Source organism: Martes martes (assembly GCF_963455335.1).
Source record: "Martes martes genome assembly, chromosome: 9".
NCBI lineage: Eukaryota > Metazoa > Chordata > Mammalia > Carnivora > Mustelidae > Martes > Martes martes.
Window position 1 is genome coordinate 14,882,569 of NC_137896.1, and position 117,755 is coordinate 15,000,323.

The following is a 117,755-nucleotide window of genomic DNA, read 5'->3' on the forward strand; positions in this document are numbered from 1 at the left end:
TCCACTCAGTGTGGAGCCCAATTCAGGGCTCGATCTCACAACCCTGAGATCATGACCTGAGCCGAAATCATCAGACGCTTAACCTCCCCAGCAACCCAGGTGTCCCAGGATTCATTCTTTCAGTTGTACAGTTCATTGGATTTTGACAAATGCATACTGTCCGGGATCTCCCATTACAGTATCATACAGAACAGTGTCACGGTCTTAAAGCTCCCCCGTGCCTTCCGTCTCATGGGGCAAAGAGAGAAGATGCTGAACAGGAGGCAGAATTACATTGTTGTTTTCCTCCATCCTGTCCCGAGGGGGCCTATGCTCTTTCTAAATAACATTAAGGCTAAAAGCAAAAAAATAAAAGAGTAAAAAAAAATCCACAAAAACTATTCAATTATTCAACCCTCACCCCCTGCCCTCACCCCAATCCTTGGCAATCTTTTCTCTTTTATACTGGCTTTAGTTTTGCCTTTTCCAGATGTCAAGTAGTTGAAATCATACAGTCTGTAGCCTTTACTGACTGCATTCTTTCACTAAGCAGCATGATTCAAGGTTCCTTCAGGTCTTTTTATAGCTTGATAACTCATTTCTTTTAATCACTGAATAATATTCCATTGTACGAATGCACCACGGTTTGTCTATTCACCTGCTGTTACGGATTGACTCACGTCTTCCAAGAAGATACGTTGAAGTCCTAGTCCCTGGTACCTGTGAACGTGGCCGTATTTGGAAAAGCCTTTGCAGATGTAATCTAGGTAAGATGAAGTCATTAGGGTGGATTCTAATCCAATGTGATTGATGGCCTCATAAAAAAAAAAAAAAAAAAAAAAAAAAGGAAACGGCCGCTGCATGTGATGACAGAGGCAGCCACGAGCCGAGGAGTGCCCAGGACCCATAACCAAACCTGAAACTAGGAAGAGGCAGGAAAGGACTCTACCCAGAGTCTCGGGGTAGGGGGACCTCCTGACACCTAGATTTCAGACTTCGAGCTTGTAGAACTGTGAGAATAAATTCCATTGTTTCAAGCCATCCAGTTGATTCCATTTCTGACAATTATGAATAAAACTGCTATAAACCTCCGTGTGCAGGTTTTTCTGGGGACAGAAGTTTTCAGCTCATTTGGGTGAACACCTAGGAGCATGACTGCTAAATCACATGTTAAAACTATGTTGAGCTTTGTAAAATATTGTCAACTGTCTTCCAAAGCAGCTGGACCATTTTGAATTTCCACCAGCAGTGAAAGATAGTGCCTGATGCTTCCTATTCATGTCAGCATTTGGTGCGGTCAGGTTTTGTTGTTTTGTTTTGTTTTTTATTTCAACCATTCTTACGTAGATGTGTAAGGTGAGAACCTAGTTTGTTTCTCTTAAAAGTTTTTTTCTTCCTGTTATTCTGAAATTTCATGGTTAATAGCCTTGAGACACCCAGTGGTCTTCCTTTCTTCCTTCTTTCCTTCATTCCTTCCCCTCCACTTCCCCTCCCTTCCTTTTCTTTCCTTATTTCCTCCATCCCTCCTTTCTTCCTTCCTTCCTTTCTTTTTTTTTTTAAGATTTTATTTATTTATTCGCAGACAGGGATCACAAGTAGGCAGAGAGGCAGGCAGAGAGAGAGGAAAGGAAGCAGGCTCCCCGCCGAGCAGAGAGACCGATGCGGGGCTCGATCCCAGGACCCCGAGATCATGACCCGAGCTGAAGGCAGAGGCTTAACCCACTGAGCCACCCAGACACCCCTCTTCCTTTCTTTCTTTCACTTTTTTTATGACAACAATTTTCAAACACGAAAGTAGAATAGTAAAGTCCACATATCCACCACCCGGCTTTATTTTAATATCTGATGTATCCTTCATACCTTTTTTTTTTTTTTTTTGAGAGAGAGAGAGACAGAGAGACAGAGAGAGCGCACATGCACAGGGAGGAGCAGAGGGAGAGGGAGAGAGGGAGAGAATTTAAAGCAGGCTCCATACCCAGTGTGGGACTTGATCTCATGACCCTGAGATCATGACTTGAGCCAAAATCAAGAGTCAGATTCTTAACTGACTGAGCCACCTAGGCGCCCCTATCTTTCATTCTTTCTTTTTAAAAGATTTTATTTATTTATTTGACAGTGAGAGAGGGAATGCAAGCAGGGGGAGTGGGAGAGGAAGAAGCAGGCACCCTGCTGAGCAGGAAGCCCGATGGGGCCTGGGATCCTGACCTGAGCCGAAGGCAGACACTTAACAAAGGGTGTCCCCCTTCATCCATTTTTGTGAGAGGATTTTACAGCAAATCCCAGATATTTTATCATTGTATTTGTAAATACCTTAGTATATAGCTCTAACAGATGAGAATTTGAAAACTAATAATGATATAACTGCAATTCTGTGATCACACTTAAGGAAATTAACACACAGTCCATGTTTGATTTTCCCTAATTGTCTCAAAAATGACTTTTTTTTTTTTGTATTGGCTTACTTGAGTCAGGATTCAAGTTCTACCAATTGTATTTAATTGCTAATTCTCATTTAATCTACAACAATTACTCCTCCTCTTTTTAATATGACTGATTTGTTGAAAAAACTGGGTAAATTATCCTACAGAATTTCTCACAGTTTGAATTTGGCTGATTGGACCCTTGTGATGTTTTTAAAATGTGACACCGTGACTTGAATATCCTGTATTAGATTCCAGTTCAGCTTTTGGCAAGAATATGTTACAGGTGAGATTGTGTATTTCCTATGACATCACACCAGGAGGCACATAATGTCTAATTGTTTCTCAACAATCTTTTTCCATTTGAAAACCCATTTCCTTCAGCTCTGAGATATTTTTGTGAATTCTTTCTTTGAAGATGTCTTTCCTCCTTCTCCTTATTTTCTATGTCTTCACTTCCTAGAACTCCCAATTACTCACATATCTGAGCTTTTGGAATGATTGTCTAATATTGCTGGGTTTTTTTCCTCCTTCTCTTATGTTTCGTGTGTGTGTGTGTGTGTGTTTGGGTCTCTTTTCTGAATATCATCTTCCCACCTGTATTTAGTCAGAGTTCTGTGTAGGAGACAGAAGCAGAAATCACTCTAGATATTTCAAGCAGAAAGGAATTTAATATAGGAAATTAGGTGCTTGTAGACTGGTTGAGAGAGTTAGCATTGCCAACTTGGGGAGGGAAGGAAGGGACAACTCTTGTTTCAAAGTCACCACGGAAAGGTCAGAATTGTTAGGGTCATTCCTGCTGCTGCCACCATAGCTTCCTGACCCCATGCAGCTGGGGACTGGGCACTGGATTGGAGAGTGTGGCCACTGACATTTGGTTCAAAAGTAGAGTTCAGGGGTGCCTGGGTGGCTCAGTGGGTTAAAGCCTCTGCCTTCGGCTCAGGTTATGATCCCAGGGTCCTGAGATCTAGACCCGCATCGGGCTCTCTGCTCGGCTGGGAGCCTACTTCCCCCCTCTCTCTGCCTGCCTTTCTGCCTACTTGTGATCTCCATCTGTCAAGTGAAAAATAAAATCTTTAAAAAAAAAAGTAGAGTTCAAAGACCTGAGAGTTGTTTTCTGGCTTGAATAAGAAGTCGAAATTGTGGGGTAGTCTACAACAGGTCAACTCAGTGAGGTCTTTGCTATCCATCCAACCATTTTGGCTTTTTGTTTCAATGGAACAAAGGCTGGAATCCTGACTTACATCAATCAGTATGATCAGAAACCAGAATTCTCCAAGCTCGCTGAATTGAATTTTGGTCACATACTCACTTTTGCTCTCATATAAATGAGGTCATTGGGAAGGCAGCCATCATTAACCTAAAAAAAAAACAAATTATCAGTCTATATTTCAGTTTCATGATAACTGAACCAGAAAGAAGTTTCACAGTGTGTCAAGGTTTTGCCGATTTCTACCTGCAGAGAAAGTGGCAATGCATTGTCATGCTCCAGTACTTCCTCTAGCCCTGGAAAGTTCGCAGAGCTCTCCGCCTCCAGTCTGTTTCTTCAGAGTACCAGCTGGGCAAAAAGAACCATTAATTTGTTGGGTGTTTGTGTGTGTATTTTAAGAATGATATTTTTTACCATTTAATTTTAAGTAAGAAAACACCTGCTGTATTCATTTTAAATAATGTATTTTTGTTACATGGGGACACACGGATATACTTTCATTGTAAGAAAACTAAAATATTAAAGATTAAAAATAACAGTCCCCTGTGATCCCTGCTCCCCAACGCCATTCCCTCTCCCCCAAAAGTAACCAAGTAGAAATTGTAGAGCAGAGCTCATTAGTCATGGTAGGTCGGGGTTATGCTGCAATAACAAAAATTGTCAAAATCTCAGTGCCTCACAAGAACAAAGATTTATTTCTTGATCCTTACATGTTTGTCTTGGGTTGGCTGCAGCTGTTTCTCTGGACATAGGTTGAAGGAGCAGCCAAAATGTGCTAATCTCATGGCAGAGGGAAAAGAAAGAATGGTAGAAACCTGGGGTGCCTGGGTGGCTCAGTGGGTTAAAGCCTCTGCCTTTGGCTCAGGTCATGATCCCAGGGTCCTGGGATCAAGCCCTGCATTGGGTTTTCTGCTCAGCGGGGAACCTGCTTCCTCCTCTCTCTCTGCCTACTTGTGATTTCTGTCTGTCAAATAAATAAATAAAATCTTATTAAAAAAGAAAGAAAGAAAGAAAGAATGGTGGAAGCTTTTTAAAGCTTCCGCTTAGAATGTCTCATGTCATTTTTACTCACATTTCCTTGGCCAAAGCGAATCATATGGCCAAACCCTACTTCAGTAGGGGTGGAGATGTATAATCCTTCCACAGGGAAGGGCAGTGAACATTTCCCTGTAGTTTTATAGAATTCATAAAGCTATAGAAATAGGTATCATCTTTTTAAGATTTTATTTATTTATTTGACAAAGAGAGATCACAAGTAGGCAGAGAGACAGGCAGAGAGAGGGGGAGAAGCAGGCTCCCCACTGAGCAGAGACCCCCGATACAGGGCTCGATCCCAGGACCCTGAGACCATGACCTGAGCTGAAGGCAGAGGCTTAACCCACTGAGCCATCCAAGCGCCCCAGAAATAGGTTTCTTTTTTTTTTTTTACATTTTTAAAAAGATTTTATTTATCCATTTGACAGGCAGAGATCACAAGTAGGCTGAGAGGCAGGCAGAGAGAGAGGAAGGGAAGCAGGCTCCCTGTCGAGCAGAGAGCCCGATGTGGCTGGATCCCAGGACGCCGGGATCATGACCTGAGCCGAAGGCAGAGGCCTTAACCCACTGAGCCACCCAGGCGCCCCTAGGTTTCATTTTAATATAACTTATGATGGTACTGAATCTTACTTTCTGCATGCAAAAATGTATCTTAGAAGTCTTTCCATGTTATGCAAATAGATCCGTTGCCTTTTTAAACAGCTGCATAATATGCCATAATATGAATGTACCATAGTTTATTTAGCTATTTCCCTATTTGAAGACGTTCAAATTGTTTCTAATTTTTTATTATTGCAAACAAGGGTGTAGCAAATATTCTCGCACTTGCCCCTTAGGCATATGTGCAAGTGTTTCTCTAGGGTGGGTAGAGAGAAGTGGAGTGGCTGATGAGCTTTCTGTGCCAATTTTCTCTCTGAATCTTAATATGGCACACTCACACGAGAATTCCAAAGAGAGTTTAATAAAGACTGTTTACAAAGAATAGTGCAGTGCCCCAGGGCTGGTAACAGTGGCGTTATCACCAGCTCTGGGCCAGAAGGAGCAAGGTGAGAGAGCAGGGAGTAGAACAGGGAGGAGAGTCATGTGGAATGGGATGTTGAAGCCAGCCCAGTACAGCCCCACAGGGAAGGAGCCTAGGGAGTAAATGGCTCAAATCACTCTTTTCCACTCTGGCCTCCTACTGGGTTGACCTGAACCAGAGGACTGAGGGCCAAGGAGTCTGTTGCTATAGTCCATACAGGCCTGCCCCCTACCCTAGGACACAGAAGAGGAGGGGAGGATAGACAGCCAAACTGGGGAACCAAATAGAAGATATCCACCCCACTCTCCAACCCACAGGACAGGAAATAATGTAATTATTTGCCAAATAATAAAGCAAAAAACAATACTTAAGAGTCTATTTTGAGGGTACCTGGCTGGCTCCGTTGGTAGAGCATGAGACTCTTGATCTCAGGTTTGTGAGTTCAAGCCCCATCCTGGGCATACAGCCTACTTAATTTTTTTAAAAGTGCATTTTTAATTTGCATTGCTCTAATTATTAGCAAGGACTTCTGCTGATAATTCAGGGACACAGATTGTCTTGTCTTCCCTGGATAGTGCTTCAGTAATTGTGTAATCATATCTGGGCCAGTGGACAGGAAGATCTGACAAATGGATCTGGTGGCATCTTTCGAGTCCTGAATCAAGCCTTACCTGAGGCTGCCCATGACTATTTGGTAATATGAGCCAGTGAATTACCTTTTATTTCAGACAGTTTTGTTGGTGGTGTGATATGTGTGTGTTTGTTGGTCACTCATAACTGAAAGACCTCCAACTGATCTGGGATTTGGACCCCATTCTTTATATACTGTACCATGCTTTGTGTATGTTTTGTGCATATAAATTTAAGGTTGAATGAGACCTTAGACATCATTCTATTCCAATTCTTTCGTTTTCATTTATATATTCAAATGTTTAAACATACAAAATCATAAGGCAGTAATGAGACAAATCTCTTGTCAGTTTTGCTTCTAGTTTTAAATAGTAAAGGAACAGAACATCATAAATAAAGTTTAAATCACTTTTGTATCCTTCCTCAGTTCATTTCCCCTAGGGAAACCACTATCAGGAATTGATAATATTTTTTTCCTACCATATTTTAATAGTTTTACCACATACATATATATCTATCAACAGTATGTAGAATTGCTTTCTGGGTTTAAAATTTTTCATATGAATGCCATCTTGTTATATGTAACATTGTGTACTTTGCTTTTACCATTCTGCATTAGGGTTCCAAGACCTAAACATACTCATACTCACAGATATGGTTAATTTTCACTGTTGTGGGGGCACCTGGGTGACTCAGTCAGTTAAGTGTCTGGCTTCAGCTCTGGTCATGATCTCAGGGTCCTAGGATCAAGTCCTGTATTGGGCTCCTTGTTCAATTGGGGGGCTGCTTCTACCTCCCCCTCTCACTGTGCCTGCTGCTTTGCCTGCTTGTGCTGTCTCTGTCAAATAAATAAAAGTTAAGTATTTTTTTCACTGTTGTGATAGTACTCCATTGCCTGAATATACGACAACGTACTTACCTAATTTATTTCCATAACACACATTGAGATTATAGGTTGTTTCCTCAATACTGCAATGAACATACTAGAAGATCTCATGAGACAACACAAAAATGTCTCTAGGGTATATATTTAAAAGTTGAGCTGCTACATCATCATAATATATGCACATTTTTCAGCTTTACCACAAATCATTGATTTACATTGACGGTACCAAGTTACAGATCCACCGGCACTGTATGAAAATCTCTGTTTTCTCCATATCTACAGCAACACCTGGAATTATTAGGCTTTTTGATTTTGCCAATTTGATTGGTGTGAAATTGTATCTGCTTATCTTAATTTGCATTTCTCTTATTACTAGTGAAGGTGAGCATCTTTTCCTATGTTTATGGATGATTCTGCTTCTTCTTCAACTGTTTTCACTGTACCAATGGAAAAAAATATGACAAAGATCACAGAGTTCGGGCCTCCTGGGTGGCTCAGCTAATTAAGTGTCTGACTTAGGCTTAGGTAATGATCCCAGGGTTCTGGGATCAAGCCTTGCTTTGGGCTTCCTGCTCAATGGGGGACCTGCTTCTCCCTCTCCTTTTACCCTCCCACCCACTGCTCATGCTCTCTCTCTTTCTCTCTCTCTCTCTCAAATAAATAAATAAATGAATAAAATCTTGGGGGAAAAAAAAGATTACACAGTTCATCAACAACAGTGCTGGGTTTAAAACTTGGGTCTTCTCCAATCAAGTCTTTTTTCCAGCACATTGAACCACTTCCAGATATAAATTTTTAGAATGCTATTGTTTCTACTAACAGTTATAACAAAGAAAAGATCTTTTTCCTTCTAGTTAAATGTTAGGACTAGGAACTGCCGATAGTTGGATGTTGTATCAGTAAGGGTTAGGTTTGTCTGTAAATAAAAGAGATGACAAATACCAGTGACTTTAACAAGTTAGAAGTTTTTATTTCCCCTCTCTTGTAAAATTGGGAGACAAGAAATTTGGCATTGATTTGTGCTATGAAGTCTTCTGGGACTTAGGCACCTTTAATATTGTTGCTTCATTCTACATAGCTATTTCCAGGTTTGCCTCATGTTCTAAAATAGCTGCTCCAACTCCTGCCATTACATCTGCATCCAAACCAGACAGAAAAGAGACCAGGGGGAATGGTGGAGGTATTGGAAGCAACACAGCTGTCTCTTAATGAAGATTCTAGAACATGCCTTGTGATTATCTGATTTATATCCTATTGGGCAATGCTCAGCTCAGCTACATGGCCATACTTGACAATATGGGAAGTTGGGAAGATGAGCATTCATTTGGGGGACCATGTACCTAGGCACAAGGGAGATGATCTCTAAATACTATTCAGATTCCAGGAACCGTACACTTGTCTTCCTGTGGGAGGTGAGTTGGTCCCACTTTCTAGGAAGAGTGTCTCTGTCCTCTGACCTCCATGACCTCTGGCTCTTCCCTCAGGGAAACTCTGCCTTATCCAGAATCCTCAAGGCCATGTCTAATAGACACTAGTGTCACCTTCCAGGGGGCCTGGCCAGATTTTCATAGTCCTGTTTCCCAATGGTTTGAGAACGCTGGAACTTCTCACTGCCTTGTAGAAGATAGGGAAGCATGTATCAGGAGACATGAATGGTCTCTGCCACAGATGTTAAGAAAAATGTCTGGCCCCAGTTTTTCCATGTTTGAGTGCACGAGTCTCATCCTGCATGGAGATTAAGGTCTAATGACTGTTCTTAAGGAAAGATCATATAGAGTTGAAATTATTCTTGGCACATCCATGTGTGTTATCCTCTACAACTCTGTGGATGTGTACCAATCAGCTGTTGCTGCATCATGAGCTGCCCCCAAACTCAGTGACAGAAACACAACCATCATTTATTTTCACATATTCTTTTGCAGGTTGACTAATCTAGGCTGTGCTCAGCGGGGCTGGCCTGGGCTTGGCTCCAAGCTGTAGACGAGGTCAAGTTCCGCTCTAGGTGTCTCTCATCTTCTTTAGATTAACAGGCTAGCCAGGCCATGTTCTCTGGGATTGCAGAAGCACAAGAGGGCAAGGTCAACCATGCAAACACATTTTGAGCATCTGCCTGTGTCAAAACTGCTAACACCCCATTGGGAAAAGCAACTCACAAGGCCACGCCCACTGTCAGTGGGCGGGGGAGCAAATAGTGCAGGGCTTTGCACCAAGCTAATGCAGGAGCACAACCAAGCCTGCCAGCCTCCAGCATCAAAAATTCTCCCCCTCGGGGCACCTGGGTGGCTCAGTGGGTTAAAGCCTCTGCCTTCAGCGCAGGTCATGATCCCAGGGTCCTGGGATCGAGCCCCGCATGGGGCTCTCTGCTCAGCAGGGAGTCTGCTTCCTCCTCTCTCTCTACCTGCCTCTCTGCCTACTTGTGATCTCTGTCTGTCAAATAAACAAATAAAATCCTTAAAAAAAAAAAATTCTCCCCCTCTATGGAGGTGGCGTAGGGGGAAGACTGAAATATTTTTTACAATTTGATTTACCACAAAGTGATTATTTATTTATTTATTTTAAAGATTTTATGAATTTGAGAGAGATCAAAAGAGAGAGAGCAGAAGAAGCAGGGAGGGGCAGGGAGAGCAGAAGAACTGAGCAGGGAGCTGGATCCCAGGACCCTGGGATCATGACCTGAGCTGAAGGCAGATGCTTAACCGACTGAGCCACCCAGGTGCCCCGACACAAGCTGATTTTTTTTTAAAAAATCAGGTACTCTGGGGCGCCAGGGTGGCTCAGTCGGTTAAGCATCTGCCTTTCGCTCAGGTCATAATCCCAGGGTCCTGGGGTTGAGCCCTGCATTAGGCTCCCTGCTCAGCGGGAAGTCAGTCTGCTTCTCCCTCTCCCTCTGCTGTTTCCCCTGCTTGTGCTCTATCAAATAAATAAAATCTTTAAAAAATAAAAATAAAAAAATAAATCAGGTACTCTAATGCATTAGTCAGTTTGTGGCCCTCGATCCTTCTGTTCCTTATTTGAGGATGTCAAGAAATGCTTCGCCGATCACTTGCCCAGCTAGCAGAACATTGCATTTTACTTCCTTGTTAATGGCTTGGAACCCATGAAATAATCTATATATTATTTCTATATGAATATACAAAATATATGTCTGAATTTCAAAATATACTGGTTTTTGCAGCTGGATGGCAAGCATGGCCTGAGCCACAGGTTCACTGAATGGATGGTGGGCAGAACTTCTTCTGTGCTTTCAATCCCCCTCACGCTCTGCATGTCAATGATGTTGTCTGTCTACCAGCTGTTCCCCTTATTTGAGCAGCACTGCAGAGAAGAAAGGTGCCTGGCTCTGTAGCAGAGACTGTGGCATGCTGCCCAGAACCCCCGCTCCGGTCCGAGGCACTGAATCCCCCGGTTGCCGGGAGCATTGGCGGCTGACGGCGCTCAACTGGAGTCCCTTTTGGGGACTTGCCCTTAGCTGAAGAGTGCAACCTAGCTCAGTACTCCAATGACTGAACTGAAGTGGGAGTCCCAAGGTCCAGCCTCCTTGCCGTCCCACTCCATGCTCCTCCCCCTGCCCCCAGGGTGGGCATCAGCTGAGGCCTCCGATAAAGCTGCATTGCAGTTTGACTTGTCCCTCCCACCTGTGCTCCCTTGTCCCTCCCACCCCTGCTCCGGAGAGCACTCCGCAGGAAGCTTTCCGCCTGCACACCACCGCATTAGAGTCTGATTTCCAGGGAACCTCACCCTCAATGGGCCCTGAAGTCTCAGAGCCGGGCTTGAGTCTCATCTCAAATACCCACTAGCAATATGGCTTCAGACATTATGAATCCATTGTAAGGCTCTGTAAGTCTCAGATTTTTAATCTCCAAAGACGCAATAATAGTAGTATCCGCCTCTTCCAGTGACAGCAGAGGATGAGGAGAAATAATGCATATAAAGCACTTAGCACGGTATCTGGAGCATGTTAGAGTTTGCTGAAATGTATCCCCCCACCTGTTTACTCAGCTCCTTGCCCGCATTTCCAGAAGCCTGTGTCCCCGGCGTCCCACTAAAACAGAAACGGACCTGTTGTGCTACCTCGTTTCCAGCAGATGGCGCCAGCGGACAAGGCTTCAGTGCTGTCCCGCTCCGTTACAGTTTCCGCTACTCCCAGATTATGCATCAGTTTCCCAAGCATTAGCTCATTTGATTCTCTTTCATCAGCCATTTACCAAGGCCTGACTGTTCTGTCGTTTATTCTTTCATCCCTTCCCAACAAATGCTTACTGAGCACTTACTCCAGCCAAAGGGCAGCTTTAAATCTCTTCTAAAACATCGTAATGACTAAGAAACAACAACAAAAAGAAATAAAATTCCCAGCCCCTGCTGGAAAGCTGGATTGTGAGACGAAAAGAGAAGTTTTAGGCACTGGTATTGGGCTGGTGCCAGCTTTCATTAAGCAGAAGAAGAATAGCGCTGAAACAGAGTCAGGAGGCGGTGGTCCCTCTTCAGCCCCCCCCCCCCCCAGGGGCTTCTGCTTACCCCCCACAGGCCTTTCCAAGGGCTATTGATCTGAAGGCAGAACAACGAGTCCCAGGCCTGGTTAAAAGTGCCAGCGGGGAAGTAAGAATCCATAAAGGGGGCGTCTATGTGCTTGGGAGGTGAGGGTTAGCAAGCCTGGGTTCAGGAGTTGCAGACCGGAGTCATTTTGTGGGTCCATCGGCCAGGCAGACAGGCCACCAGACACTCCTGGATCACAAGGTCTGTATCTGTGGTTGGGAGAGAGAGGCTGCCCAGCTCAGCCTTCTCCCACCCACTCCAGAACTGTGGGGGAATGAGCGTTCCTGAAGGTCATCACGTAGGGTTGTTGGAAATCTTGATTGAGGAAATGTATCAAGTGGGCTGGTTACACTGGGAGCTCTCACTAAATAATAACCATTTATTACTAACAATAATACGACCACTACCAGTCAACGGTTCTTATGATATTCTCGGATGTAATCGCTAAGAACAAAGTTTTATTAGAGGTACCCCAGACGGCAATCTACAGAGAGATTTGGGGGTTACAAGAGGATCCAGGACTCTGAAGGTGAAGAGAATACCAAGTCAGGGAAAGGGACACACAGATGAACTCAGTAAAATCTGTTGAATGGATAACTAAGGGGGATTCTCTTCTAACAGCAAGAGTTACATTCATGATTCCAACAAACGTTTATGGAGATCGACTCTGAGTCCAGGACTGTGCTTACTGTTGGAGCCACAGGGCTGAACAAGCGTCTCGTGTGTTTTCAAGGAGCTCCTAGTGCAAGGGTAGAAAGCCAGGGTACCTACAGGGTCTAGCTTGGTGATGGAAATGAGGGAAGTGTATGAGGTGTGAAGAAGGAACATGGGTAAAATAAATATTTTACTTTCTTCTTTAATCCACTATAAAAAAAAAACAGTATTGCAAGAGTTGTGACAAATGGCTCTGATATGAGGCTTTAAATTTAAAAAAAAAAATTTTTTTTTATTTACTTATTTGACAGACAGATCACAAGTAGGCAGAGAGGCAGGCAGAGAGAGAGGAGGAAGCAGGCTCCCCACTGAGCAGAGAGCCCGATGCGGGGCTCGATCCCAGGACGCTGGGATCATGACCCAAGCCGAAGGCAGAGGCTTAAACCACTGAGCCACCCAGGCGCCCCTGATATGAGGCTTTAATGCAGAGACAATAGGGCATGGTGGGGACTGTGGAGAAATACAGAAACCATGCTGTATCCAAATGGGCCTGCTGCTGCAAAGGTAGAGAGCTGTAACCATCTAATTGGATTTCCAGTTTGTCAAGAGAAGACAGAAATTGGAATTTTTGTGTGCATTCTCTTAATTTTTAATTTTTGGCGATGAATGCAAAAAAAAAAATATGTAAAAACACCGTATGAGCCAAATAGTGCAAGCCAAGTAAAACGTAATTGTCAGAATGCCAGATCTGAGCCTGAGGGTCCAGTGTGTGATCTCCAATCCAATTGGAAAGACGGTTGGGTGTATGGGCAATTTTGACGCAGTTTGTTAAGTTTAAAGATGGCAAGATGGGATGTGGTGGGTGCACAGAAGAACAGCTGGAGGGGGCTGTGGTCTTTGAGGAGAAGATGCCTGATCTGAGTCTTAGAGGAAGAGCCCAACTGGCCAGGAAACTGGGGTCTGGCGATCCAGTCAGAGGGAATGGCACAGGGGAGTTCAGGAGCCCCTGGACCGGCAAAGCTCGGGGTGTCCGATGGGGTGGGGAGCAGGGGTTGAGAAGCTGGGGAGGTGGGCAGGACCAGATGGAGGATAGCCTTAACTGCATCATCTGTTTTCAATGATTTCTTAGTTTTCCCTCCTTGTATATTCTGTTGTTTTTGATAGAAAACCATGAGTTGCGTCTGTGCCCCCCAAACAGCCATTTCCTGTGATAAGAAGACACTCTTTCAGCTCTCAAAGTTGGCGATACCCCTCTTTTCTCCTTTCCCGGCTTTGGCTTACCCCGTCTGTGCCTCACTCTGATCCCCACAGTATTAAAGAAAATAAATACTTTTGACCTTTGCCAGAACACCTTGGACTTGCCAACATAAAAAGAAACAATTTGCCAGGAGGAAATGATTCCATTCCTCCCAAATGCTTCTCTATGTCCAGAGCCAAATGCAGTTCTGATTCAGAGACCATAGGAGAGGCCAGCAGGGCTCTGGGCTGGAAAGCAGGAGCCCATTCTGGTCCCGGTCCTGTGGACCGACTTCTCGTGTAGCTGTGGGGAACCAGCAGGCTACTCATGCCCAACCTGCCAAAGCAGGTGGGTTGGACGGTCTCCCAGAACCTTCTCTGTCAGGAGCGGGGACCCAGATCTCTCGTGCACAGGGCCAGCCTGGACCTGAGGTCTATGATGTGTCGCCCGTCTAACCCGTGTGTGCTGCATGTCAGGCGCTGTCCCGGAATCTTGCCACACGTGATTTCATGTAATCCTCACATAAGCTTCACCCCACTTTATAAAGTCGGAAGCCGAAGTCTAGGAAGGTGGCCCAGCATGGTGAAGTTTGTATGTGTGACCTCAAAGACTATGTTCTTTGAAACAAAATGGAATTCATGGTGGTGGTGAGTTCTCTGTGTCAACCTGACTGGGCTGAGGGATGGCCAGAGAGCTGGTAAAATGTTCTCTCTGGGTGTGTCTGTGAGGGCGGCTCGGGAGGTGATTAGCATTTGAATCCAGAGACTAAGCAAAGAAAATCAACCCTGCCAGTGGGGAGATGGGGAGGGGGGATCACTCAATCTGTTGAGGGCCTGAACAGAATAAAAAGGCAGAGGGGGAGGGTGCATTTGCTCTCTTTGCCTGAGCTGGCAAAGAGAGTGCCCTTGGACACTGGCACTCCTGTTCTCAGCTCTCCAGACTCAGGTCCGGGATGCCCACCATCTGCTCTCTGGGTTTCCAGGCCTTTGGACTCTTAAACCGCTGGCTTTCCTGGTTCCCAGCCTGCAGACGTGAGATCGTGTGCATGGAAGCCTGCAATAAATCTCTCTCTCTCTCTTATACACACACAGGTACAGACACACATATCGCATTTGTTCTCTAGAGAGCCCTGCGAATACTTTTGTACATGTGATAGCATGTACACCACAGGACCCTTTCCCATGAAAAGTGAACCCTGGTGCCCATCTCCCAACTCCCTTGGGGCAACCTCTTTTACTTATTTTGATTCTCTGGTGATGATCTCCCTAAATATGAGTAATAATTAGACAATATTTATTGTCTGTAAAGTTTACTTATCCTCCCTGCTTTCTCCTACTGTTCATATTTATATACTTATGGTAGCTTTCATTTCTCCCCATAAATTTAATAAATATAACTTCTATTTTGTTCTTCCATCATGTGGACAATCCCTTTTGACACCCCTTCCCAAGGGGAAGCATGAGCAATATTTTTTCTCCATCTTTCCTCCCTCCTCCTATTTTCCACCTTTTGTCAGCCTTGCTGGCTTCAAAAAATCCCCACCCTCTTTTAGTTGTGTGTAACCATGTGACTCGTGCTGGCCCATGGGTTGTAGGAGGGGGTGATCTTTGTCCCTGTAGGCTGGAGTGTCTAATGGCTGTGGGGGTTCCATCCGTGCCTGAAGACACACATGCTTTCTTACCTACCGCTATGCTTAGCAACATTCTACACAGAAGAGCCTCTGTTCCTCTGGGTCCCAGGAGACCAGAGCACCCCCACCAAGAGACGAAGTGTAGTATGAGGGAGATGTAAATATTTGTTGTTCTAAGCCTCAGAGAGTTTGGGGGTTAGTTGTTACCACAGCCTAACCAAGCATGTCCTAACTGATGCAATGAACATTATTATATTCTGTCCTGTAAACACAACCAAGACTTCCAAGTTCTGTCCATACCTTAAACAAACAGATTACAGAAAAAGACAAACTTCCTCTGTCCTGGCAAGTCTGCAAATGTCGTAATTTACCCTCCTACTTGATTACATTTGGCTGGGAATAGAATTCTAGGTTAAAAACCTCAGAACTTTTAAGATACTACATTATGGACATTTGGCTTTTCATTTCTGATGAGAAATCCTTTTTTTTTTTTTTTTCTTTTTAAGTAGGCTCTGTGCCCAGTGTGGAGCCCAACATGGGACTCCAACTCATGACCCTGAGATCAAGACCTGAGCCGAGATCAAGAGTCATCCACTTAACTGACTGAGCCACCCAGGTGCCCCATTCTGACAGGAAATCTAATACTCTGTGAGTTCTTTTTTCTTCATAGATGAATATATTTTTAATCCATGACAAACTTTTAGAGTCTTTAAAATGTATTGTATATGACACAGTCTCTTAACTTTTCCCTCATGTTTTCTGTCTTTTTTTTTTTTTTTTAAGAGAGAAAGAGAGTGTGTGAGCAGTGCAAGGATGGGCAGAGAGAGAATCGTAATTAGGCTCATGCTTAGTGCAGAGCTGGATGTGGGACTCAACCTCATGACCCTGAGATCACGACCTGAGCTGAAACCAAGAGTAAGATGCTCAGCTGACTGAGCCACCCAGGTGGCACTCTCTCTGTCTCTTCCATCTCTGTCTTTTTTTTTTTTAATATTTTATTTATTTGACACAGAGAGATCACAAGTAGGCAGAGAGGCAGGCAGAGAGAGAGGGGGAAGCAGGCTCCCTGCTGAGCAAAGAGCCCGATGCGGGGCTCGATCCCAGGACCCTGAGATCGTGACCTGAGCTGAAGGCAGAGGCCCAACCCACTGAGCCACCCGGGCGCCCCTCCATCTCCATCTTTTTGTTCTATGTCCAGAGGACTTTCTTCAATTTTGGTTTTCAACCATTGATCAGTTTTCATTTTAGCAATCATGTATGAGAAATTTATACATACTTATGTAATTGTATCAAACAAAAAAAGCATGAATCATAAGTGTACAAATGGATGAATTATCACAGCCAGAGAACAAGATTGAGTCAAGAAATAGATTTTTACCAGCAAGCAGTCGTCCCCCTGTGCTCTTCCCAATTACTACCTACCCCTATCCCCAGAGATTATCCATACTTCTAACACTGTCAATTAGCTCCTTTTGTTTTTGAAACTTTATATAAATGGAGCAAGTCATTCATCCTCGTGAGCGATACATGTTTCCTCAGCGGTAAACTGAGAGTGAAAATACAACTGAAAGATTGTGCTAGATTACGGGTGCCTAGTATGTGTTGGTCAAATCTGTAAGACCCATTGTGCCCCAAATCATTCTCACATATTCATCTTACCTCTCTTGGACTTAGGGCATAAAAACAGGTAAACTATAGTCAATTAACCAGACAACTTATGGTTCTGGGATCTGATGTTGGGCAGACTGGGAGTTGGAAGGCCACTAAGTAGGAAGGGGGACTTTTTCTCCAGACACTGAATGTGACAATGAATCAGAATTCCTGTCATCCTCACCAACATCTGGTGTTGTCGCTACTCTGTGGAGTTTGTCCCTTGTCATTGTTGCGTAGTGGCATCTCCTTGCATTTATTTTGCATTTTCCTAATGAGGTACCATGTGGAACATATTTGCATGTGCTTATTTGCCTCATCTTTGGTGAGGTGTCTGGTAGGGTCTTTGACATTTTTAATCAGATTGTTTGATTCATTGTTCAGTTTAAAGGATTCTTTGCATATTTTGGATCTCAGTCCTTTGTCGGTTGAGTCTTTTGCAAGTATTTTCTCCCAACCTGTTGCTTGTCTTCTCATTCTCTTCAGATTATCTGTGTTCAATTTTAATGAAGCCCAGCTAACCAATGATCTCCTTTGTGGATCGTGGCTTTGCTGTTACACCTAAAAAGGCATCACCAGACCTAAGTTTTTCTCCTGTTATCTTCTAGGAGTCTGGGATACATATAATTTTAATCTAACCTGTGGCTTTTGCCCCATCCAGTTGGTTTCCGACAATGCCCTTGGCATATTGTCCTCTAACAGCCTTGGCCGTGTTAACATTCTGCAACCTCCTCTCCCTTATCTTGCTGAGAAGGCAATTTCAGCCCCGCATTTAAAACCTCCCAGTACTTATGTCTGCCAGATTACTTCCCCTCTCTTTACAAGTCTTCTTATCAAATTCAATTGAGACTTACACTCCTGTAACCAAGATTTGTTTGATTCTACACGGGCTTAGAAGCTGATGTCTCCTCTCCGAGGTGGAATTACATTTACCAAGCTCATGGGACCGATGTGGAAAATCAGAACGTCAGAGTACTTGGTGATAACGGGAAATATAATTGCCAGGCAGACTAGAATAGTCTCATCAGCATGACCAGCACATTCTTCTGTGAAGGCAGATCTAAGTGAAAACCCAAATTATACAAAGAAGACGGCTTGGTGAGCATTTGATCATTCTGCTCGACTGATGAGGAGCCCACTGCATGTCCAACACTGTGCTGGACACTAGGTGGAGAATAGCAAACGAGATGAGACCAAACAGACAGATGGACATGAGAATGAGAGCGCTACGGCTCTGTGCTCACAGGTCCTAAGGTGCTGGGAGAAGACAGGCCCTGAACGGTACTGGGACTTCTAGGTAAAAGAGACTGAACACCTTAGCTTCTGCTTTCTCCTTGAACTGACTAAAATAACAGTTATAGGGATTTTTTTTTTAATTTTTAAAGGCAATACACAAAGACACAGTTCAATACACAAAGACAGAGTTCAACGACTAGGGTCCATCAACTAAATCTAGCTGGCTTGCCTGTCTAGGTACAGCCCGTACTAAGAATAGTTTTTATCTTTGCAAATGGTTACAAAAATTCAAAACAAGAATAACATTTGGTGACACGTGAAAATGCTATGAAAGTCAGATTTCAGTGTTCATAAATAAAGTTCGGTGGGAATGCGGCCATGTGTTCCAATGTATGTTCCGTGTATTGTCTACAGCGGCTCTCAGGCTACAATGACATCGTTACGGAGGTGCGAAGGAGACCATATGGTGTGCAAAGCCAAAAATATTTACTATCTGGCCCTTTACAGGAAAAAAAAAATGCCCACCCCAGCTCCAGGGCAACACTGTTTGATGGAACTTTCTGCAAGGACAGAGATGTCATGCACTGTCCAAGACGGTGAGTAGCTGGCCACTCGCTCTGTGGGGCTACTGAGCCCTTGAAAGGTGGCTGGTACAACTGAAGACCAGAACGTTTCTTTCATTTATTTTAATGCATTTAAATTTAACTAGTGGCCCGTGGCAGGAGCGGTTGTATTGGACCTCAGGGTGCTGGGCTGTGACCGGAGGGTATCTGGGGCAGGGAACACCACGTGTGCTGGACGGTGGGGCCTCATCCTGAAAGCAGAGGGATTAAATGAAAGTTCGCATATGGAAGGTTGACGTGCCCTCCCCAGTCTTCTTCTTACAGGCTTCTTTCCTGACCTAGATTCCAGAATGCTGGCAGGGAGAATTATGCGCTCCTAAAAAGAAACTAGAAGAACCGTCTCTGGGGAATTTGACCAGCTCGGGAGGAAATACCGAAAGATAACGTCGGGGCCTTCCTAATAGTCAACCACACAGTGTCCAATCAACCGTAGTCTGGGTCCCATGCCTCCATACGGGCTGACCGCCAAGGACCCTCGTCCATTTGAGGAAAAATGTAAATGAGAAAGAGACCAGACAGACAGATGAATGGATCTAAGCAAAGATCTCTGGGAACACATTATTCTATTAAACTTGAAGGTCTGTGATGCTGGAGGAGAAACGCGATCTTGACTTTCCCTAAGCTCAATTTCAATGCAGCCTTTTCTTCCCTTACCTACATGAGCAACAGACCGTGGTCGTCTCAACACTTCTGGTGACTTCCTCGCCCATAGAAACAGATATTTTTCTCTCATAATGCTATTGTTGAAGTCATCTCAAAATACCAGTTATGCTCGTCACAGCTTTGAAATGATGGTAGTTATTAAGCACACTGTTAAATCTAATATAGAAGCACATATGTTACTATATGACAGATTTGTTTTTCAAATATTTTGATCACTGCCTTTTGATAGAGATGATTTCCTTTGTATTCCCAGGCATGGAAGTTTATTCATTTAAGCATATGACACTGAGGAAAGATCCATGGGCTTCACTAGACTGGGGGGTGGGGCCAGGGCACAAGAAGGGTTAAGAATGTCTGCATTAATCTTCTCTTTAGGGCTGTAAGGGGGTGGGGGATGGAGGCAGTAATCGCCAGGCACTCTTTGCCAGATTTTAAACCTCATAATTCTAAGAGTAATTATTATTATTACTTTGATAGCTTTCATTAGTACTTTAACATGCTTATTTTGTCATTTCAGTGGGGTATTTGGTGGGAGGAGAGATGAAGAGAGGAACTCAATCCACTCTCTTGACCCAAGGCTCTTTTTTCTTTTGTAAGAACAGGTATATGCACATCATAAGCAAGTTAGAAACATACAAAGAGGGCAACAAAAATCACCTCCTATTCCACTGTCTATTCCGCGAACATCGTTCTAGACAGCACCATACGCATACACACGTGAATATACATACACACCTACACAAACATATAGAGATCGAAATATGTATAAAGAGACGTATGTGGGGAGCCTGGGTGGCTCAGTGGGTTAAGCCTCCACCTTCCGCTCAGGTCATGATCTCGGGCTTCTGGGATTGAGCCCCGCATCAGGCTCTCTGCTTGACGGGGAGCCTGCTTCCCCCTCTCTGCCTGCCTCTCTGCCTACTTGTGATCTCTGTCCATCAAATAAATAAATAAAATCTTTAAAAAAAAGAGAGAGAGAGAGACGTATGTGATTTTTAACAAAAACAGGGTCAAAGTGCACATTTATCATTATTTCATTCTTTGCTACACATTTACTATGACTGTGTTTCTTCCCCTGCCTTTATCTTCTACAGCAGTAACAAGAACCGAGAGAGGCCATTATTTTCACCATCAACGCAAGGAAACGGAGACTCAGATGGTGGAACCCTGGTCCGTGATCACACGTGGTAAAAAGAGGGGGAGTCTCTTGGTCATCCCAGAATGACTTACTACTCTTCAAGGACCTCATGTCTGTGAGGAGGCAAACCCTGGAGTTCGGCTGGTCTGAGAGATCTTCGTCTTCTCGGCGGCATTGACCTGAAAGCTTGTGACCTGAAATCTTAGTGACTTCCGGGGGATTCTCGCTTGGGTAGAGGTGACCCATATGCCAAGTCCCAGCAGAGGTCTGCTGACAAGCTTCAGTTGAACTGTCATACTTGGAGGCAGGAATCTGGCACGTCCTGGGTTCCTTTCTTTATTTCCCTTCTGAGTCCTTTGGGAAGCAAATGGGAACAATTCTTCACACTAACCCCAAATGCAGCAACTCACTCCGGGATGTCTCCATGGGCACCACGTGCTACAATGGGCGGATGGAAGGGCGGGCACACAAAAGTTGACCTCTTCATCCTGTCTCGATCCCAGGAACTGGAGGAAGGGGAGAGAAAGTGGACTTCCTGAGGTCAATCCCAGAGTTTAATCTTAGGATCCCAAAGCTCTGATGGGCTACATCAGAATCACCTGAGGAGCTTGTTGAAAGTAGTGATGCCAAGGATCCCCGAGTAATAGATGTCAACCTTGGGTACGCGTTAGAGTCAGCAGGGAAGCCTTTAAAAAACAAAATGGTGGGGCACCTGGGTGGCTCAGTTGGCTAAGTGTCGGCTTTCAGCTCAGGTCATGGCCTCAGGGTCCTGGGATCAAGACCGGAGTTGGGCTCCCTGCTCTGTGAAGAGTCTGCTTGTCCCCCCCTCTCCCCGCCCCTCACTTGTGCTCTTTCTCTCTCATGCTGTCTCTCAAATAAAGAAATCAAATCTTTAAAAAAGAAATGGCAGGGTAGGCATATTATGAACTGAATGTTCCTGTCTTCCCGAAACTTGTGTGTTGAAATTTTACCCATCCCTTACCCATGATGGTATTGGGGGTGGAGCCTTTGGGAGGATGAGATGAAGTCAGGGGGGTGGAGCCCTTTAAGGACAGGAAGGTGGCAGTCTGCAGCCTAGAAGGGGGCCCTCACCAGAACCTGACTGTGCTGGTGAACCTGACCTTGGACTTCCAGCCCCCAGGACTGTAAGAAATAAAGCCCTGTTGTTTGTAAGTCCCCCATTCTATGGTGTTTCTGTGAGAGCCATCCAAGCCACTGCTAAGACAAGGTGCTCCGAGCTCCTCCAGAAAAACACTGAAAAAACAAGCAGAAAACCATCAGTATTAACTTTGTCAGAACTCTGGAAAACTGTCAAGGTTTAGAGCAACCAAGTGAATGCTGACTGAAGAAAAAGGCAACTTAAAAACAGCTCCGTGCAAATAGGGGCTTCATTGGAGGGAGAGTTGTGAACAGCCCAGCTAAGTGTCTGAGGAGAATCCCAGCACAGAGCCAGTCTGCTCATACAGAGCAGTGTGTGTGTGTGTGTGTGTGTGTGTGTGTGTGTGTGTGTGTAATTGAAGTGTAGTTGACACACAATGTGATATTTGCTTCAGGTGTATAACACAATGATTCAACCTGTGCTCGCAAGGGTAGCCACCATCGGTCCCCATACACTATTACACTACCCTCGGCTATATTCCCTCTTCTGTGCCTTTCATCCCTGTGACTGACTCATCCCGTAACTGGAACGCTGTACCTCCCACCTCCGTCGCCCATTGTGCCCATCCCCCAAGCCCTCTCCTCTCTGGCCATCACCAGTTCTGAGAGGTGTGCTTTGTTTTGTTTTGTTTTCAGTTCCTGGTGTCCAAGAAAATCTCTGTCAAAACACAGTGGGACAGGAGCTGAAGGAACAGAGACTTCAGTGATGAACTGCATGTGGGTTTGTGGTCATTTGTACAGCAGCGATAGAAAGGCTAACCCAGTGCTCGGTCGATGTTAGCTCTGGCCGTTAGGGATGGACTTAGGCTTTAGGTCACATGCAGTTAGTGTGCTCAGTGAATGCGCATCACGATAAAAATAATGAAGACTAGAATTCACCAGAAGCGGTATATCAGAATGTCTGTTCCTTTTCTGCTTCCCTTTTGGCATCTGAAGTATCTGAAAGCACTTTGTTCAGTTAAAAAAAAAAAAAAAAGAAGAAGAAGAAGAAGAAGAAGAAGAATTCTGAGCCAGCTACTGTGTTCCCCTATTCAGGTCTAATTCCACACTTTGGTGAAAATTCATAGTTTTTTTATAAACTGGGAAAGCAGTAGTGAAATGGAACATAGCCCAGGTCACAAGTCGGAAAGCTGGGCCCTGGTCTCAGCTCTGCCTCTGGCTGGCTGTGTGACTTAGGTCATCTTGCTTCCCCTCTCTGGGTTTCATTTTCACCATCTAGAAAATGAGGGAGTTAGACCAATAATAACTCCCATTTGTCAGATGCCTACAATGTACAATTATATGTTGGGGAGCTGCACAAAAACTGTGCAAGGTATCCTCCCCATTTTATAATTGAGAAAATTGAGAGGCCCAGAGATAAAGTGACCTGCCCAAGGTCACAGAGCTGAGATTTAAAACCAGGACGCTGGGCTCTTTCAGATAAGCCCCTCTACCTTTCACATGTTTCAGAGTCAAGACTGTCTTTACATAACGTATTTATGCAGTGCCTGGTTTTCTCTATGTCACAGTGAGGAGATGGCTCTCTCTGTCCTCCCACTCGAAGGTTCTGGAACCTGGTCCATCTCCTGTGTTTCTGAGAACCTCTGGCTCGGCCCCTCAGAGACATTCTTCACAAACAGCCATTCCCTATCTCCTCTTCTGTGACAGACACTCCTAGCTGCTGAACCTATGTCTGGTCTCCCCTTTTTACTTAGGAACAAAATTGTAATTTTGTCTGAATAAAATGCACTCAGTTAAAAAATACCTGCTCGCCCTTCCTTGCAGCTAAGGGTAGTCCCCTGACCCAGTTCTGACCAATAAGATGTACGTGGACATTTGGATGGGGCTTTTTGGGAATCTATTATCTTCTTCATACTAAGGGGTGGGGGAAGTCAGCAGGCACAAGCTTTTTCCTCATTGCCTTTGTTTTCATTCCTGCCTGGAATGTAGGTGAGGTTTCTGGAAGTGGAGCAGCCGTCTTGTGACTATGAGGGTGAGAGGCACATGCTGAGGATAGCAGAGCAGGAAGACAGAAGAAGCTTCAATGCTTACCGATTTCTTTGTAATCAGTCCTCCATACTGGCCTGGATTGCCTACCTCCAGGTCCCTTGTTACATGAGAAAAATAAACCTCTATTTGATCAGATTCCTGTTCTGTCAACGTCATGTAATCCTAACTGACAGGTTCTCTAAGAAAAGTCTCCCCTCTGCCCTGTAGTCCTGACATGTGGCCTTCATAAGCACCTAGGGTGACTCAAAAATAGACCTGGGGGAGGAGAAATTGGCCATGGCTGTGATTCTGAACTTGCTGAACCATCACCTGTTCAGTCCATGCTCTGAAGAAGAGTCTGTTAATTACACTCTCCTTGGCCAGTCAGAGCACAGGAGGCTGTGTCTGTGTACTCTCAGGGAAGCTCAAATATAGCTCAGGCTCTGCTTCTGCTGAGTATGCGGCATCTGCATGTCTGGCAGCCCCAGTGAAGAATGGGGAAGCTTTCCCCAGCAGGTTAGAGTCTGAAGAAGGTGCTAGAAAACAGGGATGTTGGCAAGAACTTCCCTCCTGCCTCCTGCAAGATGGGTATTAGACCTCCTAGTTAGCAGATGACAAAACTTGCCTGAGGTCCAAACTGAGGCACAGAGGGTGAAGTGACCATGTGTCAGTCTGATTATTGGATTGCATGCAACAGAAAAGGATTCTGTCAAGCTGGAGAAGAAAAAATAGTTTGGGGGATGAGTATGGGATGGCTCACAGAATTTCAGGCGAAGCTGGAGAAGCAACTTGAACACAAAAGGAACCAGAGTTCCAGAAGGTCTGGATAGCAGAAACCAGCACTGGGATGACATAGCTTGAGTCACGAGCCCACTCCGCAGTTAAGGAGGGCAGGGTATCCTGACCGACCTTCTTTCTAGATGGTGTTGGAAAAAGTGGTTTTCTGGAAACAACCAAAGGGTTCAAGTACTAGAAGAAATACAAGAGGATGTTGGGTGCAGAACCAGGAGGAAAAAAAAAAAAAGATCACTGCAGGTAATATAGAAGTAAAGAATGTTTCAAGAGGGATCATTTTTGGGAGCTGGCTCACCTTAGCTCAAATCTTAGCTCTGAACTTTGGTCAAACCAATTCAACTCTTAACCTTCAGTCTCCTCATCTGTGTGTGTGATGAGAATAAGACGTATTTAATCTACTAGAATATAAACTCTTGTGGATAAGGACTTTTGTCCACCACCACCTTCAAAATGCTCTATCCCCAGCACCTCCCTGAGTGCCTGGCTTGTAGTTGATGCTAAAAACATATTTATTGAATGAATGAGCAAATGAACTCTACATTTGTCCCAGAATACCTCTTATGTAGGGAGCTATTTTGTTGAAACTATAACATGATAGGTGCTTGGAGTGGAAAGTGAGCACCTCCTCCTGCCTCACTGCCTCCCTCCAGGGAGGGAGGAGAAGGAAGAGAAATCCAGGCAGCCACTGAGGTAGATGAAAGGACCTCCACTTTGCAGACTCTTCCCCTGACACACTCCCCACCAGCACGCTGACCTGCTTACTCACATCAGTCACTCTGCCCTCGTCCTCGCAAGTGAGGCTCTTTGGCTGAAAACCACCATCCCACGTTGAGTGCAGGATGGATTCATTCTAGCGATCTCCAGGACGTCCTGGTATAACGTTGGCGTGTTAAACTCTGCTGATAGGTTTGATGGGTTGGGAAGTCTGCAGTCACCACGCCCCTGCTTTTCACAGTGAACCATAACTTAGAGTGGCAAACGGAATAAATCACAGCCCTGGAGAATGCGTGCGCTGTCAAAAAACAAAACAAGACAAAACACACACACAGCAGGACATCACTGGTGAAATGAATGCATTTCGACTTTCTCAGTCTTGTTTTCATTCACCAGTCTCGACAAGACGAAATTCTGAGTAGTTTTGTTCCCCAGGGCCACTGTAGAAATACAAAGCATGAAAGAAAGAGACAAGCTTTGAAGAAATAGGGATTTGAGTATACTTGGTCCCTCCCAATAACCAGCACCTCTGCCGTATTCATTGTCACCTGCAGGAGCTCGACCATCAGCATGCCCGCAATTACCACCGTGGCCGCCGCCACCACCATCCCCACCAAGCCACCAATTCCCATAACACCACTATTTACCATTACTGGGATTTTTAAAGATTTATTTATTAATTTGAGAGAGAGAGAAAGAATGACAGCAAGCGGTGGGGAGGGGCAGAGAGAGAGAGAGAGAGAGAGAGAGAAGCTGGGCTTGATCTCATGACCCTGAGATCATGATCTGAGAAAAACCAAAATTCGGACGCCCAACTGACTAAACAACCAGGCGCTGCTGCTATTACTGTGAAACCAACATCATTACTGCCACCACCACCATGCCACCAACTGCCATCAATACCATCACCACCAACCCAACCAAGCTTAGTGTTGCCAGGAGTGGCAGTAGCCTCCCCCCCCAGCCCCAACCTCAGCTACCACTTCTAGTATTTCCATCTCCATCATCTTCACTGTAAAAATGATTAGCATGGTTATCACTACATAGTAGATGATACCGGGACCCCGCCCGGATGCCTTTTACCAGGCTGGTACACTCATCTTTCAGCTGCTGTGAGAGTTGGTTCCTCACAGGTCATGGCTACTCCCTTCTGAGAATACCCCCCAGCCAGTGGAACTGCTTGGCCAGGAAATGCCTGGGGAGTTGCGCCCCTGAATGTAGCCTGCACCCCATGACTTGACTCACTGGATGTGTAAGTCCCCTCCCCCTTGCTGCAGGCTGGGATAACCCACTGCCAGTGTTCATGCTCCTTGAGCTCTCTTTGAAATTAGACAGAGGCAAGACTTTAGCTGAAACCACTTTTTTTTTTTTTTTTTGGCCAATCTTTCTTCCTGTCCTATTCTGCTTTCCTTAGCCCCTCAAAGGCTTCACCTAGGTGTTCCCTCTAAATCACTTGAACAGGAATCCCATGTCAGACCTTGCTTCCAGAGGACCCAGACTAAGACACACTACCTCCACTTGAACCATTATTCTAGGAGACATCTTTTGGAATGCTTTCCCTGCCCATACACCCTTCTTGGAAAAATTCCACCAGGCATAGACTGACCAGCTCTAGCTCGTGAGGGTCAGTTGCACATATTCTTCCCATCTCTGTGTCAAACGACATTGCATTGATAGCTTGGAATCAGACACGGCAGGAGGATTTACACCATGGAAATTGACCAAAACATTTTTTGTTATTGTTTATTTTGGAGTGGTAGTTGTGAAATATTTATTGGCATGGCACTGGGCATAGGTTGATCAAACAATTCCAAAACTTTGTTGGAAATGCCAGCTCTGAGGTGTAATGTAAGGGGCGGAGGTAGACTCCTTCCTCTGGGGGGACTTATCCATAGGCTTCTAGTGGCATCTGAATTATGTGGTGAGAAAAAATGGCTTAGGTCTGCAGGTGTCTCATGGAATTGGGAAATCAATAAGTCAGGGCCAGTTGGCAAGGAGAATTGAATAATGTTAATAGCCATAGCTGCCATTTATTGAGTGCTAAGCTAAGTGTGTGTTGTGCTAAGCCCTTTGCATGTATTATCTTGTGTAAGTCTTATGATACCCCTTGTAGGAATGTTATCACCCCCATTTTATCAGATTGAACAAGCTTGGGGAGGTAAAGTCCTTGCCTAAGACCACATAGATTTTTGGTGCAAGAACTGACCCCCCAGTCTTTCTGACTCCAGAGTCTGTAGCCACAGCCACTCCTGAAACAGATCTGGGGGCCCAGATTGGCAAAAACCCAGGCACAATGATACTAGGAGTGAACAGAAACCAGAGTAAGGCAAATGTGCTTGTCAGGACACTTTGGTTTCAAGTTGCAAAAACTAAACTTGAATCAGTTTCAATAAAACAGGATTCTTCCTTGGCTCAAATCTATCCTTAGGAGGGACAAAACTAGGGCTGGTTTTAGGGCAGACTGGAAGAAGAGTCTGGAATACCAAACCAAGCAATCAATTCATTCTCTCTCACTCTCTCCCCCACCCTGACCTTTTCTTTCCTTTCTCCCCTTCTCCCCTTTGTTTCTCTTTGCATCCTAGCTGGATGCATCACAGGGAAATGCTGTCCCAGCTATCCTGGGCTGTTGGTTCCATCTGATTTCAGAGGGTAGCTATCCAAAACACCCAAAGGGTAGTGGGGTCCTGGACCCAGAATTCATGCCAGGTGACTCTAATCAGTGAGGAGACAGAGGGATTATGAAGAAGATGAAAAAAATCTCATGAATAGTGGATAGTCTCCATAGCTCATCATCTTTCCCCATGATTAGAATTCCTGGACTTGACCACAAGTCTTGCCCAGCAGCAGGTTGTGTGAAATGGAAGAGAGATAGTGCAGGTTTGGTGTCCAGGAGATCGCGACTCAAACAGCAGCTTTCCCATCCCCACTCTGTACATTGCCTGGGAGACATTTGATGGTTAACTGGCAGTGCAGCTTTGGGCAAGTCGCTTCACCTCTCTTAATCTGAAAATTCAGATGCCCATCTACGATGTGGAGATGACCATCATGCTTAGCTAGCAGCATTGTGAGGATGAAATGAATAAGGTGAAGCCCCTGGACCAGAGATGGTGCTTAGTCAGCGTGAGTTCCCACATCCACTTGGTTTCCAGCAGAATCAGCTCTCCTCTCTTAGGTTATTTCCAACTGGGCTAGTGGGGTGGCCTCCACTCTTACCCAGGGATACAGGGGAAAGGGAAATATATTATATTATAAATATCTGGATGAGGCCCTAATTCTCTGTTCTGCTAGCAGTTACATAAATCCTAAAGTCATTTCTATCTTTCCCTGCCACCCTGGCTAGCCTCCAGACCAATTAAACATTGATGATGTAGCTATACTTATCTCCAGTTCCTTCTTCCCACCAAGGCTTGGACATCAATTCTCTCTTTCAAATAAAAAATTTAACCCTCACATTTTTGGAGTTCTTCGGCTTATGAAGTACTTTCAGATTCCCTGGTTTCACATACTTATTATAGCAGGTAAAGCAATATGGAAAAGTACAAAGAAAAAAGTGAGAAAGTCAAGCAATGAAAGTCAACATCACGAATGGTACGTCATGTTGATATTATGTGCCCCTGTTGTGATGTGGTAAGAAGAGTACATCGCTCTCCCCCCAAACCTATAACCTCAGCCTAAGAATGAGAAAACATGAGGGAGGTTCACTGAGATGGAGGATATTCTACAAAATATTTGGACCACTCCTCTTTGAAAGTGTCAAGACTATGAAAGACAAGGAAAGACCGAGAAACTGTCACAGGCCAGAGGAGCCTAAGGAAACATGACATCTGAATGCAATATGGTATCCTGGTTTGGAAACTGGAACAGAAAAAGGACATCAGTGGAAAAATTGGACAATCCTAATGAAGTCTGTAGTGAGTTAATCACATCTTATCTCTCACCAAGTTAATTTCATTTTGATAAATGCACCATGCTTATGTAAGGATGTCAATGTTAGAGCAAGTTGAGTGAAGAATAAATGAGTTGGGACTTTCTGCACTGTCTTTGCAACTCTTTTGCAAATCTACAATCGTTTCAAATTTAAAAGTCTAAAAACAAAAACAAACTAAAAAGCCTGAAATTTGCATAATTCAAATGAACTGAAAGTCATGCAAGCATCTTTCAAGGCATGTACACAGATAATCAGGAACAATTTTATCAAAATCGTTTCATATTACAATACTCTTCCTCAATCTTGAAAGACATTTCAAATATCTTTCATCATTTGCATCATTTATTTGACTGGGATTTAACAGAATTTTTGTAAATGAAAATAAAGATGAAAGACTGAACTTTAGATAGCTCTTTTTCCACCAAAAGCAGTATTAGCTCATCAAAGATCCCTCCAGAAAACATCAGGAGGTTGCAGTCATCATTGTTTTTAGCTAAATGTTTCAATTTCAGTTGGTGACTACCTGCAGTGAAACATTAGCACTGTCACGCTTTTCCCCATCTCTTCTCCCCAAACTTCCCATTTTGTATAGCTTTTTTATTATATTTACATTGTTGGGTGAAACAGTTAAAGATTGCTTTTAGCCATGGGTTACAGTAAACCAAACAGGAGCTTAAAAAAACAAGTACTGAAGAGTTAGACGGTTGTTGCTGCCTCCGGTTCAGGGCCTCAATGATGTCAGGATTGCAGTCTCTGTAAGTCTCTTGGGGTTTTCCTCATGATTACAAAAGAGCTGCTACAGCTCCAGCCACCATGTCCTTATTCCGCTAAAAGAAGGAGAAAATGATTCTATCAAGAAAGCTTTCCACAAATTCCTAGCCTGTATCTCATTGGCCACAAGTGCATTATATGCTGCCCCTGGCTGCAGAAGAGGCTAGGAAATGTGGGATTTTTTTTTTTTTTTTTACTAAACACATTTGACAAACCTAATAAAATTGATATTTCTTAGCAAGGAAGGAAGAGCTGCTAATTCTCACAGTTATTTTTTCTTGTTCTATATTTAAGCAGATTTAATATTTACAGGTAATCTTATATACCAAATCTTCTTTATACCTTAATTCTTTATTTTTATCCACTTCTTGGTTGGCAGGATTTCATTGTCAGGGATGAGCTGAGGCTTAGGAAGCAGCCACAAAAACCTGCCTTGCACCCCCTCTCATTTCTCCACTGCCCTGGAATCAGACTCTAAATGGAAAGAGAAAGTCACAGGAGCCCAAACCCAGCTCCCTTACCCAGGCAGAAGCTGTCCCTTTAAAAGAGAGAGGAGGCAGAGATGGCTTACTGCTGCCAGGAAAGGCTTCTGATTGACAGCCAGCATGCTCCCTGGAGGTCTGATCTCATCGCCAGTGAGCAACAGGGCCTCTGACTGGCAGCAGAATGAGGAGCCCAGGAACTAGGAGCCATTGCAGTGACTGGGACGGTTCTGTGCAGCACCTACCCCAGCAGCCTTTGAAAGCTGCAGTGATTTGTCTTCAGGGTGTTCCTTTGAGTCCATCCCAGGCTCTTCAGAGCCTCTCTCTCAGCTTCACCTACCAAGCAGGGCCAGGCACTGAGCTTCTCTCCTCCATTCTCTCTGTCCTTGGAACTACAGTGTCCTGCCTGCAAGACCAGACTCCAGATCACCCCCAGAGTGCCAGGTCTGGGGCACAGCTGCATCTCAAGTACACGCTCTCCTCCCCACACCCCCTCCAATGATGAACTTGACATTATTTTTTCTAACTGTAAAACTAATATAGACATTGTTAAAAAAGAAAGAAAGAAATGAGGAAAGAAAAAGAAAGAAAGAAGAAAGAAAGAAAGAAAGAAAGAAAAAGAAAGAAGGAAGGAAGGGGGGTGCCTGGGTGGCTCAGTCAGTTGGGTGTCCAACTCTTGATTTTGGCTGAGGTCATGATCTCAGGGTCATGAGATCTAGCCCCACCTTGAGCTCTGTGCTCAGCATGGCATCTGCTTGAATTCTTTCTCTCCCTCTCTTTTTGCCTCCTCTCCTGCTCGTGTGCTCTCTCTCAAAATAATAAAATAAAATAGAATAAAAGAAAGGAAAGAAAGTACCCATTGACTCTTGGACATTGGTGACCCCTGAGCAGTTGAAAATCACGTGTTACTTTGGACTCCCCAAAACTTAACTATGAACAACCTACTGTTGACCAGAAGCCTTTTGATAACATAAATGGTTAATTAACACATATTTTGCATGTTATATGTATTATATGCTGTATTCTTACAATAAAGTGAGCTAGAGACAAGAAAGTGTTGAGAAAACCATAAAAAGAGAAAATACATTTACAGTACTAGAATGTATTTATTGAAAAAAAAGTTTATAAGTGGACCCGTGCAGTTCAAACCTGTGTTGTTCAAGGGTCAACTGTAGAGAGCACTATAAAGAATAAAATGAAAATTTTATTTAGCAACAATCACCACTGTTCCTTTCCTTCAGGGCTTTTTCTATATATTTACATATTTTTTTCTTTTTTAGAGGAACATAGCTTATATAAACTTATATAAAGCACACAGATTTTAATTATACAACTGGATTAATTTTTATGTATGAACAGACAAATATGACCCCAACCCAAATCAAGATCTAGACATTTCCAGCACCCTAGCAGGATTCCTAATTGGCAACCTCCCCCCGCCAATCTTGATCACCACACTCTAGTCTTTCCTACTTTTGAACTTCACAAAAATGGCATAGAGGCATTTTAAAAGTTAAAATGGGACATAGCTGTTCTACATATTTTTTGGTTAGTATATCTTGAGTATTTCCCTGTCATAATTTTTTCAAAACTTCTTTTTAATGGCTATTATTTCATCATACAATTCTACACGATTTACTTAATTATCCTTCTGTCCTTGCACAATTAAGTTTATTTCCAAATTTTTGCTATTCGAAACAGCGCTATGTGGCACATCATTTTTATACAGCTTTATGGAGGGCAGGATAGTGAGGTGGCTCAGAGCATGGGTTTTGGAATTAAAGAGATCGGAGTTTGAGCTCCAGCTTATCACTTGCTTGACAGGCTTGAATTTGTGCAATTTATAAGCCCTTGCTGAGCCTCAGTTTCCTCACCTGAAAATAGACATGGACATGGCAATAGCCATCTCATTGGATGCAACTGCAAGGTCTAATTGAGGTAAATGTAAAGACCTTAACATATTGCCTGGCACCGAGTGAACACCCAGTAAATGTTAAGCTGCTATTATTCATCTTTGTGTTCACTTCCAATTATTTCCTTAGGAGAAATTCCTAGAAGTAGAATTGCTGGACCAAAGAGTGCTTGTCTTTAGGGTTTTTCACAGAGTCTGCCAAATTGCCCTCCAGAGAAGCTGTGCCAATTCACAGAACCACCAGCTGCATGGGACAGCGCCCTTCCACCACCATCTCTCAACAATCAGTATCACCATAAAGAAGAGAGGGAGTGAGCAAGCAAAAACAAAGAGAAGGAAAAAGCAAAAAAGAATCCTTGCCAATCAGATAGGTAGTGGGGGGGGGGGAATCCCTTATTGTTGTTTTGTTTTCTAATGAGATTGACCATTTTCTTTTCTTATATTGGCCCTTCATTTTTCTTCATTTGGAGATTTGCCCACTCAGGTCTTTTGCTATTTTTTTCTTGGGACATGTGCTGGTGTTTCAATAATTGGACTGTTACCTGGTTTAAGAAGTCCTATTCTTCCTTGTATGGGCTGCGGTTACTGTGCTGGGTCTTCGGCCCTGCTCCTCATTCCCAAGTTCCTACCTTGGTGGTCTACCTGATGTCCTGGTCCCTTTAGGTTTGGGCTTCTGCTTCATTCTTGCCAGGACCCATTTCTCTCTCACTATCCCATAACTTGCCAGCCTGAGATGGATAGTGCCCAGAGAAGCTAATAATCCAGTGTCTCTTTTTCCCTTTAAATGCATATTTGCTCAACATTTGCTTAGAAGGGAGGCGGGTTGAAGCATAAGAAAAGAGCCAGGAAGGAAGAATCCTTGTGGCAACAAGCAATTCAGCTCTGCCCCGAACTTGCATGACTGGCTTGATGAGATTAGCGGCCTGTAGTTGAGCAGACTCATCTTCCTTAGAAGGCAGTTTAACAGTGCAAATCACCTTTCCCTCCCCCAATACCCAAGCAGTTTAAGTATCCCTTTCAAATGAGTATAGTGGTATCCTTGAAAGGAATCCAGGTCAGTACAATTCTTTCCATCTCATTTCGTAGGCAAGGTTGTTTCAGAGCCTCAGAGATGCACAGCACTTTTGACAGATTAGAACTCTTGGGAACTGACCATCTGATGATTGCTTTCCTGGTGCTGCCACATCCTGGTAGGGGTCTGGGTTTCTGAGATCTTTGGGGTCATTCCTTGCCAAAGAGGTGATCCAGGATACATGAAGGGAAGTGTCTAAAAAGTTGGCTGTCCTGAAAGAAGATACCATTCCCATCTATTAAAATGGAGAATATTAAAAAAGAGAGCAAGAGGAGAGAAAATGAATTATCTAGAAATTAACTTAACCAAGCATGTCAGAGAAAGCTCACTAAAGGAGAGGTTTATTTCTTGGATAAATAGAGATATGTTTGTGAAAGGAAAGACAAAGCATTGTCATGGTGTCAACACATATAATTCTAACAAATATTTGGAGAGAGAAATTGGATAAACCAATTCTAAAATTTGCATGGAAGAATAAGTTTCCATGAGTAGCTAATACAAAGTAGTCTCAAAAAAAGAGCAAAGATGGGGATCTTACCCTACCAGATATTAAGGTATAGTATAAAGTCCGATTTTTTGTAGTGTAAGCAGTACAGACCAATGGAACAGAAGAATCCAGAAAGAGACCCATGCATGTGGATATTTGGTATGTGATAGAGGGGGCAACATAGATCAGTGGGGAAAGAATGGATTATTTTAATGGCATTAGGAAAGTGACTCCATTGTATGGAAAAAAAAACATCATATCTCTTACTATGTAAAGATAAATTTCAGATAGCTTAAGAAGCTATAAAATATTGAAAGGCAAAACTTTATGATATTGAGTTAGGAAAGCATTTCTTAAATAAGATACAAAACCATAAAGGAAATAACTGATGGATTTCTGTTCAATAAATGACATCACGAAGTTAATGAATGATTAACAGTCCGGGAAAGGTATTTGCAGCATATGTACAACAACAGATGATAAAAAACTAAAATCTCGATTATATGAGAAACTTAGTAGCAAAACTCACTTTCTGAGAAACTCAAGTTTTCTTACAGGCAAACTCACTTTCTGAGGAACTCAAGTAGTGAATAAACATATGAAGAAAAACAACTTTCTAGAAATCAGAGAAAGAAAAATCAAAACAGTGACATTCTACTTTAGATTCATCAGACTGGCAAAAAAAAAAAAAAAAAAAATCAAGTGCCGGCCAGGATGGAGGGAGATGAGAACCTAATGCATTGTAAATTAGCAGAGCCACTCTAAAGTGTCATTTCCAAGTATTTCATGAAACTGAACACATTTTACTCCATTATTTTTCAAACTGTGAGTCATGGGCCATTAACAGATTACAAAATTAGATTAGTAAGTTGTGATCAATGTTTAAAAAAGGAAATTGAGTTAAATAGAATAAAACACAGCAGAACGTTTTTCTTATGATAAGGATAAGCACTATTTCACTAAACTTTTGTTTCACTTGTGTTCATGGAGGGACCCTTACCAGATTCTGATGTAAAAAATGTATTTTTTACGATGCGTCATAGTCAAAAGAGTTGGAAAGATGCAGCTAACCCTGCCACCCAACAATCCCACTTCTGCTTAGAAACTCTAGCAGAGATAAAGAGACAGGTATGGAGATGTTCATCACAGCGTTGTTTATAACAGCAATGTGATGGCAACAAGTTCCATCAGTCTGAAGGTGAATCTCAAAAATGAAGACAACAGGGGCACCTGGGTGGCTCAGAGGATTAAGCCTCTGCTTTCGGCTCGGGTCATGATCTCAGGGTCCTGGGATCGAGCCCCACATCGGGCTCTCTGCTCAGCAGGGAGCTTGCTTCCCCCCTCTCTCTGCCTGCCTCTCTGCCTACTTGTGATCTCTCTCTCTGTCAAATAAGTAAATAAAATCTTTTAAAAAAATTAAAAAAAAGAGAAGACAACAATTAAACAGTTGTTAAAAGAAATGACTTTGAGTTACATAAGTTAGCACAGATCTCAGTAAAAAACAAAACCAAAAACAAAACACCCATATTGATTGAACAAAAAGGGGCAGTAGAATGTAATATGTAGCACAGCGATTTTATAAATGGCCTCTCAAAGCAATATTATATATTGTTTGGGGATACACACACATATATATAAACAAAGGTTTTGAGGGTGGATTGTCGATGCTTACACATCTGACATATGAAGTGGGTGCCCGGTGGTGGTGGGGAGTGGGAGCTATGCAGTCATGGGACTGTGATAACAAACACACACACACAAAAAAAAATCACAAAGACAATGGTGCATTTGAGAGAATGAGGAATAATGTCATATGCTTCTGGAGAGTGAAGAGTGGGCCAATATTGTTCAGGGAGATTTGTCAATACTTATTACAAGCTTCCAAAACATGCATCATTTCGACCTGCGCGTCCACGTCTAGAGAAGCTATTAAGTGTATGTCCAACAGCTGAACTGCAAAGAGCACTTCTTTGAATTTCAACATGAGAGCAAAAACATTAAATCATATGAAATGTTATTCAGTAATTTAAAAGAGTGGCATAGAGGTATATTTATGGTTGTGGGAAAATGTTCATGATAGGAAACTAAGTGGAAAAAAAACAGATCACAGGCCATGAAACTACTTACAGTACTAGACCATTAAAAAAGCACTTTATATGAAACACGGTCAAGGTGGGGGAAAGGAGAAAACACATCAGGTTAAAAAGTGGCTGTCTCTGGGTAGCAGGACGAAGATGATTTTCAATTTTGCCTTTGTGCTTGTTTTCTTCCCACAATTTCCTGAAAGGTGCAAAAATTACTTTTGTAATACAATTCATGTATTTTGATTTGAAAATTGAGCAGGCTACCCAGATGATTTGTCAAATGGAAGGAACTAGGTTGAGAAGACAGAACGAGGCACAAAACTATCAGGATGGGAAACTAGGAGACAGGCAAGAAGCTCAGAAGCAGGGAGGGCAAGAAGAAAGTTTAGAGAATAGAGGGTCTGGCAGTGTCATATAGGGACGCTGCAGCCTAGGGGCTTGGCCCGGAGGGAGTGGTCAAGGAGCAGAGTCTCAGCCCTGACCCAGCCCTACCTCCTGCAGCCAGCTTGCCAGTCTTCAGATGTCCAGTGGCCAGGACTCCATCATCTCCCACCCTTGATCCTTCATCACTGTCCTGTTTGTCAGGCTGGGAGTGAAGATCCCCCAAGTATAGAGCTCTGTTTGCCATGGGGAAGTTCAAGCCACTATCAGCCTCAGCTGGGTGCAGCCAGCTGGGTCGCATGTCATAGCCTCAAGTCTAAAGGGTACACAAATGAGCCATCCAAATGTGCAGGACCTGGAGAAGCAACGGGACAGAAAGAATGTCTTAGTCATGTATTGCTAAGTATCAAATTACTATGTACATAAGGATTTAAACACACACACACACACACACGCACACACACACACGTGCGCGCATGTTTATTAGCTCACAGTTTCTGTGGGTCAGGAGTCTGGGCAAGGGTCTGCTGGATTTTCTGCTTCAGGGTCTCTTGGGAGGCTGCAGTCTAGGTGTTGGCTTGGGCTGTGGTCTCATCTGCAGACTCAACGAGAGAAGCATCTGCCCCAAGCTCACATGGTTGTTGGCAACATTTGGTTCCTCTGGGCTTTTGGATTGAGGGTCTTTGTTCTTAGTGGGCTGTCGGCCAGATGTTGCCCTTGGGCCTGCCTGACATGACCCCTTGCCTCATCAAGCATGAAAACGGAGAAGGGCGAGAGAGACAGTATGTCAGCACTGTGGATGTCACACTGAATGTGATCTAATCATGGGCGTGACATCCCATCACTTTGGTCTCCTGCTACAGGTCGGAAGCAATTCACAGGTTGCATCCACACTAAAGGGTATTCGTGGGTACTCGGTGCATGGGCATGGATCCAGGGTGCGAGGATCACCTTGGAGTCAACCCATGAAAAGGGCAACCCAGAGAACAACAAGCTGAAGCAAGAGGGTGTGAGATTAAGGAATGGGATGGGAGTCCCTTGGGACAGGATGTCCAGAGCATCTCAATTATAGCCCTGAAAAAACATCCTGGGCAACCTCTCCATCCCAGGGAAACCAGAACAGTTGATCATCCCACCTAGCAGGACACAAATGATGTTAGGCAGTGTCACACTACCTAATGTAGAGTCTCTGTTTCATGGACAAAGTCTTTACTCGGCGATGCTGTGTCTTATCACTTCTTTAAGACCGTCAACCTGCCTTTTATCAAAGACATCTCTGGCTTCGGACCCAACCCTTCTGCAGGCTAGAGTATCTCCCTATAACTTAATGTTGCTTCAGTTTTGTCCTATTTACTTATCTGATTACTTTCTATTTATGGCAAGTGGTACTGGGTTCTTCATTTATATGGTGTTATGAAATTTTCATCTCAAATAAATGCATTTAAACAAAAATTAAGTCAGTTTAAGGAACAGCAGCAAAATGATAATGTTTGTGGCTGATGATCATTGCACAAATCTGGAAGGCCCGTACCACCTGCCACTCCTGTCCATTAGTACCTGTGTGACAACATGTGTTCCCCCTTTCTCTTCATTCATTCACATCAGCCACCCTGGCCTCTTCGCCTTCTCCTCAGGCCAGCAGGCACACTCCCCAGCACAGGGATTTTGCACCTTCTGTTCCCTTTGCCTGGAACATTCTTTCTCCAGTTGTCTGCACAAGTCACTCCTTCATGACTTTCCTCAAATGTCACCTTTTCATGATGTCTTCCCTGGCCATCCTGCGTGACATTATCAGTCCCACTCTGGACACTCCCAATTATCCTTCTCTATTTCATATACTTTTTTCAATAGCACTTACTGCCATCCAAATGCTATGGGTTTTTTTTTTTCTTGCTTATTTCTCTTTATTCTCTGTTTCTCCCCATTAGAGTATCAGTTTCATGAGGACAGAAAATTTTGTCTGTTTGAGAATTGTTTTCTGTACTCCCCAGGACATAGAATGGTGTCAGGCTCAAAGGGAGTGCTCAGTAAATCCTCTCCGAGGGCTTTGTGATGTGGTTCGCAGGTACAAGGCTGGGGAGATGGCTGTCATCACCTTATTCCTCTCCCACACGTTTCCCCCATGGTTCAAGACCTGCACTCATATTCTTCCTTCCCGTCTGCCTCTTTTCCCGCAAATCAGAAACAAAGACACCTGCCAAGAAAATCAACATTTAGGGGCACCTGGGTGGCTCAGTGGGTTAAAGCCTCTGCCTTCGGCTCAGGTCATGATCTCAGGGTCCTGGGATTGAGCCCCGCATCGGACTCTCTGCTCAGCGGGGAGCCTGCTTCCCCCTCTCTCTCTGCCTGCCTCTCTGCCTACTTGTGATCTCTCTCTCTATCAAATAAATAAATAAAATCTTTTAAAAAAATCAACATTTAGATGTGGCTTGGACGAGCTCTGGCTGAGTCTGGGGTTACTTGGTATCCAATGAAACATATCGAAGAGATGCAGGAGAATGTCAAAGAATCACTGGCAGGAAATAGAGTCAGATAAGTATATCCATGGGATGCTTTGGGTGACCCAAAGCAAAAACACCACGCACACACAAAAACCCCAATAAAAACAAAAAAATAAAAATCAAAACCAAAAGCCCAAAGCAAAAATGCATTAAACAATAATGAGATGTATGTGCTAACACTTACACCAACCCATTAAGTAGGGCAGCGCCAAGGTTGGTTAATTCAGTGGCTCAATGACATCATTAAGGATCTGGGTTCTTTCACCTGTTCTGCCGTCCACTGTTGCAGCTTTGTCCTAATTTAGCTTCCCTCTTGGTTGCAATTAGAATATGTCCAGCCATGGAAAAGGTGATGTTTCTCTCTCGTGTCTATTTTTCAAGAGTGCAGTCACCTTTCCAAGTAGCTGCTTGCCCCCCACACTTCACTCACTTCACAATGGTCAGAACTGGGTCCTATGCGTACACCAAACATGGGCCAGGAGAGATGTGGGGTTTGTCATGGAAGGTGACTTATTCAAATAAAAACAGAGGAAGGGGCAGGAAGATGGGTTTGGTCGGGCAACCTACCATGTAGGTTTCAGGTGACCTCATGTAGGAATGGAACCGGGAACTGAAGTATCAGGCATCGAGGTCGCCTGCTCCCTATTTCCACAGCTTGATTTGCTCTGTTCGTTTGCACAGACTTCTTTTTCGCTCCCCTGCTTCTCTGGGCAGCCTGGCATTCTTCACTCCCATGGTCCATGGCCCAGACAAGGCTCCATTACCCTCAACTTCAGTCTCCTTCCTGTTGAAGTACAAACACCCAGTAGTGAAGGCGTTCAGCTGGGGAAGGCGAACGCTGTAATAGACACGTTTGAAATCTCAACAACTTCAGACGATACGGTTTTATTTCTTGCTTACATCCCAACCCAGTGTGGGTCAGAGTGCGTGTGTGTGTGAGTGTGTGTGTGTGTGTGTGTGTGCGCGCGCGCGCTGATGGAGGGTGACCCATGAAAAGCAGCAGCATCTTGATTCTGGGACTGCTGCAGGTGAAGCCTTGCTTGGGGGCAGCCCAACCAGGTCTGCAATAAAGCCCAACTTTGTCCGCTGTCTTCCTGGCTCCCACAATCTCCTCCCTCTCTCTTGCTTCTGCCTCTACCTCTTCGGTTCTTGCGTCTCTCTGTTACTCTGTCCCTCTCTCTTTTCTAGTGTCTGTCTCTTTCTGCCCTTTGTTCCTTTTTTTCTCCATCTCTTGTCTGAAGTGGTGGTTTATTGGATCCAAAATCACACCCAGTTTTCTCTCTCTGTCTTTTTTATATCATTAATACTCCTCACCAAATAGTAACCGAAGATACTCTTTGTGAAGAAAAGAAGAAGGTGTGTACCTGCTCCCTCTGCTCCCTGTTCACCCCACACACTTGCTCCCTGGAGCACATCAGATGCTTCCCCAGAGGGAGAACAGAGCCTGGAAGTCGTAGGAAGGAAGCAGCAGATAGCAGGAGACTGAGCCGTGCAGTGGTAACAAGTCTCGTCTTTGTCCCAGCTCTGTCTGGCCCTCCAGATGACCCAGGACTGCCATCCTATGTAACTAACGGAGCTCTTGGCAGTTTTTAAATTACAGGTGTGCTCAGAATCTCCGTAAGGCGGATTCTATGGCGAAGATGCTCTATCCGTTCCATGGGTCCAAGGAGGGCACAGGCTGTATCCAAGGTCACACAGGAAGTTGGTGGTAGAGGCACATAACGGCTTCTGCAATAGGGAAGGACTCGCCAGTTTCTAGCTCAGGGTGGCCCTTAGTAAAGTGCTATTGAGAATTGGCTGAAATACACCTGCCACTGCAATGATGATGATGATGATAGTTAATATAGTAAGCACCTACTATGTGCTCTGCAGTGTGCTAAGTGTTTTATATGCAATAGCTCATTTCATTCACCCTGCCACTCCCAGCCCTTTCAGGTAGATACTTGTATCATCTCCATTTTATAGGTGAGAAAACCGAGATACACAGAAATTTAGTAAATTGCCTAAGAGAGAAAACCACACAGCTAGTAAATGTCAGTGCAGTTGAGGTGAATAGGAGGGTGGCCGGTTGGAGGGGTGGATGGATGGATGGAAGAATGAAATAACGGTTAGGCCATTGGTTAGGGACTTGGAGTTAATAAAAGATTTTAATATCTCTAGGCCTCTCAGCTTAATCATGTATTAGCCACTTAAAGACAAGGAGTAAGCCAAGGAAATACTAAATCCTCTCTCAAGCTACCAGTCTGCATGGACAAGCAGCATTCACACTCAGTCAAGGCTAAACTCATACCAACCAGGATGCAGAGAGGCAGATACAAGCGCACAAGAACAGAATCTTACAATGATATACAAATTTAACTCATACAACCCGGTTATACACACACACACACACACACACACACACACACGCACGCACGCCCCAGGATGCATGGTACATTTAAGACCAGAGTGGACTCACTTCACACAAGAACACACACCTTGCAAGGACATGTTTAGGGACAAGGTCATTCACAGACAAGGACACAGATATGCAGAAATGCCCATCTCTTCTGAGATATGCACACATAAACAGAGATGTTTTACACACACATGCACCAGCACACCCACACACCCACAGAGATGTTTTACACACACACACACACACACACATGCACAAGCACACGTGCACCCCAACACAGACAGGATCAGTCTCTCTGACAAAGCTGCAAACCAGGCCGTGTCGGGTTTAGCTATATTCTAGCCACTTCCCCCTTTCTCTAGAAAGGCACTCACCCGGGTCTTGCTAAATATGCAAAATTTAGAAACCTTATCCCTCAATGCTTTGTCTTAGAGAACTATTAAACGGGAGATGTTCCATCCACATACGTGGTTTTCTCTTGATGCTTTGAAGCTGGGCAGTGCCCCTGCCTTTCCTTTTCCTTCCTGGTTTTCACTAGTCCAGTCCATCCCTTAGTCTGGCTCAAGTCATCTCTGGAACTTCCTCAGGGTTAGCCTTTCTGGCCCCTCCTCAGCCTTGTCCTTTGTTGCCTCCTGCCAATGCCCGGAGACTTAGGACCCGGGGGTCCCCCCTCCCTCCTCCACTTTACCTTTCCACAGCTCAGCCTCCCCAGCCTCTCCTGGGGAGGAAAGAGTCAGTGGTCTTTGGTTCAAAGTAGGACTTATCTGAAGAGAAGGAGGAAGGCAACCCTCTGAAATGACTCCAATCTATTCCTCCCAGAGAAGCTCCAGAGGTTATTTGAACATGCACACGTAAGGGCAGTGCCTTTATTTTATTTACTGATAAATAGAAATACAAATAAATATGTATCTCTTCTCAGGGCCAAGAACAGTGCTGGGCACAGAATAGGTGCCATTCTCAGCTTAAACACCACCTCCCCAGGGAAGTCTTCCCAGATTTCCTCAGGCAGGATTAGATCTGCCCTACCCCCTCACACACTTGCAGGTGCAGACACGCACACACGTGCGCTATAAAGCACGTAAATATCTATCTTGTATGACACTCATCACAACTGTAATTGAAATTATTGTTACAATAAAGCGAGTATATCATGTTATAATTAAATAATTATTGGCATAATTATATGTTTAACATTGCCAGATTGTAAGCGCCATGAATTCAGGGACCAGGCCTGTTTTATTCCTCTGTGTGCGTTTAGGGCTGAGTACAATGACGAGACGGGGTGGACCCTGCAAATTACTCAATGAATGTGTCTATTAAGTACCTACGATCTGCCTGGCAGTAAATTTACATCCCATCTTCACCATGACTTGGCAAAATGAATGTGAATTATGCTCTTTTTTTGATGGGAACCCTGAGGGGACTTGCCCAAGGTCACACAGCTAAACTAAGGATAGGCACTTAAACTCAAGGCAGGCAGTCCTTCTTCAGCTCCAATCTACTGAGCTGTCTGGCCCTTGGCATCCTCCCTCTCCCTGGGCTGTGAAGCCCCCACCACCAGTTTGTTCCTGACTCCCCACTGTTCCCTGTTCCAGACTCACCACTTCCCCCACCCACCATCTCAAGCCTTCCCACCATCAAACTAGTTCTTAGAACACATGATTCATACTCAGGTACGAGTAGTGGACAACTTAGATTTCCCGTGGGAAAAATGATATATTTACAAGGGATCAAAGATTTAAGCTTACAGGGCCAAACATTACTGGGGGAATTTTAGGCATGAGCTAACCAAGAAAGGAGAATTCACACCAGGAGTCCACTGCCTATATTGCTGGCCAGAGGCCAAGTCTGTTTCCGTTAGCTGCCTCTCCTCCTTGACACTGCCAGCTTTGTCTGCATTCACCCCAGGGGCCCCCTGCCTCTCTTGCCGGGTGAGACATAACCTGGAGCACAGCAGGACGAGCACTGGGCCAGCTCAGGAGACTTCTGTTGTGGCAACAGCTCTGCACCCATGGGCTGTGCAGTTTAGGGAGTCCCTTGCACTTTCTGGGCCTCAGTTTCCCCTTCTCCTAGCGGAGGAACGCATTGGATGACCTTTCCGATTCCTCCCAGCTCTGGACGTCTGCCTCTGACAGATGGGGCTGTCCGATCCCAAGCTCACACTTGCAGAACACGCACTGTGTTTGGGCACTGTTCTAAGAACTCCACATTTATAACTCACTCCGTGATGACACTCACTCTGGGAGGCATTGTCCCCATTTTACAACTGAAGAAACAGGCCCGGAAGAAGTTCATTTGCTTGCTCAAGGTCATGATTCATCATGGCCAATATTATCCCCAGACTTAGGGTGTCAAACAACCACCATTTATGCTGTGGCCCAGGAATTTGGGAAGGGCTCAACTGAGCAGCTCCTGCTTGTATGTCCCTCCTGCAGCTGCCATTGGATGTCAGTTGGGGCTGCATCAAAGTTAGACACCGGAGGGGCGCCTGGGTGGCTCACTGGGTTAAAGCCTCTGCCTTCGGCTCAGGTCATGATCTCAGGGTCCTGGGATTGAGCCCAGCATCGGGCTCTCTGCTCAGCAGGGAGCCTGCTTCCCTTCCTCTCTCTCTCTCTGCCTGCCTCTCTGCCTACTTGTGATCTCTGTCAAATAAATAAAAAATCTTAAAAAAAAAAAAGTCCCAAAGTTAGACACCCGAGATCACTCACTCACAAGCCTGGGAGATTGTTGTTGGCTGTTGTCTGGGGGCTCAGCTGGATCAGTGTGGCTCAGGGTAGTCAAGGTCCTTATGTGGACGCTGGCATCCCCCAGAGTGTGCAACCCAAGAGAGCCAGGAAGAAGCTGCAGGAAACTTTCTGACCTAGCTTTGGAAGTCATGCATGTCACTTACTGCATTCTACTGGTTACAACCCAGTCACTAAGGTTGACCCAGACTTAAGTGGCGGGGACAAAGACCCTACTGTTCAGTGGGAGAGCGGTCAAAGGATGAGCACACAGGCTTTAAAACCACCACAGTGACTCAGATGATAAGTGGAAAAGCTAGAATCTGAGCCTCCAAGCGGGGTCTGCAGGCTGAACCAGCACACATGTCTACTTTCAACATTTAGGTGTGGTTCCTGGGAGTCTCACTGCTGGTCAAACAGACATGCCTCATGGGTCCCCGAGACTCCTTCTCCAGCTCCAGGCCAGCCTTTCCTGGCCTCTCTGTTGTCCTGTCCCTTCTCTAGGCCTCCGAGTGCTGCTCTCCCTCTGGTCTGTCTTCCTTCTGCCACAGTCTTAGGCGGCCAGCAGGGCAGTGGCTGGAGCACTGGCACTCCCTGCTCTCTGTCACCTTGAGTGTGTCATTTCCCCTCTGAAAGTCTCTGTTCTTCATCTGCCAGCTTGGTGGGAAGGTATTCATCTAATCAAGTATCTACTGAGCACCTGCTTTTTGCTAGGCATTCTTCTAGGCTCTGGGTAGGAGAGAGAGACAATAAGCAAATAAGCATGAAAAAATATGTATAATGCCATATACATATGATATGTCAGATAATGATAAGGGCTAGAGAGAAAAATAAAGCAGAGTAAGGAGGACTAGGCATTTCAGGGAGGGGTATCACTACTTTACAAAGGGTGGTGAGGGAAGACTTTATGAAGAAAGTGATGTTTGAGCACAGGTCTGTGAGGATGAGCCACATAGCTCTCTGGAGGGAAAAGTGTTTGAGCCAGAGGGAACAGCAAGGTTAGGATAGTGGGTCTGGAGCTGAGTGAGCCGGAGGAGTGGTAAGAAGTAGGACAGAGAGGGAGCAGAGCCAAAGGACTTAGGACCATGTCCAACTTGGACTTTTACCCCTAAGTGAAATGAGACCATGGGAGGGTTTTTGGCAAAGGAGCAGCAGCCTCTGATTTCCGTTTTCGACATCCTGATACTGACCTTGGAGATGGAGGAGGCTGTAAGCAAGAACCAGAGAGCCATTTCTAGGAGTTAAGGGCAACTCTAGAGCAACTCCCCAGCAAAAGGCCAGCAAGGAAACGTGGGCCTTGTCCCACAGCCACAAAGAACTGAAGACTGCTAATGACCCAGATGAGCTTACAAGCAGATTCTTTTTTTTTTTTCCTAAAGATTTTATTTATTTATTTGACAGACAGAGATCACACATAGGCAGGGAGGCAGGCAAGAGAGAGAGGGGGAAGCAGGCTCCCTGCTGAGCAGAGAACCCGATGTGGGGCTTGATCCCAGGACCCTGGGATCATGACCTGAGCCGAAGGCAGAGGCTTTAACCCACTGAACCAACCAGGCGCCCCACAAGCAGATTCTTCCGCAGAGCCTCCAGACAAGAGCCCATCTGGCTGATACATTGTGAGGCCCCAAGCAAAAAACTCTGCCAAAACTGCTAAGATTTCTCACCTACATGACTGTCCACTAATATAAGGATGTTGTCAAGCCTCTTAGTTATGCAGCAACAGAAAACTAATGCACATGTTATCTTAATCCTCATAGCCACCCCAAATAGAGGGCCTCCCCATTGTACAGACGGCAGAACACATCAGTGAGGTGAAGGGCTTTGCTCTAGGCCACACAGAAGGGTAGTGTCACAGCTGGGATTGAAACTCTGGGATCTTGCCATCTCCCCAGGCTGCTTTGTAAAGAGTGTGTGAGAGCAGCTGGCAGAGGTTAGACATCTGAGGGTTGGCTGGATGGGGACCTCAGGCCCTGGGTCAGAGAATGGAGTTTGGGTTTCTGACTGTGATTGTGTTCATCCTGGGGGCTTTGAGTGTCTGAACCCGTGTGTGTGTGTGTGTGTGTGTGTGTGTGTGTGTGTCTGAAGATTGTGGGTCCTGGAGGCAGATATGTGGGTGTGTCTGTGTGAGCATGTGATCCTGGCAGAGTGTCTCATTGTGTGTGTGTCTGAGGGAATGGATCCACCACTGGGAGTGACTGAGGCTGTATGTCTGTGTCTGGGTGTGAGCACGTGTGCCCACTGAAGTGTGTTTGAGTGACTCTCTGGGTCTGGATCTGAAGGTAACCGTGTATGAGTAGGCCAGTGTTGCTAGCGTTTGTGTGTATGAGTGAATCAGTGCTCAGGGAGTCAATGGTCGGGGGCACTGAGTGTCTCTGTGTGATCTCAGAGTGTGTCATCGGAGTGTGTGTCTGTGTGTGAATTTTAGGATGTCTGTGAGTAGTGTGGGTGCATGAGTGTGTGTGTGTATGCCTGTCTGAACTTCTCTGTGGGTTTGTGTGGGATCTGAGGGTCTCCCTGTATGGCAGGGGGTGGGGAGATGGGGGGTCCCTGGTTTTCACTCTGAGTGCCTCTGCAGGTCTCCTTGAGAGTCAGTGTGAGTGTGTGGGCTTATCTACCTCTGTGGATCTTGTGTGAGAGTCTGAGGGTGTCCACAGGTGTATGTACCTGTGTGGGTCTCTGGAGACTGTCAGAGGGTACCAGGGGATTGATTCAGCAAGTGTCTCTATGAGTGAGTGACTTTGTGGGTACATCTCTCTGGGTGTTGTGAGTCTGAGGGTGTCTTGCAGAGAGAATGCACTCGTGTGGGAGCCTGTTCGAGCTCTCCTGCGGGTTCACGTGGATCTGAGGGTCTCTGAGTGGGAGGCTGAGTGCCGCGCGCTGGTCGCTCTGAGTGTGTCCCTTCTGAGCCTGTCTGCGTCCCCGGGTGAGGCCTGTCTCGGTCGGTGCCTGGACGCCTGCATCCGGGGCGAGTCTGAGGGCTGAGTGTGGGGTCGGGACAGAGCGAGGGGCACGGCCCGGGTACCAGGGCGCAACCCGCTCGGCCCGCTCCTCCCACGGGGCGCGCACACCTGCCGGGCTGGGGGCGGCGAGGAGGGGCCCCGCCCGCGCCCTCCCGGCTCCCACGCCCCCGCGCGCGGCGCCCCCTCCCCCGGGCGGCGCCGATTGGCTGCGGCTGCGGCTCCGAGCCCGCCCCGCGCGGCCGGCTGGGGGCGCCGCGGGCCAGAGCGCTGCGCCGCCACCTCCGCCGCCGCCGCCGCCGCCGCCACCACCACCGCCGCCGCCACCACCGTCGCCGCCGCCGCCGCCACCGCCGCCGGGAGCACAGCGCGCTTCGGTCTCCGCGCGCCGCCCGGTCCCGGCCCGCCCGCAGCCCGCCGGCCCCGCCGCGCCCGCCAGCCCCGCTGCGGAGCCCCGGCCTAGCCCCGGGCCGCCGCCACCACGCCGCGCGCCGTACTCCGCGTCAAGAATGGGGCGGCCAAGCTGCCCAAGCCGCCCGCCGCCGCGGCTGCCGCCGGCGCGGCCGAGGCGCCCGGCGCCGGCGCGGGCATGGAGCGCTCGCAGAGCCGCCTCAGCCTGTCCGCCTCCTTCGAGGCGCTCGCCATCTACTTCCCGTGCATGAACTCCTTCGACGACGAGGACGCGGGTAAGCGCGCGGCCCGCCCCCATCCCCGGTTGGGGTGTGTGTGTGTGTGGGGGGGGGAGTCCCGGGAGCCAGGGCCGGAGGCCCCCTGCCCGACCCGGTGCGCCCCGAGAGGGGCCCGTTCTCTCCTCCCTACCCACAGACCTGCTCGGGATACGCCCCCACCCACGGGGCCCCAAGGTCTGCCTTCCAGCCTCCAGCCGCCCCCAGGGACCCCTAGGCCCTCTGCATTCGTCCCTTTCCCGCAGGTGGGCCCCTTAGGGTCGTCTGGACCAGCTCTGTTTACTCACCTGAGCCTGCTGGATGCCCCCTGTCTTGTTCCTGGATCCGACCTGCCACCTTCTCTGAGACTCCCTCCTGTCGCGTCCACACCTCGAGCCCCGGGGCTTTGGCCGCCTCACCCCTGGGGCCCCGACGCGCACCCCGCCGCTGGAGGTGGCGCGCAGACCTTACCTCTCCATCTTTGTCTTGCCTGCATCCAGAGGCTCCCTGCCCAAGACCCCCCGCCCTGCGCCCAAGGCCTTGAGCGTCCTCATTTGGCTCTCTTCCCCTTCCCCCGGAGGCTGGGGCTCCAGACTCCTGGTTCCTGTCAGACTGGGGCGGACCGCGGGGAGACTGGCCGGGTGCGGCCTTTCCTCCCCTCTGGTCCCAGAGGGAGGCGTAGGGCGGCGCCAACTCCTCACCTGCGCACCGCCGGGAATGTGCCCGGACCTTGGGTGCTCTTGTCGCTGGAGTAGCCCTTCTCGGTGGGCTGAACCCGGCCACCATCTAGCGGCCCAAACCTCGCGCTCCCGGGCCTGTGCGCAGCCTCAGCCAGAGCCCAAGGGGCGGGGAAATGTAGGGAAACCTGCTCTTTGGGGCCGTGGAACCAGGCAGAGGGAACCTGAGGGCTCCAGCTAGATTTCTGTGGTGAGGAAGCCAGTCCACCAACAGGTGGGGTAGCTAGAGGGTTTGGGTGAGAGTTCCCCAAGGAGTGGCAAATTGGGAGTCAGAACCAGGTACCAGTCTTGCTTCTCTACTTATTAGCTGTGACCTTGGGCAAGTCATGTCACCCGTAGCCTCAAATCCCCATCTGTAAAATGGGATAACAGCGCCTAAAACACATGATGCAGTTAAAAGTGTTTTCTGAAAATCTGATGTAACAGAAGCTGAACATCTCAGAGTATTTGAGTTCATTGAGAGGGCAAAATGGAGAGGGGCATTTGTGGTGGGGAGGAGCAAAATGGCTTCACGGGCACTTCTGAGAACCTGATGAAAATATAGACTATCTTTTCCAAACATACACATATGAACCATCCTCAAAATGTTGTCTGCAGTTTTAGGGAACTTATGGGTCCTGCTTAAGACTCTCTGCCTGCAGGGACCCTTGTCTGGTCTCCCAAGTTATCTGGTGAGACATGGGATGGAGTGGTGGGTGATGGGTGCTCACCTCTTCCTGCTGGAGCAGGAGGCAGGCATATGGGGGGAAGGTTCTCCAGAAGACTTTGTTGGCCAAGTGAATGAATGAGGGGTATGTGAGGCAGACTCCCGACAGACCTAGAGTTGGGGGTGGATTAAAGATGGTTATTGCAAAGCCATTTTACAGAATCACCATTTTATGTAAAAAGTGAGGCTCAGAGCACTGATGAGGGAGGTCATTATTCTGAACAGAGCAAGATGAGGGGAAATGGGGAGGCTGGCTAACACAGGCCTGCACTGGAGGAAGTCAGGTTGGCATGAGGGCTGGGAGAGGGACCCCCACCAGCATAGGTGAGCTGAATCTTCCACTCTTTGCCTAATGGTCAGGGACTCTCCTGAAGTTCAACAGGCCACTTGGATCTCAGGAGGCCAGTGGGGCAGGACATGGGTTTGTAGGAGCAGGGACCGTTAGGTTTTTTTTCCTCATAAGTCATGCTCCGTGTCCTGGATCAGGTGTCTTGGTTATCATTGCTGGTTGCAGGCAATGAAGTCAGAATAGAAAACTTCATGTAGTAGTAGAGATTTTTTTTTAAAAGACCCACCTGATGTTTTTTCCAACAAGTTTCTTCAAATTCTTGTTTTGCACTTGAAAGAGACCTAGAAATCATCCTGCCCTCAGATGAATATGTGTGCGTGTGTGCGTGTCTGTGTGTGTAACCCAAGGTCACCCAATGAGGTAGGCACAGAGCTGAGACTAAAATCAGGTTTCTAGTTCTCTTTCCAGTAAACTACTAACCTTCTGTCTGAAAGGATTTTTTAAAAAGCCAAATCTCACTGCGTGGAAAATGGTTCCCAGGTGAGGGGGTCCCAGGGAACGGATGACAGCCAAGAGTTTGGTGTGGGCATCTTGTGCTCATTGTCTGCTCATCTTAAGGGATGCTTTGAGTTTGGGTGGGGGGAGGAAGATAGTCAAGTTTCATTTCCAGGAGACTAATGAGTGTCTGGGAAAAATCGGAAGTAAGAAACGTTGTCTTGGTGCTTAATTTCTCTTGTTCTTCTCAAAGTCATTAATTTTCTCCTAAAAAAAGCCTTTTGGATTTATTCTTTTAGAACAGCACCATGCTGAACTAATTTCTAAAAGCAGTTTGAATAATCTGTCACATACTGGACAGAGACTGCTTCGGTAGGAGGGCTACTAGACCTGGCTTCGCTCCACCTTCCTCTTCCCTGATCCCTCCCCTGGCCCATTAATGCCAGGCTGTCTGATGGCTCAGAGGTGTGTCCCTGATGGCTTCTGGCTCATCTAGGTGCCTCCTCTTGGATGCTGCTTCCAAATCCTGTGGAATGCATCTTGTCCATCACCCAGGTTGAGCCAGAGCCATCTGAGGGCTTTACCTGCCCCTTCAGCTGGTCCTGAGAAACTGTGAGAAGCCTATCTCATTAGTCTTAACTGGGCCAGGGTACTTTCCTGTATTGGGCTTGGGAGCCTTGGACGTTTTGTGGGCGTAGGAAGCTGCTCTTTCCTCCCACCCTGAGGCTCAGGATGCTGGTCACTGTAGGCTCCTAGAATTCCTCCCAAGGAGCATCTTCCCTCTTTTTGTGCTCTGAACTCATTTCTTATGCTGCCTTTGTCCCTTTTCCAAAGATGCTGGGGACTTTAGAGAGACATGACCTGGGGGCATAATTGGGTAGGTGTCATCATTGCTCAGCCTTGTTGGCACTGGCTTTGTAACTGGGGAGTTAGATACATGACCTCAGCTTTTTCATCTGGATGAGGAAGAAAATAATAGCGTGGACCACATAGGATGACCTGTATAGGGTGAACATTTTTAAAATGATTACCTTTCGAAAGGTATTCTCCTAGGTATTTTAAAGATATTAATTCTTTCCTCATAGCAACCCTATAAAATTAACATTTAACATCCCCATTTTCAGATAAGAAAACTGAGGCACAGAGAATATTCATTCAAGGTCACTCAGCCAGAAGTGAGGGAGTTAGGATTTGAACTTGAGGTATTGACTGAAACATCCATGCTTTTGATTATTATATTGCTTGTGGTCTGCAAAGGGCTTAGTACAGTATCTGGCACGAGGCGGGCTCTCAGTAACAGTTAGCTATCATGTAATTATCAAATAAGACTTGTTTTTGAGCATGACTGTAAAAAAGAATCTGTGGGATTCTCAAAATGTTAGCTTTTATAATTTTTAGAAGCTAATTTTGTTGCATTGTTGTAGCTGTTAAGGCAGCGTTGGATGCTCTTTTTTGGCAGGGGTTTAAAGACGGGGATTTGGGGGGCTTGCATGTGGAACAAGAGGGTGGAGAGCAGTCCAACTCCCTGTTTCCCTGTTCTTCCTGAACAGTTAATTTTCATCACATCTATAGTCCTACCCCTGCTGTGGTGCACTGGGGCATGGCTGGGGAGCAAGGGTGCCTCCACTTTCCAACAAATGCCAAAGGGAGTTGTTAATATCAGGGTCTGGAATTGACGATGGTGTCCCTGAGTCTGACCAAGTGGTTTCAGCATCCAATTCTCCCTGGTCTGGGAGAAGGGCGGAGAAGCTGGAGCAGCCAGCTCTGATTTGCCCATAGGATGCTTCGATCCAGCACAGGAGGAAGTTGCCATGGCAACACCGGGCCGGCTACCGGTCCCTCTGTTAGCGGTTAGGGCCACATCTCTGGGCTGCAGAGCCCTTCACTGCACCGCCCTCTTCCGCTCAGGCCAGATCTGGTGGCTGGGGTGGTATGGTAGATGGATCCCACAGACTAGTACCAAAGCCCACTCCCTCTGTTTTTGGACAGAGGGAAATGGAGGGGGTTGTCTGAGTTTCTTCTCCTGGATTGTGGGGTGGAGATGCCTGTATCTTGCCAGACAGATCCCGGGAGGGGGAATTAGAGCTCTAATTCTTGCCTGCACCGAGGCACCTAGAACGATAGCACTGGACCCCCCCCCCCAATTTACTCCGTTTGGCAGAGTTTTCTTTCCCAGACCAAGTGCTAATTTTTGTCCTTGAAATTTGACCTGATCTTTTTCTGAGAAACAAAATGTCATGCTGTCCCACCCCTTTAGTGCTAAGAGGGTGGATGGGAAGGGAGTACTTCAGCCCCAGAGGGGGTTAGGGCTGAGTGGATAAGGGGGGATGATGAGGGAGAGGCCTTAAAGCAACCTTTGGGATCAGGTCCACTTCAGGTGTGAGCCTGAGGTTTTGAAGCCTCCATTCCCACCCTCTTTTCTAGGGCACGCCACTTCCTGTTCCCCCCAACCCCCCTCCTGCTCCCTCCCCCAGTTTACCACCAAGTGCTGTCATCTCCTTTGGTTTTGGGAGTTGGGCAGAACTCTTCTAAATTTGGGTAACTGAGGCATGGTAAAGAATTGACCCAACGTCCCCCTGGTTCATGTCATGGGGTGGGATGAGAGTATGAACCCAAACCACTTTATCTGAATCAAATTATCCTGAAAGAAGCATCTCGGAAAAATCGGGTGCACGGGGATTCAGCCCTTCCTCCACTCCCCAGCGCACTGCCCTGCAGATCTGCCTGGATGCCGTTAGCGCTCTTTCCTTAAATCCCTCTCCGTCCGCCCCCCCACCTTCCCTGTCCCCAGGCAGCCAGACTCCTGGCTCCGGCTTCCTGGAGTTTGCAGAGGCAGGAAGGCCTGTCTGGTTCCGTTGGGTGGGAAGCGGGAAGGAGGGCTCCACGCGCCTCGGGCTGCTCCCTGGGAGGGTGGTGCTCTGGCTCGCTCCCCACCCGCCTGGGCCCGAGGCGTAGCTGGTTCTGCCGGCAGGCTGAGTGAGGGCGGGGCGGAGGTGTGGAGGAGAGCCGAGTGTGAGCGCCTCGGAGTCAGCTGACCTGCTCTCCAGGCTCTGAGCCTTTCACTTTGCCTCCTCAAACGTCTTTTCATTACGACCTTAACAACCATCGTTTCAGCATTTCTTTTAAGAATTGTTGGAAAAGTGCCAGTTGTGGAGAATGTGTTCGCAGGGGTACACATGCATCCTGCACTGCGCCCCCCACCCCCTCCAGGGCTACTCACAATCCCACGGTCTTACTGTCAGAGCTCCGGGTCCCCCAGCTCCAGTCACCTGGAGGGACCACACTGCAAACTCCTCTCTCCCCCACCAGTTTACTCCATGGGGCTGGCACTGGACTCTACTGTGGCTCTGCGGCCTCAGGCAGGTCCTTTAGCCTTCCCCAGCCTCAGTTTCCTCTTCTAGAAAAAAGGGTTACGTATCCTTGTCTGAGCATTTCTCAGGAGGGTAAAAATAAAATGACTGAAAGTGTTGCTTGGCTGTGCTCTGTGCATTCCATGATCTTACCGAATCCTATAGCAACCAGAAGGGATTGCTACTGTTGCAGATGTACCCATTTTGCTGACGAGGGAAAGCCAGGCAGCTTGGAGTCGTTTAGTGACTTGCTTGGGTGGCACAGTGGCGATTCAGCCTGAGGTGTGTTTGACTTCAGAGGCCACCCTCTGCCTCTTGGCATGAACCCAGAGTCCAGGTGGGAGAGGGCTGTGCACGCCCTGGGGGCTGTGCTTGCGCTAGCAAGTAACAGCAAGTGACAGAGGCTGGGGTGTGTGGGGTCCTGTTCAGATTCACATGTGCCCCTCCAGGGTCCACCGTCCCACTACAGTCCACTCCAGTCCGCTGGATCACCTTTCTGGGCTTCTTTTCCTGGGTGATCCCCATCACGGTGCTGCCTGGCCTCCTTGAAGAATCCAGTTGTCTGCCGTGGCCCTAGGGGCCGAGCCATCACCTGCCTCTCCAGACCGATGTAGGCCAGTGCTGGATTATATTTAACGCTGTGCTATTTCCACTTGACAGCTCAGAGCGTCATCCCCCCTCCCGTTTTCTCCTTCCTCCCTCCTCCCTTTCTGATTCACTCGGAAACTGACGTGGCTGATGTCAGCGCCTTATTCTTAGCCCCCGTAATTGTAACTGCATTTAGCAGTGCGCACTTCATTAACGGTTTCTGCGATGGGGGAGTGAGATGACTGCATGCCTGGGCAGGGACACAGGTGGGGGGGGTGAGGAGGGGGCAGCTGTGCAGGGACCCTGGCCAGCTGCCTCTTCTGGCCGGACCAACTGGCCGGGTTCCAGGTCTCACTTCCCAAGACTGGAAGTCTTCAAAGGACCCTTGGAGAGCATCTAGTCCATTCCCTTCATTAGGCAAGGAGGGAAACTGAGGGTCAGAGAGGCAGAGTGGTTTGCCAAGGTCACGTGTTAAGGATCCAGGGCTCTGGCCTCTGAGTCCAGGCTTTCTTCCTTGGTATCTACTTACTAACTAATATTTAATTGGCTTCTCAGTGCCTAACAGTATTCTAGGTGCTGAGGATGTATTGGGGAACAAGGCAGGCATGGTCTCTGTGCTCATGGAGTTATGTTCTGTGGTGGGGGAAGCAGACAATAAACAGGGAAGCAATTAAAAAATAAGTAATTTCAGGTCGTGTTAAGTGAAATGAAAATAAAACTGTTGGGATAGCGGATAACGGTAGATGAGGTAGGCAGGGGAGGCTCACTGAGGAGGTTACGTTTGAATTGAGGCCTAAATGACAGAGAGCCAGCAGTGGGACTAGGAGGGGGTAGAGTGATCTAGGCAGTAGCAACTGCTGGTGCAAAGGCCCTGAGGTCAGTGTGAGTTTGGGTGTTTATGGAACAGAAAGCAGACCAGTGTGGTTAGAGAGAATGGGTGAGGGGAGACAAGGTCAGAGACATAAGCTGGGAGCAGATTATTCAACCTTGCAACCAATCAGGAGTATCAGGTGGGGAAACCACGGTCCAAACTGGGAAGAGAAAAGGTCCCCTAGCTGTGTAAAGTCAGAAAGAGGCCAAGAACCCATGCCTCCTGAACCCCTGTCCTTTTTTGTTCCTTGGACATAGGTGGCTGCGCCTTTAAATGCATCATTTGGCTTCTTTTCACCCTGTAGTCTGGGCAGGGCTTTTTCTGTCCGGCCCCCCACCCTGCCCGCCTCCCCTCCTTGACTCTCACCTGACCCAGCTTTATAGCTCTCTAAGCTGATGTAGCTGTGAGAGATCTCAGGGAGCTTCTCTTGTAGGATGGAAAGAACATGGCTACCTGGCTTTGGAATCTGACAGACCTGAATTCTTATCCTGCTTCTGCCACTTTTAAGTTGTGTGACTCCGGGCAAATGGCTTCCACTCTCTGGGGCTCAACTTCCTCATCTCTAAAACAGAGGAGGCATTCTTCAAAGGGTTATTGTGAAGAATACGTGATGTGATGCACAGAACTCACCTAGTCCAGAGCAGGGCGCGTGGAATGGAGGTTTCCTTGGTTACAGGGATGAATGAGATCGTGTGTTCCATGCTGAGCACATAGTAGATGCTCAGTTAGGGGGAGCTGCTGCTGTTGTGGTTGTTCTGTCAGTTTCAGTGGGTCAGAATAACCTAAGGGACTTGTGAAAAAAACCGATTGCTGGTGCCACCCCAGCATGTTTCATTCAGTTTGGAGTAGAAGAAGAGCATCTTATTTTAAGAAAGTCCCAGGTGATGCTGATACCAATGCTGCCGGTCCAGCGACCCTACCTTGAGAACTGCTGGGTTAGGGAAGAAAGCTGGAGAGAAATGAAGGGTTCTTCTCCACTTAGGATGTCTCCTGCCTACCTGTGTCTTAGATGTGGGGACACTGGGTACCAAATTCAGGAGCTAGAATAGTCTTCAGGTGTTCCTGTCACCAGCACAGGGTCCTAGATCAAATGAGCCTCCAATGCTGCCCTGCTTTGTACCGGGTTTAATACATGGGACCCCATAGATCCTTTTGGAAGTCATCTAGATAAATGATAAATGAGTTGACATGAATAACACATCAGGCCTTAATATCCTTTTGTGGGATATCAGGCTCAGACAGTTCGGGGATTCTGAGGGGTTCATGTCTAGCATCTGTACCAGAGGGAACAGGACACAGTCCCTTTCCTGAATTGGAGAAAGGCAGGGCTATGTCTTAAAACCAGGAGGTTCATTTGAGGACAAGGCTCTGCTGGGAAGAAGTAAATCAAAGGAATCATCGATGTAAAGGGGCAAAATGCTGGGAAATGCTACCAAGGGAATTTACTGAGTCAGTTAGTTTAGATGTTTCTAAGAAAAGGGTCGCTGGTAATTTTCGAGGGAAGGTTTGAGATTTAGCTCAGGTTGAAGGCAGTGGGGGACAAATCTTATGATGTGATAAGATTCCCACCCAGGCCTATGAAAGTCTGAGTCTGAAGACAAAGGTATTTACAAATAGTTCCCAGGTGGGACTTATCTTAAACTGATAGGAAACACTCCAAGAGGGGTGGCTCAGGGTCATAAAAGAACACAGGCTTTGGGTTTGAGTCTCTGCTGTGTGCTGGCCAAGCTCTTTTTTGTTGTTGTTGTTGTTGTTTTTAAGATTTTATTTATTTATATTTGACAGAGAGAGCCTGAGCTGGGGGTGGGGGTTGGGGAGAGGGAGAAGCAAACTCCCCGCTGAGCAAGGAGCCCACCCTAGAGCTCCATCCACTCCAGGACCCTGAGATCATGACCTGAGCTGAAGGCAGAGGCTTAACCGCTTAATAGACTGAGCTACCTCAGCACCCCACCCCCAAGATGAGTCTCTTAACTGTGATACGTAACTGTTCTGCTCAGCCTCATCCTTTGCAAAATAGAGTGAATAACTTTCACCTTGTGAGAATTAGAGATAATGTGTGTACTGCTCATAGGGCATCCAGGAAATGGAAGCTTCTTCCTTTCCTGCTAGGGTTGACTGCCCAGTTCCAGGACTGGCGGGATGGTGGGCACGCACATCTGGGGTTGGGCCTTGTGGCTCTGGTCTGTATTACTGGTGTTCACTGTGGGCCAAGGGGAGCCGGAGAGGCTGCATGAGGAGTCAGAAGGGGTCTCTGTTCAGCCGCTGAATGTCAGTGTCTTTACTGGCCATGTCCCTTTGTCTTTTGGGCCTCAGAATTCCCACCTGCAGAACGAGGGTGGTCTAGTGGGCTTGTTTATTATGTACAACCAGAGTCTCCCAGAAAACAGGACACTTGCTCAGCCCCCTCCAATGTCTTCCTTTGGATGTCTCCCCAACTCAGCTACAGCCCCTCTGTGGTCATTTTTATCCCCAGAGCATCCCCTCCTGCTGTGGTTTCTCTCTGGTTGGTCCTTGGCTGATCAGTCACGGAGTACTTTTGAAAAGATTAAGTGCTATTTGCAGTAGGTAATAAATGCAGATGGTGTAGCATTTACAAGCCATGAAAAGTATCTAGTAAAAAGTGTCCTGGGCACCTCCGTCCTCTGACTCTCCCAGGACAAACACTGTTTCCAGCTCTTTCTGCTGTTACTGATATGTTACAGTAAACAGGCCAGGCAGCACCAGTGGACACCCAAGGGAGCATCAGCCTCCTCCCACCTCAGCCACCCAGGTCCCCCTCAACACCGTCGTAGTCTTGTAGGCTGCCAGCTTTTTCTTTATTTTCCAGATACCACTTTCTAACTAGGCACTTGTGGTGGTGTTTAGCTCTGTGCCAGGCATTGTGAAGGTGTGAGAGTGGTCAGATTAGACTGGGCAGTATAGCTTGGTGATGATTATGATACAGACTCTGCAGCCTCATGGCCCGGGTTTGAAAACTGGCTTTGCTGCTTATTGGCTGTGTGTTCTCGAGGAAGTTAGTTAACTTAGCAGAACCTCAGTTTCCAGGACTATAAAATGGGTTAATGATAACCCCTCCCTGCTCTGAAGCTATCATGAGGATTAAATGAGTAAATATTTGTAAAGTGCTTCATAGGGAGCCCACACACGGTAGAAGTCTGTCAAGAGTGTCCGCTGTTACTGTCTTAGAGCCTCCCAGCTGGAGTCCCTCTGAAGTCATCTGCTCATCTTCATGCGAGGCCCAGAGGGGTATTTGCATGGTTTACCCAAAGGCTCACAGCAGGTCTGTGGCAAAGCCAGGAATAGAACTGATGGTTCTGTATTTCCCAGCCAGGGCCATTTCCTCTCCCATGAGGTACCCCAAGTGACTACCTTGGACCCTATTTCCACCTGAAGTTTTAAGTCCTCACCCTCCATCTCCAGCACTTGGTGTCCCTGGGAAATCCTGCCTGGAGTCACCTGGGGAGTGGGTGGGAGGATGTGTCCTGATTGGGGCCTGTAATGGAAATTAATTAGTTCCTCAGCAAATGTCTCAAGAAACATCTTTTCATCTGCCCAGGCCCAACACCAAGACTGGACCAGGTGCCTCTGGGGCCGCCCAGGCCCAGGCCAGCCTGTCCCCAAGCCATCTGGTCCCAGGAATCTGGCACTTTTGCCCATCCTCTGTTGGGTGCACTGAGTTCTGGGAGAGGGACCCCCCCACTGGGAAGCCTGGCCCTGTTGGGAATCAGGTGGGTGCCGCTAGCTTGGGAGGAATGAACATGAGGTGTATTCTCCGGCTCCTCCCAGGAGTCTTCAAGTGGAAAAGAATACAGGAGAGGGGAGAACTCTTCCCTCTTGTCGCTGCTGTCTCAGCCTGAGACATGGGCTCTTGTGCAGGTGAGGGGCTCTGCGGTGCTCTCGGGGGAGGCCTGTGAGAAGGATGCATGAGAGCAGGAAAAGGAGCAGTTAGAGCTGGGTCCTCAGCTGCAGCCTGATTTGGGGGAAGTTCTTGGGAGCAGGTAGCATTGCAGAGTTGACTGGCCGCCTGTATTCCCATATCAGTCATTGGCTGTGGCAGTCCTGAAGGTCAGGACATAATTTTTTGGGAAAGTCGCTCCCATCTAAGAGCAGTTCACAGAAGGGGCAGCTGGGAGCCAGGACCTGCAGCTACGCACAGCAGCCATGGGATGGGTGTCCAGCTTGGTGAAGGGGATCTGGCTGGCCTGGGGACTTCTAGCTGAGCAGTGTCCACCCCTAATTCAGGTCACCCTCCCCACAGTCCCACAGGGTGTGTGTGATCATTGCAGTAGGTGGGCTGGAAGAATCAAGTACCTTGACTTGGCCATGGTCATACAGCTAGTGAAGGCTAGCACAGGGCTTCACATCCTGGTCTGCTTCCCAACACTTGTGGTCTTTTTCCAACACTCTGTACTACATTTCTTTTTCTTTTGCTTTTTTTTGTGAATGTGTTTGTATATGCTTCTTAATGGGTTTCTTAGTATGTCTTTGAAGGGTGTCTTTCTTGATGTTCAAGCCCTTCAGGTTTGACAGAACATTTTTGCCTGTTTGATCTCACCTGATCCTCATGGAAAATTGCCCCTGTTTCCAGAGAGGTGGGCTAGGGCCCTCACAGGCTGCCTGAGGGGAAAGGTTAAGGGGGAGCTGATTTGTCGTAGAATGAGCCCTGGCTTTGTCATAAGAAAGCCTGGATTTGAGACCCCATACCTGCCAGGTTGCCAGTTGAGTGACCCTGGGCAAGTCATTCTCCTCTTTGAGCCTTGCTTTCCTCTTCGGATGAGCAAGTCCATGGCTGTAAGCCACAGGTAGCCCTGCAGATTTTCCAATAATATTGCAAGGACTTGGCAAGGCTTTGACTGGTGTGGGTGTGGGGAGTTCAAAACTAGGGCTGACTTCTGCCAGGTATGTACAGGGAACGGTCTCAAATTAGGGCCTATCTGTCAGATGGGCACAGTGACATTTACCCTGCTGTCCAGGTTTGGGTTGCCCCAGAAGCAGGTCCCGAAACAAGGCTTTGAGTACAAGTATTAGGATGGACCACATGAAATTGCTATTTTTAGGGGTTAAAACAGTTTTACGTTGTTTGTGTGGTTCACGGAGGTGGTGGATGAAACTGCAGGAGAGGCATTAGAGAAAGTGAGTCAGGGAATGGTGTGAGGAAACAGTGTGTTATCCTCCAAGTTGCCCCTAACTGAGGGCAAGTGGACTTGAGACTTGCTGGGGCCTTCTGGGCCAGACAGTGGATATTTTAGTCTTTGTGGACCATAAGGTCTCTCTTACCACTGCTCACACAGTTGGAGCTCGAAAGCAGCCCCAGAGAATATGTAAATGGATGGGTGAGGCTGTGTTCTAATAAAACTTTATTTACAACAATAAGCAATGAGCTAATTTTAACTCGTGGGCGTTAGTGTGCAGAACCCTGGAGTAGAACATGAGCCTCGGTTATCCCATCTAGGGGTGAGGGAGCTGGGGTGTTTATACCAGTTCCTGTCAGTCATGGCTTGGGGGCCATGGCGGCTGAGCTGGTGATATTCCTTCCAGTTATTTGCAGCCGGCTACCAGGAGGCGGCCCTCAGGCCAGGGAGTCTATAGTTCCTGGACCAACGGTCACTGACAGTAGTGAAGTAGTGAAGGTGAGGGCTACAGGACAGGGGACCACCAGCATCGCTCATGCCAGCTCAGGGGCAATGCTGTGTTTGAAGAGTGGACTGGAAATAAGGTGGCCGGATGAACACATTTTTGGTTCTGGCCAGATTATTTCACTTCCTGTTTCCAGGCTTTCCAGCCATTTGTTACTTTCAGGAAAAATTGGCTCCTCCATTCTCGGCAGTTTTGTTTTCATTGTCTACCTCCATGCCTCTGCTTCAAATCCCTTTTCTGGGATGCCTGCCCTCCCTCCCTTCCCTACAGGGCTCCAATGCCACTGCCTCCAGGAAGCATACCTGTCTTCTCTCACATGGAGTTGATCTTGCAAAGTGCGGCTTCTCTCATGCTTCCACTGCCACACCAAGAGGCCCTCCAGAGCAGGGACTGTGTGATTCCCTGTCTGCATCCCCCTCATTGACCTGGGAAAGGTGGAGCTGAATCCCAAACCCTTCCCTCCCTCCTATGCTCCCTACACTCTCCACTTTTCCCTTTCTTCCACCAGTACTCGCTGAGGGGCCAGGCCCTGTCCTAGGTGCTGAAGAGCTGGGAAATGGCCTGTCTGCTGGTCTCATGGAGTTTACAGTCTGGTGGGAGGAGGGGTTAGGCATTATATTACTCAAAGGAACAACTAAAATTCGATCACTACTGTGGTGAGTGCCGTAAAGGAACAACTAAAATTCGATCACTACTGTGGTGAGTGCCGTACAAGACAACTGGAGGGTGCCAGGAAAGGGTGGAGCTGGGAGGACTGACCTGTCCTGGTTGGGAGGAGAAGGGCGTTGGGGACAGCTAAGCTGAGACCTAAGGGATGAGTAGATGAGTTCGCCAGGCACAGGAGGTGGGAGTGAGATAGGATGCCATATGCTGAGAAGACAGACTTGGGAGTCAGTTGTGAGAGTGGGGGTTCAAATCCTGGATTCTCTCAATCTGTGTCTTTGTTTTCTACTTCGTGGGTTTTTTTTTTTTTTTTTTTTTTTTTTTTTTTTTTTTTTTTTTTTTGGTGGTGGTGGTGTTTTTTTGTTTGTTTGTTTGTTTTGGGGTTTTCTTGTTTGTTTTTTGTATTTTCCAAATTTTCTACAATGGATGTGTCATGGTGAAAATTGAGGGCTTCAGAGTCTGGAGACCACACTCGCACTGGTAGTTGTGTGACCTTAACCATGTGATTTAATCATGTTCTGCTTCTCCTCCCTCTGCAAAATGGGGATAATCTAGTGGTGATTAATACACGCTACCCATCACATTCTGACACTTTACCTCCATTAATTTATTCAAGCCTCACAAGCACTCTGTGAGCTAGGTACTATCACTATGCCTGTTTTATAGCTGAGGAAACAGGATTAAGTATGTTGCCCAAGATCACCCAGCTGGTAAGAGTCAGAGGCAGGATTCAGACCCAGCTGTGTGACTCCAAAATCTGACCTTAACCACTTGGCTCTACCACCTACTTCACAAGGTAGGAATGAAAATTAAAGAGAGGACACCTGTCAAGCCTTCAGCATAGTGCCTGACACTCAGTTAGTGCCCTATAAATATTTGCTCATGTTCTTACTGGGAGCTGTGCAAAGGCCCTGTGGTGGGAGGGGCACATGGTGTTTTGAAAGCCTAGGCAAGAGAGCATGTAGTTGGCAAAGTATCAGCACTGGCTCATACTAGATCCTTAAGTCAAGAATCCTAGACTTGAGCTTATAGACAGTTGAGCCCCTGTTGGGTTTTTAACAGGGAAGCCACAGACTCAAAATCTATGGTTTGCATAGATCTGGCTGCAGGTGGGAAGAATGGGACCAACAGACCCAGGGATGGCTCCTTTTGGTTATAGCGACTCTCTTTAAATGGGTCTGACCATTCCAGCATCAAATCCACAGACTGTGGCAGTGAAGATCTTCCGGTGTCTGGGCTGGCTGCGTGGGCTAGAGCGCAAGACATGAAAAAGTCAGGAGTTTGTCACCAGCCTGGTCTGGTGATTCTGGGAGGCTGGGAAGTGCTGGTTTGAAGGCAGGAACAAATTACTCTCCTGGAGGTGAGACTGGGCCAATTCCTGCCGTGTTGCATTATTAAATTTGTAATCTTCATTCTGATACTTCCCAGCAGTGAATAAGAACCAAATTTAAAATGCCGGCTTTACATTTCTGGAATGAAGCTCTTTGTCAAGAACTCTTGAAACCCATAATTTCTCTCCAGAGGTGAATGTCTATGTCTTAAAAAAAAATTAAAATTAAAACATAAAAGAATGTCACTGTTGTAGGTAGAGGTTGGACTGGAAGGGTTGTCTGAAACCCCAGCCCCGACCAGGAATTGGGAGTGGGACCTCTTTGTCTCCAGGCCCAGAAAGGTTTCAGAGTAGGACAGGGTCTACACATACCCGGGGCCACCCCAGAAACTTAAACCCCTAAATCTGGGCTTTGCCAGGGAAAAAAAGGGGAGAGAAGCCTCATGTTCACCTCACCCCCAAGTAGTTGGCAAATCTGTTGATTTTTGAAAGGGTTTGGTAAAAATGAGGACATAGTCCCTGAAAGAATGGAGCCACGTGAGGCTGTGGTAAGTTTTCTTATACCTGTGTGGTGAGTGGTAGCCCTGGCTGCTGGGCGAGCCGTGGGCTGTGCTGTTACTGCCCTTACACCTGCCCAGAAGGGCCCTGATCTGGGGCCTGCAGCATTACTGGGCAGCTCTCTGGCCCTTCTCGCTGGGTGAGGAACCTATGGATGAAGGGTCCATACCCACCTGAACCCCCCTCATCCTCAGGCTATGTGGGACCCTGGAATTTTGTGTCCAAATGGCCCTGAGTCATCATCTTGGGTGTGTCCAGACCCCTTTCGTATCCTCCCGAGTGTGGACTCTGCCCGTTGCTGGTGTCCCGTTAAGTGGCTTCAAAGTAGCTGTTTGTGGAGGTGAGGACAGAACACAGATGTGCAAAGTGGGCCCCTTTATATGAGGGGGTGGGGTTGAAGGAGGGCCAGGCTGCCGCTGAGGGCCGGCTCCCTCCTCACTCCATATTCAGCCATGGAACACTGTGGATTCTAAATTTGAACCTGGGCTGGCCTTCAAGGTCATTAGGTAGGCCTATTTGTCAGAATAGAAGGGTAGAGCATATTTTATTTAATAGCCTCATTTATAACTTTTAAATATTTAGAATAAGTATGAGGGCCTCCATGTACTCTTGCCCTGGGCCCCACAATATTAGGGGTGGCGGCGGGGGGGAGCGGGCGGTGGCCTTTGTGTCCTTCTCTGAACTGAGAGTGAGACCAGCCCAGGGATGACCCTTCTCATGGTCCCATTTGTAGTACACATGGCTTGCATGGGACGTTTGTGCAATTAAGAGAAAAACACTTCTCACACCCAGCCTGGGTGACTGAGTAAAGAGATGGCACCTCCTATAGAGGGATGAATCAGAAAAAGGCCCCTCTTCTCCAGCGCCAGCTCAGGAAGACAGGCTGTATTTCTGCCGTGGGCCCACCCTCTGTCGGGCACCTTTATACCAACAACAGCTTGCCCAGTCGTCTGCAGGGCCCCCTGAACCTGAACCAGAGAGGAGCCGTGGGCAAGACCATAGGGAGAGTGTTGACACTGTGGGGTCCCAAGAGAATCATTACATCATCTTACGTTTTTCATAATCCTCCTCGTGATAGCAAACGTTTGATTTTGTTTCATACATGCTAGGTACTCTGAGCACTTTTCCTGGATTATCCTATGAAACATTAGCATATGAAGGGGGCACAATTGTCCTACCCGTTGTACTGATGAGGAAACTGAGGCTCAGAGAAGCCAGGCTCCTCTTTGGGCCAAGGTCATTCAGCAGGAAGGTCAAACAGGCCTGCCTGGCATGTGACTCTCTTAGCCTGACCACTGCCATGCACGGCCCTTTATCATTTTTAAAAGCATTGTTTATGCAGTCAACGTATTTACTGGCCCCTGCTCCAGTGTGCTGGTTGTTTGAAGGTAAGCTGGGGCCCTCCCTCAGCTGAGGAGGAAAAATGAGCAGAACAGGTAACTGGGTGACCTCACTGAGCAGGGGGTGCTGAATGTGGCTATCAGGATATGTAGTCAGGGAGGTGCTCCCTATGGTTTATCGATGTCTTGTGGGGACGACGTAGGTGCATCAGGAGGATGTGGGTGGTTGGGAAAGGTGCTAGTGCCCCCGCCTTTCTTGGAGACTAGAACTTTCTCATCCTCTTCAGGCTTCCTGGGCCCTTGCCGACAGGGGCGAGACTTACTGTCCAGCCTCCACCACCAACCTTCAGAAAGGGAGAAAAGTGAGAGTGAGAGGGTGATTTGCCGTGTCTTTGGCTGGGATGGATTTGGGACCCAGGCCTCTGAGCCCTCCTGGGCCGTGGCCCAGTCCCTTCACTGGGCTCCTGCTATGCTGGGTGTGGTAGAGTCACTCCTTATCACTTCAATTTTTTAAAACCATATTGCACTTTGACTAGTCGCAAACACTTGTAATGTTACACTAGCTGACATTTGCTAGCACAGACCATGTTCCAGATGCTGTGCTAAGATTTCACAGGTATTACCTTGTACAGTCCTCAGTCCTGTCCAGTCCTGTTGTGCCTGAATTCCCCCAAGGTCACAACCTAGCCAACAGCAGAGCCGATTTCCTTGGGCCTAACATCTTCAGTCAGTGCCATGTGTACCCATGGTGGAGATTCTGAGAATATGCAGAGAAACACACAAAAAGAAAATAAAAATGACTCTCATTCTGTCATCCAAAAGCAGAATGTTTCACCACTGGGGCTGTTTCTCTGGTGTGTGTGTGTGTGTGTGTGTGTGTGTGTGTGTGTTTGCAAGAATGTGTTTAAACCAAGGCAGGGTCATGCTGTGATACTATTTTGTAAACTGAAGCCAAGACTTAAAAATCACCTTAAAAGGACCTTCACAGGCTGGTCCCCCTCCGGGACGTTCTGAGTTCTAGGATCAGGTCTAGAACTGTGTATGGTCCATCTGTAGACCTCAGCCCAGCCGAGGCAGGCTCAGGGACAGCACAAGGCCACTCACCCTGACAGCCGTGGCTCATTTTTGTTCTTGCTTTTCGCTCTTGTTCCTTTAGAAGGTAAATAAATAAATAAATCGAAAACTGACAGACTTACCCAGGATTTTATTCCATGCCTGGCCCCGCATTTAAATGCGAGAAGCAGAAGGCTTGTGAGCTATAAATAGCACAGGCCGATTCTGAACAGTGGCGGGGAGAATTTGTAGGTTCTGTTTCCTCCCAACCTGGTGACCTGGATTACTTCCTTCCTGCAGCGATGGCTTTCCTCCCTGCCTCCTGTGCCCATCCTTCATGGAGCGGCACAAGTCCCTCTTGGCAGGTGTTCGGTGAGCACCTATCCCGGGCCAGGCACTGCGTGCTGGCCACGCGGATCTGAGTGAGCCATCCGCCCCCATCACAGCCTGGGGTGGTGGGGGTAGACGTAGACACAGATGTTCACAAGTGGAAACCTTGTCATTATGGAAGCCCAAAGAGGGGTCCCTAGCTCTGGGAGTGGGTCAAGGCATCCCCATCCTGGAGGGTGGGATGCTGGAGGTGAAAGAGGGCAGGAGACAGGAGCCCCAGAGAGGAGGGGTCTCTGGGGCGACGGGTATGCTGCTTGGCCCCGGCACTCAGCCATTGCCTGCTTCTTGGGGGCACTTCCTAGCTTCCTTCAGTGGCTCCTGTGGCTTCTAGAATCCCGAAGTCCCGGGTAAGGAAGGTGCTCAGCGTTTCACTAGTCCAGTGATTCCCAGCCCGCTGTGCTCATGCTTTTCCACCTGACACCAGGATCCTGAGCTCCAACCCGATTACTCAACTGTAACTCTCAGGTGGGACCCAGGAATCTATTTCTTCACAAGCTCCCCAGGTGATTCTGATGTTTGATCACACTTGGCATTTGCTGTACTGATCCGGTCTCCATCTGGTGACCAGCCTTGGTCCCCTGTCCAGTCTTCCTTGGTGACAGTGAGGGACAGTCCTAACTGCTCAGGGCAGTTCCTTCCATTGACAGACAGCTCGACTGCAGAAAGTCCTTCCTTTGTGCCCAGAGTCACCTTCACCATTAATCCTAATACAATAATGATGCTGAAAATCAAATTTGCACAGCCCTTTGTTGTCTACACGATTACTTATTTAATTTGAGAGGCGAAACCACATAGATTTTAAATTCAGAGGGACCTGCATTAAAACCTTACCTCTTTTCTTGTCCTGCTCTACTGGCTGTGTCCTTAAACCAGTGAACCTCTCTGTGTCTCAGTGTCCTCATCCCTTAAGTGGACATAATCATAGTATCAGGGGTCATGGAAGGACTGAGTAGTGGGTGATATGGGCTCGGGACAGGAGTAAGACACCGACTTCATAATCATCATCATTATTTTTACTGCTACTACGTGAGACATTTACACTCAGCATTAAAGGTTTTTATGGAGCGCTTGATGTGTGCCCAGCACTACTGTGGGTGATGTGGTACATCGCGAAAAAGCTCTCACTTGTTGGCAGTCGTCATCAGTATTGTTAATGTCACTTGAACCTTCAGAGTCGCTGGAGCCTTTGAGCGTCTTGCAGGCATAAAGGAGCCCTTGGGGAGAAGTGTAGGGTCTGGCTGCTCCGCTGGCTCTGCTGGGTTGGGTTTGCAGCCTGAGTGTGGTTAGGGTCTTCACATCTGCTCTGGCAGCTGCGGGTACAATCCCCACTCCACCCCGAGTCACTCCCCGATGCCCCCAGCAGGACTTCCCTGAGTCCAGGTCTGACCGGATTGATTGGACTCAACGCCGGCCGTGGCTGCCTGCAGAACGCTGTCTGCTCTCGGCCTCCTCACCGTTTCGGGAAGGTGAGCAGTAGTTTCCCGCACTGAGTTCTCTCTTCCGGGTGGGGGCGGGGGGCTTGCCATTCAGCCTCATCTCTCTCCAGTAGATGAAAGGCCCCATCTCCTGGTAAGGAACCATGGACATCAGCAAGGAAATGAGAAGCCTTGTAGTTAAAAGAGGGTCCCTGTAATCAGACATTCAAGGATGTTTGCTGCTAGCGAGGTGGGTCCCAAGCCAGTGACTCACATATCTTTTATCCTATATTAGAGGTCAATCTCAGCTTCCCTCTTATGAGCCTTTCTCTGAGCTCATTTGCTGTCTTATACAATTTCAGCTGCCCTGTTCCTGCCTCCCCTTCTACCCACTTCATTCATCAGGCAAATCTCATTTCTAGTAGCCTCTGACTGTGGGGACGCTCTGGGTCAGGAGTCAAGAGACTGAGTTGTAGACAAATGCTGTCTAACAGAAATTTCTGTGATAATGGGAATGTTCTGTATCTGTACTACCCCGAATTGGTAGGCAGTAGCCCCAGGTGGCTGTGTCAGCTCTTGATGTGTGGTTAGTATAACGGAGGAACCAAATGCTTCATTATTAAAAATTGTAACTGATTTAAGTGGCCACATGTAGGTAGTGGCTACTATGTTGGGCAACATAGCCCCAGAACCAGCTCTGCGTGTGCTGAGCTGTGAGACCTTGAGCAAGTGTCTTGCCCTCTCTGGGATTATGGAGGGGTGCAGTTGGAGAAACCAGAAGGAGACTGTCTGGAATAGAGACTGAGGTCTGAGCCAGCTAGATCTGGGGTAGATTCCAGCTCTGTCAAAACCAGCTGTGTGGTCTTGGGCAAGTCACTTAACCTCTCAGTGCTTCAGTGTCCTCATTTGGAAAGGGTGCATAATAACAGTCATCCCACAGGGTTGAAACGAGGTTTAAATGAGATAAAACATATCTACAGGTTACCCACTCCCAGTAGGCTCTTGACAAATAGTAGAAGTAGTTGTGGCTGATCTTACAGGAGCCCGTGTTCTCCTGCCTCTTTGGACAACTCTGATAATTCTTGCTTTTGCTACAAATGTGTAAAATGTGCTTGCTTTCAGGGCCAGAGGCTTATCACCTTGAACCTCTTGAAATTATGTGTAGGTTGTGTCATTGTAGGTTGTGTCATTGTGCACCTGTACTTTTTTTCTGGAGAAAACCAGACTTTTTAAATAGAGATAAACAGCTTTCATAAGATTTTCAAAGGAGTCCGAGAAGTTTAAGAATTCTGGGAGGGAAAGAAGCTGGTCCTTATGGTCCGTGTGCACCAGGGCTGTTGTGTTCAGGAAGACACAGGATTCTGGCCCCAGACTGCCAGCATTTTTGCCCCAACCTTGCCTCCTCCAAGCTGAAAAATATTGTTGAACCTCAGCTTCCCTATCTGTAAAATGGGGATAAGATAGGGCCTCTTTCATGGGTTGCTGTAGGGATTAAATAAATGAATCCATGTTCATTGTGTAGCCCACACCAGGCATGTGATCATTGTCCAGTGAATGCTCGCTGCTTCTAACATCATCATCGTCGTCGTCATCTTCACCACCACAACCCCCACCCATTGTTTCCATGCCAGGCCTGGTGCGAGCTGTGTTGTCTGCCAAAGTCTGTCCTTCTCCTGCAGCCTCATCTCAGACTTCACCTCGTACCACTGTCCCATGCTCAGTCCACTCCAGCTGCTCAGGCCTCCTTGTTTGTCAGACAGGCCTGACGTATATCTGCCTACGGGTCTGTGTTCTTGGAGTGCTGTACCTCCAGGTACCCATCTGGCTTGTCCCGTTCCCTCCTTGAGGTCTTCACCTGCATATTATAATGAGGCCTTCCTGACCTCCCGTCCCTCCACTTGTCACCCTGTAGCACCTTCCATATCTTAATGTATTTGGGTGGTTCAGTGTTTCCTTCTCTCTCCCAGATTGGAGCTTCAGGAGGGCTGTTTGTGTCCCTTATTTTGTTCCCTGCTCTGTCTAGCTCTAGTGCATAGGACAGGCCCTGACACAGAGAACGTGCTCAGAAAAATAGTGAATGAACGATTGGATCAGAAGGTGCTCAGAAAAAAGTGAATGAACGATTGGATCTCATTCAGTCTGAGGTAGGCTCCTGTAGGCTCCTCAAGCTCCAGAAAATGTCTCCTAATACTTTCAGTCAACACATATTCTCTGAACCCTCCTATGTGCCAGGTTAGGTGTTTGGTTCTGAGGAGAGAAAGATGAAGAACATCTCAGCTCTTGGAGAGCTCACAGATGTGGAGGTGCCACAGTGTAGTCCCCTCAGTTGTAACTGTGGAATTGGGCTACGACACCGGGGTCTGTCTGCCACCCTTTCCTGGAAGGGTCCGGCGGACCAGGGCCCCCATCGGCCTTGCTCCATGCTGTGCGCTCAGCCCTCGCCAGAGGCTGGCGCACATGTGTGCTGGGTGCGTCAGTGAGCACGTACAGGGTGTAGTGGGGTAGGGACTGGCAGAGGGTCTGTGGCTGCGCTGAGGAGGAGCACAGCCTCCCTCACATGGGAGGAGAGGAACACTCTCCCGTCCCTTGGCAGCCTGCTTTAACTCTTACCAAGATGTAGCATCTTGGGAACCATGGGAGGATGGTGGCTTCCCCTCCATCAGGAGGCTGGGTGGCCTGCCGCAGCCCTTCTATATTTCAACTTCTGCCTGGGCCTCTGTCCTTGGAGTTAAAAATAGCCGAGGATGGGAGTGCAAGGACATGCTGTCCTTCTCTGCCATGGAGTGGGGATTCTGCTACCGCATCTCAAAAGGGGCGGCAGGTTTGAGAAACCAGCGGCTTAAAGAATTATCCCTTCTTGCCCCCTTGAGGACAAGCATGGACTTCTCTTCCCCAATCTGGGATGACTCTAAATGAGCTATGGAATGTCACAGCTGGAGGGACTCTAGGGAGTAGGCTGACAACTGGCAGGAAGCCAGTCACCTCCAGGCCTGGGACCTTGGCAGACATCACCAATCAATTAAGGCCCCTCTTTCTTGGGCACATGGCAGGCATCACCGATCAATCACAGCACCCTTTTCTGCCAAGTCCAGACACAGTCTAAGAATTCTTAACACAAGAGTATTTCAGGCAATAGCTATCAGAGTTGGCAAAAAAGAGAAAACCAATTTATCATTGTAATCTAGTCCAGTCCCCTCCTGGTGGGAAAACTGAGCTCAGAGAGGGGTGGAAACTTACCTGATGTCACACAGAAAGTCTGTAGTAGAGCTAGGACCAGACCCCAGGAGTTCTAACTCTGCAGGGGCTTTTTTTGTTCTCTGTCCCCTATTGCATCTCCTTTTTTTTTTTTTTTTTTTTCCAAATGAGAACTAAAGTGTGTCTGCCCAAAAGAAAGGCTTTTCACTGGACTGCAAACCTCAGAATTTAATGCAACGTACTATGTGTATATATGTGCTGACAAGTACTTTTCTAAGGAAGAGAGAATAGCTCTTGTCAGCTTCTCAAGAGGCTCCTTGCACGATCAGGAAAGGTGAAGAAATCCAAGTGCTGCTGGAAGTGTGGGCCACAGACCAGCTCAGGGACCTCACCTGGGACTTAGAAATGCAGAATGCCAGACCCCACCCAGGAGCTACTGAAGCCAGTCTGCATTGTAAGCAGATCCCTTGATTCGTGTGCACATTAAAGTTTGAGAAGCTCAGGGCTGGAATTGGAAGCTCCACCTTTGATTTGCGCAAGTGTATGGAGTGCCTGCTGAGGGCCGGCACCTTTGCAAGTCTGCAGGGAAGACACGCCCTTGCCCTTGCCCTCGTTTGAAGGAGTGGAAAGACACTGAGGCTCCTTGGCCAGGATGGGGCCCAGCTGTGCTCTGTAGCTCTGCTAAGGCCAAATCAAGGGAGGCATTTGTTTAAACTGTTGGAAGATGAAGGGTAGCACTTCACTCCAGCGTGCGTTAAGCAGGTGTGGGGGTACGGCCTTGGCTGGAAAGCCTTAGTGGGCTCCTGGTTAGCTTCCCTCCTGCAGAGCAGTGTGGAGGGGGCCTGGATGCTAAGCAGCCATGATATTTGGATGAGCCAGAGTTTGAGGCCAGGTTTACCAGTGGCCTTTGGTGCTAAGAACAGCTCATTGAAGGTGGGTTTGCTTTGGTGAGTGCTGGGGCAGTGGTTCCAGCTGGTTCTAACTGGTCTCAGCTGATCCTAGTTAATTCTTCTGAGTCCAGTAGGCTCTGAAGCAGGCTGACCGTATGTAGACTGAAGAAGGTGCCAGTGGGGAGCCAGAGGCACGAACAGAAGTCTTGCCTCCGTAGGGCTGGGAGTAAGGGATTCCTTCTCTCTCTTCCATGTGCCCACTGCATATCTTCATCTGTGTGCCTTTGTGGGGCTGTGAGTGTACAGGTGTGCTTTGAAGATGGCAGGCCTCGGGTCCAGAGGCCTCATCTGGCCTTTGCAGCAGGCTTCCCATGCTGGCCTCTTGCTCAGCTGGAGCCCTTTGCTGCCCCTGTTGGAGGCCTGCACTGACCTGCAGAAGCCTTACCTGCCTCCCAGTTACTGGCTTCGTGTGGGGTGTCAGTGTAGAATAGGGGATAAGAGCAGGGCCTGGGAAAGAAAATGGGTGCATATAGAAAGAAAGCTATAACCATAGACCACGCAATTCACTATGTAATGTGGACAGCTCAGGGGTTGTTAGCACACTCACCATTGTACAGTCCCCATTGTGGGACATTTCCATCTCTCCAAAAGTAATCCCTATACCCAGTAGTATTCACTCTCCTGTCTCCCCTCACCCCTACCCCTAGAAACGACTGATCTTTCTATCTCTATGGATTTGCCTCTTCTGGACATTTCATATAAATAGTCATAGACTATGTGGTGTTTGATGGTTCATGTAGCTTCATTGATTTTGCATGTTTTCAAAGTTCATCTGTGTTGTAGCATTATTCAGTTCTCCATTCCTTGTTGTGGCTGAATAATAATATTCTATTAAATATATATAAACATATATAAACATATGTGTGTATATATATGTACACATACATGTAAAATACATTTTGTTTAGTTGTTCATCTGTTGAAGGACATTTGGGCTGTTTCCACTTTTTGACTATTATGAATAATGCTGCTGTGAACATTTGCACTCAACTCTTCATGTGGTTGGGGCAGTTCCGTTTGGCATTCTGCCCCTCTGCTAACTTGCTGTGGGATCTTAGGCAAACTGCATTAGTTCTCAGAGCCTTGGTTCTCTGAGAGTTTCGGGGAATTGGGGACACTGGTATCCATCTCAGAATATTGTTGAGAATAGTGCCTATAATTTACTGAGTGCCTTTAACTCACCATGACAGTCACTGTACATATGTTCTGTCATCGAGGTCAGCCCCACACGGGACACGAGAGGATTTATTTCACAATGAATGTGAATCTGCGCTAAAATAGGCTAACACATTGCCTTGTTATAACAAATCACTTGGTGGCTTGATGGGTTCTCTGCAGTGTGAGTGCAGGGGAGAGAGCTCCCCCCACTCTTATATACCCTTAGCCTTCTCACATTATTAGGGGACATATTTCTTATCTATCCTTTTGTATATTCTTAAACATGCTTAAATATACATAAGGAAAAGCACAGCGGCTGGAAGAGCCGCCTTGTGGTTTCATCGTTTCTGTTTTCCCTCTGCCATGAGATAGCATGTCCCAGATAGGGTTTGCTCCTTCCTCCTGGATTCCAGAAGAATTCGTGGGATACAGCCACAGCTAACTCGTAAGGGATGTTTCATGTGAGCAAGCACTAAAATTTATTTTGTGAGCCACTGAGATCTGGGCATTGTTTGTTACTCTAGCATAACCTAATGAGAGCTGATCAATATTACAACAATGAGAAGTGGGTTCTATTATTTCTCTTTTATGAGGGGACCAAGGCCCAAAGAGGTTCAGTAATTTTCTTTAGTTTATTCAGAAAGTGGCAGAAGGATGCTGCAAATCCTGAACCGTTATTCTGGCTTCCAAGCCTGTGCTCTTAAGAAGATGGAAGTACGTGGGCTGTGTTTGGTTAATGATGAGTGATGCAGTGTGGACAGAACACCTGGTACGTTTGTGATGGGAGAGTTGTAGTATAGGTTTGGGGCAGATTCTGGAATTGTGAGGGTGCCCAGTGCCAGATGGGACCATAGACTCTACCTTTTTGCCCACAACCCAGCTTCTTCCAGAGCTTGCTTTGCTTGCCCCAAGAGCTGTTGGGAATGGCTTCATGGGGAAAGGTAGCCACATGTGGGGGCTGTGAATTGTCTTCCTTCCAACGGTTGCTGGAATGACTTTCTCCTGACCATCCTGATAAGTGTAGGATCCCTTCCTTCCCCAAATGCATTTACTCTGCATTCAGAGTTCTTTGTCCTCAGTTGACATTTTGGTTCTGCCTCTTTGCCTTCTCCCTACATATTTGTCAGTATGGCTTTTGTTTGTAAACTCCCAGAAGGTAGCACTTGCATCTACGACAAAATCTCGCTATGATTTTATTTGCAACCAAGTATAACTCAGTATTGAAATAATAATTCTTAAAACCGAAGCACTGCCTCTACTTCCAGTGCTGTATTCATTACTCCTCTGTTCCCCCAGTACTGTGTGTATATCTCTGTCCTTGAACTATTGTATGTTGTAATTATAACAGCTTGTGTTATAATTGCCCATTTACTTGTCTGTCTCCCCATAGACTGGGAGTTTCAACAATGTCTGGGTTTAATTCATCTGTATTAGGAGTCTCCTGCATGGGCCCTGGCACTGAATAGGCACTTGGTAAGAGTTTGTTGAATGAATGACATTTACTTATCTGTTATCTTTCCCATCCCTCTCTGCCAACTGTAAGCTCCTTAAGGACAAGTCTTCTTCTAATCTCCAAGGCCAGGAAAAGCATGGGATAGGAAATGAGCTTCCATAAATGCATATTTCATCAGACAAATGAGAACAGTTATTTCCTTCCAGGGGCAGAACTCTTTAGAGTTACAAGGCACATTAATATACTTTACCCAGTTAATTCTCTCAGAATCTTTAGACTCTCCCTGTCTAGTGTTCTCAGATTCCTATCATGTGCCCTTTGCCTTCCTTGCTCCCACCAGTTTCAGTCTGTGTCTTTATGACCTCTCCTGCTTCCCCCTTTGTATCCTCTTGGACAACGTTCTGAGGAATTCACACACAGCCCTCTCCTCTCATCCCTCCAGTGTAAAGCAGCCTAAAGAGCAAATTACACTCTGGTCTGCACTGAACCAAGATCATTCTCCCACTTAACAGCTTTGCCATCTTGGGCAGGTTCATTAACCTCCCTGAGTCAACTTTCATTTCTGAAAATTGAAACAGTAGTGGTTTTGAGGATTAAATGAGGTAACGTAGGTTGAGCTCTGGGAACTCGGTAAGTGGGAGTTCCTGTCTTTACGTGGAAGGGTGGAATCTGAGACATCAAGCCAGTGGAAAGGAACTGTGGCTTAAAAACATGGGGTGGGGGACGTCTGGGTGGCTCAGTTGGTTAAGCGGCTGCCTTCGGCTCGGGTCATGATCCCAGGGTCCTGGGATCGAGTCCCACATTGGGCTCCTTGCTTGGCAGGGTGCCTGCTTCTCCCTCTGCCTGCCTGTGCTCGCTCTCTCGCTCTCTCGCTCTCTGACAAATAAATAAATAAAATCTTTAAAAACAAAAACAAAAACAAAACATGGGGTGGGAGTTGCTTTGTCCTGAGATCTTCCTTCCCCGTGAGCTGCTACCTCTGTCCCAGACAAGCCAAGGCCTCAGCACTTGGGTCAGCACCACGGACAGTTCCCCACACGTAAGGCTATTCCGTTCCTGTTCTGTGGTAGGTCTAAGAAACTTTAACTTCCATGTCACAACTTTATTTTACACACCTTCAAGAAATAAAATGTCAGAATTTAGCAGATGTGCCCTTGGTTGTCATTCACATCTGAATTTCAGAAGTCTTAAAATTGTGTGTCTTAGAATCAATGAAATAATGACAATATATGAAAGGTGGTATCAGTGAGCCATTGGCCAATGACCCTTGAAGAGGTTAATTTTAATAGGCAGCATTTATTGAATGCTTACTGAGTTCCAGGCCTTTTTCGCCCCTCCCTCTTCTGTCTTGGGTGCTGTCTGCCCTTTACACATTTACTTAACAAATGTTACATTTGGGGAATATAAATGTGAGCCAGATAGACAGTTGGTCAGCAGTTTTCCCACCATCCTTCTTCCCAAAATATTTTAGCTCTGAGCCTCATTTCTTCAGAACGTTGCTTCCTGGTAAAGGATAATCTGTGTTAACCTTTCCAGTCCACATCATGCTTAATCCATTTAAAAAGCATTTTAAATGCATATCCTTAATGACCCAGCAATTTCACCCCAAGGTTTGTGCCTAGAAAAAGTGCACTAATGGTCAAGAAAAGACATATACGAGAATGTCTTTGGCAGAGCCTTTTGTAATATCCCTAAACTGGAAAGTACAATGTTCATCAGCAGTAGAGTTTTGACATATAAGAGTATGAGAATGAATGAGCTGCATTGAAACAATCAGTGTGAATGAGACTCAAAAACATAATGTTGAGTTAAAGAAGTCAACCTTGGAGAATATACAGTAGATGATTCTATGTATACAGAAGTACAAAAGAGGCAAAACTAACCTGCGGTGTTAGAAGTCAGGATAATGCTACGCTTGGAGAAGTAACCATGGCTCATGAGGGGCTTCTGGGGCATTGGCAAGGTTCTGTTTCTTGATCTCGGTGCTGGTTCCAGAGATGAGTGCATTTTGTAATATTCATCAAGTTATACACTTAAAATTGTACATCATATAATTGTACACTTCCGTATATATTATATATACGTGTGTGTATACACACACACACACACACACACACAGCACTTCAACAAACGGTTTTTTTTTTTAAGAGATTTATTTATTTTAGGGAAGGGGCTGAGGGAGAGGGAGAGAGAGTCTTAAGCAGACTGTGTGCTGAGCACAGAGCTCAGTGCAGGACTCAGTCTTACGACCCTGAGCTCATGACCTGAGCCGAAAAGAAACCAAGAGTCGGACGCTTAAGTGACTGCACCACCCAGGCGCCCCAAACAATTGTTTTTAAAAGCATCTTTCTCCAGAAGAGAAGGGGATGGTGAGAATTTTATGTGCAGGATGATTGGCAAGACATTTGGGGGTAGTTGGTCACATGGGATGTTTGGAATTACCTGAATTATTCAGTGTGAATGGAATGGAAAGCACATTGGAGAAAAGGGAAAAAATAGGCTGAGAATGTAGATTGGAAGCAGATCCGAAAGGCAGTGTGTGTTAAGGCCTTTGGAATTTATTCTGCAAGCATTGAGGTATGATTGGAGGTTTTTAATCAAAGAGATGACATACTCAGGATTGAGGTCTAGAAAGTTCATGCAGGCCACAGGGTGGGGAACTGGCAGAAGATAATGCTCTGGTGCTGGGACACGAGTTGGAGTAGAGGCTGACCACCTGACCAGGAATTCGAGGCACCTGGGGATCTTCTGAAATTGCAGATTCACAGACCCCACCCTAGGCCTACTGAAACAGAATCCCCAGGAGAGGGGACAGAGGAAACTGGGTTTTAGCTAAGTTCCCAACGTATTCCAAACTGTCGGATCAGCACTGGCCTCCAGGTGGATGTTTGGGAGCCTCTACATTCATTGACTATTGCAGCAGTCCAGGCAAGACAAGGCTAGGGAGTGAGCTAAGGCTGTGACCTTGCTGATGCAGAGTAGGGCTGATTTTGAGTCCCCAGAAGGAGGCGTGGAGACACAGTTTACTTAATTAACGAATACTTATATGTGATTTACTCAATAGCACTATGTGCCAGACCCTGTTCTAAGTGTGTTTTTTTAAAATTACCAAACATTAACTCATTTTATCCTCATAAAAATCTTATGAGGAGTTTGCCATTGTTTTCTCCATTTTTTTGAAGAAGAGGAAACTGAGATACAGAGAGGGTAAGTAACTTGCCCAAGATCACATTACTAATAAAGTGACCAGGGCCAGCTCTACAGCTCAGGCCATTCGGCGCCATTGTTATGGTTTTAGTCACTACTCTCCAAGAGTAGACTTTGCTACTTCCCAGACATGCTTCAGAAATAGTGGTGAATGGCTGTTTATGGTGAAGTTGACAGTGAAGAGACCTGAATTCTAATTTCAACATAGTCATTGATGCATGTCCCTCTGTAGACTTCAGTTGCCCCTCTACACACCAAGACATTAGTCTGGATGACCCCGAGTTCCCTCCAAATGGAATCTTCTCTGATTTTAATGGAAGGCAGATTTTGACAGCTCTGGAGAGAAGAGGGAGTGGTAAAGGGCCCTCAATCAGGGTTTATGCTTCCTCGGCCTGTTTTTGGAGACAGCCAGAGGCAACATCAGGCCTAAGGAGGTCTGAATGCTTGCATGTCATCTCAGCCTTGATTTTCCGATGACTCTTAAGGCGTGGGCAAGGGAGACACGTGAGGCTGAAGTCACTTGGAATAGTAGGCTAGGGAGAGGTTGACCATGGAGGAAGAAGAGGCAGCAGCTTCCAGGGTATTCATCTCGGAGGAATAAGAAGGGCAGTGCTAGTGGCTAGGGGGAGCAGTGCGTCCCAGGGGCCATGATACTTCTCTGATCCTGGTTTAAAATAACAGGCTGACCCAGAGCTCTTGTGTCCAGGGGACTTCACAGACTGTGATATGGATCTGTAGTGGGCCTTTCACAGAGACAGGAATTCATTGTGGTCAGTGATGTGGTGAGGGGTTTTTAGAGCCTGGGGACCTGGGGTAAGTCATAGGACCTCTCTCAGCTTTGGGCTCCTCATCTGGAGAATAGCTGTGAAGACCCATCTTCGATAAAATGTCAAAGTGGAGAATAGTTGTATTCCTTCCTTCCTCTACCTCCCACCAGCACATTCTTGGAATCTCTAGTGCTTAAGAGTATAGGATCTGGGACGCCTGGGTGGCTCAGTTGGTTAAGCAGCTGCCTTTGGCTCAGGTCATGATCTCAGCGTCCTGGGATCGAGTCCCACATCGGGCTCCTTGCTCGGCGGGGAGCCTGCTTCTCCCTCTGCCTCTGCCTGCCTATCTGCCTGCCTGTGCTCGCTCTCTCTCTCTAATAAATAAATAAATTAAAAAAAATTAAAAAAAAAAGAGTATAGGATCTGTTTTCACACAGATCTGGGTTTAAAACCTAGCTCTGTCTTGTCTGGCGTAAACTTGGATAGGTAGCTGAACTGCTCTGAGCCTTGTTCCTTTTTGTAAAATTAAGATACCCAACACTTGACTCTCAGAGTTTTGGTTAAATTATATCTATCTATCTAGTGCCTAGCACTAGGGTAAGTTCTAAGAATGATGGTAGCTACTCTAATTTTAAATTTATCATTATGATTATTTTATTATCTCGTTCCTTATGAATGCTTGTTTTGGGGAGAAGGTACATTAAACACATTTATATTCAGGTATAAACACCTGAGTGAAACTTACTTGTTTTCTTTTTTGGAAGATTTGTATTTTTCTTGGGGGCATGTCCTAAAAATAAAGCCAGTTTAGGGTCGCCTGGGTGGATCAGTGGTTTAAGCCTCTGCCTTTATTTATTTAGCTCAGGTGATGATCTGAGGGTCCTAGGGTGGAGCCCCGCATCGGGCTCTCTGCTCAGCAGGGAGCCTACTCCCCCCAACCCCCCACCGGCCTGCCTCTCTTCCTGATTAAACACTATTCATGGGTATGAGACATATTGGGCGCTGTCCTTGGTGCTGAAGGGAAGTAAGGGAGGAATGAGTTTACACTGTAGGCATAGGTACCCACTAGTTTGACTAAGGACTGTTTCAAGGTGCAGTGGAGTAGATAACTTCAGGAGAGGTGAAGATGAAGTGCCCCTGGGACTCTGGGAGTCTAATTAGGGAAGTCTTTGTGGAAGAGATGACATTTGAGTTCTGTGGTAGAGCTTAGTGAGTTTAGTTTAGTGGTTCATTAAAACCATAGTTATTGGAGTTTGAAAGACCTGGGTTTGAATTCCAGCTCTGTCATTAGTAGGCGTGTGTCCCTGGGAGTGTTCCTTAACCTTCTGAATTCTTATTTTCTCCTCCTATAAAATGGGGCAGTAACTGTTTTGCTCACAGTTTATTGTGATAATTAAATGATATGATGCCTCTTAAAATACTGGGCACAACACCTGACATGGTGGTGATAATAATAGTAATAGCCATCTTTATCAAGTGCTTGTGGTATGCCACCTCCCACCTAGGACATCCTGAAGATTAAATGTTAGTATTATTATATTACTTTATTGTTATAGTTAATCTTCATAACAGCCCTGAGTTTGCTGAGTGCCGAATAAATTGTGTTATTTAAAACTTAGCTCTGGAGGTTGGCTAGAATTTTGATAGAGAAGGTGAGGAAGGGAGGAAACTAAAGGAGAGAAAACCAAGGTGAGGAGTTGCTGACGATGTATCTGGGGTATGAAGAATGGGGGAGACCAGTAGCAGATGGGCTGGGAATCAGATGATGGCGTCTTGAATGCCTGGATGCAAAGGTTGAACCTAATTTGACATGCAACGGGAAGCCATTCTAAGGTTTTAAATAAGATCATGGCATGACTGAAGTGATTTACTTATAAATTTATATTTCACCTTCACTTATATATAGAATTAATATATTTAACTATAAAAAATTCAAAGGTCATAGAAACATACAAAAGAGAAATAAAACTTTCCTAGTGTGCTGGTTGCAGTGTAACTTGGTACAACTACTTTGGCAAGTCATTTGGCAGCTGAACAAATGCTTGCCCTATAACCCAGAAGTTCTGTTTCTAGGTATATTTCTGAGACATACATGTGAATCTTCCCTAAAGGCCAAACACCAAAGTAATAATGGCAACATTGTTCCTAATAGCCCCATACTGAAAAAAAAGAGCCCTAAATTATACAATGGATAAATAGATTGTAGTAAATTCATATAGCGGAATCTGTATAGCAGTGATAATAAGTGTCTACAACTACATACAACGTGACTGGATCTTATACATTCACCATAACACTGGGCAGAAGAAGCCAGCTTCCCCCTCCCCAAAAGGCCATTCTCTGCCTTATAAAGTTCAGAAACAGGCAAAACTAATATCTGGTGTTAGAGATCAGGATAGTAGTTTCCCTTGTACAGTGAGAGAGACCAGAAGATGGGGCACAGAGGGCTTCGGGAGTCTTGGCAATGCTCTGTTTCTTCATCTGGGTGCTGGTGATACAGGTATGTCTGCTTTGTGAAAATTCATCAAGCTGTCCGCTTTGAGTTTGTGCACTTTTCTGTATAGATCTTTTAGTACTTAGATTTAAAAGTTACAGAAACACATCTGTCATACCCCTCTTCTGACAGTGTTTCTCCCTACAGTTATTCCCCATTAACAGTTCGGTTCATATCCTCCCAGATTTCCTCCCAAATATATATAAGCTATCTATAGCTTTACAAAAATGGTATTATGATTTACATAGTGTCCTGCAGTGTACTTTGTTAACAATATGTTGAGGCAGTCTTTCTGTGTCACTGTGTGTATAAAATCTAGATGATTCTTTTTTTTTAAAAAAAGATTTTATTTTTAAGTCATCTCTACACCCAATGTGGGGCTCGAACTCACAACTCCAAGATCAAGAGCTGCATGCTCTCCCGACTGAGCCAGCCAAGCACTTCCTAGATGATTTGTTTTAACTGTTACACCATATTTTATTGTGGGGATGGGTCATTTAGTAAACTAGTCCCCTACTGATGGACAGTTAATTCCAGCATTTCACTGGTGTAAGTGATACATGGGGAACCTCTTCATGCATATCTTTGTGTACTTTTGTGACTATTTGTGTAGAATAAATGAGTGGGAGTAGAATATCTTTGTCTGAAGTGATAATTTAAGATGGTTAATCTCTTAATGACTTGTTGGGTGGGTGGGTTGGAAGCAGGGAGACCCGTTAGGAGGCTGCTGGCATAGTTTAGACTTGAGGTAATCGGGGTGGTTGGCTGTGAAAATGGACAAGGAAGGGGAGAGATAAGAGCTCTTATGTGCAAAGACCTTATAAGAACTGCCGTTTGACGAGAGAGGGGGAAAAGTCAGGTCCTGAGGGGGTTCTGAGTCTGGGTGGCTGAGTTGATTGGGAGAAGTAGGACCAGGGGTGGGTTTAGTTTTGGCCAGCTTGTGTCCTGGGATTCTGCTCGTCACCCAGGCAGTGATGCTCAGAATGCCGTCGGAAGTATTGCTCTGGCCAGAGGTAAGAGGTTCAGGTTGGGGGTGGGATTCATGTGCATAGGATGGTCCTGAGGTTGTGGGAGGGGAATGACATCATCAGGGGGCAAGGTCTGGAGAGAGAGAGAACCCAAGGACTGCATGGTGAGGGCCTCATGTATAGGGATGGAGACAGTGGTCAGAGGGACCAGAGGAGATTCATAAAATTTACTATCAGGGAAGCCAAAGGAGAAATCTGAGGTGACTGTTATTCAAAGGATGCAGTAATCAGTAGCATGCGTTAGTCCCCTCCCCCACGGACCCCCCAATGGGTGCTGTCACTCCATTTTGTACTTGATCTTCAAAGCACTTACAGCACTTGTGATTAATTATGCGATCATCTGTTCAGGGTCCACCTCCCCCTCTGAACTGTGAGCCCCGTGGAGGCAGGGACCATGCCACTCATACTGTCCTATCTCCAGCATGAGGCACAGTGTTCAGCACACAGTGGTGTTGGTACCCCAGGTTGTTGCTGTTCACACTCTGCACCACCACCCCACCCCCACCGCGCAAATTGGGAGAAGAGGGATACTTAGGACCCTGTGGGAGAAAATTCAAGCTGCTCAGTTCAAGTTTTGGGTACAGCAAGTTGTGAGTGGGTGGCCAAAAGTGGGTCATCCAAACTCCCATTTATTTGTACATTACAGTAGCCAGCTACAGTTGGTGCCCAAAGCTTATAGGACTCAAACTCCAAACCTTTCCAGTGAGGCACTGTGATAACTGGGAACAACGGAGCTTCTCCTTTGCTCCCCTTGCCCATCCCTTTGGAGAGCAGGCCCTTGCCCATGCCTCCTCTCATTATGCGCCAGCTCTTTCTATCACCACATTCATGAAGGGAATGGTGTTCCCATTGTGATGCTGGAACCCATCGGTGCAAAGATTTTTGAACTTCGACTTCCTTAGGGTGCCAGTCAAGGCAGGTGTCTTAAGTCAGGTTTCCCCAAAAAGTATCCTGAGATGAGATTTATTGACAGAATTGCCCCCACAGGAGCCTGGGGAAGCAGGAAGCACGTGGGGTGTGGGGTCAGGCAGATCCCACAGAGGGCAGCTTCAGCCCCCGCCCCCCACTGGGTTCCTCTGGAGCCTGTGTAATGCCTCAGAGTTGTTCTGACTGAGGCATAGGACTTGAATTGAGGGTTCATTCTCCTGTTCCATTTAGGCTTTGACTAGGGGGATCACATGTTATAAACCTCCAGGCACTTCTGCTTCTGTCTATCTGGGGGCAGTGTGGGCTCAGTAGCCCCAAGGAAGACCGAGAAACAAATGAAAATTTGGCAGGTAGATGGCTTTCAGGAGCCAGTTGGGGGGGGTCACAGGAGTGGGAAACAGGGAGATCTGTGAGGTCTGGGTGGAGTGTCAGCACTGTCTGCTACAACGGGGCAAACCTGGGTCTTTTCCTGGGACCTGATGGACCCAAAGCAGAGGCTGAAGCACCTCTCTGTCTTCCGTCCACGTGCACTTTATCAGTGGAAACCAGCCCTTGGAAGCACATTTCACATCTTCGTGAAGGCTTCCCGCCGGACCAGAAGGCACTCAGTAGACGGGCGCTGCGAGAATTGGAAGCACCCCAGTTCAGGAGCTGGGGGCTGAGGTGAGGCCCTGTCCTTGGTCCCAAGCAGCCGCTGGAGACTGGCTCAGGAAGCTGTGTGAATGGAATGGAAGCCACACTGCCCAAAATGGCAACATGTGGTTGTGCTCAGAAGGAGTTTGCTGTTTGAAGGGGGTGGTGGAAGAAGCGGAGCCTTGAGCAGACTTCAAGGAGGAGTGGAAAGAACCAGAAGAGGGAGAGGTGGCAGATCCAAGGCCCAGAGAGGACAAATGGGAGGATGAGTTCTTGGTGCGGGTGGGAGGAGGTGGGATGAGGAGAACAGGTGGTGGATCGGCCTTGGCCAGGAGAAGGGTTACCCCCACCTCTGAGAGAGCAGGGGAGGGTCGAGGGGTGTGTCGAAAGGTCTGAGGATGGTGCAGGTTGAAAGTGAGAAGGAGCAAGTCAAAGAGACACATCTTTTCGGCCAAGTGGGGGAAAGGTCATTGGATGGGGTGATGGGGTGACGGGCTAGGGAGTGAAAGCATTGGCACAGTCACTTTGGGGACCTTGACTGAGTCATCAGGAGATGGCCAATGGAGCATGAGATGCCTGAGTGTAGATGGCAGAACTTGGTGTGGTTGGGCACCAGATTGGGGACTCCCACGGTGGGGAAGGTGGCAAATTGAGGGAAGTGGAAGATGGTTGGTGTGAGCAAATTTGGGGAGTGTTGAGAGGTCTTACTCTGCAGTCACCGTGGCTACTTCTGTTTCACACCTACTACGTGCCGGGCTCTGTGGCAGATGTTCAACAGCTCCATGGAGTCGGTGCTGCCTGACTTGCCCAAGGTCTGGCCACCAGTGGTTGCAGAGCTGGGACTCTGTGCCTGCCCCGACTGATTGCAACACCAGCCTCACCTGAGGCCCATATAGGGTACTTGGCTGTGAAATGCTTTGGTCCTGAAGAATGCCACACAGATGTGAAGCACACCTTTCCAGAGTGCCTCCTTAGCCCCCATGGGGACCGAGTTGCGTCATGCTTTGGTTAATCCCTGTTCCAGGAGAAATGTTTCAGACCCTAGTGGGCAGGGACAAACCAGCGTGAGTCTCCAGAACAGGGCTCTGTAGGGAAGTAGAAAGCCCAGGCGGTTGTCTGCAGCCTGCCTGCAGGGTGCTGGTTTGTGGGTTTGTACCCCCGATGTGGGGGGAGTGATGTTCATCCCTGGACATATGTCTGCACTGTGTGTGTGTGTGAGTTGGGGGACATCTCTCTGTGCTTGTGAGTCTGTGCTGCTGAGTGAGCATGTGTGTGGTTCTGGATCTTACTCTGTCTTAGCACCTGCTACACACAGAGGAGCATAAAAGTGGTTGGGTGGATTGCAGATACAGCTTAGGGAAAGAACAAATGGTAGGATAAAGGGAAGCACAGAGAGGGGGACACACGTGTTCCCCCACGTGTCCAGAAACACCCAGGTGACACACACACAGAAATGCACAGTGTCAGTTTCTCTGTGTGCTTTCTTGAGTGGGTTGGCGTATACTTCTTATGGCTGTGCATCTGTGTGTATGACTGGCACATACCCAGTTAGCCTTAGAAGCACAGCATGATGGAGACTCACGGAAACGCACAAATACCAATGCTCAGACATATATTAGTGTGCTCCGTGTCTTTGCATGTGTATTCCTGCACCTGTGTGTGTTACCATGTATTTTTCTGAGTGTGTGGACATCTGTGTGCCTGAATAATGCAGATGCATGTGGGAGACAAACGTGGGCACACATGTGTGAGTGTGTGTGTGTGTGTGTGTCAAAGTCAGGGAGGGAAGGAGGAGAAGGCCAGTGGGAGGTGTCCTGGTGTCGCTCTGCCTCCTGGCATGCAGCCCCAGGTCCCTTACCTCTTGCTGAGCAGGATGGTGGGATTTGGGTGACACTGCTTCTCTCCAGCGGGTTGACCAGCCAGCACTGAGGAAGCCCCTGAGGTTTATGAGCTCATCCCAGCCTTTGTCGAGACCTGGGGAAGCTCTCCCTAAAGACCTAGCCCCGCCTCTAGTGCACCCGAAGTCCCGCCAGGTGCCAGGGATATAAAACGCACCCTGATAAACCGGGCTGTGGAGCGTGGAGCAGAGAGACCCTCCTGGCTCAATTCCTGGTGCCGTCACCTGCCGCCCCCCTCCTTTCTGGCTCTATGGGTGTGGACAAGTGGCTTAGCCTCTGTGTCTTGTGTCCTTGATGCTTAAGTGAGAGAACAGACTCATCTCTCTCATGCGGGGGTTGAGGAGTAAGACCACTCTCAGGGCAGGCCTCCATTCGTCCAGCGGTTATTAACTGAGCACGTGCCGTGGCTGGACCCTCTTCTTAGCCCTGAGGCTTCAACGGTCAACAAAGCAGAGTACCATGTCCTGAGTTCACCTGCGCTGGGGAGGAAGCTGGTCAGTAACCCAGTGATGCACAGATATGTCTGGGGTGGTCTTGGGAAGAAAGCCAGAGGAGGGCGACAGGACGGGGGTTGGGTGGCAGGGGCTAGAGAACGGCAAGGAGGGTCATCAGCGATGATGTTTGATTACAGAAGGGAAGCAAAGGTGTGAGCTGCTGGCAGAGGAGAGGGTGTGTGAGGGGAGGAACAGCAAGGGCAGGGGGCCGTTCGTCATAAGCCTGTTGTTCTCCCATTGTACAGCTGAGGAAATGGAGGCAGAGAGAGGCTGAGTGATTTGCCCCAAGTCTCACAGCCAGTGAGAAAGAGATCCACACTTGGGCCTGGGCAGGCTGGTTTCAGAGCCAGTGATCTAAATCAGTGGTCCTCTGTCCGGGCTGACTTGCTTCCCCCCCCGCCCCCGGAGATATTTGGCAATGTCTGGAGACATTCTTGATGGCCACCCTGGACTGGAGGGTGCCACTAGCATCTGGTAGGTAGAGGCCGGGGATATCGATCGACCTTCCAGAATGCACAGGACACAAAGCGTGCAACTCAATACTCAATAAATACTCAAAGAGTAACTGGGGAGAAAGAGGAGACAGAGAGTCGCAGGGGAGAGGTGAATCCAAGGGGGGGTAGGTACCTGTGAATGAATCCGTCCATTACCAGGACTCTCGAGATTCTTCTCGTGGGGTGGGTGTGAAGGGCAGGGCCACCCCAGGGAGGGCACCTTGGGTGAAGCTGGTGGTAGGAGGAGGGACTGGGGGCAGGGGCCGACCCTGGGCAGGGTCCAGACACTAACCAGATGTCTTGTCTCTCTGTCCCTTCCCGTACCGTGTCTCTCTCCCCATTGCTCTTGGCCTCTCCGCCCAGAAGGGGACAGCCGGAGGCTGAAGGGAGCCATCCAGAGGAGCACAGAGACCGGCCTGGCGGTGGAGATGCCCAGCCGGACGCTGCGCCAGGCCAGCCACGAGTCCATCGAGGACAGCATGAATAGCTACGGCTCCGAGGGCAAGTGAGTGTGGGGCCTGGCCCACTGCTGGCCCTGCTGGCTCTTGCGGGCCCTTGGGGGGTGGTGGGAGGGGCCAAGTCACACCATCTGGAGCCCTGGCTCAGCCTCAGGCCTGCAGAAGGGTGCTGATGAAGCACGCAAGCTCTAAGGGGGCAGCAGAGCACACTGGCCGTGTGGCCCTGGGCAAGTCCTTCTCTGCGCCTCAGTTTGCCCATCTGTAAAACCGGCCGATGCTGGCGGCCTCAGAGGGAGTGTTGTGAGGACTCAGTGGGTTCGTCCTTACAGAGAGCAGAGGACAGCATTGGCATGTGAGTGCCGAATGTCAGTATTGAGAAATAAAGAGGGGGGTCGAGAGGGGTTTTATCGTGATGTTACTCTTTCCTCTTTACTTTCTTAGTTTCTGAAATCATGATTGGTTTTTAAAGATACAGATTCCTGCTTGATAAGGAGTTTCACACATGTCAGACCATGAAATATTAGATATGACCGTGTCCTCGCCCATGTTCTCTCTCCCCTGACTGTACATAGCCCCCCTGGGTACTTGTTCCCGATCCAGACTGCAGACTCCATGCCCTGAGTCCAGGCCTCTGGGAGTGGAGCTTGGAACTCCGTTTCTTAAGGGCTGCCTGAGGGAACATACTCTAGACTGAAGATTCTCATCTTTGCAGCAATTATGGGCTCTTTGAGAGTTTTGGGCAAGTTTTGGGCCTTCGTTCCCCTAAGAAATATGTGCACCCACACCGTAACACACACACAGTCATGGAATCGCACTCATTCCCACACACAGCGACACGCGTTCTCTCACACATACACTCACACTCATTCTCGCACACAGTCGTACAAGCATACTCTTTTCATAATTAACAGCGGGTTCCCACATTCCCCTAGAGCCCATCCATGGATTCTTAGCAAAGAAGCTTGGCTCGCAAGTGACTTTCTCATTGTACAGATGACCAGGGCACGCAGAGAGGCTGGAGAGCTTGTCCCGGGTCACAGAGCATGTTAACAGGTCTGGAACTCGAGTCCCGTGACTCCTGGCGGGGGACTCATTCCGTGGCAGCACGTCGCTCCCTTGTCTTAGCTGTCCTCAGCCAGGGTCGTGGGGGTTCTCGTCACCCTCATGAGGACACTGGGGCTTGGGGAGGGTCCAGTACAGTGGACACTAGGCACGTGGCTATTGAAATGTAAATTAATTTAAATGGAATGAAATGAAATATTCTGTTTCTCCACCGCGCTAGCCATGTTCCGAGCGCTCAGCAGCGCGTGCCCCGTGGCTGCGGTTTGGGACAGCGCGGGTATAGAGCATGTCTGCCCTCGCAGACGGTGCCGTTGGACAGCACTGGCTAAGGGGCCTCTTCAGGTGCAGACACCGGGGCGGGCCCAGGGCTGGGGCTTGGCTGCCACCTTCTGCTCTTCTCCTGTTCCTGGCCCTCCCTCCCAGCTGGGGGTTCCTGCTGGCTGGAAGCCTTCCCACCCCCAGCCCCTCCTAAACTGGGCATCTCCGGCCTCTGTGAATGGCCTTGCCTTGGCAGATGCTGCTGTTCCACCCACCTCCTAGGGAGGCTTTCCGGAGGGCGAGAAGAGGAGGAGGACAGGCGGAAGGGAGAGGAAGAGGAGGAGGAGGAAGGGAACAAATGTTTTCTTTAACCTGAGAAACTTGGCAAGGCAGCAACGCTTGGAGGAAGGTATCGTAGGCCTCGGGGTAGCAGTGGGTCTCTGCCGAGTTCCAGAGGGTCAGGAGGTTTGGGTCCTAGTCCTGGGTCTGCCAGTGACCCCCGGGTGGCCTTGGGCACATCTCTTGGCCTCTTAAGTGTCAGGAGGCTGGGAAACATCTGGTCTGTTGGTCTCATAGGCAGCTCGGGGGGAGGGTGGTGTGATGTGGGGGGCAAGAACAGGGAGTGAAACCCAGAGCCCCATTTTACGGATGGCACCGAGAAGCCCCGTGACTTGTCCAAGGACAGCAGCACGGGAGGGCATCGTGAAGGAGAAGTGACCTGATGTCTGCACAGGACAGGTGCTTGGGAGGTGGCTCTTGTGTCATTTGTTACAATGTGCTTTAAGGGACCAGAAAGTCTGATGTAGAGTCCAAACCTGGACCCTAGAGTCAGACAGGCCTGGTTAGTGCCTCATTTCTGCTTCCTAGTAGCTGTGTGACTTTGGGGAAGTTACTTCCCCTCTGTGAGCCGAGTTTCTTCATCTGTGGAAAGGGGACAGTAATAGCACACAGAGACTACTCTCAGAGTGGTTGTGTGGCTTACATGAATTAGCACAGGTATGGGCGCTTAGGACGGAGGCTGGCACATAGGCAGGCACCATTAGTCTGTTATTGTTGGCTGTGATTCTTGTTGTTCCTTGTTGGTTCGCCCCTGTTAGTTGGGTATTTTGCTCCTTGTGTCCAGCTGTATCTTGCTGGATACAGGGGCTGCCCCAGATGCAGCTGTGTCTGTAAAGTACTTAGCACAGAGCAAGCACGGCATTGATGTTGGCTGTAACATTTAGGGTTGTCAGAAGGTTTGGGTGGCTATTTTGAGCCCAGCTGAGGAAGGATCGGGTGGGTTGGAGGGTACCGGTTCCAGCAGAGGGGAGAGTCTTGCCCTTCAGAGAGGGTCTGAGTCTTGATGGAGCCCAGTCAGGCTCCACCACTCCACCTAATGCCGGGGCAAGAAAGGGGCATAGAAAGGACAGGGGGATGTGGAGCTGTGGCCGGCCTCCTCCTTGTTCTGGAGGTATTTTGGGTACTGGTGGGACCCAGATGCCAGGCTCTGAAATAGGAGGGGGTGTGACTGTCCTCCCCTTGGGCTCCTGCCAGCCCAGCTGAGGCTTACACCGAGCCAGCGGGCTGGAGCAGCCCCCTCGAGCCCACAGCCCCTGGCGCTGCTGGACCTATCTGCCTGTGCCCTGGCTCACTGGCATGTGTATTCCTGCAAGTGGGCGCAGGGGTTTTTCTTCCAGCAAACGCGACCGAGTGCCTACGGTGTGCTAGACAGTTGGGCTGGACACCTGGGAGGCCCTGCCTGGCACTGACCGAGCAACTCACCGTGAGTTGAGAGCTGCCAAGGACCGGCGTAGAGAACCTTGGAAACCCTGCATCCTCACCAGGTCTCTGGGCTAGGGATGGGGTGAGCATGGGTGGGGCTGCTCTGTCACTGAAGCTCCTTGGGCTCCAGGCTGCCTGGTGGTAGCTGGCAGTGACGTCAGCCTTTGCTGTTCCTAGTGTGGCCCCCAGTCCGGCATCATCGGCATCCCCTGAGAGCTGGTTAGAAATGCAGGGTCTCCGGCTCCACCCCGGACCTCCTGAATTGGAAGCTGAAGCTTTACAGGCTCTCCCGGGGGCTTGTGTGCACGTGGAGACTGAGAGGCCCTGGCAGTGAGAGTCATGTTTTAGAGCTGTCCCTTATGGGGCACTTGCTCTGGGCAGACACTATGCGAAGTGCTTTTATATATGTTGGCCCATTTAATCCTCACAACAGCCTGATGACGCCAAGACTGCGAATGTCCCCATTTTACGGACGAGGACACAGAAGCCAAAAGAGGTTAATTAACATGCCCAAGGTCACTCATCCAGTAAGTGGCTTCAAATGCCAGGCTTCAAATCTGGGCCTTGGAATCTGCCCTTAATCTTTACACTTGACTCTTTTCCTTCATTTAATGGTTGCGTTCATCAATATTTCGGGAGGCCGGACACTTCAGGGTGGTGTGGTGGCTCAGGGAGTCCCTTTGTCTTTTCCCTCCCTAGATCTCAGCAGGTCAGACCGATCCTGGTCTCTCTCCTGGGGCTGGGGAGGGGCTTTCCTTCCCAGAGCCCCTTTCTGCCCGGTGGAAAAATTGGAGTTCTCTATGTTAAGGACGGAAGGGAACAGCTCTAGGCTCGGGAGAGCTGAGCTCCCCACCTCCCCTCCAGCAGTCCCGTCTGTCCCAGATAAAGGGCGGGGGTTCAAGCCCCCCTGAGAAAGGACCACGAGAACAGCGCCTTCCCACACAGCCCCTGAACCTGAGCTGCTCCCTTGGTGACTGCTACAGTTTGGGTTCCCCAGAACCAAACCCGAGAAGTGGATTTGAATGCGAGTCATTCACTTGAAGATGATTCCAGAAAACCATGGTGGAGGAGCATGTGAGAGGAGCCGAGCAGAGCAGGCATCCAGAAACATGTGCTTTAAGAAGCGAGCTGCACTGTAGAGCTTGATCCTTATAGGGACTCTGGGAGCCAGGTGGAATGTGCACCCGAGAGCTGTCCCCCCGGCGGTAGGGGGAGCCAAAGTAGTCACAGTTGACCCTCCTTCCTTGCGGATTGGTGGCTGCTTTCTGGGGACTCTGCTACCCTCCCTGCAGCACAGTGCTTGCTAGAGGCAGGAGGGGTGCAGGGACTGGCAGTGAGAGTCCGAGAGAGTCCGTGAGCACAGATGAGGGGAGGGTCGGGAGGGGCGATGGTGGGGAAGGAGCAAACAGCGCCACTGGCTCCTCCTGGCTGACCTAACCAGAAACCTGGGGTTCTCCCAGGCGGCTTCCCCTCTCACTTTCCATTTCCATATCCAGCCCCCTGTTGGGCTCTTCCAGTTTATTCCTAACTATCTTTGACTCATCCATTTCTCTCCCTCCCACCCCCCTGGTGAGGCCACCCATCACTCTTGCCTGCTCGCAAGTCTCCCTTTTGGTCGAGACTCCGCAGTCTGTCACTCAGTGCTTACTTCTGCTGATCCCTGCCAGCCTCCCCCAGACCCCGACCGTGTGGCCCCTGCTCCAGCGCCCTGAACGTCTTGCACTTCCCTCCGTCTCCCCTGCCGGTCTTCGCTTCGGCCTTCGCTTCCTCTACCTGGCACTGCCTTTCCCACCTCTCCTCCCTCTCCACCCTCTGACTCATTCCTCCTCCAGATCTCAGCTCAGAACTGGCACATAGGCTTCATCTCCGGCACCAGCTCCAGCTAATTGATAGTGGCTGCCTGGAATGCTGTGCAGAGAAGGATTCCAGAGCCTTGTCCAGCCTTGGCAGGAGTGTGGAGGTTGATTAGTAATGTCTGCCCTGAGAGTGGGCAGAGGAGGGGGAATGGCAAGGTCAGCCCTTCCTCTGGCTGCATCAGCGGCTTCCACGGTCTGTTCTGCCCCCCACGGCACCCTCCACTTGGTTGTTAATGGTCACAGGTATATCTAGTTCAGTGCTGCCCAGCCTAGGACCTGGCCTACAGGTGATATTTTGCAAATTTTGATGGATAATGGGTAGGGGCTATGAGCAGAAGCACCCCCACATTCCACTCCTTCCCGCCCTTCCTTAACCTCCATCACACAGAATCACGGCCTCAGCATCTTCTCTGGGTCCCAGAAGCTCTTGAAGCCAGCTCCCAAAGCCTCTCGTCCTCCTTCCCTCTGTCCCTTGTTGTGCTGAGGCGTCTGGGTCACTGACATCCAGCTCCCTGGGCATCTGGGTCACTGTGCCCACAGCTCTGGAAAGCAGGGTGTGGGAGCTGGTGCGTGGCCACCTCACCTGGGCTCGGGGTCATGTTTTTGCCAAGTCTATGTTTCCCTAGTCACCAAAGGCCCCAGAGGTCCAGTGGGTGGCTAGGACCCCCTTTCCCTTGCCCGCCTCTGCTCTGTAACTGTTCGTGCCTGAAGGATGGACCAGGACTGGCTGGGGCTGTGGGCTAGGAGACACAGGGGTTTGTTTTGTTCTGTTTTGTAAACACTAGTATTTATGGCACATTTGGCTGTGCCAGATTGAGTTCTCAGAAGTTCATCTTGCTTAGTACTCACAACGGCACTGAAGGGCACCCTGTCGTTTATTCCTGCCTCACCAAAACGGAAACCCGGATTCAGAGAGATGAAGAATGTATCTCCACGGCTACAAGCCGGGGGTGGAGGCGGCGTGGAGGGGCCAGGCTCCCAATCCAGGCCTGCCTGACCCACCCAGAGCCCAGACTGCAGACCCCGGGACTCGGCTCTGGGCAAGGCGACGCTCTCTCTGGGGCATGTAGACACAGCAGAGCAGAGTGGTTAAGCAGATGCGCTCGGGAGCCAGGCTGCCAGTTTCTAGCAGAGTGATCTTGGGGTTATGTAACATTTCTATGCCTTGGTTTCCCATTTTGTTATTTATTGGATAAATAAAAAAGTCAAATCCCTGGCATCAGGCCCGCGAGTCACACTCACGTGCTTGGGGGCAGGTGTGGAAACATCTGGGTGCTTGAGAAGCTGGAGTTGGGATTGTGGATTCCGTGTCTCCTGGCACACAGCCAATTCTGCGACACCGCTTGTTTTGAAAACGTGCATTTGTTCCAACACAGTTGGAGTATTAGGGAATAGTTTGAGCACAATACAGATTTTGCTTTTGCTCAGGTGCGTTTCATCCTGAAAAACACGAGGGGAATGCTGAAAACAGCACCACGTGGGAGCACCCCATACAGCCCTCCAGCCGCTCCCTGCTCCCGCGGCTCCTGCCCCTGCCCCGTGCACACCGGGCCTCACAGCTCTCTTCCCCGTCTCAGACAGCCCTCCTCCGCCACTTCACAGCAGCTTGTGGGCTGTGATCCTTCCGACACTCATTTCCACAAGCAAACTTTTAGGTCATTGCCTCGGTAATCCACCATATTTACTGTAGTCTGTATGTATTTCTTAACCATTTAATGTGTTTAAAGACTGTTTTTACTATGTTCCTGTTGTGTATGTGTGTGTGTACATGATACTGACATAGTGTTTGCTGTTGTGCCCCTAACTCTGTTTTCCCCAAAAGCTCCGTGATTTTTTCTGGAAGGATTTTGCCCTGCAGAGTGATTTTTAGGAATGTCTAGTTTGCATGACAGCAAATGAGTGTAGTGGAGGCTCCGCGGGTCTGTGGGAGGGCGGACGGATGGGAGGAAACATGGGGGCAGACAGTGAATGGGAGAACAGCGAACCCGTAAACCACTAAAACCTTTCAGAGCCACATAACCTATAATCACCACGAGGGCTGTGCAGCCTTTTAATTTCGGATGCAGTTGACATAGGTGATCCATCCGGAAAAGAGAAGAGTCAACCCTCAAGTAACCCAGTTAGTTCTTTAACTGTCGAGAGCACAGAAAATCCAAACAGAGCTCTGGCCAAACGGAGCTCAAAGGTTAATAATAAAAGACAAATGGGTTTCGGTTCTGCAAACAAAACTAACAAGATTTGAAATGCAGGAAATCTTATTTCACCATTAACACAAAATAAAAGGCCAGCGGCCCATGGGTTGTAATCCTGTTTCAGGCCTGTGCCTCTACCCATGCGGCTGGTGTGTGTCCTCGGGGGGAACCAGCTGCTTCGGCCCTCCTCCATTTCCCCCCCATCCATCCTCCCCTCACCAACCCCCCCCCCCCCGACAACACACACACACCTCCTCAGAGCCTGGCCTTGGCCTTAGGCATCCAGATGCTGCAATTCCAAACAGGTCTGGAGTCAGAAGTGCCATGAAAGTACCATGGCGAGGGAGAAGAGGTCCTCCCAGGGCAGACAGCAGAGGCCGCATTCATTCACTCAGCAATATCGTGTGCTGGGGCCTGTGCCGCGTACCTTGCCTGCGCCTTCTCGCTGACTCTCCCCACAACCCGGTAAAGTGATCACAGTTTATCCCCATTGCATCCATGAGGAAACAGCAGCTCAGAGTGGTTACAAAACTTCCCCCAGGTTGCACAGCACTGGAATCCAAGGTCTGTTTCAGGCCAGACTCCAGTCTCAGCCGCTGTATTTTCCCAGTTTGGGACCAGCTGAAGGGTTTGGCAGAGAACATTTTTTTTTTTTTTAAGATTTTATTTATTTATTTGACAGACAGAGATCATAAGCAGGCAGAGAAGCAGGCAGGGGGAGGGGGGGGAAACAGGCTCCCTGCTGAGCAGAGAGCCTGATGTGGGGCTCGATCCCAGGACCCTGAGATCATGACCTGAGCCGAAGGCAGAGGCTTAACCCACTGAGCCACCCAGGCGCCCCTGGCAGAGAACATTTATTGAGTTCCTACTACATACAAGACATGGTTCAAGAACTGGCATGTGTACGGTATTTAATTCAGCAGACTCTCTCCCACCCCTTTGCGAATGGACCCTATGAGCAGAGATTTTTGAAACTTTTAAAGCTCATACAGCACAGGCACCCATGGGTGGCATCACTGCACACTGTCCAGAGGGAGGTGGGAGTGGTCTTGTGTGCACATGAGACAATTTAAGCACAGAGATGCCAGCAGCTTGCCAGAGATCACAGAGCAAGCCGGCGACCAGTGACTGGAACCAGCTTAGACTTTGTGTCCTCTGCCTTTTGTCTTATTCCAGGAAAGACCCTGAGGTGGAGTGAGATCTCTGAGATCTCTGATACAGTCAACCCTCAGGCCAGCAGGCACCTGCCACCATCCCTTCTTCCTTCCTCCAACCCCATGGAGGATGTGATAACCCGTTCAGGGCTTCTGGGGCGTCTGCCTGGTTCCTTGGCAGCCGGCGAGGCACCCTGGGATGGGAAATCAGGCAGCCGCCCAGATATTATAAACAATTACTGCTAATTACCAGGCCTGCCAGTTCCCCATTGTCTGCTCACAATCCCACCAGGAACGAGGAGCAGACAATGGTGATGTTGGAGGGAACTTTCAATTTCAGGCTGCAGAAGCCTCGCTCTGCCTGGGAGGCTGGGCCTTTCAGTGACTTGGAGCTCAAGAGGCACCACTATTTCTTGGGCTTCTGGAGCCCAGACTCTCCTTACAAAGGGAGCCTGGACCCCACAGATGGCCGGGGGCACGGGTAAGAGAGAGACAGGGCCGAGGAGGAAGGCCCATGTCACCAGTCATGAGAGGCTAGGTCTTAGCTTTGATGTTAATTAAGGATCTTTGCAAGAATAATAGATACACATTTCTATCCCTCGATATTTAAGTTGTTTCCCCCATACTCTCTCTGTGAGACTGTTGCATAATTGCTGAGATAATAGATTCAGAAGCCGGACTGCTTGGATTCAGTACTCCTCTGCCTGTCTTGGTTTGGCCCTCTCTCGGGTGTGCCAGGAACATATGCTTCTCTTGGGCTTGGAGGGACACACACAGCCTCAGAGTCACAGGTTCACTTGACAAGACACCAGGCAGCCATTTCTGCAAAGCATCATGCCCTTTTCTTAGCTCCACCCAATAGGAAGGATGGGCACAAGTCCCCTCTGCTTTCAGATGCCTCAGGCCTGTGTGGGGGTTCCCAGTGGGTCTCAGCACCACCGGCCCAGTCCAGGGACCCAGGCCTTCCCTGAGGACCCTCCAGCATCTCTGCTCTCCCTTCCTCCCTGACTTCCGCTGCCCCCTGGGCCAGAGGAGTTGCCGTGTATCTGGGGACAGGACAGCCTGGTTTTTGCATGTATCCCTCTAAGTCCAAAGGCCAAGAATCTGACCGGCTTGTTCATTGCCTTCTACTGGCTCATCACTTATCTGAGGCTATTGCCTGAATGGAAGAGGGCGGCAGGGATGGTAGGAGATCACGAAAAGGAAAAATAGTCAGGCTACAGTGTCAAATTATCATTCTGCCATCAAGCCTGCCAATAACTTAAGTAGAGAGAGAAGTTCCTGGCACGCCACTCAGGTGCTGCCCATGGGTGAGAGAGGAGCATGAGCAGCGAGGCCTGGGGGGCTGGTTCGGGGCCCTTGGGGAGGGTCGCACACAGGGCTCCTTCCTCATGACTTTCAGTCTCTGGGATTCTCTTTTCTTGTTTCCCAAAGAGTTTTTGTGTGAGCTTGGGTCAGGTGTCTAAGCCGTGGATCCGTCAGCTCTGCCCAGGGGAGAGGGGCCCTGTATTTAAGTAAAGCCAGTTACCATAACCGGCCTCTTTAATCGATGACTGAATGACAACGTTCGTTTCTGGTTCCTGTCAATTTCAGGGCAGGTGTTTCTGGTCGTTGGGCCCAGGCTCCCTTTTTCTTGTGGCCTCACCGTCATTAGGGTCCCTGATGGGGGAGGAGAGAAGGTATATGAGGTTCCGAATTGTGGTAAAATACACAAGATGCCAACATTGTAACAGTTTTTCTCATTGAAGTAGAGATGACACAGTGTTACATTGGTTTCAGGCGTACAACATAGCGATGGGACAACGCCGCCTGGGACTTAGCTGGTTCCATAGCTGGAAACCATAGCTGGAAACCTGAGCCACCCCCTCCCCTTCACCCATCATTATAATACTTTTTTTTTTTTTTTTTAAGAGAGGAGGGGTTCTGGGGAGAGGCAGAGGGAGAGGATCTTAAGCAGGCTTCTCGTCCAGCACTGGGCTCAATCTCATGACCCTGAGACCATGACCTGAGCCAAAATCAGGAGTCAGACACTTGACTGGCTAAGCCACCCAGGCGCCCCCGTCATAACGATTTTTAAGTGTGTTGGTTTGGTGGCATTAAGTAGTCACATTGTGTGACCATCACCACCGTCCACCTCCAGAACTCTTCATCTTGTTAAAGTGAACTCTATCCCCAGAAAACCTGAACTCTTTATTTTTCCCTCCCCCAACCAGCCCCGAGGCCCTGGCAACTGTCCTTCAGTCTCTGAATTTGACTGATCGAATATCTCCTATCAGTGGAATCATCTAGTGTTTACCCTTTTGTGACTGGCTTATTTTGTTTAGCATGACATCTTCAAGACTCATCATTACAAATTTTACACATTTGTAAAATGTGTCACAATGTCTTTCTTTGTTCAGGCTGAATAATAGTGCATCGTATGTATAGACCCCTCGTCCTCTGATGGACACTTGGGTTGTCTCCACCTTCTGGCTAGTGCAGATGACGCTTCCATGAACAAGGGTGTACAAATGTGTCTCAGACACCCTGCCTTCAATTTCCTTGGCATACGCCCAGAAGTGGGACTGCTGGATCATATGGTAATTCTATTTTTAATTTTTTGAGGAACTGCCATCCTGTTTTACAGAGCGGTTGTACCATTTTACATTCCCACCAACAGTGCAAAGGATTCTAATTTCCCCACATCCTTGCCAACACTTGTTATTTTGTTTTCTTAATTTTATTTTGTTTTTGATAGTAGCCATTTCAATGGGTGTGAGATGGCGTCCTGTGAGCCCTGGCAGGTTTGGGTTTTTTTTTGTTTTGTCTCTTCTATAATGCCAGTGCCCGACTTTAGCTCTGACTGCTGAGGCGTTCATTTCAAAGAGGCAAACAAATTTGTCAGCCACACAAAGAGCCGGGCCACCTCCTCCACGGTTGAGGCTCTTTTGTTTTAGAGATCTTGCTGATTTTGATAACTGACCGTTTGGGCTACTTGTCTTTTCTCTTCCCGTGCTTTTAATTCCTGCTTTTATGTTTTAAATTCACCACTAAAGAGTGAGACCCGAACCCCTAGGTACCCACCCTGGCCCCCCACAAAAGCAGAACCCCTGGTCTGTGCGCTCTCTCGCGTCCCCTTCCCCCCCTTCCCACGACCACGCTGTGTAGCCCCATGTGTGTGGTGCAGTTTCCCAGGTCTTGTAGGTAATAAGCCTTTATTTCTCCAAAGTTCCCTGGTGATTGTTGCTTACAACAACAAAGTTCCCTGGTGATTGATGCATTTTGCCATCTTAGTAAGAACCACAAGGGTCGGTCCAGTCCTCACACTGGTTTGGAGAGGGGGGAGGTCTGTGGCAGGCACGCGGGGGCCCAGGTGAGTGCTCCAGACATTTCTAGCCTAGGGCGTTACTGTCGATAGGCTGAGACTGGCACAATGGACGGCACGGGGGATGGGCCTGGAAGGGGCCTGTACCCCTTCAGCTCACAGGGGCCACACTTGGTTACAAGGCTGGGAGACAGACTGAGATGTCTCTCCCGAAGGAAGAGATGAGGAGAGCCTTCACCACACTCAGAAAGGCGTACCGGGCTTCTGGGAGCCCACCCCACATCCTGGGACCAGTCCCGGACAAGGGGAGGGTAGTGTATGCCGTGGCAGCTGCCTGAAAGGTGTCTTCCACAGGCCGACTTGGGTTCTAACTCTGCCTCTTTACCCTCTGACTGTGTGACCGTAGGTGAGTGGCTTTCCCTCGCTGAACCCCAGCGTCCTTGATGTTAGCTTAATAAAACCATGCCTATTTCCCTAGAACCACTGCAGAAGTCACACCAGAGGGTATGGCCCATGAGGACAGGAATTAATAAGCCCTGGAGCCCCGAGGGGTGCTGGCACATAGTAAGCCCCCGGGACTGGGGTACCCAGCCTGAAGTAGGTGGGTCGGGGACTGGGTGTGTCTCGTTATATTATCCTCTTTGGTCATTTCTTCAGGAGCAACACATTTCCCCCAGCAAAGTGATGGGTTCCTGGTGTACAGGGTCTTGTCTCTCGGGAAAGGCACCGGTGGTTCAGAAGCAAGAGGGGGCACGTGTGTGGAGTGCGTCCCCAAGCCCCACCTTCCTTGGAAGCTCTTGGAAGCTCATCTTGCTCCTTCAGGTTGAGATCCCAGCAGGTTTCCGAAGAGGGGAGCTTTGGTTGGCAGGTGTGGGGTATGCTCTCCGGCAGTGAACCAAGCGTGCTGTGCCCCCAAGGCCCCAAAGCGGTTTCCTCCTCCTGCTCAGAGACCTCCCTGGCTGCTGCTGGGCAACCTGGCACACCATAGGCACTTGTTAAAAGTCCGCTAGTGTTCTTGGGACCTGCCCAGGTGGAAAGTCACCAGGGCTTGGCCTTGGAAGTGTTATATTCAAGTGCTGACTCCCCTGGGAGCTCTGTGGCTTTAGGTGAAGCAGGACCTCTGCCTCTTCATCTGAATAGTGATGGTAAATCTGAGCCACCAACCTCTTGGGGTTGGAGTGAGGGTCAGATGAGGAAGTAGGCTGCCAGTGCTTTGCTCCTAAAGATAACAGTACTCATCTCAGTTAATACAACAGACCTAGGAAATGGGAACATTATTATTCCCATTTCAGAAATGAGAGAGAAAAACTATAATTAAAATGGGTTGAAGCAAAATAATATTAATTTGTAATAATAATAGTTGTTATTGACTTATGTAACCAGAGAAGAGATGAAGTACCTTGCTTCAGGTAGAGCTTGATCCAGGAGCTCGCGCAAGGCCTTTTGCCTGTCTGATGGCTTCCTCCTTTAGGTTCCGGATGGTAGCGAAATGGCTCCAGTCTTCTGTCTGAGGTTCGAGTCTGGTGGGAAAAGAGAGCTTCTCACTCCCCACAGTTCACAGGAAGCTTCGTAACCAGATTCCTATGGCCTGAATTGGGCCATGCACAGCTCTCTGAGCCAGAACTGGCCAAGGGAAGGAATGTACTGATGCGCCAGGCTGAGCTCACACCCGGGCCCTGGGGCCTGTTCTGCTCTGTTCCATGGGAATTGGTGCCTTGGGGAGGGAGACTCTTCAAAGAAGATTTGAGGTCTCATTCCCAACAGAAAGGGCAATGGCCTTTGGGCAGCCCCATAACAGCAACAAATACAGGCCGCTGAGGCTGAGCCACGGGTCCTTTGCATCTCAAATTATCAGGTGCAGACAGGTCTGCTGGGGCTCTTGTTAAAAGGCAGACTGATTCAGCAGGTCATGGTAGAATGGGGTGCAGATCTGTCCCTGATTAGCTCCTGGGCACTGCTGCTGGTCCCTGGACCACACAGTGAGCATCGTGGTGCTAAGCCACGGGAGCCAGGCACTGACAGCATCACCTCCCACGCGTCTTACAACCACCCCAAGAGGCAGGTATCACCAGACCCATTTCACGGAGGTGGAGCCTGAGGCTTGGTGAGGAGAGGTGAGGGGATGGTACAGGACACAAAAGCTAAGAACTAGAATTTTGAAGTCGACGTGGAGATGTTAGGGCCATGAACATGCAAGGAGGGAGAGAGAGAACAGAGGTCTGCCCGCGGCCGGGTGGTGGATATGGGCAGAATCCCTGGGGACTGAGAGGAGCTCTGGAGGTGACTGCCTGAGTCATCAGAGTCTCCAGTCAGCGCTAGGGAACATTTGGTTTTGTCGCCTCCTTCTTTCTCGCAGCCTTAACTACGGGGGAGTTTGCCTGGCGTCAGACGCGCAGTTCAGCGACTTCCTCGGCAGCATGGGGCCGGCGCAGTTTGTGGGCCGCCAGACCCTGGCCACCACGCCCATGGGTGAGTGCCCCGGGACCGTTCCAGGTCTTTCCCCTCGCTCCCTCTACCTTGGCTGCATCCACTGAGCACCCAGCTTAGAGCCGGGTCCCACCTGCCAGGCCCTCAAGCAGTCGGAGTTGTTTCTGGTCTTGTTTGGGCTGGGAGCAGGGGAAGGGGGTTTCATCTCTAGAGAGGAGGGGCTGAACCCTTGGGCGAGCTTCTAAGCTACTTCCCAGTCACTTTGCTTGGGGCTTCTTGCAGGGGACGTGGAGATCGGCTTGCAGGAGCGGAATGGCCAGCTCGAAGTGGACATCATCCAGGCTCGGGGACTGACAGCCAAGCCAGGTTCCAAGACACTGCCAGGTGTGGGGACTGCCCTTCTTTCTGCAAGGCAGGGGTGGACATCAGGGAGGAGGTCCTGAAGAGTATTTGGGTCTAGAAGAGAGAAAATTGGGCCCAACTACAGGGGGACCCCTTTGTCCCAACTCCAGTGACTCACATGGGGCTAGTGGTTTAGGGTTTGTTCTGAGGACGCACTTGAGATTGTCAGTTGACCTTATTGGTTTTCTCCACTGGTTTGAGCCTTTGGAGGACAGCCTTGGCACAGTCAGGCTGAGCAATGTCCATGATGAGTGCGGAAGCTGGGGAAGGGGTGAGCAAATCAGGGACTGAGAGAAGGAAGAGGTCAGTGCAGAGTTAGGAAAGGCAGGGAGGAGGCAGGCAACCGCCCAACGCAGGCTGCACCCACCCCTGTGGCTGCCTACCCAAACCTCAGAGGGGGGCAGTCTGACCCCCAGCAGTGAGGAGGCAGCGTCCCTCTGCTGTGCCATGGGCCCACCATTTGGGGGCCTGATTGGAAGTCACCTCCTGGCCTCTGTCCTCAGCGGCCTACATCAAGGCCTACCTGCTGGAGAACGGCGTCTGCATTGCCAAGAAGAAGACCAAAGTCGCTCGCAAGTCACTGGACCCGCTGTATAACCAGGTGCTGCTGTTTCCTGAGAGCCCCCAGGGCAAAGTCCTGCAGGTGAGGGGCCCTGGGGCAGGGGTGTGTGCACAGTTACCGAGGGAGGGGGGAGCGCTCCTGGGAGGAAGGGAGGGCCCCGGAGGGCCCCAGCTGGAGGGAGTGGAGCACTGTGGTCTGAGTTCCGCAGTACAGCTTGGAGCAGGTTCCTTTCTGAGCCTCAGCTGCTTCCTCTGTAAGATGGGGGGGGGGGGGGCTACCTGTTACCTCCAGGGAACGTCACTGTGACAGTGACGTGTGTACTTCGTGCAAGAGAAGTGTAAGTCTGGCCCATAGGGAGCGTGCTGCGTGGCTGCTGCCATCATTCTTTGTTGTTCACATCAACACGGCCGGCTCTGGAAGCCCAGGCTTGGCCTGGAGCACAGAGATCATCCGCTGGGAGGCAGTGAGGGGCCAGAGAAGCGAGTGGTCCGCTCGTCGTTAGGAGGTCCTCGGGCTGACTCGGACGAGGAATTGGAAGTAGCCGCCCATCGCGGGTGTCAGCGGGGTCAGGTTGGATGCCTGTGGGAACCATGTGTCCACCGTCTCAGAGCCGCCGCTTGGGCACCTCAAACTGGTGCCTCCCTGCCTGCTTCTAACCGGGGCAGGCAGAGCAAACGAGGGCAGGCCCGGGGCGCTACAAGTGGCCGAGACAGTGGGACTTCCGCCCAACCGGGAAGCCCAGGGCCTGTCTGGGGCAGAATTTTTCAATGTGAGGGTTAAGACCCATCCATTGAGCTATGAAATCCGTGCAGTGGCTCTCAACACGTTTGTTTGCTTGTTTGTTTAATGGGCTGGACTGAGAAAGGAAACACTTATTGTTCTTCGGGAGACGAGTGGTCGCTGGTGAGGTACTTGCTTCCTTTGGGAATCCCGTGTCTGCACCACGTGACGCTGTGAAGCTCTTACTGTATGTCCCTGTCAGAAAAGCTCGGGGAAAGTCTTCCAGCCTAGAGGCATGTAAATACAATGTCAAACCCCAGCAGACCACCCAGGGGCCACATCTGGTCCGCTAGAGGAAGCTCGTGCCTTCTGGCCTGGGCGTCTTTAGAGAAGCCCCTGAGAACAGAGAACGCCCTGCCTGGGATGTGGAGGGGGTGGGGCAACAGACAGCCTAAGGGGTCCTTGCTGCGGAGCGCTCTGACCGCCACCAGAGCAGGACAGACCCACTGGCACCATACGTGAGGTCCAAATGCTAGTTGTGGTAGTGTGCGAGGGCTGCCGTGGCAAAGTGCCACCGACTGGGTGGCTCACACAATAGAAATTTCTCACGGTTCTGGAGCTAGGAGCCCAAGACCAAGGTTTCTGGTTTCTTCCAAGACCTCTCTCTTTGGCCCACAGACGGCCACCTTCCCTCTGTGGGTCCTCGCGTGGTCTTTTTGCTCTGCACACGTGCACCCCTGTGGCCTCTCCGTGTGTCCTGGTCTCTTACAACTCCAGTGGGACTGGATTAGGATCACCCTAATGGCCTCATTTGAGTCTAAGGCCCTGTCTCCAAATCACGGTTGCACTCCAGGGGCTAGGGCTTCAACATGAATTTGGGGGGAACACAGCTGAGCCCACAACTCCAGTTTAAAATGAATCCATCCATGCACTAGAGGTGGGCTTCTGCTCAGCTGCCCAGGGGGCCACCTCGGGCAAGTGATTTAGCTTCTCCCAGTTGAAACAACTGAAACGAGCGTTTTTGTAGGGTTGTTGGGAAGATGGCCTCTAAGGCCAGTATCGCCTTGGGGGCAGTCCGACACCGTGCATGGTGGCATGGGCTCACACTGTTCTCGTCTCCCCCCTCCTGTGTGCTAGAGGAACTGCTAAGAGTTCACAGGGTACTTTCACATCCGCTCCTCTGATCCTTACCCGCGAGGTAAACTGGGGGTAATTTCATTTAGAAACAAGAACTTGGAGACCCCGGGATGTTAGATGCCTTGCCTGCACCACCAAGCCAGGACTGGGATCAGGACCTACATGTGTCTGAGCCCCGAAGCCGTGCGTGCGTTCCGACAGGCTCTACGGGTTGGCTGAGCCGGCCCACCTTCAGAGAGGGGACGGGACCTGAGCCACAGGAACCCCCCAGCTGGCTGCCCCGAGACAGTGTAAACCACACAGCAGGGAAGGCACTGCAGAAAGGAGGCTGTTGGACACAAGGAAGGGCATGTGTCAGCCATTTTTAAAAACTTTGTTTCACGTGGGGGGTTTCCAAGGATCTGGAGGCGGAGTGCCTGGTGGGGGTTGTAGCAGGGACCAGGCAGGGCACTCCCCATGTAGGGTCAACCCTCAAGGCTTGGCATCCAAGACAGAGGAGGATGTGGAATGGCTCAAGCCATTTTAAGACAGTAGCATCCACAGGACTCAGAGGTGCGGGCGTGGGAGTGACCTGGAGTCTGGTTCTGGGCCTGTTAGCAGCCCTGGCAGGGTCTGACCCACGGTGTCTCTTGCCCCGCAGGTGATCGTGTGGGGGAACTATGGGCGGATGGAGCGGAAGCAGTTCATGGGTGTGGCCCGTGTGCTACTGGAGGAGCTGGACTTGACCACCCTAGCCGTGGGCTGGTACAAGCTCTTCCCCACCTCCTCCATGGTGGACCCGGCTGCGGGGCCCCTGCTCCGGCAGGCATCCCAGTTGTCCCTCGAGAGCACCGTGGGGCCCTGTGGCGAGCGATCTTAGGGCCGGGGTTGGGGGGGGGCTCCCCGACAAGGCCTGGAGAACGCCCAGCCCCAACCTGGGACCCCAGGCCCAGGGGCACATTGAACAGAGGAGGATGGGGTTCTCCCCCACAGTGGGGAAGCAGAATGGGGAAACCTGCCCCCCAGGCCCCTCCTCACCCACTCTTTGCCTCCTATCCCCTGAGACCTTCCCTCTCCCAACGGGATTGGCTGCACTTTTGACTTGGCCGGTTCTTGCCCTGGTGGATGTGGCTGCAATCCGGAGAAAGGAGAGACTGAGGTGGCAGAGCAAACCATCCTCCTGTCCCAGACACCGTCCGACTGCTCCCCCTTTTCGCCTCCTCGGAAGCTCGCTGCCCGGAGCCAAGTCCAGAACCCAGCGGCCATCTCCATGGTGCCAATTACCAGCAAGTGTCTTTCCTGCGGCACCGGGTTCAGGCAGCTACTCCTGCCCCAAAGCCGATGGGGCAGCCTTGCAAGGATCCGGAGCCAGCTCCGGGGGGCCCAGAGCCTCCCGCTTGATGAGGAGCTTGGCTTCCCTCCGCCTGCCCGTGGAAGGAGCTTTGCCGCAGCCTGTCTGAGTCCATCTGTCTGTCCCTTCCTGCCTGCCCCTCTTCCGGTGGCTCTAGGAATTGGGGTCCAGCAGGGACCAAAGGAAAGGAGGCAGTGCCCTGGGCCTGGCACAGACCCCCAGGGTGCCCTGCTCCGTGGGACTGCAACAAGCTCGTTTGAAAATGGTGGACTGGAAAGAACTGGGTCGTCTGCGTTTTGGTGCAGGAGCTGCGGGACCCTGATTTTTGAGAACCCCAGATCCAGAGAGCTCACTGCCTCTGAATTTTGGGGATGCTGGATTGGAGAGGGAGTCTGAGTAAAGTCGGGATTGGGACTGGTGGTGCCAAGGCAACAGTTTCTCAAATAGGAGAATCCCTCCTCGTTGGATGAGGTCAAAGGTCTTCTTGTCTACCCCTCTGCCTCCAGGCTAGGGGTCTGGGGAGGCAACAGAGCTTCCCTATTTTAGTCTTTTTAAACAAACCATCCTATACTAAGGGCAGAACCCACTGCCCTGGCCTCAACTACCTTGGCTCATGAGTGTAAGAATCGGGAGATTCCTTCTCAAGCAGGCCTGGGTAGCTGCCTTCCTGGCCCGGCCCTCCCCGAGGCCTACGGAAGCCCTTTTGCATGCTGGGAGGACACAGGCTGGCCCCTCTTTATAGAAGCACATTTCTGCCACCTCCCCCTGGGAGGCACCCAGCAGCCCACCACCCCTCATTACCCAGTCCCTGCTGTGTAGGGCGTAGTCCAAGTTAGCTGGGTAGACTTAGTGTTCTTGGCCCCGGGGCCTGTTCTTAGCTTGCATATAGTCCTTACAGAGCTCCAGGACAGGGGTGGAGAGGAGATGGCGGTCTCCCCACTGGACTGGGTCTGGGCCTGGGCCTGGAGCCTGGGTCGTGGGAGGCCAGCCGTTCTTCCCCTTCCCTCCCCCCACCCCCAGGGTTGTAGCTGGAGCTGCCCCTTATACTCAGATGTTCTGATGTATTATCCTTGATACAGGTTTTATTTGTGAAGCACTCCTGAGGGTTGTGGGCCTCGGTGGAGAGGCCTGGGCTCCGTCGGACGGACGACGCTGTCTTCCACCCGGAGGCCCAGCTGTGTTCAGTCCCGCCTTCTCCTTGGCCTCACTCTAGGCTGTGGACCAGGCGATTTCTTCCACCCGGAACCCCTTCCCTCCCCTCCCCGCCCTCCCCTACTCTCTGCCCCTTTTAAGCCCTGGGGAGCCTTTAACATTCTGGAAGAGTTATCTCGCCTCCATGGAGCCTCCCATGCTGCACTGGGAAGGGGAGCCGGAGATGCCCCTTTCTTTTCTCGATGAGCTCTCCCGAGCTTCCTGGCATTGTGCTGGGTGGAATCCCGAGGCTGGGGCAGGAGGCTGCCAGGGCCCTGGAGGGCCTGCCATCTGAGGCCCGGAATCAACCCCTCCCCTGTTTGTTTTTTTTTTTAACCAGTGTGATTTCTCCGCTGTTCGTTTATTACTCGCCATTTGGAATATTTTGAGCCAGGAGAGCGCCTTCTCTCTCCAGCCGTCACTGCTCTGGGTGGTTCAGGGGTAGCTTTTCAAAGACGGGGCAGAGCCTGGCTGTCCCACATAGAGGGCAAGAGGGCTTGGTGCCCCCCCCACCCCCCACCCGGCCAGAGCCTACCCTCCGGGGTCTGCACAGCCTTTATAAAGAGAGAACGCGCTCCAAAGCAATAACAACATCTGGGGGTGGTCACCGAGGGCCCCCCTCACTGACTTTCTTGTTTGTTCTGTGAAATCTCAGTTCACCTTCGGGTGGGGTGGGGTGGGGCTGGAGCCCTGTTTCTTTGTCTAATTGTTGTGAGCACGTGCCCTGCTTCCAAGGGGCTCTGACCATTTGGTGCAGGAACCACTGTCTGTCCTCACCAAGAGATGGGGTTTTGGGGGAGGGGGTGACGGTTCTCAGTGTTAGCTTGTCCCCACTGCTGCCTGACCCTCGGTGCACTCACACTCCACCTGGAGAGGAGCAGAGACGGGGCACAGTAGAGGTTTGGGAGCCGCTAGCTGGCGTCTGTAGGGGCTGATTCTTTTTTCAATCACTGGGCCGAAAGTCACACGCAGGGGTACTGCGGGAGGAAGTCTCCATTTCCCTTTGCCGCTTTTCATACAGATGGGAAAGGGCCTTTGGGACCATTAGTGAAGTCCATTTTACAGAGGAGGACTGAGGCCAGGCAAGGCCTGCCTCTGGGATCACCTGCGAATTCAATGGCACCCCCTAGCCTGGGTCTCCTCCAACCCCAGGCTGAGCTGGAGCCAGAGTGGGACCAAGTGAGGCCACCATTTCGTACAACACTTCCTCCTCCCTTCTCTCTGTAGAACCTCTCAGTGGCCCAGAAAAGATGGGCACCCTGTAGCCCCTCTGAGAGTTGAGGCAATTAAAGCCCAGAATCAGGAAGTGACTTGCCCAAGACCCCTCAACAAATGATCCATGCGGACAGAACAGGGGCTCTGTCCTGCTTTGCTCCTTCCTGGGACCTGAAGCCACTGACCAGGCAGGTCTGCCATAAGTATTTGTGGCCTTTAAGCCCTGGGCCACCCAGCCCTGCCTGGTTTCATCTCTGAGGGCCCGGGTTTGGGGGAGAGAGTTGCCATAGAGACTTAGCTCTCCTGGGGTCTGGTCCAGCTGACTTCGGGTACACGGGATCTGGTCTAAGCCTCGGAGTCTGTCTGGGCAGAGGCTCCCGCTGCAGGAGGGACCATAGCCCCATAGGACCAACCTGAGGGAGGTGAGAAGCACCACTTCCTGCCTGGGGCTGGGTGGGAGCGAGGGGGCCATGGTACACCGCATCTGAAGCCTCCCAAAGCCTTCAGATGTAACGATACCTGACCTTCCTGTTGTGTTTCTCAGACTTTTCGCTTTCAAAGTGCTTTGACGTCAAGCACATGCTCCCAAGAGCCCCTGGGCAGTGGAGGGGGCCAGAATTATCAGCCCACCTTAGCGAGGAGGGAGCTGAGGCCCGGGGAGGGAAGGCATCGGCTAAGGTCCCACTGTGGGGCCATGGCTGCGCCGGGACTAGAACTCAGTTCTCCAGCACTGGAGAGCTGTAGGAGGTGAGGCAGATCGTGTAGGGGGTGGTTACACACTTTACAAGCTGATTCACCATCCAGTTCCTTAAACCAGGAGCTCCTGGGCACCCTTCAGTGTTGAGAAGCGGCGCTGAGCACCCCCCCTCCCTTTGGAGCACAGCTGTTGCGTCAGGCAAGGCCACCTGCATTTATTTATTGAGCAGCAGCGCTGTGCCGGGCCCAGGGGACAGAGCCCCCTCCCGCTCCCCAGAAATGATCCCCTTGGCTCTCCGGGAGGGCCCCCTGTCTGTATAGCAGCACTTCAGAGTGGACGGAAAGCCGCCACGTCCATGAGCTCCTCTGATTCACACACCCTGTGGGGGAGGCGGACTGTGCCCATCGCACTCCCAGCGATGAGGAGTGGCACTTTGTGAGGGCAAAGCGGAGACTTGAACCCGGGGCCTCAGGCAGCACATCTCGAACCCTTTCACTCCACGGCTGCCTCCTAAGGGGGTGGCAGGGAGGCCAGACCCCGGGTCCTCAGGCTGGGGGCCTTTCCATCCGCCCGCTTTTCCCTCACTCCCTCTCCGGGAGCAGGAGCTGCTCGGGATTTTGGGGAGGGAGGGTTTCCGGGGCCCCTGGGTGGGTGTGGGTCACGTTGCATTGTGTTCAAGACCATGTAGCTCATGTTGAAAATTAAAGTTTTTGGCTTTTCTAATCCGGCTCGCTCTGCTTTGTGTTGAGAGTTCCGTCTGGGAAGCCAGGGGTAGTTGGTGTGTGAAGGAGCGGATGCTGCGGGATGCCAGTGTGCCCCGCCGTGGGCGCAGAACCTTCTAGAGATGCATAGCAGCTGGGGGGTGGGGGTGGTGGATTCCAGTCCTATTACAGAGCTGGAAACTGAAGCCCAGGTAGGGGATAACATTCCCCAAGGTCACATGATGGACAGGTCCCAGACGACGGCTCTTCCCACAGCGCAATGCTGCGTCCAGGTGCCCCAGGGGTGCGGGGGCTGCCAGCAAGGCCCCCCTCATCTTGAGGTGGCATGGCCAAGGATGAAGAGCAGCGGATGAGGAGGAGGGGAGGGTGGCTGCATTCACACATGGGCCAATTCCACTCTGCAAACAGCGGGAGAATGAACGATCATTTAAATAGTACGGATTTGCCCACTCCTCCCCACTGCACAGATGTTTCCTGCCGTCCATGGGATCCCCGTGCTGCTCGTGCTGTGAGCGGCCCGCCTCACTGTTGATTCCAGTGCTGAAGGTCGCCCATCTCCCCCGAAACACGGAAAACCTGCCTCTTCTCGCAACAGAAAAATGGCCACCTGTTCCCACTCCAGAGGGCGGGGTGGTGGAGAGCCTCTCCTGGGGGGACTGATGTGGCCACGCCTTCCTGAAACAATTTGAACCACAAGGGATTTGCGCCTACAGGGCAGCTGAAGCGTAGCCCTCGTGCTTATGGTGCGGCTTTAGGGGCTGGCCACAAAAGGGAAGGACAGACTGCCCGTGGCTGAAGACGGCCTGGAGGCCACGGCCCTTCACCCTTCTCCGAGCTCTGAGGAGGGTGCACTGACAGGTGACCCCGGGCCCGGGCCAGAGCTGGGCTGTCAGATGGACTTCCGCCGGGCCGGGAGCCTGCCCGCCCCGCCGCTGCCCACAGCCCCAGGGCTCGAGGGGGGCGAGAAGCCCAGGTTGTCGCGGGCCCCCATCTGCAGCTGGTGCACGCGCGAGGACACGGAGGTGGAGCCCCGGGCGCGGGCCGGGCGGCGGGGCGGGGAGCGGCCGCGGCTCTCGGGCGCCCCCAGGCGGAGCGGGCTGGAGCGGCGGGCGGCGCGCTCTGGAGTGTCGGTGCTGGCCGCCAGGAAGCGCAGGACCACGAGGTTGAGGAAGGCGCCGATGACCGTGAGCCCCAGGAGGATGTAGAGGAAGCTGAAGGCCACGTAGGGCGGCTTCCTCTGCAGCGCCTCGTCGCTCTGCAGCGCCACGAAGTCGCCGAAGCCGATGGTGGTGAGGGTGATGAAGCAGTAGTAGTAGGCGTGGAAGAAGGTCCAGCCCTCGAAGTGCGCGAAGGCGGCGGCCCCGAGGGCCAGGGTGGTGGCGCATACCAGCAGTCCGGCCACTACCATGTTCTCGGTGGACACGCGTGGCCGCGGCAGCCCCAGGCAGCGCTTGGCCGCCAGCAGGAGGCGCCGCACCAGCGCGTTCAGGCGCTCGCCCAGGCTCTGGAAGGTGACCAGCGTCAGGGGGATGCCCAGGAGCGCATAGAACATGCAGAAGACCTTGCCCGAGTCCGTGCCTGGCGCGGCGTGGCCGTACCCTGCAGGGAGAGCAGAGGGTGGGGGGTGGGGGTGAGAGCCGGCCACGACCACCCTGCCCGGGCTCCCTCCTCAGACCCGGAGCCCGTGCAGCATCTTGAAGTACGGCTTCTAACTAGGCCATCGCGGCCTTTGAACCAATGCGCGGCTATCCCTAATCGCCCCAAACGGTAAACAACCCACTCAGCCGGGGAACGGCAAACGGCCTGCGGTCCATCCACACAACGCGGTTCTGTTTAGAACAGAGAGGCATGAGCTAGGGTTACCTGCTGCCGCAAAGGATGGCTCTCAGCTGCGATAAGCAGAGTGGAGGAGGCTAAGCTCAAAAGACGACATACTGCATGGTTGCACTGAAATGACATTCTGCAAATATTCTGGCACAACTATGGGGACAGAGAGCAGATCTGTAGTTGCCAGTCCTGGTGGCTGGAGGAAGGGTAACCAGAAAGAGGCAAGACAAATTTGGGGGTGATGGAAGCCTACCATGTCTTGGTGGTGGCTGCAGTTGCCTGACAGGCCTTCATTTGTCAAAAGTCATAGAAGGCTGCTACACTGGAAAAGGGTGCATTTCACTGTGTAAGTTATGCCTTGATTTAAAAATAAAGCAAAATCTTCCACAGTGCCCCAGTACCCACAGGAGAAAGTATCCACCGGTTCTCTTGCGGTGTCCGAGCTCTTCAGTGATCCAACTCCCCTCCCACCTGTCCAGCTTCACTCCGTGTTGCTTCCCCAACCCACGTGTCCCACCTCCTCATGCCTCTTCTCATGGTTTGTCCTCCCCTGGACCGCCCTCCACCCTGCCCCCCGGTCCACTTCTCCTTCCCACATCCTGCTCCAAGCCAGCCCTCGCTAAGCCCTTCTTCAGTCTGGTGTAGCACATGTTCTCTGTCGTAGGGGGACCTATGCGCCACTGGGTGTCCTTGAATCCTGGACCACTGTGCCATCGCCGGGGAATGAGCATTCCTGGAGAGAGGCGCAAAAACTTTCTTGGTATTCTCAAAGGGGCCCATAACCCAGGAAGAGTCAGGTGGACCTTCCCCCAAAAGAACACCCCTCCTCTAGCAGATGGGCACCACCTGCCCAAATGGAAATATGCAAATACACAAACCCTGGAATCGTGCCATGCCACAGGGAGCAAGTCAGTCCCGCGAGGTACACACGCGGGCAAAGTGAGGGAGGCACGTGGGTTGTCACCAAAGCATCGCTGCTCGTGGTGAAAACTGGACAAGCTAAGTGCCCACCGAAAGGGGGATGCACAGCAGTGGCTCCAACCAGGGGTAGTTTTGTCCCTGACGGGGACATCTGCCTGTGTCTAGAGACACCTCTTGTCACAAGTGGGAGGCAGTGGCTGTGTGCTACCGGCATCTACGGGGTGGAGGCCACCGATGCTGCTAACCATCCCACAGTGCACGGGGCGGCCCCTCAACGGGGTTATCCAGTCCAGCAGGTGGATAATGCCAAGGTCAATTACGGCTTTCAAGCAACCCAATGCAGGGTCAAGAGACTCGAGACCCTAAGATCAAAACCTGAGCTGAGATCAAGAGTTCGACACTTAACTGACTGAGCCACCCAGGTGCCCCACGGTGGCACAGCTTTTTAGGGATTTTTTTTTTTAAATCACCAAAAAATATTCGGTGAAAAAAGGCAAGAGACCGAACAGTGTGTACAGCCTAAGATCCCCTGCCGGCTCTCTGCAAGGCTGGCTTGTGCAGCCCTGATCACACGCCTCAAGCTGGCGCCCCCAGGTGGCCAGAAAAGGCAAAACTCCGGCTATTTCCACTCTGTAGGTCTCTTTCCCAGGCTCCCAGATGCCAGCCAGGAACCCAGGGCAGAGAAGACCAAACCCAGCTCCAGAGGTCTCCAGATAGCGTGGGGGTGGGCAGAAGGGGTGGATGGGGTCCCACCCACTGGGCACGGCAACAGAAGAGTCTTGGGCTGAGCCCAGGTAGGGAAACAGGGGTGCCCGTGTTGACAGGAGAAGGCATAAAGGGCTGAATGGGAGCTGGGCCCACAGCTGGCAAACAATGAATTGTTATTACTAATTAATAGTGCCTATTTAGCCTCAGGCACCACGCCAGGCATTTTACACACTTGACCTCATTTAAACCTGGCAACCACCCAGTAAGGTAGCAAGAACTGCATTTGCAGTCGAGAAAACTAGGGCTCAGAGAGGTACATCCAATTTGCCAGAGAAGATAGGAGGCAACAGAGATGAGAACGGAACTCTGGGCTAGGTGATTGTAGAACTCAGGCTTTTAACCCACAGCTCACACCCACTTGCAAGGACATTATGAAAAAACTTTCTCCAGTGCTCGGACTTCCAGAGTGGTGATCCAAGCTCTGGGGTTCGGGGGGGGGGCAGGCATGCCTAGATATCCACAACTGGGACCTGGGCCGGCCTGACACCAGGCCTGGAGCCCTGCAGAGCCTGCTTCCCTCCTCTCCAGGCTTCTGCTCAGCAGGTACCAGCCAGACGGTAGCCATGGCAACGGCTTATGGTCCAGATGCTGCAGAGAAACTGCTCTGGATCCCCGAGGGTGAGGTCCAAGGCTTGTGGTAATCACTCATTCCTTCAACAAATATTTATTGAGTGTCTACTATGCACTCGGCTGGGTACACTGCAGTGACTAAGACAGACTAGATCCCGTTCTCGTGGAGTAACAGAATAATTATAATACAAATTATAATACAAAAAATCAATCTCTATTTTTCAGTGCTTTGTGTGTGTCAGACCCTGCGCTAAAACTTTCTGCATACATTATCTCCTCGGCAATAATCATCTCAGCCCAGCCCCCAAATAAGGAAGGCCTATTTGCCGCCCTACTTTTTACAGAGGGGGAAACTGAGGTTGAGAGGTTAAGCAACTTGTCTGAGGTCACACAGCTAGGGTGATGCAGCCAGGCAAGGAAGCCTTCATCTCCAGCCACTCGCGTGCTCCGGCCCGCTCCATCTGTCTCCCAGCCCCCGGAGGTTTCCTGAGCTGTCCCGCGCGCCACCTCTGGGCGAACTTGAGCTCCTGACTCCTCCCAGCCCCGCCCGCGTGGGACGCCGGCCCCCTTCGGCGGAGGGCGGCTGAAATGACTAGTCCAAAGCCACCCAGGCGGGCAGGGGCAGAGGAGGGGTTCGAGCCCGGGGAGCGGGGTGGTGGGGGTGGGCGCGTCGCGGGGCCGCTCACCGATGGTGGTGATCACGGTGATGGCGAAGTAGAAGGAGCCGGCGAACTTCCACTGGCGGCCGGCGCGGTGCGGCTCGGCCTGCAGCGCCAGGCGCTCCAGCTCGCGGTAGTCCTCGGCCGAGAAGCCGTACTTCCTGCGGAACTCGCCGCGCTTCTGGGCCAGCAGCCGCTGGCGGCCGCGCTCCGCCTCGGACTCGAGCGCGTCGAAGACGGCGGCGCCCACCAGCAGGTAGGACAGGATGCACAGGATGAGCGCGGCCGTGCGCACGCTCTGCTTCCTCATGGCGGCGCCGCGGGCCCCGCGCCCCGGGCCCGTCCATGCGCCCCGACGGCCGCTCCGCCCTCCGCCCTCCGCCCTCCGGCCCGCGCGGCGGGAGCCGGCTGCGGGCAGCTGGACGCGGGGGTGGGGGGAGGGGACGGAGGCGGGGCCTCGAGGGGGGGCGCGGGGGACCGAGAGGGCTCCTCCCGTCGCCCCGCCCCCTCGCGACACCTGCCTTTGTTTACCCGCCCGCGCTCTGGGGCTCTGGGCGCAGGTGTCTCTAAGCAGCGACCGCTGGAGCAGAGCGTCCAAAGCCCGGTTCTGCAGATGTCCGGTCTCCACCGCTATGGGCCTGTGACCTTGGGCCAGTCAGCCAGCAAAACTTTACTGAGCACCTACTGGGACAAACAAGCGTCCTGGGGTACACGGAGCCCATATCCTAGAAAGGAGGTTTGGCTAACAGACACACAAAGATCATTGAAGACAAGTGTGAGAAAGAAGGGAGTTAGTCTCTGGGGGAGGTGGGCGTCGCCATGCTGAGGTGTTGGGGAAGGCCTCCAAGGAATGAGTGGGGAGGGAGCGTCCAGGCAGCAAGTGCGAATCCTTTAAGCAGAGAACCTGCGTGAGCTGGAACCGGGGAAACGGGGTGCTGGGGGGTGGAGGAGCAGGGAACAGGAGGACAGAGAGGGGACCTCACACAGGGTCTTACGGCCGTTACCCTGGAAAAGCTGTAAGCAGGGAAACAAACACACACCAGTGATGTGATTGACATTTTTTCAAAAAGAGTGTCCTGGTGATCCGTGGAAAAGTGGTGTTGGCTAAGAGTGAGGCCACTTAGGAAACTCTGTAGTCCACGAGCATGGTGGGGGGGTGGGTGGCGTCAACCAGGGACACGGCCTTGGAGGTGGGGAGAAGCCCATAGATCGGAGATAGGGTGGGGAGCTGGGGCTGGGCACACACAGCTAGCCATATTTCCCAGCCTCCTTTGCACTTACAACTGTCACCAGTGGCCTGTGGGCACAAGTGACCTGTGTCAACTCCCAGGCCTGGCCCATAAGCCCCCTCCCATGCTGTCCTCCACCATCAGCCCCCACCTGCGGGCTGAATGCAGAGAGGTAAAGTCTTTAGCAGAAGGTGCAGACACAGGGTAGAAGGAGCCCGGGCACCCGAATGACCCCGCAAGGCCACCCCCACGCCAGGAGCACCGATTCTGAACTTCTGTTGTTTTGAGCCCCTGAGCTATGGGCTCAGTCTGTTACCCCAGCTGGTGTTACCCTTATGCGTGAAGCAGCAGCACCTGCTGATGGGCTGGATGTAGGGGGTAAAGGGGGACTCCAGATGACCCCTGGGTCTTTGGCCTGAACAGCTGGGTGCTTGGACCACCTTCCGTTGACCTCAGTCCCCAAGGGATGAGGTCATTGCTGCCGCCCAGCACCAGAGTCCAGGGTAGGTCTTTGTGGACATTCTGGGCAAGCACCCGGCAGCCTCTCCTGCAGGTATCCAGAGCATCTGTGTGGCCTGGTCTCTGCTGCAGCCTTGGCACGCATCCCCCATCCCCGCATCTCTACTCCCACCTCTCTCCCTGCGGCCCCTTTGTGATTTTTTTTTTTTTTTTTTTGCTTTAGACACACTGAACTATCAGCTCCTTGCACAAACTCTTGCTTTGCTTAGAACAGTCCCCTTCCCATCACACTCAACAGCCCACATTTCTTGAATGACTGCCAGGAGCCAAATGCCCGGTGAAGCTCTTTGCAGGTATCATTGCATTTTGTCACGACAGCCTGCTTACGCTGTAAGCATGGCTGGCTGATGCCCCATTCCTCCTTCAACTCCCAGTTTACTGGGCATGGCTGTCCCTGGCTCCCCCACAGGTGGCCTTCTTTTGTGCTGGTCTTTGGCCAGCCCTCCTGCCCTCTTGCCTTCGTCCCCTGGCACTGCGATTCTCCCATTCCATATCTGTGTTCCTCTGGAGGATAGGGATCCTACCTTGGTCACCTTTCTGTCGCCGGCACCCGGGTCTGGCACAGCACACCCCCCATGACTGTGGACAGATGAGCAGCAGCGGCCCCTAGGAGTTCAGGGCATGGGCTCTGAGGCATGAGTGCCTGGGTTCAGATCCCATACTGCCTCAGGGTTAGAAAAGTTCCTATCTCAGAAGGTGCTGTGCCCCGCCCCTCTGCAGAGATGCCCTTGTTCTTTCCCTGGAACCTATAAATAGGGTAAGATACACAGCAGAGTGGAGGGAGGGTTGCGGGTGGAATGAAAGTTACTAATCCGCTGACCGGGAGGTGGGAGGTTATCCTGGACTATCACAGTGGGCCCGGTGTCATCATAAGGGTCCTTATATGTAGACACGGCAGGCAGAAGAGGAACAACCAAGGAGGTTCGAGAAGCCATTGGCCGGATGTTGCTGGCTTGGGAGATGGACCAAGGGGCCACAAGCCAAGGAGAACAGGTGACTTCTAGCATCTGGAAAAGGCAAGGAAATGCCTCCCTAGAGCCTCCAGAAGGGAACGGAGAGTCCTGCGAGTCCCTCAGTTTTAGGCCAGTGTGACCTGTGTAGCCCTCCCATCCTACAGAAGGGGGAGATGGCACATGGGTGTTGTTCAAGCCCCTACGCTGGTGATCATTTCTTTGAGCAGGAGTGGGAAATGACTTCAGTGATTGTCGGGATGGAGGAGCCCGTAGGCAGGAAGCACTAAGGGCAGCCTCTGGCCCTGAGGACTCATCTGGAAGCGTTAGCCACTGTTTCAAACATCACTTGTGATGTTTGAAACCCCCAGGCCCGCAGAGACATTACAGCATGTGTTCTGACTCCGTTCTGGGGCCGAATCAGGGCACTTGCACCTCTACTCCTTTGGGAAGCCGGACTGCAGCTCCGTGGCCCAGAAGCCATATTTGCAATAGTGGCTTCAGCAAGTTTGCTTTTCCTGATTCCTGCCCAGCCTTCAGAGGAGCCGGAGCCTGGGTCACAGTCTCAATGGCTGGGGGTTGGAACATCATGGATTTACTGCCTGAGAAAGGGCTGGCAAGAGCTTTCCGGGGACAGTTATTGAGTCCTGGTCACTGACACTGGGCTCACAGTCCAGCTTCTCCACTTTCTAGGTGTGTGAGTGTTGCTAGAACGCTTCTCTGGCCTTGGCTTTCCCATCCGAGACACACTGGTGGTACTGATGTCCCCCTCGAGGAGACCATGCCGAGAACACAAAGGATCTTGTGCGTCACTTCCCAGGAGCCCGGTAGCAGTAGCTGCGTTTCCTCCCTTTGTACAACTCGCTGTCTGCCTGCAGATGTCAGGAATTCTTTTTCTGGAAGCGCGTGTCTGTGCTAGGCGTATTCACAGACCTTCCTGACGGAGCCCTCACTTTCCAGTGCGGGAAACCAAGGCACAGAGGGGAAGACACCCCACTTGCCAGGTCCTGATGGCCGGGTGGCAGCTGAATCAGGGCCGTGTCGTCCCCAAGGTCACAATCCTTCCAGGGCACCATGCCACTTTGTCAGGCATCACGCCCCCAGTTCGATCCCCTTCCTGTTGCCTCTCTGGCCTCCACCTCCCCCATCTCTAAGCTGGAGTGGAGGACCCCTGCTGGCTGCCCCCAGCACCATGAGGGCCCCCATGACACACAGCTGAGCCCGCTGGGGGTGGGTATTATTGGGGCCATGGAGGAACTGTCTGGCCCTGCCAGGCAGGTGACTCGGCCGTGTGCTTGGCATCTCGGGTTCAGCAGCTCTATTTTAAGCCAGAAGAGGTTAGAGTTTGTGGGTGTGTATTTCTCTGCTTGCAAAACCGTCAGCTGCCATCACCAAAAACAGCAGCACTCCAAGGCACCCCCTTGGGCTGCCCCTCCCTCTGCCTCCGCCACTCCTTCCTCCCTCGGGAACCTGAGGGGACCCAGTGATTTTCCTCTGTCCCTTTATGCCGGAGTCACAGGCGGGGCCCCTCAGCGAGGCCTTGGGTCCTCTTCCAGGACCCCAGGGTCACCGGCTTGGAGGACAAGGAGGAAGGTGATCCCAGTCCCCCACTAGACCCTGGGTGCCTTTCAAAGCATTCTGCATCCCTAGGAGTCTAGAGCCTTCTGAAAGCTTTGTGAGTCCGGCAGGTCATGCCGTTCCCATGTCAGAGAGAAGACGCAGACTTGGAGAGCGGAAGCAGCTGCCACGTAGGGTGACACAGCGCAGAGCAGAAGAAAGAACAGGTGTTTCTGAGGGAGGCAGACCTCAGTTCCCTCTTGGACAAGCGACTTCACCTTCAAGCCTCAGTTTCCTCATCTGTGGCATGGGCGTAAAGATATTGGCCTCCCACTATTTCTGGGAGGATTAAATGAAAATGTGAAGGAGTGCTCCGCACAGAATAGGGTGCCCAGGAAGTGTTACCCCTTCTATCCAATTAATTTTTTCCTTCCCCTTTCCACACTGCTTATTCCCCAGGCCTCCTGGGATCTTAAAGGATTGATTTTTATAGTTAGAATATAGTTCAGTAATTTTCCACAAGCCCAGAGGGCCCAGGTGTTTTTCCTGATAAGATCTCTCTCTTGTCTCTGTCCTAAAAGAATGGATTATTTTGGCCTCAGGTATCAGCTCCTTTGAGAAGGCAGCTGTAACCTTTCTGAAGCCCG

At 49.6% G+C, this 117,755-nt stretch overlaps 2 protein-coding genes across 3 annotated transcripts; one reads left to right on the forward strand and one right to left on the reverse strand.

The window, feature by feature from the left end:
- Positions 1-47,465: 47,465 nt before the first annotated feature.
- Positions 47,466-103,812, forward strand: RIMS4 (regulating synaptic membrane exocytosis 4; the record flags this gene model as incomplete). Of its 2 annotated transcripts, none has more annotated exons than XM_080814480.1 (6): positions 47,466-47,562; positions 86,024-86,165; positions 100,062-100,174; positions 100,415-100,516; positions 101,038-101,177; positions 103,594-103,812. In XM_080814480.1, the coding sequence occupies 6 exons, from the start codon at positions 47,466-47,468 to the stop codon at positions 103,810-103,812; spliced, it is 813 nt and encodes a 270-aa protein (XP_080670606.1). The 2 variants fall into 2 exon arrangements, with proteins under 2 accessions (XP_080670606.1, XP_080670607.1); XM_080814481.1 differs by having other exon boundaries at positions 86,027-86,165.
- A 5,185-nt stretch (positions 103,813-108,997) lies between these two features.
- On the reverse strand, positions 108,998-113,163 carry KCNK15 (potassium two pore domain channel subfamily K member 15; the record flags this gene model as incomplete). The annotated part of the gene is made up of 2 exons (XM_080814619.1): positions 108,998-109,707; positions 112,881-113,163. The coding sequence occupies 2 exons, from the start codon at positions 113,161-113,163 to the stop codon at positions 108,998-109,000; spliced, it is 993 nt and encodes a 330-aa protein (XP_080670745.1).
- Between the last annotated feature and the right edge of the window lie 4,592 nt (positions 113,164-117,755).